This window comes from Triticum urartu, chromosome 2A (assembly GCF_056163025.1).
Source record: "Triticum urartu cultivar PI428250 chromosome 2A, HENAU_Tu73, whole genome shotgun sequence".
In the NCBI taxonomy this organism is placed as follows: Eukaryota; Viridiplantae; Streptophyta; class Magnoliopsida; order Poales; family Poaceae; genus Triticum; species Triticum urartu.
Genome location: NC_141874.1, coordinates 652,022,734 through 652,166,912, shown reverse-complemented (window position 1 = coordinate 652,166,912; position 144,179 = coordinate 652,022,734). Strand labels below are relative to the sequence as shown.

The 144,179-nt window shown below is 44.4% G+C and overlaps 3 protein-coding genes and 3 pseudogenes across 6 annotated transcripts; 1 reads left to right on the top strand and 5 right to left on the bottom strand.

Annotated features, from left to right (window-relative positions):
* The first annotated feature begins 1,706 nt into the window (after positions 1-1,706).
* On the top strand, positions 1,707-3,552 carry LOC147986427 (uncharacterized). The gene is made up of 3 exons (XM_087542002.1): positions 1,707-3,131; positions 3,273-3,422; positions 3,532-3,552. Exons 1-3 carry the CDS (start codon positions 1,707-1,709, stop codon positions 3,550-3,552), a joined length of 1,596 nt encoding a protein of 531 aa, XP_087398128.1.
* Positions 3,553-8,915: 5,363 nt separating this feature from the next.
* Positions 8,916-11,929, bottom strand: LOC147986426 (uncharacterized; annotated as a pseudogene).
* A 9,994-nt stretch (positions 11,930-21,923) lies between these two features.
* Positions 21,924-24,379, bottom strand: LOC147986425 (uncharacterized; annotated as a pseudogene).
* Positions 24,380-31,125: 6,746 nt separating this feature from the next.
* On the bottom strand, positions 31,126-75,342 carry LOC125528320 (glutathione S-transferase TCHQD-like; annotated as a pseudogene).
* Positions 75,343-82,795: 7,453 nt separating this feature from the next.
* Positions 82,796-91,792, bottom strand: LOC125529961 (putative LRR receptor-like serine/threonine-protein kinase At1g56130). Of its 4 annotated transcripts, none has more exons than XM_087544748.1 (24): positions 91,636-91,792; positions 91,380-91,566; positions 91,095-91,281; positions 90,904-90,975; positions 88,842-88,913; positions 88,683-88,754; positions 88,214-88,285; positions 88,012-88,083; positions 87,848-87,919; positions 87,638-87,709; positions 87,471-87,542; positions 87,323-87,397; positions 87,134-87,205; positions 86,982-87,047; positions 86,822-86,887; positions 86,693-86,737; positions 86,490-86,554; positions 85,735-86,114; positions 85,445-85,643; positions 84,757-84,918; positions 84,555-84,673; positions 83,841-84,370; positions 83,597-83,747; positions 82,796-83,443 (listed from the first exon to the last, which is right to left on the bottom strand). In XM_087544748.1, the coding sequence occupies exons 2-24, from the start codon at positions 91,522-91,524 to the stop codon at positions 83,045-83,047; spliced, it is 3,237 nt and encodes a 1,078-aa protein (XP_087400874.1). In that variant the 5' UTR covers positions 91,525-91,566; positions 91,636-91,792; the 3' UTR covers positions 82,796-83,044. The 4 variants fall into 4 exon arrangements, 3 of the variants coding, with proteins under 3 accessions (XP_087400874.1, XP_087400875.1, XP_087400877.1); XM_087544749.1 differs by having other exon boundaries at positions 91,380-91,563; positions 91,636-91,776; XM_087544751.1 differs by lacking the exon at positions 91,636-91,792 and having other exon boundaries at positions 83,841-84,072; positions 84,160-84,370; positions 91,380-91,609.
* A 1,323-nt stretch (positions 91,793-93,115) lies between these two features.
* Positions 93,116-101,072, bottom strand: LOC125529960 (putative LRR receptor-like serine/threonine-protein kinase At1g56140). Its single transcript, XM_048694380.2, has 24 exons — positions 100,860-101,072; positions 100,100-100,286; positions 99,935-100,006; positions 99,462-99,533; positions 99,299-99,370; positions 99,072-99,143; positions 98,881-98,952; positions 98,729-98,797; positions 98,108-98,179; positions 97,940-98,014; positions 97,759-97,833; positions 97,582-97,653; positions 97,424-97,489; positions 97,272-97,331; positions 96,859-96,903; positions 96,694-96,758; positions 96,200-96,579; positions 95,911-96,109; positions 95,132-95,293; positions 94,924-95,042; positions 94,364-94,574; positions 94,046-94,277; positions 93,812-93,959; positions 93,116-93,707 (listed from the first exon to the last, which is right to left on the bottom strand). Exons 1-24 carry the CDS (start codon positions 100,948-100,950, stop codon positions 93,354-93,356), a joined length of 3,042 nt encoding a protein of 1,013 aa, XP_048550337.1. The 5' UTR covers positions 100,951-101,072; the 3' UTR covers positions 93,116-93,353.
* Between the last annotated feature and the right edge of the window lie 43,107 nt (positions 101,073-144,179).

The following is a 144,179-nucleotide window of genomic DNA, read 5'->3' as shown; positions in this document are numbered from 1 at the left end:
TGTTAATATACACCTTGTCCTAGGGTTTCTCTTCTAGGGTCTACCTTTTCCTCTGGCGGCGCCGCCAGAGTCCACGAGATCCAAACACCGCAAGACCTGCACTTTCCGACGGGTTCGTTCGCTCGTTCGAGGTGGTTCGCTGCGTAGGGGTTGCATGGCGGATCTGTTGCAGTTGGAAGGAGGAAGGAGGGAGTTGGGAGGAAAGGCGAAAGTACGAAGGGAGGAAGATAAGATAGCAGATGGAGAGGGAGGATTGGGAAGCACGAGCCAGCAACCGAAGAGGGCCCAGGAGGATGCATAGGCGGATCACGCCATGTCCGATCTGGGGGAGGACGAAGAGGAAGCATGGGATCACTATGGCCCAGATCCGGCCCTTGAGGATGCGTTTGAAGGGCTAAACTTACATGGTGAAGAAGAGGAGGATTTGGATCTATCTGGAAAAGTGGAGGAGCTGATCAGGGATGTGAGGTGGTTAGCGCTGTTTAGGGTTCATACCATGCGGCCGTTCAGCCACTCGGCACTATTGAACTCGATGAGGAACGCATGGGCATGTGCCCAAGGGATCACTTTTAACATCAAAGGTCCGAACTTGTTCCTTGCACAGTGCCATTGCTTGGGAGATTGGAAATGTGTAATGGAAGGGGGCCGTGGCAATTCCGAAGGGATCCGGTAGTTTTGGTGGAGTATGATGGATTCACAAACGTAGCAGAGTATGCTCTGGACATGTACCCGCTCTGGGAAAGGATTAAAGGCCTTCCGGATGGGCTGACAAGGAAGAAGGAGTTAGCGGAAAAGGTTGCTAAAAAGGTTGGAGAACCACCGTTTACGGTTATGGTGAATGAAGGAAAGATAAACCCATCGAGTTATCTACGGGTGAAAGTGTTTGTTAATGTGTATAAGCCTCTTGTGAGATCTGTTCCAATCACTTTGAAGGAGAGGAAGAAATACCCGGTTAGTTATGAGAAGCTCCCTGATTTCTGTTTCTTCTGTGGATGCATGGGTCATGTAGTTGAGGAGTGCGGAGATGACATTCACTTGCCTAGCTCGTGCGAATGGGGAGACTAGCTCCACTGGAATAATGAACCGGGCGAAGGAGGAGGAGGTGTAGGTCGAGGAGGTAGATCTGGTGCGAGGGGTGGGAGCTTTGCTGCAGGAAGTGCTGGGCGTGGGGGGAGAAGAGGCGGCGCTGGGGGAAGAGGGGATGGAGGCAGTATGAGGTTTAATGGCGGCGGGAGAGGGCGGGAAGAAGGACTTGCCAATGAAACTCTTGATCAGTCGGAAGATAATAATCTGCAAGTTGATGATGTAGGAGGGAGGGTTCGTAAGAGGCTTATTGCTGAAGATGGCACGATGAATGGTAGTGGGCAGGCAGTACAAAATTCTGCCGGCATAGTGTCGAATGTTGTGTTGATGCTTGAAAATGGCGGTGGTATGGGAAGCCAAGTGGATGGGGGTGCTGCTCACACCCCGGGCAAAGTCCCAATCGTTAAAAGGAGGAAGCAGGGGAAGGAAGGAAGTGAAGTGGTACCTGACCAGAAGAATGAGGCGGCCTCCGTGTGTGAGGACCGCCGGGTCCAATGAATTTCTTAAGTTGGAACTGCCGGGGTGGGGGGAATACCCGGACAATTCGTGAGTTGGCGACGTTATCTCAGTCGCATTCCCCCAACTTTATCTTCTTATGTGAAACTAGACAGAAGGCTAGCAAGATGAAAAGGATCCGGGCAAGATTGGGCCTTAAGGGCTTTGAGGGTGTGGACAGCAATGGTATGAGCGGGGGTCTGGCCCTTTACTGGCATGAGTCTTGTGTTGTGGAGGTGGTTGTTAAAGAGGAAAGGTATATTGATGCTTTAGTGAGGATGCATGAGGGTGGAACCCAATGGAGAGTTACTTATGTGTATGGAGAACCTCGCACTGAAAATCGTCATCTCATGTGGACGAAGCTTCAGAGTTTGAAGAATACTTGCGATCTTCCATGGCTTGTAATAGGTGATTTTAATGAAGCACTTTGGAGTTTTGAACATCTCTCGGCTACCCCAAGACCAGAACCACAAATGTTGGCGTTTAGAGACACTTTGGAGGTCTGCGAGTTGGTGGATTTGGGCTTCTCCGGGGTTCCGTTTACATATGATAACAAGCGCAGCGGCAACGGAAACGTGAGGGTCAGGTTGGATTGGGCTGTAGCATGTAATGCATGGAGAAACCTGTTTCCCTATGCTTTGGTTAAACATGTTCCATCACCATGTTCTGATCATGTGGTTTTGGTGCTCAAAGGAGAGGAGGAACAACGACCACTAGGTGGTGGCGTTCGTCGGTACGAACTTTTTTGGGAGAGGGATCCGGTGTTGCCAGAAGTTGTCAAAACCGCGTGGGACTCAGTTGGCTCGGTTGATAGCATGGCTGACCTGCAGCAAGCACTCTCGAAAACAATGTCAGCATTAAGATCGTGGAGTAAGAAGTTTGGTAATGTTACGAGGGAGCTAGCTAAGTCTCGCACGCAATTGGAGGAGCTTATGAATATGAATGCTGACATGCAGGATATTAGAAGTGTAACTGACAAGATGAATGAATTATTGTACCAGGAGGAAATGATGTGGTTGCAAAGATCTCGAATTACTTGGCTCAAGGAGGGGGATAGAAACACAAGGTATTTTCAGAGCAAGGCAGTGTGGAGGGCCAGGAAGAATAAGATTAAGGAGTTGTCTGACAGCATTGGTGTGGTCTACTCGGATATGGCATCAATGGGGCGCATTGCGAATGAATATTTTCACAACATCTACAAAGCCGATCCGAACATTGATCCCTCGACTGTTGTGGATCTTTTTTCTCGAGTGGTGTCAGCAGAGGATAATATCAAGCTCTGTGCGCCATTCAGCGACAAGGAGATCTCGGATGCCCTGTTTCAAATCGGGCCTTTGAAGGCCCCGGGTCCGGATGGCTTTCCGGCCCGGTTTTTTCAGCACAACTGGAGTGTGCTAAAGGAGAGTATTCTGGCTGCAGTAAAGGAATTTTTTACCTCGGGCGTAATACCAGAAGGGGTGAATAATACTTCCATTGTGCTCATTCCAAAAATTTCTAATCCTATTAAGGTTTCTGATTTCAGGCCCATAAGTCTTTGCAATGTAACATACAAGGTGATTTCCAAGTGTTTAGTCAACCGTCTTCGCCCGTTGTTGGATGATCTTATTTTACCTGAACAGAGTGCTTTCATTCCGGGGAGGATGATCACGGACAATGCACTAGTGGCTTTTGAATGTATCCATTATATCAAACAGGAAAAAGACCCTTCGAAGAGCTTTTGTGCATACAAGGTAGATCTTTTCAAAGCATATGATAGGGTGGATTGGGGCTTCTTGAAGCAAATGATGCAAAAGTTGGGCTTCTCAGACCGGTGGGTGGACTGGATTATGGCGTGTGTCACATCGGTTAGATACTCTGTTAAATTAAATGGGACCCTCTTGGATTCGTTTGCACCGACGCGTGGGCTTCGGCAAGGTGACCCTTTATCACCGTTTTTGTTCTTGTTTGTGGCAGATGGTCTTTCTGCGGTCTTAAACCAACAAGTATCAACTGGTGTCCTCACACCGGTTAGGATATGCAGAAGAGCGCCGGGTATCTCACATCTATTGTTCGCGGATGACACTCTTTTGTTCTTTGAAGCTTCTCAAGAACAGGCCCTACATGTGAGAAAGGCACTGGATATGTATAGTGCGGCAACTGGTCAACTCTTGAATTATAACAAATGCTCTCTGTTTTTTGGTGCTTCATGCCCGGAACCAGTACAGAATCAGGTCAGGACTACCCTTCAGGTGACCAGCACACTCTTTGAGGAAAGGTACTTGGGTCTTCCTACGCCAGAGGGTCGCATGTCCAAGGGTAAATTTCAGAACTCACAAATGAGTTTAACAAAGCGTCTGATACAATGGGGGGATGGACATTTAGCGCAGCCGGGAAGAGAGGCACTCATTAAATCGGTAGCCCAAGCATTACCAACGTATGTCATGGGGGTTTTCAAGTTACCGTTCTCCTTGTGTGATGATCTGACAAGGATGATCAGGAATTTTTATTGGGGTTCAGAGAAAGGCAAGAGGAAACTGCATTGGAAAGGATGGGACTATCTCCTCCAGCCTAAATCAAGAGGAGGAGTTGGATTCCGAGACCTCCGTATATTCAATCAAGCTCTGCTCTCACTTCAAGCATGGAGATTGATCACTAGGCAGAACAGTCTATGCGCGAGAGTTCTTAAAGCACGTTACTATCCTAACGGGAAGTTGGAGGATACCGTCTTCTCGGGGAACGCCACATCCTCATGGCAGGCTATAAGCCATGGATTGGACTTGCTGAAAAAGGGTTTGCTATGGAGGGTCGGGAATGGTAAGAGTATTAGAATTTGGAGAGATAATTGGATCCCCCGGCCTTTCTCCTTCAGGCCGATCTCACCACAAGGTCGATGCCGCGTCTGTTTTGTGGCTGATCTGTTGTATGATAATGGCTCCTGGAAGTACGATCAGTTGGTGAGGTACTTTGCTGCAGCTGATGTCACGGAAATTCTGAAAATTCGAGCGTCACCAAGGAAGGAGGAGGATGTGATAGCATGGGGCCCAGGGCGTCACGGTCAGTTCTCAGTAAAATCTGCCTATGATATGGCCTTTCAGGAGGAACACAGAAGCAATGTGGTATCTTCGAGTAGCAATCCAGAGGGCAATAGGTCCCTCTGGAAATTGGTATGGTCTGCAGAGGTTCTTCCCAAGGTTCAGAATTTTGCTTGGCGGTTATGTACGGACAGTCTCCCAACGTGGAAGAACAAACAAAGACGAGGGCTTGAAGTATCAAGTCTGTGTCCGGTCTGTGCTGTGGAAACTGAAGATAATTTCCACCCTGTTCTTCGGTGCCCGCTGGCTCGTCAACTATATGAGGCCATGTCGGAGGTGTGGAAATTGCCAGCAATCGAAATGATTATGTACACAGGCAAAGAATGGTTATTTCAGCTACTGGAAAAACTGGACCAAACCACACGCAGCATGCTACTATTTGTGTTCTGGAGGTGTTGGTATGTGCGTAATGAGGTGGTGCATCAGAAGTCTGCCCCACCAGTGAATGCAGCATGCAGATTTCTTCAGAGCTACTTGGAGTCGCTCATTGCAATCAAAGTAAATGGAGATATGGACCCCCGGAAGGGCAAGATGAGCTCTTTACTCATTGCTAAACCCCCTCGAGTTTGTACAACAGAGCCAGAATTGAAGTGGGATCCGCCCAAGCGAGGATGGGCAAAACTGAACACTGATGGGTCCTACGACGCCGGTGGTTTTGCCGGATCAGGTATGATCCTACGAGATGAGGTGGGTGGTATTATCTTCTCTGCGTGTAGGCAGCTGTTTTCATGCCGGGATGCGCTGGAATCGGAGCTTACTGCGTGTATGGAAGGACTGTCGTTGTCATTACAAAGAAGTGAAGCACCCATTGCTATGGAGATGGACTCGCTCATGGCTGTTTCCATGATCCAGGGGGAGGGAATTGACAGATCAGTATATGCCTCCATAGTGAATGAGATCAAGTACCTTAGAACTTTGAGAGAGATGTGTATTATTCATGTATCCCGTAGCTAAAATAAAGCTAGTGATTGTTTAGCAAAGTTTGCTAGAGTTAGTCAAAGAACTGTGACGTGGTTACGATCGGGCCCTCCCAGTGTCCTAGATTTGGTGCAAGATAATTGTAAAGACCTTTTGAATGAGTAATACATGGTTTTTTCCCCGCAAAAAAAAAGAGTTAGAACTTAGAATTAATATGAAATTAAAGAAAGAGAGCTATCTACCGAACTTGGAAAGCGTACAACAAAGGAAAAAAGAAGAATGCAGCGACAATTGGTGCACATTATACTTCAGGACACGAGGAGCGCCAGAACAGAGACACATGGTATTAGCAAACCGAAACTGTGTAAATAGGCCTAGATTCTGTAGTTAATACCGTTTTGACTCGATTTGTCTTTTTTTTTGCTGAGAGTTTCTCAGATGTTCAAATGATTTGAAATTTGGAGCGGGCCTCACGCATCAAATTTTCTACCGTCCAACTTTTTTTTGGAATTTTTTGAATTCTTCTAGTATTTGTTTTGATTTTTTTTGTCAGCGTGGGTGCAGATGAGCTCGGGTGCAGAAATGGATTTTCGATGTTGAGTACAGTGCATCGGTGCCCAGGCTCATCTGCATCGGTGCCCAGGCTCATGTCCTGAAGTATAATGAATTCAAAAAAATCAAAACAAATACAACATGGAGTATTCTGTAGTAAATAGGCCTAGATTTTGTAGGCTGTACACAACGATGTTGGAGCAGACATGATGTATAGAAAAGAAAACTCTGAGGAACCATCAGCCGGGCTTTGGAGGAAGAACACATGATGGTATATAGGGGTGGGCATATTAACCGAGAACCGATGTACCAAACCGAAATAACCGGGACCGAGACCGAATGAACCGAAACCAAAAATTACAGTTCCTATTTCGGTCACTAATTCTGCAGAACTGAAATTTATTCAGCAAATTCGGTTTTTACACTTAGTTAACCGAAAAAGCCTAAAAAAACGAAAATGAATTTTTTTTGAGGCAACATCACGAAGATTTTATTAAGTAAAACCGAAAATAATTTTTTTTTGAGACAACAAAAAACCGAAAATAAATAACACGCCTCGCTCCTCCCAGTATTTCCAACCCTGCCGAACTGGCTTAGCAGGCCCAACGTATCGCTAGGCCTCTAATCACTTCGATGTCTCAGTTTGTTCTCACGTACGCGCTTGTTAAGGCCCAAACTTGTACTAGCAGTCGGCCCATACAAACACAACAGCAGCTTTTGGTTTAGTACCACCTCGACTGGCTATTGAGAAAGGAAGCGCACGCAACACTATAAAGGCAGCAGCTTGCCATCCATTTCCTTTGGACGAGCGGCATATCACGCTAAAAAGGAAAATTAGTTTATGTACGCGTGAACTTTGGTTTTGCTCGGTCAAAACCAATGACCGAACCGGATTATCGGTTCCGAAAAATATCGGTTACTTAATTTTAGAAGGACCGATCGGTCTGCAGTTTAAAGAAGCCGAAATTTTGTGTTACCCGGAAAACCGGTCTGATCGGTTCGGTTACACCAAACGCCCAGGCCTAATGGTATACTTGTCATCAATTCAGCCAAAGCCCCCCCCCCCCCCCCCCCCCCCCCCCCTACCGATCGAGAAATTCTTTACGACGTAAAGGTGATTAGAAGTATTTGGCAGGAGCTCCTGTTGGACCCTCTTTGCGTCCAACAGCACGCAGACGCACAGAGGACCCGCGGCTGGGCCGGTCCACTAACAATGAATGAAAGGAAAGTGCGACGTAAAAATGGCAGAAAAAAGCGAGACGGTGCCAGGAATCGAACAACCGACTTAAGGCCAGTTTTTTTCTAGCTTTTTTGGGCTTTCAGAATAAGCTGCCCCCTACCCAGCTTATTCTAAAAGCCCAACCAATTTTTTTTAAAAGCCTACTAGTCAAGTCTTAACTACTAGGCTTCTAAAAAAATAAGTTTGATTGAGCTTCTAGAATAAGCTAGGTAGGGGGTAGTTTATTGTAGCTTATTCTGGAAGCCACCAAAAGAACTGGCCCTTACGGGTCCACAACCTATCCCAGTAGTCACTCGAGCCGTCTGCTACTTTCAATTTAATGGAAACGTTATGTGTTTAAGTTCTCACCTAAGCGCCACATTTAAAATAATCTTTAAACATTATTGAATGTTTCTTGAAAATTTTGAAAATAAAATTTAAATGCCGAATATTCTTTCGGAAACCATATTCTTCTCCAATCTGAGTTTTGCTCAAGTCTGGAATAAACTCAAGGACATATTTAAAAAAATTATGACCGTCTGCCGGGATGGTTTGTGGATTCCGAACAGCTATGACAAATGAACCTAGGAAGATAGTAATTACGACCCAAGAAGTGATGAGTATTTGGGCATGAATTTGAAAACCTCCTATTTGCCAATAGAACTGTTGGCCTACTTCTACACCCAATATATCCTATAACCCCTTGAGTGTTTTAATGGAACAAGGTATAATATTCATATTATCCTATGATAAAAATTGAACTTCAAGAAGGAAAAAAAAAGCTCCGCTGATTTGACTCGGCAAAAATAATTTTTTGGAATTCCAAACCTTTTTTATTCCGCATTTTTTTGAAATTTGAATAAATTTTAATATGTGAACAATTATGGAAACAATTTTTAAAACTCCAAACGAAATTAGGAAACACAGACATTTTTTTGAAAACCGCAAAGTTTTTTTTATGCATAAGCATCTTTTGAATCTGTGAACATTTTCTAAAGAATGATAATTTTTCTGCAAAGATGAACAATCTTTGAAATATTGGAACACATTATGTAATTCTAAACAAATTTTGAAACATTGAGAACAAAAATAAAAATTGCGAACAATTTTTGAACCCCATACATTTGAAAACTCGAACAAGCTGAACTAAATTTGAAAAAATGAGAACAAAATTAACATTGCGGACAAATTTTCAGAGTAAAAATTAACATTCCAAACAATTTTTGAAAACATGGAAAATAAAAAAAACAAAATTTGGAAATTAGAACATATTTTGAAATTTCCGAAAAATTCTGAATTTTTAAACGAATTTTAAAATGTGAACATTTTTTGAAACTTTCATAATTTTTGAATTTTGAACATTGTTTAACAAAAAATTTGCAAACAGAAACATTTATAGTCATTTTGACCAAATTTTTGAAAAATGCAATCATTTTTTAAACTTCTGAACACTTTTTGAAAAAGGAAAATAAAGTTGAAAAAAGAAAGAGATAAATAAAAAGAAGCAGAAAAAACGAAAAAGAAAAACGGGAAAAAGAAAAGAAAAGATTTTTTTGATAGAAAGCCGAACCAGAAAATAAACATGTAAGAGTAGTGATGGTAGCTAGCTTGTATAGATCTCTCTCTCTCTCACGAGTAGCAATACAGAGTAGCGATTACAGAGGAATTACACGATGGAGGAGAAGAACAGAGGAAGCTTGCAACGAGGGGAAAGAAGAAGGTAGGAGAAAGGAGCCGCCGCCGGTTCGTCCGTGATCCACTGGATGCCCTCCTTCATCGCCTCCTCTTGCGTATTTGTAGCCTGGAGGTTCTCAAGCGGGCCAGCCCATGAGCTGGATGGGGCAAGCCCATATAGGTAAGGAGGGCTCCTAACATCCCCCCCTCAATGAGATGCGGCTTGACCCCAAGCCGCCTCCGCCGACAACCACCCGGGTCCCATTGCACTCGATGTTGCTTGGCATGGTCGAAGTCACAGTGGTAGCTGTAGTTGATGTAGACTTCAACGCCGTAGAGGTAGTAGTGGTGGCCAACGAAGGCTTGCCGACGGGAGGTGTCGAGGTAGTTGTTATGGCCACATGGGTCTTGATCACCGTAGTAAGTGTAGTAGATGCAGCAAACATGCCCAGCATGAGCTCCGTCGCCCCTCCCTCCTTGAGTAACTTCTTGATAGCAATTAGGATGCAGCAGTCCCCATGCATAACAATCCAAGGGGATACAATAGTCGCCATTCTGGCCTCTTCCAACTTCATCTGGCCATTTGCTTAAAGAGCATTGTAGTTTCCACTCACACTTGCACTGATCACCATCGGCCTGTATAATTGCACAGATGGGAACCTCACAGTGATGCCCTGAAGCATCTTCAAGTATAGCGGGGATACACATTCTCGCTGAACAAGAGCCCACAATTTCCATGAGGGTTCTCCTGATACAAGTGTCAGGAATGCAGTAGTACCAAGCTTCATGTGCATAAACATCGGTGGATAGAAACTTCACTGGCCAAAAATGAGAACCTGATTGTTGTACTTGAATAAGTGCCAATAATTTTAGGTAGGGGGTCTCTGAATTCTCCCACGGTCTGTAGTGCCTGAGTTCCAATCCCGTGCAAATAATTCCCTTCAACTCTGCCCAACTGGAACTTGCATGTGTTTTAGTATCAGTTGGCCCATGTTTCGTTTCATTGCATCTCGAGTTGAACCATGCACCAGCCCTTATAATTGTTGAGATACCCAATACCAAGCGCTGTACCGAATCAATTGTATGCGCAGTATAATTACACAGATTATTCTGACTGGCGTCTGACATTCCCAAATATGCAAGGTGGGGCTGCCGATTCAATTAGAACAAGAACGCCCAGTCCTCAGGAGCTTGCCTCAACGGAACTTGCGCATAATATTCAGGCAACCAAATGTGCTTCTCCATCAGATAAGTGCTAGCAAACAAGGTTTCAAGGGAGGGATCATCTCCGAACTGAACTGCTCTATAGACGCAGGAAAATGATGGCCAGGGTAGCTTAAGCCGCACATTCCCTTGAGCGCGTACGACATAAGATGAAACGGAAGGCCTCCATGCATATGACTGGTGATTTGTACAGAAGCCCGGCCAGGGATGTACTAGGATAGTACACGAAGGTTTTTCCCCTTGTAATTGTTCTATGGATAGTTCTAACACACTCTCCATGCCACTGCCATTGTTCAGCTGCCGAGTGATAGGCCTGATAGGTGCACTGGCTGTACTGAAAGCCATTTGAGATGTGTCACGGACAGAGAAAAGAACATATTGTGCTGAGCAGCATGCCCAGAAGCTATCATAATGTGCAAAAATGCCCACTGAATCCCACTGGCAAGCAGCCAAAATGGCACAAGGGAACCAACAATACGGGCGTTGTAATAGTTGTGGCGGGCAGTTTAACCATAGAGACAAAATCGGATTTGATAGTAGCTCATAACACATTTGGATAAGTACCTCTCCTTCACTTCCATGAACCCAAAACCACTCAAACGTAACAATTGAAAGCCATTGATTGCAATGCCAAGATGTACTAGTTGTCCATGAATTCAGATATGCAGCAAGATCATTGGATAGTTCTAACCACACTTGTATTGCTCGGCAATTCCAAGAACAAGATGGCACTGGTCGCTTCAGTTTAGCATTTTTTGGACTGAACCCAAACCTAGGCTGTACATCTTGAGCATGAAATCCAAAGAGGATTGCACACAGAAGATAACGCAGCAGACTGTGAGTTTCCTTATGCATTTTCTCAGTAGACTGAACCATGCATCAACACTTGAACTTGCAGAGATATCCACATTGAGAAATTCCAATTCATTCGATGCTTTAGCATCAGGTGGTGCCCGATCCGGTGGACGCCTAGATTGCAACTGTGCAACTGACAAGCAACTGGAGTGCTCTTCCACGGAAATCACCTCATAACAAGAAAACGGAGGGAAAACCACATCTCTGTATAGCCTCCTACCGAGTTCAAAACTGAATTCATGCGGATGACAATGTATACATGTACATGGCTCCTCCTGATACCTTGTACCTGAATGAAACTTGAAAGACGGCCATGGCTTGGGCCTGAACAGGTGTCTGATGTATTTGGTCCTCACTCGCACAAGTGGTGGCCATGGTTGCTGCCCGATTCCCTACTGCATCGGAGGCAGGCACGAGGTTTTGCTCATGTCCACAAGATGAACAGGCTTTAGCCATTCGCCATCCTGGAGTAGACCATCCGTCGAACACATGGTCAGCACCGGCGGAGCAGGGTCACTGCGGATGATGAGGGCGACGTTGTGGTCCGCCTTGCTCGTCACGGAAGAAACAACCTCGGCACAAGAGGGAGTGTTGGTGCTGATGGAGGCCGTTGCCTGCACCGGAGCGAGCTGCTCATCTGCTTGGTGGATCGGGTCGACCGTGGGCTCGAGGTGGACGGAGGTAGCGGCGTCATGGACCTCGTCGACGCTGTCGGTGGTGTCAACCTGGGTCGAGCACTCCGTCAAACATGTGACGGGCACCATTGTGATGCACACCGAGGCTGCATCATGGGCGACCGTGAGAATCTCCTGGGCCTTGGTGGTGGAGCCGGAGATGTCCGGGACGGGCGCCGATGCGTTGGTTGTGCTCTCCGGCAAAATGGTCGCTGATGGTGGGTTGTGGACGATGGCGGGTGAACTGGTGGCCCAACTGACGTCAAGGGTGTTCAGTTTAAAGGCGAGGGACCTGGCGGCGTTGGTGTAGGCATCGAGCTTGGCACCGAGCCGCTCGAGATACTCCTGGAGGAACGGATCCATGGTTGATTCCGTCGGATGGTGGTGGTGAGAAAAAATTAGGGGAAGGGTAGTGCCTGGCTCTGTATACCAGATGTAAGTGTAGTGATGGTAGCTAGCTTGTATAGATCGATCTCTCTCATGAGTAGCAATACATTGTAGCGATTACAGAGGAGTTACACGATGGAGGAGAAGAACAGAGGAAGCTTGCAACGAGGGGAAAGAAGAAGGTAGGAGAAAGGAACAGCCGCCCGTTCGTCCGTGATCCACTGGATGCCCTCCTTAGTCGCCTCCTCTTGCGTATTTGTATCCTGGAGGTTCTCAAGCGGGCCAGCCCATGAGCTGGATGGGGTAAGCCCATATAGGTAAGGAGGGCCCCTAACATCCCCCCTCAATCAGATGCGGCTTGACCCCAAGTCGCCTCCGCCAACAACCACCCGGGTCCCATTGCACTCGATGTTGCTTGGCATGGTCTGAAGGAAATATGCCCTAGAGGCAATAATAAAGTTATTATTTATTTCCTTATAATCATGATAAATGTTTATTATTCATGCTAGAATTGTATTAACCGGAAACATAATACATGTGTGAATACATAGACAAACAAAATGTCACTAGTATGCCTCTACTTGACTAGCTCGTTAATCAAAGATGGTTATGTTTCCTAACCATGAACAATGAGTTGTTATTTGATTAACGAGGTCACATCATTAGTTGAATGATCTGATTGACATGACCCATTCCATTAGCTTAGCACCCGATCGTTTAGTATGTTTCTATTGCTTTCTTCATGACTTATACATGTTCCTATGACTATGAGATTATGCAACTCCCGTTTGCCGGAGGAACACTTTGGGTGCTACCAAACGTCACAACGTAACTGGGTGATTATAAAGGAGCATTACAGGTGTCTCCAAAGGTAGATGTTGGGTTGGCGTATTTCGAGATTAGGATTTGTCACTCCGATTGTCGGAGAGGTATCTCTGGGCCCTCTCGGTAATGCACATCACTTAAAGCCTTGCAAGCATTGCAACTAGATGAGTTAGTTGCGAGATGATGTATTACAGAATGAGTAAAGAGACTTGCCGGTAACGAGATTGAACTAGGTATTGGAATACCGACGATCGAATCTCGGGCAAGTAACATACCGATGACAAAGGGAACAACGTATGTTGTTATGCGGTCTGACCGATAAAGATCTTCGTAGAATATGTAGGAGCCAATATGGGCATCCAGGTCCCGCTATTGGTTATTGACCGGAGACGTGTCTCGGTCATGTCTACATTGTTCTCGAACCCGTAGGGTCCGCACGCTTAAGGTTTCGATGACAGTTATATTATGAGTTTATGCATTTTGATATACCGAAGGTTGTTCGGAGTCCCGGATGTGATTACGGACATGACGAGGAGTCTCAAAATGGTCGAGACATAAAGATTGATATATTGGAAGCCTATGTTTGGATATCGGAAGAGTTCCGGGTGAAATCGGGATTTTACCGGAGTATCGGGAGGTTAGCGGAACCCCCCGGGAACCATATGGGCCTTGATGGGCCTTAGTGGAAAGGAGAAAGGGGCAGCCCAAGGTGGCCGCGCGCCTCCCCCTTCCCCTAGTCCTATTAGGACTAGGAGAGGTGGCCTGCCCCCCTCTCCCTCTTTCCCCCTCGGGGAATCCTAGTCCAACTAGGATTGGGGGAGAGTCGTACTCCCGGGAGGAGTAGGACTCCTCCTGCGCCCACCTCCTGGCCGGCGGCCCCCTCCCCCTTGGCTCCTTTATATACTGAGGCAGAGGCACCCCAGAAACAACACAAGTTGATCCACGTGATCTATTCCTTAGCCGTGTGCGGTGCCCCCTGCCACCATAGTCCTCGATAATACTGTAGCGGAGTTTAGGCGAAGCCCTGCTGCTGTAGTACATCAAGATCGTCACCACGCTGTCGTGTTGACGGAACTCTTCCCCGTCACTTTGCTGGATCGGAGTCCGGGGATCGTCATCGAGCTGAACGTGTCCTCGAACTCGGAGGTGCCGTAGTTTCGGTGCTTGATCAGTTGGATCGTGAAGACGTACGACTACTTCCTCTACGTTGTGTCATCGCTTCCGCAGTCGGTCTGCGTGGGTACGTAGACAACACTCTCCCCTCTCGTTGCTATGCATCACATGATCTTGCGTGTGCGTAGGAATTTTTTTGAAATTACTACATAACCCAACAGTGGCATCCGAGCCTAGGTTATTTATGTTGATGTTATATGCACGAGTAGAACACAAGTGAGTTGTGGGCGATATAAGTCATACTGCCTACCAGCATGTCATACTTTGGTTCGGCGGCATTGTTGGACGAGACGACCCGGACCAACCTTACGCGTACGCTTATGCGAGACCGGTTCCCCCGACGTGCTTTGCACATAGGTGGCTTGCGGGCGACTGTCTCTCCAACTTTAGTTGAACCGAGTATGGCTACGCCCGGTCCTTGCGAAGGTTAAAACGGAGTCTATTTGACAAACTATCGTTGTGGTTTTGATGCGTAGGTGAGATTGGTTCTTGCTTAAGCCCGTAGCAGCCACGTAAAACTTGCAACAACAAAGTAGAGGACGTCTAACTTGTTTTTGCAGGGCATGTTGTGATGTGATATGGTCAAGACATGATGCTGAATTTTATTGTATGAGATGATCATGTTTTGTAACCGAGTTATCGGCAACTGGCAGGAGCCATATGGTTGTCGCTTTATTGTATGAAATGAAATCGCGATGTAATGCTTTACTTTATTACTAAGCGGTAGTGATAGTCGTGGAAGCATAAGCTTGGCGAGACGACAACGATGCTACGATGGAGATCAAGGTGTCACGCCGGTGACGATGGTGATCATGACGGTGCTTCGGAGATGGAGATCACAAGCACAAGATGATGATGGCCATATCATATCACTTATATTGATTGCATGTGATGTTTATCCTTTTTATGCATCTTATCTTGCTTTGATTGACGGTAGCATTATAAGATGATCTCTCACTAAATTATCAAGAAGTGTTCTCCCTGAGTATGCACCGTTGCGAAAGTTCTTCATGCTGAGACACCACGTGATGATCGGGTGTGATAGGTTCTACGTTCAAATACAACGGGTGCAAAACAGTTGCACACGCGGAATACTCAGGTTATACTTGACGAGCCAAGCATATACAGATATGACCTCGGGACACGGAGACCGAAAGGTCAAGCGTGAATCATATAGTAGATATGATCAACATAAGGATGTTCACCATTGAAAACTACTCCATCTCACGTGATGATCGGTTATGGTTTAGTTGATTTGGATCACGTAATCACTTAGAGGATTAGAAGGATGTCTATCTAAGTGGGAGTTCTTTAATTAACTTGATTAACTGAACTTAAATTTATCATGAAACTTAGTACCTGATTAGTATCTTGCTTGTTTATGTTTGATTGTAGATAGATGGCTCGTGCTGTTGTTCCGTTGAATTTTCATGCGTTCCTTGAGAAAGCAAAGTTGAAAGATGATGGTAGCAATTACACGGACTGGGTCCGTAACTTGAGGATTATCCTCATTACTGCACAGAAGAATTACGTCCTGGAAGCACCGCTGTGTGCCAGGCCCGCTGCAGGAGCAACGCCGGATGTTATGAACGCCTGGCAGAGCAAAGCTGATGACTACTCGATAGTTCAGTGTGCCATGCTTTACGGCTTAGAATCGGGACTTCAACGACGTTTTGAACGTCATGGAGCATATGAGATGTTTCAGGAGTTGAAGTTAATATTTCAAGCAAATGCCCGGATTGAGAGATATGAAGTCTCCAATAAGTTCTATAGCTGCAAGATGGAGGAGAACAGTTCTGTCAGTGAGCATATACTCAAAATGTCTGGGTATAATAATCACTTGATTCAATTGGGAGTTAATCTTCCAGATGATAGCGTCATTGACAGAATTCTTCAATCACTGCCACCAAGCTACAAGAGCTTCGTGATGAACTATAATATGCAAGGGATGAACAAGACTATTCCCGAGCTCTTCACGATGCTGAAAGCTGCGGAGGTAGAAATCAAGAAGGAGCATCAAGTGTTAATGGTCAACAAGACCACTAGTTTCAAGAAAAAGGGCAAAGGGAAGAAGAAGGGGAACTTCAAAAAGAGCGGCAAGCAAGTTGCTACTCAAGAGAAGAAACCCAAACCTGGACCTAAGCCTGAAACTGAGTGCTTCTATTGCAAGCAGACTGGTCACTGGAAGCAGAACTGCCCCAAGTATTTGGCGGATAAGAAGGATGGCAAGGTGAACAAAGGTATATGTGATATACATGTTATTGATGTGTACCTTACTAATGCTCGCAGTAGCACCTGGGTATTTGATACTGGTTCTGTTGCTAATATTTGCAACTCAAAACAGGGACTACGGATCAAGCGAAGATTGGTTAAGGACGAGGTGACGATGCGCGTGGGAAACGGTTCCAAAGTCGATGTGATCGCAGTCGGCACGCTACCTCTACATCTACCTTCGGGATTAGTATTAGACCTAAATAATTGTTATTTGGTGCCAGCATTAAGCATGAACATTATATCTGGATCTTGTTTGATGCGAGACGGTTATTCATTTAAATCAGAGAATAATGGTTGTTCTATTTATATGAGTAATATCTTTTATGGTCATGCACCCTTGAAGAGTGGTCTATTCTTGTTGGATCTCGATAGTAGTAACACACATATTCATAATGTTGAAGCCAAAAAATGCAGAGTTGATAATGATAGTGCGACTTATTTGTGGCACTGCCGTTTAGGTCATATCGGTGTAAAGCGCATGAAGAAACTCCATTCTGATGGACTTTTGGAACCACTTGATTATGAATCACTTGGTACTTGCGAACTGTGCCTCATAGGCAAGATGACCAAAACGCCGTTCTCCGGTACTATGGAGAGAGCAACAGATTTGTTGGAAATCATACATACAAATGTATGTGGTCTAATGAATATTGAGGCTCGTGGCGGATATCGTAATTTTCTCACCTTCACAGATGATTTAAGCAGATATGGGTATATCTACTTAATGAAATATAAGTCTGAAATATTTGAAAAGTTCAAAGAATTTCAGAGTGAAGTTGAAAATCATCGTAACAAGAAAATAAAGTTTCTGCGATCTGATCGTGGAGGAGAATATTTGAGTTACGAGTTTGGTGTACATTTGAAAAATTGTGGAATAGTTTCGCAACTCACGCCACCCGGAACACCTCAGCGTAATGGTGTGTCCGAACGTCGTAATCGTACTTTACTGGATATGGTGCGATCTATGATGTCTCTTACTGATTTACCGCTATCGTTTTGGGGATACGCTCTAGAGACGGCCGCATTCATGTTAAATAGGGCACCATCAAAATCCGTTGAGACGACACCTTATGAACTGTGGTTTGGCAAGAAACCAAAGTTGTCATTTCTAAAAGTTTGGGGTTGCGATGCTTATGTGAAAAAGCTTCAACCTGATAAGCTCGAACCCAAATCGGAGAAATGTGTCTTCATAGGATATCCAAAGGAAACTATTGGATACACCTTCTATCACAGATCCGAAGGCAAGACTTTTGTTGTTAAATTCGGAAACTTTCCGGAGAAGGAGTTTCTCTCGAAAGAAGTGAGTGGGAGGAAAGTAGAACTTGACGAGGTAACTGTACCTACTCCTTTATTGGAAAGTAGTACATCACAGAAAACTGTTTCTATGACACCTACACCAGTTAGTGAGGAAGCTAATGATGATGATCATGAAACTTTAGAACAAGATACTACTAAACCTCGTAGATCAACCAGAGTAAGATCCGCACCAGAGTGGTACGGTAATCCCGCTCTGGAAGTCATGCTACTAGATCATGATGAACCTACGAACTATGAAGAAGCGATGGTGAGCCCAGATTCCGCAAAGTGGCTTGAAGCCATGAAATCTGAGATGGGATCCATGTATGAGAACAAAGTATGGACTTTGGTTGACTTGCCCGTTGATCGGCAAGCAATTGAGAATAAATGGATCTTCAAGAAGAAGACTGACGCTGACGGAAATATTACTGTCTACAAAGCTCGACTTGTCGCGAAAGGTTTTCGGCAAGTTCAAGGGATTGACTACGATGAGACCTTCTCACCCGTAGCGATGCTTAAGTCTGTCCGAATCATGTTAGCAATTGCCGCATTTTATGATTATGAAATTTGGCAGATGGATGTCAAAACTGCATTCCTGAATGGATTTCTGGAAGAAGAGTTGTATATGATGCAACCAGAAGGTTTTATCGATCCAAAGGGAGCTAACAAAGTGTGCAAGCTCCAGCGATCCATTTATGGACTGGTGCAAGCCTCTCGGAGTTGGAATAAACGTTTTGATAGTGTGATCAAAGCATTTGGTTTTATACAGACTTTTGGAGAAGCCTGTATTTACAAGAAAGTGAGTGGGAGCTCTGTAGCATTTCTGATATTATATGTGGATGACATATTGTTGATTGGAAATGATATAGAATTTCTGGATAGCATAAAAGGATACTTGAATAAGAGTTTTTCAATGAAAGACCTCGGCGAAGCTGCTTACATATTAGGCATTAAGATCTATAGAGATAGATCAAGACGCTTAATTGGACTTTCGCAAGCAACATACCTTGACAAAATTTTGAAGAAGTTCAAAATGGATCAAGCAAAGAAAGGATTCTTGCCTGTGTTACAAGGTGTGAAATTGAGTAAGACTCAATGCCCGACCACCGCAGAAGATAGAGAGAATATGAAAGATGTTCCCTATGCATTAGCAATAGGATCTATCATGTATGCAATGCTGTGTACCAGACCTGATGTGTGCCTTGCTATAAGTCTAGCAGGGAGGTACCAAAGTAATCCAGGAGTGGATCACTGGACAGCGGTCAAGAACATCCTGAAATACCTCAAAAGGACTAAGGATATGCTTCTCGTATATGGAGGTGACAAAGAGCTCGTCGTAAAAGGTTACGTTGATGCAAGCTTTGACACTGATCCGGACGATTCTAAATCGCAAACCGGATACGTGTTTACATTAAACGGTGGAGCTGTCAGTTGGTGCAGTTCTAAACAAAGCGTCGTAGCGGGATCTACATGTGAAGCGGAGTACATAGCTGCTTCGGAAGCAGCAAACGAAGGAGTCTGGATGAAGGAGTTCATATCCGATCTAGGTGTCATACCTAGTGCATCGGGTCCAATGAAAATCTTTTGTGACAATGCTGGTGCAATTGCCTTGGCAAAGGAATCCAGATTTCACAAGAGGACCAAGCACATCAAGAGACGCTTCAATTCCATCCGGGATCTAGTCCAGGTGGGAGACATAGAGATTTGCAAGATACATACGGATCTGAATGTTGCAGACCCATTGACTAAGCCTCTTCCACGAGCAAAACATGATCAGCACCAAGGCTCCATGGGTGTTAGAATCATTACAGTGTAATCTAGATTATTGACTCTAGTGCAAGTGGGAGACTGAAGGAAATATGCCCTAGAGGCAATAATAAAGTTATTATTTATTTCCTTATAATCATGATAAATGTTTATTATTCATGCTAGAATTGTATTAACCGGAAACATAATACATGTGTGAATACATAGACAAACAAAATGTCACTAGTATACCTCTACTTGACTAGCTCGTTAATCAAAGATGGTTATGTTTCCTAACCATGAACAATGAGTTGTTATTTGATTAACGAGGTCACATCATTAGTTGAATGATCTGATTGACATGACCCATTCCATTAGCTTAGCACCCGATCGTTTAGTATGTTGCTATTGCTTTCTTCATGACTTATACATGTTCCTATGACTATGAGATTATGCAACTCCCGTTTGCCGGAGGAACACTTTGGGTGCTACCAAACGTCACAACGTAACTGGGTGATTATAAAGGAGCTCTACAGGTGTCTCCAAAGGTACACGTTGGGTTGGCGTATTTCGAGATTAGGATTTGTCACTCCGATTGTCGGAGAGGTATCTCTGGGCCCTCTCGGTAATGCACATCACTTAAGCCTTGCAAGCATTGCAACTAATGAGTTAGTTGCGGGATGATGTATTACAGAATGAGTAAAGAGACTTGCCGGTAACGAGATTGAGCTAGGGATAGGATACCGACGATCGAATCTCGGGCAAGTAACATACCGATGACAAAGGGAACAACGTATGTTGTTATGCGGTCTGAGCGATAAAGATCTTCGTAGAATATGTAGGAGCCAATATGGGCATCCAGGTCCCGCTATTGGTTATTGACCGGAGACGTGTCTCGGTCATGTCTACATTGTTCTCGAACCCGTAGGGTCCGCACGCTTAAGGTTTCGATGACAGTTATATTATGAGTTTATGCATTTTGATATGCCGAAGGTTGTTCGGAGTCCCGGATGTGATCACGGACATGACGAGGAGTCTCGAAATGGTCGAGACATAAAGATTGATATATTGGAAGCCTATGTTTGGATATCGGAAGAGTTCCGGGTGAAATCGGGATTTTACCGGAGTACCGGGAGGTTACCGGAACCCCCCGAGAACCATATGGGCCTTGATGGGCCTTAGTGGAAAGGAGAAAGGGGCAGCCCAAGGTGGCCGTGCGCCTCCCCCTTCCCCTAGTCCTATTAGGACTAGGAGAGGTGGCCGGCCCCCCTCTCCCTCTTTCCCCCTCGGGGAATCCTAGTCCAACTAGGATTGGGGGGGGGGTTCCTACTCCCGGGAGGAGTAGGACTCCTCCTGCGCCAACCTCCTGGCCGGCGGCCCCCTCCCCCTTGGCTCCTTTATATACTGAGGCAGAGGCACCCCAGAAACAACACAACTTGATCCACGTGATCTATTCCTTAGCCGTGTGCGGTGCCCCCTGCCACCATAGTCCTCGATAATACTGTAGCGGAGTTTAGGCGAAGCCCTGCTGCTGTAGTACATCAAGATCGTCACCACGCCGTCATGCTGACGGAACTCTTCCCCGTCACTTTGCTGGATCGGAGTCCGGGGATCGTCATCGAGCTGAACGTGTGCTCGAACTCGGAGGTGCCGTAGTTTTGGTGCTTGATCGGTTGGATCGTGAAGACGTACGACTACTTCCTCTACGTTGTGTCATCGCTTCCGCAGTCGGTCTGCGTGGGTACGTAGACAACACTGTCCCCTCTCGTTGCTATGCATCACATGATCTTGCGTGTGCGTAGGAAATTTTTTGAAATTACTACGAAACCCAACATGGTCGAAGTCACAGTGGTAGCTATAGTTGATGTAGACTTCAACGCCGTAGAGGTAGTAGTGGTGGCTAATGAAGGCTTGCCGACGGGAGGTGTCGAGGTAGTTGTTATGGCCACCTGGGTCTTGATCACCGTAGTAAGTGTAGTAGATGCCGCAAACATGCCCAGCATGAGCTCCGTCGCCCCTCCCTCCTTGAGTAACTTCTTGATAGCAATTAGGATGCAGCAGTACCCATGCATAACAATCCAAGGGGATACAATAGTTGCCATTCTGGCCTCTTCCAACTTCATCTGGCCATTTGCTTAAAGAGCATTGTAGTTTCCACACACACTTGCACTGATCACCATCGGCCTGTATAATTGCACAGATGGGAACCTCACAGTGATGCCATGAAGCATCTTCAAGTATAGCGGGGATACACATTCTCGCTGAACAAGAGTCCACAATTTCCATGAGGGTTCTCCTGATACAAGTGTCAGGAATGCAGTAGTACCATGCTTCATGTGCATAAACATCGGTGGATAGAAACTTCACTGGCCAAAAATGAGAACCTGATTGTTGTACTTGAGTAAGTGCTATAATTTTAGGTAGGGGGTCTCTGAATTCTCCCACGGTCTGTAGTGCCTGAGTTCCAATCCCATGCAAATAATTCCCTTCAACTCTGCCCAACTGGAACTTGCATGTGTTTTAGTATCAGTTGGCCCATGTTTCGTTTCATTGCATCTCGAGTTGAACCATGCACCAGCCCTTATAATTGTTGAGATACCCAATACCAAGCGCTGTACCGAATCAATTGTATGCACAGTATAATTACACAGATTATTCTGACTGGCGTCTGACATTCCCAAATATGCAAGGTGGGGCTGCCGATTCAATTAGAACAAGAACGCCCAGTCCTCAGGAGCTTGCCTCAACGGAACTTGCGCATAATATTCAGGCAACCAAATGTGCTTCTCCATCAGATAAGTGCTAGCAAACAAGGTTTCAAGGGAGGGATCATCTCCGAACTGAACTGCTCTATAGACGCAGGAAAATGATGGCCAGGGTAGCTTAAGCTGCACATTCCCTTGAGCGCGTACGACATAAGATTTAACGGAAGGCCTCCATGCATATGACTGGGGATTTGTACAGAAGCCCGGCCAGGGATGTACTAGGATAGTACACGAAGGTTTTTCCCCTTGTAATTGTTCTATGGATAGTTCTAACACACTCTCCATGCCACTGCCATTGTTCAGCTGCCGAGTGATAGGCCTGATAGGTGCACCGGCTGTACTGAAAGCCATTTGAGATGTGTCACGGATAGAGAAAAGAACATATTGTGCTGAGCAGCATGCCCAGAAGCTATCATAATGTGCAAAAATGCCCACTGAATCCCACTGGCAAGCAGCCAAAATGGCACAAGGGAACCAACAATACGGGCGTTGTAATAGTTGTGGCGGGCAGTTTAACCATAGAGACAAAATCGGATTTGATAGTAGCTCATAACACATTTGGATAAGTACCTCTCCTTCACTTCCATGAACCCAAAACCACTCGAACGTAACAACTGAACGCCATTGATTGCAATGCCAAGATGTACTAGTTGTCCATGAATTCAGATATGCAGCAAGATCATTGGATAGTTCTAACCACACTTGTATTGCTCTGCAATTCCAAGAACAAGATGGCACTGGTCGCTTCAGTTTAGCATTTTTTGGACTGAACCCAAACCTAGGCTGTACATCTTGAGCATGAAATCCAAAGAGGATTGCACACAGAAGATAACGCAGCAGACTGTGAGTTTCCTTATGCATTTTCTCAGTAGACTGAACCATGCATCAACACTTGAACTTGCAGAGATATCCACATTGAGAAATTCTAATTCATTCGATCTTTAGCATCAGGTGGTGCCCGATCCGGTGGACGCCTAGATTGCAACTGTGCAACTGACAAGCAACTGGAATGCTCTTCCACGGAAATCACCTCATAACAAGAAAACGGAGGGAAAACCACATCTCTGTATAGCCTCCTACCGAGTTCAAAACTGAATTCATGCAGATGACAATGTATACATGTACATGGCTCCTCCTGATACCTTGTATCTGAATGAAACTTGAAAGACGGCCATGGCTTGGGCCTGAACAGGTGTCTGATGTATTTGGTCCTCACTCGCACAAGTGGTGTCCATGGTTGCTGCCCGATTCCCTACTGTATCGGAGGCAGGCACAAGGTTTTGCTCATGTCCACAAGATGAACAGGCTTTAGCCATTCGCCATCTTGGAGTAGACCATCTGTCGAACACATGGTCAGCACCGGCGGAGCAGGGTCGCTGCGGATGATGAGGGCGACATTGTGGTCCGCCTTGCTCGTCACGGAAGAAATGACCTCGGCACAAGAGGGAGTGTTGGTGCTGATGGAGGCCGTTGCCTGGACCGAAGCGAGCTGCTCATCTGCTTGGTGGATCGGGTCGACCGTGGGCTCGAGGTGGACGGCGGTAGCGGCGTCATGGACCTCGTCGACGCTGTCGGTGGTGTCAACCTGGGTCGAGCACTCCGTCAAACAGGTGACGGTCACCATTGTGATGCACATCGGGGCTGCATCATGGGCGACCGTGAGAATCTCCTGGGCCTTGGTGGTGGAGCCGGAGACGTCCGGGACGGGCGCCGACGCGTTGGTTGTGCTCTCCGGCGAAGTGGTCTCTTATGGTGGGTTGTGGACGACGGCGGGTGAACTGGTGGCCCAACTGACGTCAAGGGCATTCAGTTTATAGGCGAGGGACCTAGCGGCATTGGTGTAGGCATCGAGCTTGGCGCCGAGCCGCTCGAGATACTCCTGGAGGAATGGATCCATGGTTGATTCCGTCGGATGGTGGTGGTGAGAAAAAAATTAGGGGAAGAATTTGGGGAAGGGTAGTGCCTGGATCTGTATACCAGATGTAAGAGTAGTGATGGTAGCTAGCTTGTATAGATCAATCTCTCTCATGATTAGCAATACATAGTAGCGATTACAGAGGAATTACACGATGGAGGAGAAGAACAGAGGAAGCTTGCAACGAGGGGAAAGAAGAAGGTAGGAGAAAGGAACAGCCGCCAGTTCATCCGTGATCCACTGGATGCCCTCCTTAGTCGCCTCCTCTTGCGTATTTGTAGCCTGGGGGTTCTCAAGCGGGCCAGGCCCATGAGCTGGATGGGGCAAGCCCATATATGTAAGGAGGGCTCCTAACAAAACAAAACAGGAAAACCCCGGTTCAGGGAAACTTCTAGAAGATTCACAAAACCGGTTGGACGCACTGTGTAATCTGGAAGTGGGCCGGCTGTAGGTCGCGTCGCTGCTCTATGCGATTGCCCGACAGTTCGCCGCAGCGAGCGGTGAATAGGGTTTTCCAATTCCGCGGGCGGCAAATCGTGGAGGAAACGACCGCAGTGCCCGAGGGTGGGCAGGGCCAGTTCACTTAGGCGCTGCTTCAGTTTTTTCGTTCATTTATTTTTTCTTTTCGGTTTTTCTTTTTTGGTTCTTTTTTTCTTTTTTCTTATTCTTTTCTGTTTCTATTAATATTTCTATTCTTTTACTTTTTTCCTTTGGATGTTTTTTCTTTTAACTATTTATTTTTCTCTGTATTATTCAAAGTTCATTGCGTGTTACCAAAATGTTCATTGTATATTTGGGAAATTGTCACGGTATATTACAAAATGTTCATCATGCATTATAAAATGTTCATCATATACTAGAAATTATAAAATGAATATAAAGTATTCCCTATGTTTTTGAAATTTGTTTGTTGATATATTACACAAATGTTCAATGTGTATTCGTAAATTGTTTAAAGTGTATTACGAATGTTCAATGCATATTCAAAAAATTTCAACAGATATATCTATATTTTCCCCCAAATTTTCATCGTATATTAAAAAAATTCATTGTGTAAAATTTAATATGTTCATTGGATCAAAGTATATTACAAAATGTTCAAGATTAATTCAAAGTAACCTAAAAAGATTATCTCGAAGTAAAATGGAGGGCGACTTGCTTTGGAATTGCATGATATAATCTAGATTGAAACTTGAAAGGGGCAGCTAAGCTCTCTTCTGATGAAATTATTGATATATTTTATCTTATTAGCAACTATAGAGTTTTTTTAACTAATACAAATGTTGCATGTTTCTACAGTGCCAAAATGACACAATAATACAACATTATGATAGTTTGCCTGAAAAATCTTACCAAATAGGCTCGACCCGCTATGTCCAAATCCTGGCTCCGCCCCAGACCCATCACACACTACTAGGAAAAATGCTACCAATAGTGTAGGTTTTTTACATACCAGTAGTGTGGGTTTCCGCGCTTCTACTAAGGCGCTACTGCTAAATTTTAGTAGTAGTGCATTTTTTACCCCTCGCTACAGCTAAAATGTTAGTAGTAGTGTGGTGCCACCCACGCGACCACTATTCCGCACCTACGCTACTACTAAGTACTAGTAGCGCTCCATTTTCCACCTACGCTACTACTATCCTATGTACTAGTAGCGCTCCATCCCCTCCCCCATGCTATAACTAACTAATTAGAAGTAAAAAAAAATAGAAGTAAGATGCAATATTGATGGATGGAAGTCAAGACACGTCCAGTGCAAAATCAACTAAGGTCACAGGACCATTTCAGCACTTGCAGCGTTCATGGGTTCAATATTGAACATCTCAACTCGAAGAGAGATCACGAGATCCCATTTAACATCAGACACAAACAACCAGACCACTTCTCTAGATGTATCTGCCAAGGCTCGGAGTTCAAACGCCGGTGGACCCGAACCCTCCCTCCCGTCGGACAGTGGCGTCGAGGTACTCCACCTCAGTGACCTCTGGCGTCACAATCACCTAGACGATCATCTGCGCGACACAATCTCTGGGCTTCACGGTGAAGTCCGCCTCCGATTGTTTGAAGAGCACGACACCCACCGGGTTGTGGTAGTCTACGTCAATCACCTTTGCGCCCATGTCGGGAAAGTAAAAACTTATTAGTTCGCGTCCTCGTTCAAATCCAGTAGGGTATTTTCTTTCTTTTTACCACATGCACATGAATCAATAGTGACAATCAGAGGCTGGTCCATACTTGTTGCACGAGACGTGAAGAAGGCCGAGTCCCCTCCTTATTGAATCCAAGGAGGACACTGCCTCGAGACATGAAGAAGGCCAGCTCCCCTCCTTCTGCAAATAGCTCAGATGCATGAAGTTGTTGAAGGAAATATGCCCTAGAGGCAATAATAAAGTTATTATTTATTTCCTTATATCATGATAAATGTTTATTATTCATGCTAGAATTGTATTAACCGGAAATATAATACATGTGTGAATACATAGACAAACAGAGTGTCACTAGTATGCCTCTACTTGACTAGCTCGTTAATCGAAGATGGTTATGTTTCCTAACCATGAACAAAAGAGTTGTTATTTGATTAACGGGATCACATCATTAGAAGAATGATGTGATTGACATGACCCATTCCATTAGCTTAGCACCCAATCGTTTAGTATGTTGCTATTGCTTTCTTCATGACTTATACATGTTCCTATGACTATGAGATTATGCAACTCCCGTTTGCCGGAGGAACACTTTGTGTGCTACCAAACGTCACAACGTAACTGGGTGATTATAAAGGAGCTCTACAGGTGTCTCCAAAGGTACATGTTGGGTTGGCGTATTTCGAGATTAGGATTTGTCACTCCGATTGTCGGAGAGGTATCTCTGGGCCCTCTCGGTAATGCAGATCACATAAGCCTTGCAAGCATTGCAACTAATGAGTTAGTTGCGAGATGATGTATTACAAAACGAGTAAAGAGACTTGCCGATAACGAGATTGAACTAGGTATTGAGATATCGACGATCGAATCTCGGGCAAGTAACATACCGATGACAAAGGGAACAACGTATGTTGTTATGCGGTCTGACCGATAAAGATCTTCGTAGAATATGTAGGAGCCAATATGAGCATCCAGGTTCCGCTATTTGTTATTGACCGGAGACATGTCTCGGTCATGTCTACATTGTTCTCGAACCCGTAGGGTCCGCACGCTTAAGGTTTTGATGATAGTTATATTGTGAGTTTATGAGTTTTGATGTACCGAAGGAGTTCGGAGTCCCGGATGAGATCGGGGACATGACGAGGAGTCTCGAAATGGTCGAGACGTAAAGATCGATATATTGGACGACTATATTCGGACATCGGAAAGGTTCCGAGTGATTAGAGTATTTTCGGAGGTATCGGGAAGTTACGGGAATACGAGGAAGAAGCAATGGGCCTTTAATGGGCCTTAGTGGAAAGGACCAGGAGGTGGCGCGCGCCCCTCCCAAGCCCAGTCCGAATTGGACAAGGGGTTTGGGGCGCGGCCCCTCTCTCCCTTCCTTCCCCTCTTCCCCCCTTTTCCTAGTTGGACTAGGAAAGGTGGAAACCTACTCCAACTAGGAGTAGGAATCCTACTCCTCCTTGGCGCGCCCACAAGGGCCGGCCGGCCTCCCCCTTGCTCCTTTATATACGGGGGCAGGGGGCACCCCATAGACACACAAGTTGATCCACGTGATCATATTCTTAGCCGTGTGCGGTGCCCCCTTCCACCATAATCCTCGATAATATCGTAGCGGTGCTTAGGCAAAGCCCTGCGACGGTAGTACATCAAGATCGTCACCACGCCGTCGTGCTGACGGAACTCTACCCCGACACTTTGCTGGATCGGAGTCCGGGGATCGTCATCGAGCTGAACGTGTGCTAAAACTCGGAGGTGCCGTAGTTTCGGTGCTTGATCGGTCGGGCCGTGAAGACGTACGACTACATCAACCGCGTTGTGCTAACGCTTCCGCTGTCGGTCTACAAGGGTACGTAGATCACACTCTCCCCTCTCGTTGGTATGCATCACCATGATCTTGCGTGTGCGTAGGAAAATTTTGAAATTACTACGTTCCCCAACAGTTGTAAGGAATCTGAATATGAACTCATTGTAATGTATAATAACAAGAAAAAAACCATGAATCCTAAAAAAGATCATTTTATGAGTCAGGTTGACAATTTTGAGACACGGGAAAGGATAATGTTGGTAACAGTCTTCATTAACAAGATTAATGGACTGAGATTTCTCAAATGACATTTGCTTCACCAACAATGATTAGCAGTAGCATTAGCATACCTCTAATTCAGCATAGGAGTTGCAAGCAAGGGAAAACTAGTCTACTATTTTAAAACTAAAATGAGCATCCTAATGGTGTATGCATAGCACAATACTAATGTCCATGTGATGTATTTTCAATCTAGTTTATATTCTGTTAGTTTTGGCCTGTAGGTTAGCGTTATCATGTCAGGTGAATAAGTTGTCTTCACATGCCAAATTGAGCAAGATTGGGATGGGGTGCAAATGCAACGAAACCAGTAAAAAGTAGGAACTTGATAAATAGGATTCTTCCTTCAGTAATATCTAATGAATGGGTGTGACCTGCCTTATATCCTGATAGAAACTAATGCATCATATGATAAGATTAAAAAACTGAAATATTACATCCGAAAAGACTGGATGGTTATACTCTATCTCCATAATTTGTATAGTAAAAAAATCTTCAGAATTCGCCTTAAATGACAGAATTGTCATATGAGAAGTACAAGCATCATAATGTTGAGCAAGCTTGCTTATGCTACTGTGTGGATAAACATATATGTACCCATCCCTAATCTTACAAAGAAGAGTATATATGTAACCATAAAAGAGTATAAAACTGCTATGGTACTACATACCGATGTGTTGCACAATTAGCTATAAGGAAGGGAAAGTGGCACTCCTGGGGATGACTATGGTGGTACAGTTTCTACTTTAAAATTAATTACATTATTTGCTCAGTTTTTTGGGAAAATCAGTGATGCCACACAAGCAACTCAAAACCGACAAGGTTCCCAAAAGGTACGTGAGATATTTACTTCAACTCCAATAGGAGGTATATCTATTTCAAATCCAAACATAGATTACAGGTAAGAATACTGCACTGTAAACAGAGATCAATGACATCACTGAATCCCACACATAATTTGTTTATCTCCAGTAGGAAATGTTAGCAGCACATCCAGAACATTATTAAGTAGTAACATTACAAACATGTTTGGAGTAGCTACTAGCTGCAGTGAGTATGACCCTGAGTGACAGAACAAAAAATTTCCTGGATACTAGATGTGTATTTGCAGATGGTGCAGGTCATGAACCAAAATTACAACCAATTGTTGTACTTGAATTAACTATCTGCAAGCTCTGAAAATTATACCCAAATGGTTAGGACTTTTTGTTTCAGAAACAAATTGTGATGTATGTACAACAAGGAAAAAAATCAACGATTATGAGGAATCATAAATTATTACATGGTTTGAGAATGATTATGTGAAGTAGCACACGAATTTCCAAAAATTTATAATCGGGAGGCAAAATTCTACTACCTGTATGTCTACTACGAACCAGATTGAGGATTGAAGGTATGAAACTGTTCAGTTTAGAAGTATTCAACAAAGATACTTCAATCACAGAGCTTAATATCTACTAGCTTAAATTCAAATGCTCACTCAAGATTGTGATATCATTTTGGTATTTAAGTGAAATAACATAGTTTAGTGCTATTGAGCTTAAGTCTGTATCTTTCGGCACGACGATGGACTAACAACTACTCCTATATATAAAGCTTGGCAATGAACCAACAACTGTTCATATAATTAAAGCTTGACTAAGAACCAACAACTATTCCTATAAAATCAAGATTGATACAGAACAACAACTATTACTAGATATAAAGCTTTATACAAAACCAACAACTATTCCTTTAAAAGAATCCAGAAAATGGAATTTGATTTACTATTTTTGATGTTGAGTGTGTGTTTACCTTAGCTCGAGAGGAGTAGCAGCTAAATTGAGAACCATGACAGTAACAACATTGCAATGAGCTACTAACATCGTCATAGCAAGTCGACCAATAATAATAGTGGTCCCTGTAATCATGAAGGGTCTGGTGGCAATACTACAATATGGCTCAACGCCTCAATGCCTGAAGCTCTCTCGGTGCTTTCAAAAGTGGACTCAAAGACATGTGTGAACCCCTGATGCATGTTCTCAATGCTCACATCAGTTACCCTGCATACTAAAGGAAGAACAAATAATTGACATATAAGCTTTGAAAAACTAAAAACAAGTTGAAACTCGTGAATCTCCAACGAGTGATGCCTCGTTCTCAAGGTTCATACGGTCTTTTTGGACAAAGGGTTACATTTGAGGGCATGGTGTAAACTGGCTGATATGAGTTGTTCTGACATTGTTAAGTGGAGCTTTGATTTTTCTTATTGCAGAATAATAAATATAGCCATGTAAACTTTATACTGCAAACAAAAACGTCATAGGATAAAACCACATGAATCTGAATGTTCAAGATGTGATGTTAAGATACTTGTAATATTACTGGAAAAAAGGAGTTCACAGGGGTCTCATGCACACCAAAGTTTAGATAGGTTAAGGAATTATTTGAGGAGAAACGAGGTTGGTAAGATATAGTACTAGTATTTCTATTAGCCGAATCAGTTTTACTTGTTAGTTTGACTACACTAGTTCCCCTGATGGATCCAATAGAAATAGCTCCTCTACTACTTGAATCCATCATTGTAAATCAATCACGTGGCTTACAAGCCAGCGGCCGCATAGGGAAGAATCACAGCCCATGCAGGCAATTCGTCAAGCACCTACCGAGCGCAACCTAAGCAGCTATAACAATGGCTCACCCAATGGGAGGCAGAGGCAGGAAGGTGCAAGAATCAACAGAGGGGTTGGCGGTGAGGGCAGCTACCGTACTAGTGGAAGACCTTCATAGAGGGGACTTTGTCGACGACACCGACGTAGCCGGGGATGACCCTGTCCAGCTGCTCCGGGGTCACGCCCTCCTTGAACTGCACGATGACGAGGTGCGTCACCACGCTGCCGCCGCAGCCATCGTCGCTCCCGGCTTGTTTTTGAAGGAAATATGCCCTAGAGGTAATAATAAAGTTGTTATTTATATTTCCTTTTATCGTGATAAATGTTTATTATTCATGCTAGAATTGTGTTAACCGGAAACTTGATACATGTGTGAATAGATAGACAAAACAAAGTGTCCCTAGTATGCCTCTACTTGACTAGCTCGTTAATCAAAGATGGTTAAGTTTCCTGACCATAGACATGTGTTGTCATTTGATAAATGGGATCACATCATAAGGAGAATGATGTGATGGACAAGACCCATCCGTTAGCTTAGCATAACGATCGTTAAGTTTTATTGCTATTGCTTTCTTCATGACTTATACATATTCCTTTGACTATGAGATTATGCAACTCCCGAATACCGGAGGAATATTTTGTGTGCTATTTAACGTCGCAACGTAATTGGGTGATTATAAAGATACTCTACAGGTATCTCCAAAGGTGTTTGTTGGGTTGGCATAGATCAAGATTAGGATTTTCCACTCCGAGTATCAGAGAGGTATCTCTGGGCCCTCTCGCTAATGCACATCATGATAAGCCTTGCAAGCAATGTGACTAATGAGTTGGTTACGGGATGATGCATTACGGAACGAGTAAAGAGACTTGCGGGTAACAAGATTGAACTAGGTATGAAGATACCGACGATCGAATCTCGGGCAAGTAACATACCGATGATAAAGTGAATGACTTATGTTGTCATTGTGGTTTGACCGATAAAGATATTTGTAGAATATGTAGGAACCAATATGAGCATCCAGGTTCCGCTGTTGGTTATTGATCGGAGATGTGTCTCGGTCATGTCTACATAGTTCTTGAACCCGTAGGGTCCGCATGGTTAACGTTCGATGACGATTTATATTATGAGTTATGTGTTTTGGTGACCGAAGATTGTTCGGAGTCCCAGATGAGATCACGGACATGACGAGGAGTCTCAAAATGGCCGAGAGGTAAAGAGTGATATATTGGACGATAGTATTCGGACACCGGAATGGTTCCGGAGTGTTTCCGGAATTTATCGGAGTACCGAGGGGTTACTGGAACCCCCAGGGAAACTAATGGGCAATATGCACAGAAGAATTACGTCCTTGATGCACCGCTAGGTGCAAGGCCTGCTGCAGGAGCAACTGCTAACATTGTGAACGTCTGGCAAGCTAAATCTGACTACTCGATAGTTCAGTATGGCATGCTTTACGGCTTAGAATCGGGACTTCAAAGACGTTTTGAATGTCATGGAGCATATGAGATGTTTCAGGAGTTGAATTTAATATTTCAAGCAAATGCCCGAGTTGAGAGATATGAAGTCTCCAACAAGTTCTATAGCTGCAAGATGGAGGAGAACAGTTCTGTCAGTGAACACATTGTAATGCCCTTGATGCGGCTATATCTCCCATGTGTCGAAGCACGACTTAGAGGCATAACCGCATTGAAAGCAATGTCGCAAGTGAGGTAATCTTCACACAACCCATGTAATACATAAGGGAAAGAGACACATAGTTGGCTTACAATCGCCACTTCACACAATTACATGAATAAAGCATTACATCAACCAAATACAATCAAGGTCCGACTAGGAAACCAAAATAAAAGAAGAACCCCAAAAGGGACAAGGTCCCCGATCGACCCCAACCGGGCTCCACTACTGATCAACTAGAACGAAACGACACAAAGGAGAAGATCTTCATCGAGCTCCTCCTGAGCTTGGTTGCGTCATCTGCACGGACTCATCGGCACCTGCAAGCTGGTTTTGGAAGTATATGTGAGTCACGGGGACTCAGCAATCTCACACCCATGCGATCAAGACTATTTAAGCTTATGGGTAAGGTAAAAGGTATGAGGTGGAGCTGCAGCAAGCGACTAGCATAATATGGTGGCTAACATACGCAAATGAGAGCGAGAAGAGAAGGCAAAGCACGACCGAGAAACTATGATCAAGAAGTGATCCTAGAACAACCTGCGTCAAGCATAACTCCAACACCGTGTTCACTTCCCGGACTCCGCCGGAAAGAGACCATCACGGTTACACACGCAGTTGACTCATTTTAATTAAGTTAAGGTTCAAGTTATCTACAACCGGACATTAACAAATTCCCATCTACCCATAACCGCGGGCACGACTTTCGAAAGTTCAAATCCCTGCAGGGGTGTCCCAACTTAGCCCATGACAAGCTCTCACGGTCAACGAAGGATATTCCTTCTAGCGGGAAGACCCGATCAAACTCGGAATCCCGGTTACAAGACATTTCAACAATGGTAAAACAAGTCCAGCAACACCGCCCGAATGTATCGACAAATCCTGATAGGAGCTGCACATATCTCATTCTCAGGGCACACTCAGATTGTCCAAACTTCCGGTAGGCCAGCCCAGAGTTGCCCCTGGTGGCCACCGGCGGCTGACAGTTTGGACCAACACTCAGAGGAGCACTGGCCCGGGGGGGTTAAAATAATGATGACCCTTGAGTCTGCAGAACCCAAGGGAAAAAAGGCTAGGTGGCAAATGGTAAAACCAAGGTTGGGCATTGCTGGAGGAGTTTTATTCAAGGCGAACTGTCAAGGGGTTCCCATTATAGCCCAACCGCGTAAGGAACGCAAAATCCGGGAACATAACGCCGATATGACGGAAACTAGGGCGGCAAGAGTGGAACAAAACACCAGGCATAAGGCCGAGCCTTCCACCCTTTACCAAGTATATAGATGCATTAATTAAATAAGAGATATGGTGATATCCCAACAAGTAAACATGTTCCAACAAGGAACAACATCTCCATGTTCCAACAAGGAACAAACTTCAATCTTCACCTACAACTAACAACGCTATAAGAGGGGCTGAGCAAAGCGGTAACATAGCCAAACAACGGTTTGCTAGGACAAGGTGGGTTAGAGGCTTGGTTCAACAATATGGGAGGCATGATAAGCAAGTGGTAGGTATCGCAACATAGGCATAGAAAAAGAGCGAGCATCTAGCAAGCAAAGATAGAAGTGATTTCGAGGGTATGGTCATCTTGCCTGAAATCCCGAAAGGAAGAAGAACGAGTCCATGAAGAAGACAAACAGACGTAGTCGAACGGATCCTCACAAACGCGACGTTATCGGAACCAACCCGAAGAAGCAACACCGGAAAGAAGCAAACAACATAGTAAATAACCAACACATCAACATGGCATGATGCACAACCAAGTATGATGGATGTCTGATTTAATGAGGCATGGCATGGCAAAGTGCACAAACAATCCTACAAATTAAGTGGAGCTCCATTATGCAACTCCGTTGCATAATGACGAAACACCACAACAATTATTTAGTTCGATCTTGTTTATGTACCCAACAATATTAAATGTTGTTAGCATGACAAAAGGGTGAAGCAAAGTAAAACTACCTATCTAGTCAAGTTTAAATGAGGCCGGAAGCAATGGACAACAATTCCGGAAACTCCTCATGCATATATTAGGTTTGGTACTGTTATGCCCTAAACATTATTTTAGAGTTGTTAAACATGCAAGATGATGCCACCATGTTAAACTAGGCAAAATTCTACCCCATTTACATATAAAGTTTGTTAAAAACGGGGCTACGGTTAATTAGTTATGAATTAAAACATTTTAACATGGCATAGGAGAAAAATAATGCAAACATCATTTTAAGCATTTTAACATGGCAAGAAAGTGGCATATTATTAATCTACACATAATTTTAAGCAAGTTTCATATATAAATTATTTTAATATGACGCACGGTTATTAAGTTATTATATGCATGAACAACAGGGACTTTTCTGTAAAACAGTAATTCGCTGGGTAAATGGACAAATCGTAGATCCGGGAAAAAACAGAGACGGGCCGAAACTGAGCGCTCACATTGGGCTTGGCCCGGTTGGGCAGAGAAGGGAGCAGCGGACGGCCTCATCTGGTCGTGGCCCACGCGGGCGCTGGCGCGGAGCTGGGCCTCGCATGGCCCAAGGCCCGTGAAAGCTGGCAGGCTCGCAGCGGGAGCTGGGCCGGAGGAGCGGGCGAGGGGCAGGCTGGATCGAACGAGGAGATGGGCTGGCACGGTCAACGGGTGTAGGCGAGGCGCGTGTTCGTCCTCGAAGCAGAGGACGCAGGCGGCTTGGGCAGCGACGCGGATGCAGAGGAGGCTGGCTCAGGCGCCAGACTGGCGAGGGTAGCGGATTCGGGCGCGGGGAAGGAGGCAGGGGTGCGTGGCACATCCCCAGATCGCTGGATGCAGAGGAACAGGAGGCAGAGGCGAGGCGGCACCATGGGACTTGGAGCTCCAGGCATCGGCGTACATGGCGGCTTGGTGCAGTGAGGGCGCAGAGGAGCGGCGGTGCTGGCGGGGGCTCCTCCTGGATCCGCGCGACGAGGAGGAAGACGGGGCGCTCGTGCCCGAGCTAGCGAAGCAGGACGGTGGCGGACTGTGTTGATCCGACCGGGGTCCATGCAATCGGGGCGGAGTGCTCCTCGTTCCCTGCAGCGATGGAGCTTGTGGACTTGGCGTAGCAGGAGTGCTCTGGGACGAACGAGACGCGGGGTGGACGCGGGAGGATGGATCCGTCCGTCTCCCGGTTGGACCTGGTGCAAACGGCGGCGAGGGAGCTGCAGCCACCATGGATGTTCCTAGTACAGAGAGGAAGAGGCAACGGGGCATGAGAGAGAGGTTAGGGACGGGCGAGAGAAGAGACAGGGGCTTCGGGAGAGGATCTCCTTTCCTTGGATCGAGCAGGTGGAGAGCTGCAGTGCCGGTTGGGCAAGCGCACAGATCGAGCAAGGTAGGTGGTACCGTAGGTTGGCTCGGGTCGAGTGGATCGGGAAGGTGGAGGCTGGTTGGGTGGCTGAGGAAATCAAGGAGGATTTGGAATGAGCGGCGGCGGCGAGTGAGGGGATGGATGGGACAGCCGTCCGAGATTTTTGGGTTAGGTTGTTTATATAGGTAGGGGAAATAGGGTAAGGGGGTATTCGGTCCGTCCGATCATAATCAAGCGGTCGAGAATTAATTGGTTAGGAAGTCCAATTAACAAAACGGAGACGTTTTGTAGATGTTTGGGGATGATCCGGACCCAACGGCGACGACTGCCCGGGTCGGGTCCGGGGAAGTTCCGGACGCGCGCGTGAGGGATTCGAAGCACTGTGCAGAGAGGGTTTCGGGGTCTGGCGGTTGTCAGCGGACTGTGCAGAAGCTTTGGGCTGAGAGAAGAGAAGAGAGAGAGACCCGGCGACAGTTTCCGGAGACCGAAAACATCCGACGTTAGACCGACTATAATGTCGCTATAGATATCCGTTGGGCTATCAAACGAACTCCGAATGCGACGGAACTTGACAAGCGGTCTATCTACACTATAATAAGACCACACGTCAACTCTCATCCCATTCCGCGAACATTTTCCGTCCACTTATAAAATAATATTTCGGACATGCCGCGGGCGCGTGCAAGTGTGTCTGGGCTCAGAACGGACAACGGAGAGAACGAGGAGGCCGGGACGGATGCAAGTTTTGAAAACATGATGATGCAATGCACATGATGACATGATAAGATGCAACACGCAAGCAAATGACATGGCAACGACGGCGAATAACTGGAGGACAACTGGCACATCGGTCTCGGGCGTCACACACATACTCAGAAAGTCTGGGTACCATAACCACTTGACTCAGCTGGGAGTTAATCTTCCGGATGATAGTGTTATTGAAAGAGTTCTTCAATCACTCCCACCAAGCTATAAAGGCTTCGTGATGAACTATAATATGCAAGGGATGAACAAGATGATTCCCGGGCTCTTCGCAATGCTCAAAGCTGCGGAGGTAGAAATCAAGAAGAAGCATCAAGTGTTGATGGTTAACAAGACCACTAGTTTCAATAAAAAGGGCAAAGGAAAGAAGGGGAACTTCAAGAAGAATGGCAAGAAAGTTGCTACTCCCACTACGGGAAACAGGTAATTTGCCGTCAGGGGGAGGCTTTGTCGTCAGCTTTTCGTCGGGCCAGACAGCAAAGACCAATTTTGCCGTCAGCTGCAGACGGCAAAGAAAGACTGGCGGCATAATAGACTTTGCCGTCTGCCAAAAAATACAGATGGCAAACAGATCACTTTGTCGTCTTCCTACAAAATAACATACGACAAAGTACTTTGTCGTCTGTTATTTTGTAGGCAGATGGCAAAGTGAGCTGTTGCTACCTCTTGAGCACTGCGTTGGTTTTCCCTTGAAGAGGAAAGGGTGATGCAGCAAAGTAGCGTAAGTATTTCCCTTAGTTTTTAAGAACCAAGGTATCAATCCAGTAGGAGGCCACACACAAGTCCCTCGTACCTACACAAACAAATACGAACCTCGCAACCAACGCGATAAAGGGGTTGTAAATCCCTTCATGGTCACTTACGAGAGTGAGATCTGATAGAGATGATAAGATAATATTTTTGGTATTTTTATGATAAAGATTGAAAGTAAAAATTGCAAAATAAAATAGAGTGGAAAGTTATATGATAAAAGATAGACCCGGGGGCCATAGGTTTCACTAGTGGCTTCTCTCGAGATAGCATAAGTATTACGGTGGGTGAACAAATTATTGTCGAGCAATTGATAGAAAAGTGAATAATTATGAGAATATCTAGGCATGATCATGTATATAGGCATCACGTCCGTGACAAGTAGACCGACTCCTGCCTGCATCTACTACTATTACTCCACACATCAACCGCTATCCAGCATGCATCTAGAGTATTAAGTTCATAAGAACAGAGTAACAAATTAGGTAAGATGACATGATGTAGAGGGATAAACTCAAGCAATATGATATAAACCCCATCTTTTTATCCTCGATGGCAACAATACAATACGTGCCTTTGCTGCCCCTGCTGTCACTGGGAAAGGACACCGCAAGATTGAACCCAAAGCTAAGCACTTCTTCCATTGAAAGAAAGATCAATCTAGTAGGCCAAACCAAACTGATAATTCGAAGAGACTTGCAAAGATAAACCAATCATACATAAAAGATTTCAGAGACGAATCAAATATTGTTCATAGATAAACTTGATCATAAACCCACAATTCATCGGATCTCGACAAACACACCGCAAAAAGAGTTACATCGAATAGATCTCCAAGAAGATCGAGGAGAACATTGTATTGAGATCCAAAGAGAGAAGAAGCCATCTAGCTAATAACTATGGACCCGAAGGTCTGAAGTAAACTACTCACACAACACCGGAGAGGCCATGGAGTTGATGTAGAGGCCCTCCATGATCGATGCCCCCTCCGGCAGAGCTCTAGAAAAGGCCCCAAGATGGGATCTCTTGGGTATAGAAGGTTGTGGCGGTGGAATTAGGGTTTCGTGGTGCTCCTGGATGTTTTCAGGGTATATGAGTATATATGGGAGGAAGAAGTAGGTCGGTTGAGCCACAAGGGGCCTGATACGTCTCCGTCGTATCTACTTTTCCAATCACTTTTGCCCTTGTTTTGGACTCTAACTTGTATGATTTGAATGGAACTTACCCGGACTGACGCTATTTTCAGCAGAATTTCCATGATGTTGTTTTATGTGCAGAAAAAAAAAGTTCTCGGAATGACCTGAAACTCCACGGGATATCTTATAATAAATAATAAAAAATCCTCGCCAAAGATGAAGACCGGGGGGTCCACACCCTTCTCACGAGGGTGGGGGCGCCCCCCCTAGGGCGCGCCCCTACCTCGTGGGCCCCCTGGAGACCCCCCGACTCCAACTCCAACTCTATATAACTGCTTTCGGGGAGAAAAAATCAGAGAAAAAGAAATCATCGCGTTTTACGATACGGAGCCGCCGCCAAGCCCTAAAACCTCTCGGGAGGGCTGATCTGGAGTCTGTTCGGGGCTCCGGAGAGGGGGATTCATCACCGTCGTCATCATCAACCATCCTCCGTCACCAATTTCATGATGCTCACCGCCGTGCGTGAGTAATTCCATCGTAGGCTTGCTGGACGGTGATGGGTTGGATGAGATTCACCATGTAATCAAGTTAGTTTTGTTAGGGTTTGATCCCTAGTATCCACTATGTTCTGAGATTGATGTTGCTATGACTTTGCTATTCTTAATGCTTGTCATTAGGGCCCGAATGCCATGATTTCAGATCTGAACCTATTATGTTTTCATCAATATATGAGAGTTCTAGATCCTATCTTGTAAGTCTATAGTCACCTAATATGTGTTATGATCCGTTAACCCCGAAGTGACAATAATCGGGATACTTACCGGTGATGACCGTAGTTTGAGGAGTTCATGTATTCACTATGTGCTAATGCTTTGTTCCGGTTCTCTATTAAAAGGAGGCCTTAATATCCCTTAGTTTCCATTAGGACCCCGCTGCCACGGGAGGGTAGGACAAAAGATGTCATGCAAGTTCTTTTCCATAAGCACGTATGACTATATTCGGAATACATGCCTACATTACATTGACGAATTGGAGCTAGTTCTGTGTCACCCTATGTTATGACTGTTACATGATGAACCGCATCCGGCATAATTATCCATCATTGATCCGATGCCTACGAGCTTTCAATATACTGGTTTACGCTTATTTACTTTCCCGTTGCTATTGTTACAATCACTACAAAATACCAAAAACATTACTTTGCTTTCATTACTCCTTTGTTACCGTTACCATCACTATCATATTACTTTGCTACTAAACACTTTGCTGCAGATACTAAGTTTCCAGGTGTGGTTGAATTGACAACTCAGCTGCTAATACTTGAGAATATTCTTTGGCTCCCCTTGTGTCGAATCAATAAATTTGGGTTGAATACTCTACCCTCGAAAGCTGTTGCGATCCCCTATACTTGTGGGTTATCAAGACTAATTTCTGGCGTCGTTGCCGGGGAGCATAGCTCTATTCTTTGAGTCACTTGGGATTTATATCTGCTGGACACTATGAAGAACTTGAGAGATCAAAAAACCAAGATCTATCCCTCAACTATGAGGGGAGGTAAGGAACTGCCATCTAGCTCTGCACTTGATTCACCTTCTGTTATGAGTAAGCTTGCGACACCTAAACCTGCTTCTGCTATTCGTTCTGATATGTCGCATGTTATTGATGATGCTACTTCTGCTATACATGATACTTATGATGAAACTACCTCTATGCCTGATACTACTATGCCACTTAGTGATTTTCTCGAGGAACGACTTGCTAGGGCTAGAGAGATTGAAAATATTGAATCTGATTATGAAGATGAAAGTGATGATGAAGAATCACTTGTTATTCCTGAGGGTTATTTATTTGATCAAGATGCTTCTTTAGCTATTTTAGCTTGCAAAGATAGATATGAACTCAAAAGGTTATTAGCTAAATGGAATAAGCAATCTCTGAATGATAGGATGAGACCTGGCCCTGCTTTTGCTACTTCACCTATCTGTGTTGCTGATAAGGATTATGAATTCTCTGTTGATCCTGATATAATTACTTTGGTTGAATCTGATCCTTTTTATGGCTATGAATCTAAAACTGTTGTGGCACATCTTACTAAATTAAATGATATAGCTACCCTGTTCACTAATGATGAGAGATCTCGCTACTTTTATATCCTTAAAATATTTCGGTTCTCATTAAAGGGTGATGCTAAGATATGGTTTAATTCTCTTGATCCTGGTTGTGTGCGTAGTCCCCAGGATATGATTTATTACTTCTCTGCTAAATATTTCCCTGCTCATAAGAAACAAGCTGCTTTAAAGGAAATATACAACTTTGTGCAAATTAAAGAAGTGAGTCTCCCACAAGCTTGGGGGAGGCTTCTCAAGTTACTTAATGCTTTGCCTGATCATCCTCTTAAGAAAAATGAAATACTTGATATCTTTTATAATGGACTAACCGATGCTTTCAGAGATTACCTGGATAGTTGTGCTGGTTCTCTTTTCAGGGAAAGAACACCGGATGAAGCTGAAATCTTATTGAATAATATGTTGACAAATGAAAATAATTGGGCACCTCCTGAGCCAGCTCCTGCTCCAATTAATGATCATATTCCTAAACCAACTCCAAAGAAGAGGGGTATTCTGTTTCTCAGTCCCGAAGATATGCAAGAGGCAAAGAAATCTATGAAAGAAAAAGGTATTAAAGCTGAAGATGTTAAGAATTTACCTCCTATTGAAGAAATACATGGTCTTAATTTACCGCCTATTGAAGAAACATATGATCTTAATCCTTTATTTAGTGAAGAACCTCCAGACCCCGATAACCCGACACAGGTAGTAAAGGTAAATTCTCTCTATAGATATGATAAAGCTGAAATCCCTCCTACTAAAATTGCTAGTCAATGCTTGGATGAGTTTGATAATTTTATGTTTAAACAAGAATACTTCAATGCTTATTTTGGTAGACAATTAAAACAAGATGCTGATATGATTAAATACTTGGGTGATTATATGGCTAATATTAGAGATGAACTTAAACTTTTTAGCAAACATGCTTCTATGGTTACCACTCAAGTAGAACAAGTACTTAAAGCTCAAAAAGAATTGCTCAATGAGATGAATAGTAGGAAAAATGATTATGCTGTTAAAGTGGCTACTAGAACTGGTAGAATGACTCAGGAACCTTTGTATCCTGAAGGCCACCCTAAGAGAATTGAGCAAGATTCTCAGAGAAATAAAATTGATGCACCTAGTTCTTCTAAAAAGAAGAAAAAGAAAAATGATAGAGTTGTGCAAACCTCTAGTGAACCTATTGCTGAACCACCTGATAATCCAAATGATATATCTATGTCTAATGCTGAAGCTCAATCTGGCAATGAACATGAACCTAATGATGATGTTCATAATGATGCTCAACCTAGTAATGATAATGATGTAGAAATTGAACCTGCTGTTGATCTTGATAACCCACAATCAAAGAATCAATGTTATGATAAGAAATATTTTGTTGCTAGGAAACATGGTAAAGAAAGAGAACCTTGGGTTCAGAAACCCATGCCTTTTCCTCCCAAACCATCCAAGAAAAAGGATGATGAGGATTTTGAGTGCTTTCTGAAATGATTAGACCTATCTTTTTACATGTGCGATTAACTGATATACTCAAAACAAATCCTTATGCTAAGTACATGAAAGATATTATTACAAATAAAAGAAAGATACCGGAAGCTGAAATTTCCACCATGCTTGATAATTATACTTTTAAGGGTGGAATACCAAAGAAACTTGGAGATCCAGGAGTACCTACTATACCATGCTCCATTAAAAGAAACTATGTTAAAACTGCTTTATGTGATCTTGGAGCCAGTGTTAGTGTTATGCCTCTCTCTTTATATCGTAGACTTGACTTGAATAAGTTGACACCTACTGAAATATCTTTGCAAATGGCTGATAAATCAACTGCTATACCTGTCGGTATTTGTGAGGACGTGCCTGTTGTGGTTGCAAACGTTACTATTTTAACGGACTTTGTTATTCTTGATATTCCTGAGGATGATAGTATGTCTATTATTCTTGGAAGACCTTTTCTTAATACTGCAGGGGCTGTTATTGATTGCAACAAAGGCAATGTCACTTTTCATGTTAATGGTAATGAGCATACGGTACACTTTCCGAGGAAACAACCTCAAGTTCATAGTATCAATTCTATCGGAAAAATTCCATCGATTATATTTGGAGGTTTTGAATTTCCTCTTCCTACTGTCAAGAAGAAATATGATATACTTATTATTGGGGATGTGCATATCCCCGTTGAGGTAACCTAGTGTTATTCGAAATTTCTCCAGTTTCATGTTAATCGGAATGAGTTTGTTAACAAGACTTGATCAACCTTGTTAGTGGATTCCTTTTGACGAGCATGAGATGGATGAAACTAGAAGCACAACCTCTGTACCCTCTCTATACTTTCTGTTATTTACTTGAAATAAAATAAAAATAAATAATTTTCTGTCTGTTATCTGATTATCCGTGCAATATAAAAATACCTCGAAAATAAAAGTTCTCCAAATGCCCTGAAAATTAAATATGATTTTTTATAGAATATTTGAGGATTTATGGAACAAAGAACACACCAGGGGGGCCAACCACCTTGCCACGAGGGTGGAGGGCGCGCTCACCCCCTAGGGCGCGCCCCCTGCCTCGTGGGCCCACGGTGGCCCTCCTCCACTTATTCCTGCACCCATCCTCTTCTTCTTCCTCACACAAACACGAAAAACCAGCTCAAACCCGAGTCCAAGCTCGTTTTGCTACCATTTTTGATCTCCTTGCTCAAAGCACCTCTCACAAAACTGCTTGGGGATATTGTTCCTTGGTATGTGACTCCTCCATTGGTCCAATTAGTTTTTGTTCTAGTGCTTTATTCATTGCAAAATTTTGCTGTTTAGGTGACCCTGTTCTTGAGCTTGCATGTCAAATTTATATGGTCAAAAGTAGTTTTGATGCATGATATAGGCCCAAGGCACTTGTAGGAGTAGTTGCTATCAATATTATTGAGTTTGGTTTACTTTTATTTTGAAGTTACTATTTTTTTCAGAATTTTTCATCGGAAGAAATATGTTTAGGAAAATGTTCCAAGGTGGTTCTTCAAAGAAGCAAGGACCCAGGCTTGCAATGCGTGATGCTGACGAAGAGCCACCAAGAGACGCTCCAGTGCGCCCTTGTGAGTGGCCTTCTGAAAATTTTATGGATCGAACGGGAATTAAAGAAGAATTTAACACATATTTGCGTAATGTCGATCTTGAGGACTTTGAGGCAGACAAATGCCCCTAGTATCATGAGCTCACAAGCTCTTTTGTGAGGAGGTTTGAGTATTCATCTTCGCGTAATTCTCCTCCAGTCATGTTTGATCTTTATGACAAATCTTATACCATGGACTTAGAGGATTTCACTTTTGCTTGCAAACTTCCACAATGGAGTAGTGTTAGGGATCCCCCTAAATCTGAATTTAGAAACTTTCTTGCTAGTATAACTGTAGGGGAATCTAGAGATATAACACAAGCTACCATAGGGAGCATTCACTTTCCTGCTATACATTATTTTGCTCTCTTCATAGGTAGGTGCATAAATGCTAAGGATGAAGCATGTCACATGTGTGTCCCTGACCTTAGCATTCTCCGGAGTGCTGTGTCAGGAGACCAATCTTATCATATGGGAGCCATTGTAGCTCGTAGGTTGCATCATAATAGATATAATGGAGATTTCTTTGGAGGAATTTATGCAACCCGCTTAGCTAAATTTCTTGAGATAGACGTTCGTGAAGGAGACATGGAGTTGCCTCCTGCTTATTTAGATTTTGATTCTACGGTTTCCCACCATTTTGTCGAGAGGAATGAATCACCTCTCCAGTACCGACTAATCTTTGACAGATGCCGTGCTGTCCATATTACTCTCCCTGCTCCTGCTTTCTTTGATTATCAGGCAAGAGGAGGATATACTATCACCAGAGAGGAGGCAGATGAGTACGAGAGGAGAGCGAAGGCCGCTCGTCGCCATACTGCAGCTCAGGAGGTGATAGCCGCTGCATCACAATACGACCCCAACAACTATTATTATGGATATCAGCCAGGCCAACCGTGGCCATAGACCAACTTAGGCCAAAAGCCTAAGCTTGGGGGAGTACATATTTCTCACCAACATTACATTTATGTTCACACACACTCATTGCTAGATGTCGGTGCTCATATTTTTTCATTGTATCATCCATGCTAGTTTATTTTCTTTTATTCTTTCTTCTTGTGTGTTTAATAAACCTTAAGAAAACCAAAAAAATTAGTTGTAGCTTTTAATTAATTTACTTTCCATGCTTGTAGTAGTAATTAAAAAGAAAACCCAAAAATATTTCCTGTTCTTCTTTTGCTTGTTGGGAGCTTTCCCATGTAAATAGTTTTGTTTCTTTTCTTTTTTTGGGGGTCAGTAGGAGAAGACCATGATTAAATTGTTGAAGTGGCTCTTATATGCTTTATTGTTGATTTAACCAAGAGCCCATATTGCTTTGTCTTCTCCTGTTTATTGAATGCTCGCAGATTCCAGCTTAGTACAATGCACGTGCACTCTTATTATTATTCACATCGTTCGGTCGTGCAAGTGGAAGACAATTATGATGATATATGATAGACTGACTGAGATGAGAAAAGCTGGTACGAACTCGACCTCGTTTGTTTTTGTAAATATGATGAGTTCATCGTTCTTGATTCAACTGTTATGAATACATGTTTGCAATGACAATTAGAGATCATAGTTGCTTGTGCCATGCTTGATTAGCTATGAGTTATAATGGTTTACCTTGCGTGCCAACATGCTATTAAAATGGTTATGATGTGGTATGATAGGGTGGTATCCTCCTCTGAATGATTTAAGTGACTTGACTTGGCACATGTTCACGCATGTAGTTGAAACAAATCAACATAGCCTTCACAATATTTATGTTCATGGTGGATTATATCCTACTCATGCTTGCATCCAATGTTTATTAATTTTAATGCATCTACATGGCTGTTGTCGCTCTCTAGTTGGTCGCTTCCTAGTCTTTTGCTAGCCTTCACCTGTACTAAGCGGGAATACTGCTTGTGCATCCAAACTCCTTAAACCCCAAGTTATTCAACATGAGTCCACTATACCTTCCTATATGCGGTATCTACCTGCCGTTCCAAGTAAATTTGTATGTGCCAAACTCTAAACCTTCAAATAATCATCCTGTTTTGTATGCTCTAATAGCTCATGTATCAACTAGGGTTGTCTGTATCTTCCATGTTAGGCAGGTTATTCTCAAGAGGAGTGGACTCCGCTCCTCACTCACAAGATAAATGGTTGGTCACCGGGATGCCCAGTCCCATGCTTTATGCAAACTAAATCAAAATAATTGCAAACAAAACTCCCCCTGGGACCTGATGTATGTTGGAGGCACTCGTTGTTTCGAGCAAGCCATGGATTGATGTTTGTTGGTGGAGGGGGAGTATAAACTTTACCATTCTGTTTGGGAACCGCTTATAATGTGTGTAGCATGGAAGATATCGCCATCTCTTGGTTGTTATGTTGACAATGAAAGTATACCGCTCAAAATGTTATTCACCTCTATTTCAAAACCGAGCTCTGGCACCTCTACAGATCCCTGCTTCCCTCTGCGAAGGGCCTATCTATTTACTTTTATGTTGAGTCATCACCCTCTTATTAAAAAGCACCAGTTGGAGAGCACCGCTGTCATTTGCATTCATTACTGTTAATTTATATTGGCCGTGACTATGATTGGATCTCTTTTACCATGAATTACAATGTCTAGTCAGTCCTTGATCTTTAAATGTGCTCTGCATTTATGTTTTGTGGTCTCAGAAAGGGCTAGCGAGATACCATCTTGTTATATCATATTATGATTGTTTTGAGAAAGTGTTGTCATCCGAGATTTATTATTATGGCTTGCTAGTTGATTATGCTATTGATATGGGTAATCATGAGACCTGAGAATTATTGCAAATGTGGTTAGTTATAATCTTTGCTGAAAAATTGAATGCTAGCTTGACATATTTACAACAACAAGAGCAAACAGAGTTTGTAAAAGTTTTTCTTTATTTCTTTCAGTTTGTCAACTGAATTTCTTGAGGACAAGCAAGGGTTTAAGCTTGGGGGAGTTGATACGTCTCCGTCGTATCTACTTTTCCAAACACTTTTGCCCTTGTTTTGGACTCTAACTTGTATGATTTGAATGGAACTAACTCGGACTGATGCTGTTTTCAGCAGAATTGCCATGATGTTGTTTTATGTGCAGAAAACAAAATTTCTCGGAATGACCTGAAACTCCATGAGATATCTTACAATAAATAATAAAAAATCCTCGCCAAAGATGAAGACCAGGGGGCCCACACCCTTCACATGAGGGTGGGGGCGCCCCCCTAGGGCGCGCCCCTACCTCGTGGGCCCCTTGGAGACCCCCTGACTCCAACTCCAACTCTATATAACTGCTTTCGGGGAGAAAAAAATCAGAGAAAAAGAAATCATTGCGTTTTACGATATGGAGCCGCCGCCAAGCCCTAAAACCTCTCGGGAGGGCTGATCTGGAGTCCGTTCAGGGCTCCGGAGAGGGGGATTCGTCGCCGTCGTCATCATCAACCATCCTCCGTCACCAATTTCATGATGCGCACCGCCGTGCGTGAGTAATTCCATCGTAGGCTTGCTGGACGGTGATGGGTTGGATGAGATTCACCATGTAATCAAGTTAGTTTTGTTAGGGTTTGATCCCTAATATCCACTATGTTCTGAGATTGATGTTGCTATGACTTTGCTATGCTTAATGCTTGTCACTAGGGCCCGAGTGCCATGATTTCAGATCTGAACCTATTATGTTTTCATCAATATATGAGAGTTCTAGATCCTATATTGCAAGTCTATAGTCACCTATTATGTGTTATGATCCGTTAACCCCGAAGTGACAATAATCGGGATACTTACCAGTGATGACCGTAGTTTGAGGAGTTCATGTATTCACTATGTGCTAATGCTTTGTTCCGGTTCTCTATTAAAAGGAGGCCTTAATATCCCTTAGTTTCCATTAGGACCCCGCTGCCACAGGAGGGTAGGACAAAAGATGCCATGCAAGTTCTTTTCCATAAGCACGTATGACTATATTCGGAATACATGCTACATTACATTGACGAATTGGAGCTAGTTCCGTGTCACCCTATGTTATGACTGTTACATGATGAACCGCATCCGGCATAATTATCCATCATTGATCCGATGCCTACGAGCTTTCAATATACTGGTTTACGCTTATTTACTTTCCCGTTGCTATTGTTACAATCACTACAAAATACCAAAAACATTACTTTGCTTTCATTACTCCTTTGTTACCGTTACCATCACTATCATATTACTTTGCTACTAAACACTTTGCTGCAGATACTAAGTTTCCAGGTGTGGTTGCATTGACAACTCAGCTGCTAATACTTGAGAATATTCTTTGGCTCCCCTTGTGTCGAATCAATAAATTTGGGTTGAATACTCTACCCTCGAAAGCTGTTGCGATCCCCTATACTTGTGGGTTATCAGGGCCCATGAGGGGGGGAGGTCGCGCCCCCTGCCTCGTGGACTCCTCGTTCGTTTCTTGACATCCACTCCAAGTCCTCTGGATCACGTTTGTTCCAAAAATAACTCTCCCGAAGGTTTCATTCCGTTTGGATTCCGTTTGATATTCCTTTTCTGCGAAACACTGAAATAGGCAAAAAAACAACAATTTGCACTGGGCCTTGGGTTAGTAGGTTAGTCCCAAAAATAATATAAAAGTGTAAAATAAAGCCCATTAATATCCAAAACAGATAATATAATAGCATGGGACAATCAAAAATTATAGATACGTTGGAGACGTATCAAGCATCCCCAAGCTTAATTCCTACTCGTCCTCGAGTAGGTAAATGATAAAAATAGAATTTTTGATGTGGAAGGCTACCTAACATAATTCTTAATGTAATTCTCTTTATTGTGGCATGAATATTCAGATCCGAAAGATTCAAGACAAAAGTTTAATATTGACATAAAAATAATAATACTTCAAGCATACTAACTAAGCAATTATGTCTTCTCAAAATAACATGGGCAAAGAAAGTTATCCCTACAATCATATAGTCTGGCTATGCTCTATATTCACCACACAAAGTATTTAAATCATGCACAACCCCGATGACAATCCAAGCAATTGTTTCATACTTTTGATGTTCTCAAACTTTTTCAATCTTCACGCAATACATGATCGTGAGCCATGGACATAGCATTATATGGGGAATAGAATGGTGGTTGTGGAGAAGACAACAAGGAGAAGATAGTCTCACATCAACTAGGCATATCAATGGGCTATGGAGATGCCCATCAATAGATATCAATGTGAATGAGTAGGGATTGCCATGCAACGGATGCACTAGAGCTATAAGTGTATGAAAGCTCAAAAAGAAATTAAGTGGGTGTGCATCCAACTTGCTCGCTCACGAAGACCTAGGGCATTTGAAGAAGCCCATCATTGGAATATACAAGCCAAGTTCTATAATGTAAAATTCCCACTAGTATATGAAAGTGATAACATATGAGACTCTCTATCATGAAGATCATGGTGCTACTTTGAAGCACAAGTGTGGAAAAAGGATAGTAGCATTGTCCCTTCTCTCTTTTTCTCTCCTCTTTTTTTATTTGGGCCTTCTTTTCTCTTTTTTATGGCCTCTTTTTTTGTCCGGAGTCTCATCCCGACTTGTGGGGGAATCATAGTCTCCATCATCCTTTCCTCACTTGGGACAATGCTCTAATAATGATGATCATCACACTTTATTTACTTACAACTCAAGAATTACAACTCAATACTTAGAACAAAATACGACTCTATGTGAATGCCTCCGGCGGTGTACTGGGATTGCGATGAATCAAGAGTGACATGTATGAAAAATTATGAATGGTGTCTTTGCCACAAATACGATGTCAACTACATGATCATGCAAAGCAATATGACAATGATGAAGCGTGTCATAACAAACGGAACGGTGGAAAGTTGCATGGCAATATATCTCGGAATGGCTATGGAAATGCCATAATAGGTAGGTATGGTGGTTGTTTTGAGGAAGGTATATGGTGGGTTTATGGTACCGGCGAAAGTTGCGCGGTACTAGAGAGGCTAGCAATGGTGGAAGGGTGAGAGTGCGTATAATCCATGGACTCAACATTAGTCATAAAGAACTCATATACTTATTGCAAAAATTTATTAGTCATCGAAACAAAGTACTACGTGCATGCTCCTAGGGTGATAGATTGGTAGGAAAAGACCATCGCTCGTCCCCGACGGCCACTCATAAGGAAGACAATCAATAAATAAATCATGCTCCGACTTCATCACATAACGGTTCACCATACGTGCATGCTACAGGAATCACAAACTTTAGAACAAGTATTTCTCAAATTCACAACTACTCAATTAGCATACTCTAATATCACCATCTCCATATCTCAAAACAATCATCAAGTATCAAACTTCTCATAGTATTCAATGCACTTTTTATGATAGTTTTTATTATACCGATCTTGGATGCCTATCATATTAGGACTAAATTCACAACCAAAGCAAATTACCATGCTGTTTTAAAGGACTCACAAAATAATATAAGTGAAGCATGAGAGATCAATAATTTCTATAAAATAAAACCACCGCCGTGCTCTAAAAGATATAAGCAAAGCACTAGAGCAAAATTATCTAGCTCAAAAGATATAAATGAAGCACATAGAGTATTCTAGTAAATTCTGATTCATGTGTGGCTCTCCCAAAAGGTGTGTACAGAAAGTATGATTGTGGTAAACTAAAAAGCAAAGACTCAAATCATACAAGACGCTCCAAGCAAAACACATATCATGTGGTGAATAAAAATATAGCTCCAAGTAAAGTTACCGATGGACGAAGACGAAAGAGGGGATGCCTTCCGGGGCATCCCCAAGCTTAGGCTTTTGGTTGTCCTTGGATTTTACCTTGGGGTGCCTTGGGCATTCCCAAGCTTAGGCTCTTGCCACTCCTTGTTCCATAATCCATCAAATCTTTACCCAAAACTTGAAAACTTCACAACACAAAACTTAAAAGAGAATCTCTTGAGCTCCGTTAGTAAAAGAAAACAAACCACCACTTAAGGTACTGTAATGAACTCATTATTTATTTATATTGGTGTTAAACCTACTGTATTCCAACTTTTCTATGGTTCATAAACTCAAATACTAGCCATAGATTCATCAAAATAAGCAAACAACACACGAAAAACAGAATCTGTCAAAAACAGAACAGTCTATAGTAGTCTGTAAGTTTCGAATACTTCTGGAACCCCAAAAATTCTAAAATAAATTGATGGACGTGAGGAATTTATCTATTAATAATCTGCAAAAATAATTAACTAAATAGCACTCTCCAGTAAAAATGGCAGCAAATCTTGTGAGCGCTAAAGTTTCTGTTTTTTTACAGCAAGATCGCAAAGACTTTCCCCAAGTCTTCCCAAAGGTTCTGCTTGGCACAAACACTAATTAAAAGCATAAAACCACATCTAAACAGAGGCTAGATGAATTATTTGTTACTAAACATAATCAAAAATCAAGAAACAAAAATAAAATCGGGTTGCCTCCCAACAAGCGCTATCGTTTAACGCCCCTAGCTCAGCATAAAGGCAAGGATAGATCTAGGTATTGCCATGATAATGATAAGGTAAATCGCGAAAACTCATATCACACTCCCTACGTTCAGCAGCAAGCTTTCTTTGTGGCAAGCAAAAGTAATCAAAAGGGCTAAATTTAATGGGACAAAAGTCCCCAAGATCAAGCTCGGGAGGTATTGGTTCCTCCTTTGGCCCCTCATATTGCACAACCAATTCATCATTATAAGCATTCTTTTGGCAAAAAGTCATGAGCCTTTGTTCAAGGGAAAAACTTAACCCATTGTTCTGGATAGCAAAATTATCATTAAGTTCAGAGATCCTGTTAACAAGAACATCAGTAGGAACCTTTTTTCTAAGGTTTTCATTAAAAGCAACATGATCTAAAGATCGTAAACGCATAATGTCTTCTTGATAAAAAAAGATTGCTTCTATGGGAGGACGGCCGGCATCCATCCTATAATGCGCAAAAATTTCATTGGCTTCTTTCATTATAAATCTGAACTCATGAGCTAAAAAGATGGTCGCTGCTCGCTTAACAGAAGAATGCTCAATATTGGAAAATTCTAGGAAAATCCTTTGTATGGAAGGATGCATATGTAAAAATTGTCTTTCAAGCTCAACTATGAGCAAGGATATAGCATCCGTGAGACTACTAGTTTTATGAAGAATAGACCCGCTCATGGTGGGCAAAGCACCAGCACAAGTAAAGAAATCTTGAATAACTCCCTTCCCAATAATATTACCGCTACCAATCCGAAACTTTTTAGTATGTAAAATAGTAGGATTTTCAAGACGATCATCGATAGCATCAAAATTTTCCATATTATTATCCTTATCAACGATAACCTCCCCAATTTCAGACATGAAGGCAGCAAGAGGTAAACAAAAAGAGGTGAACTAGAAAAGAGAAGGGGGACGGAAAAAAAGGGCGAATAAAACGGCAAGGGTGAAGTGGGGGAGAGGAAATGAGAGGAAAATGGCAAATAATGTAATGTGAGGGATAAGAGTTTATGATGGGTACTTGGTATGTCTTGACTTGTGCGTAGACTCCCCGGCAACGGCACCAGAAATCCTTCTTGCTACCTCTTGAGCACTGCGTTGGTTTTCCCTTGAAGAGAAAAGGGTGATGCAGCAAAGTAGCGTAAGTATTTCCCTTAGTTTTTGAGAACCAAGGTATCAATCCAATAGGAGGCCACACGCAAGTCCCTCGTACCTACACAAACAAATAAGAACCTCGCAACCAACGTGATAAAGGGGTTGTCAATCCCTTCACGGTCACTTACGAGAGTGAGATATGATAGAGATGATAAGATAATATTTTTGGTATTTATATGATAAATATTGAAAGTAAAGATTGCAAAATAAAATAGATTGGAAACTTATATGATAAAAGATAGACCCGGGGGCCATAGGTTTCACAAGTGGCTTCTCTCGAGATAGCATAAGTATTACGGTGGGTGAACAAATTACTGTCGAGCAATTGATAGAAAAGCGAATAATTATGAGAATATCTAGGCATGATCATGTATATAGGCATCACGTCCGTGACAAGTAGACCAACTCCTGCCAGCATCTACTACTATTACTCCACACATCTACCGCTATCCAGCATGCATCTAGAGTATTAAGTTCATAAGAACAGAGTAACGCATTAGGTAAGATGACATGATGTAGAGGGATAAACTCAAGCAATATGATATAAACCCCATATTTTTATCCTCGATGGCAACAATACAATATGTGCCTTTGCTGCCCCTGCTGTCATTGGGAAAGGACACCACAAGATTGAACCCAAAGCTAAGCACTTCTCTCATTGCAAGAAAGATCAATCTAGTAGGCCAAACCAAACTGATAATTCGAAGAGACTTGCAAAGATAAACCAATCATACATAAAAGATTTCAGAGATGAAACAAATATTGTTCATAGATAAACTTGATCATGAACCCATAATTCATTGGATCTCGACAAACACACCGCAAAAAGAGTTACATTGAATAGATCTCCAAGAAGATCGAGGAGAACATTGTATTAAGATCCAAAGAGAGAGAAGAAGTCATCTAGCTAATAGCTATGGACCCGAAGGTCTGAAGTAAACTACCCACACATCATCAGAGGGGCCATGGAGTTGATGTAGAGGCCCTCCATGATTGATGCCCCCTCCGGTGGAACTCCAGAAAAGGCCCCAAGATGGGATCTCTTGGGTACAGAAGTTTGCGGTGGTGGAAATAGGGTTTCGTGGTGCTCCTGGATGTTTTCGGGGTATATGAACATATATAGGAGGAAGAAGTAGGTCGGTGGAGCCACGAGGGGCCCACGAGGGGGAGGGTGCGCCCAGGGGTGCAGGCGCGCCTCCCTGCCTCGTGGCCTCCTCGTTGATTTCTTGGCGTCCACTCCAAGTCCTCTGGATCATGTTTGTTCCAAAAATAACTCTCCCAAAGGTTTCATTTCGTTTGATATTCCTTTTCTGCGAAACACTGAAATAGGCAAAAAAACAGCAATTTGCACTGGGCCTTGGGTTAGTAGGTTAGTCCCAAAAATAATATAAAAGTGTAAAATAAAGCCCATTGACATCCAAAACAGATAATATAATAGCATGGAACAACTAACTCATTAGTGATGTGCATTACCAAGGTGTATCGTGTACATAACGAGCAATAGTTGCAAGCAATGTGACTAATGAGTTGGTTACGGGATGATGCATTACAGAACGAGTAAAGAGACTTGCCAGTAACGAGATTGAACTAGGTATGAAGATACCGACGATCGAATCTCGGGCAAGTAACATACCGATGACAAAGGGAATGACGTATGTTGTCATTGCGGTTTGACCGATAAAGATCTTCGTAGAATATGTAGGAACCAATATGAGAATCTAGGTTGCGTTGTTTGGTTATTGACCGGAAATGTGTCTCGGTCATGTCTACATGGTTCTCGAACCAGTAGGGTCCGCACGCTTAATGTTCGATGACGATTTGTATTATGAGTTATGTGTTTTGGTGACCGAATATTGTTCGGAGTCCCGTATGAGATCACGGACATGACGAGGAGTCTCGAAATGGTTGAGAGGTAAAGATTGATATATTGGACGATTGTATTCGGACATGGAATGGTTCCAGACTATTTTGGGAATTTATCGGAGTACCGAGGGGTTATCAGAACCCCCCCCCCCCGGTGGAAGTAATGGGCCATATGGGCCATAGGGGAGAGGCAGGGCAACCCACAAGGAGGTGCCCCCCATGGGGAGTCCGAATTTGACAAGGGGAGGGGTGCGGCCCCCCTTTCCTTCTCCCTCTCCCTCTCCTTCCCCCTTTCCCCCTCCGGTAAAAGGAAGGGGGGTCCGAATTGGACTTGGAGTCCTAGTAGGACTCCTCACCCTTGGGGGCGCTCCTAGGTCGGCCTCCTCCCTCTCCCTCCTTTATATACGGGGGCGGGGGGGCACCTCTAAGCACATCAATTGTTTCTTAGTCGTGTGCGGTGCCCCCTCCACTGTTTACTCCTCCGGTCATATTGTCGTAGTGCTTAGGTGAAGCCCTGCACGGATCACATCACCATCACCATCACCACGCCGTCGTGCTGACAAAACTCTCCCTCGACACTTTGCTGGATCAAGAGTTCAAGGGACGTCATCAAGCTGAACGTGTGCAGAACTCAGAGGTGCCGTATGTTCGGTGCTTGATCGGTTGAATCAAGAAGATGTTTGACTACATCAACCGTGTTAAACTAAAGCTTCCGCTTTCGGTCTATGAGGGTACGTGGACACACTCTCCCCGCTCGTTGCTATGCATCTCCTAGATAGATCTTGCGTGATCGTAGGATTTTTTTTGAAATTGCATGCTACGTTTCCCAACAGTTTTGTGCTGCTGGCCGCCTCGACCTTCGTTCGTCAAGGGTCCATGGCATGGAGGCGTGCTGGATCTCCCTCTTCTCTACACATCTAGAAGAGAAGACCTGACCATAGATTAGACACGGGGAGGGAGAGAGATAGGAAGAGGAAGGAGGATGGATTGAACTCACCGGAGTGTGAGGCGCCGCCGCGCCCGAATCCCTAGCAGTGGGAGGGCTGCTGGTGGGCATGAGCGTCGAATCCAGAAGTAGGGGAGGACGCATCGGAGGGTGGCAAGCTCAGGAGGGTGCCTGACTAGCGCGTGTTGTACAACCTGCGCTACTACTACGGCTTGTGTGTGGGGCATGGTTAGGGATATTTACTAGTAGCGTGTTTTGTAAACCATGCGCTACTAGTAGTATTTACTAGTAGCGCGATTAATATAGCTCCCAACTAGTAATTAGTAGTAGCGTGGGGTCAATATACCGCGCTACTAGTAAACTACTACCTATAAGCTTTTCCCTAGTAGTGACACTGAATCACCGTATTTTTGGAACAAAGTTCGGACACAAAGGAAGAACGAGGTCTTGAAGAGAGTATGGTACTTCTTCCACCGGTTGAAGTAGTTCCCAATTACAACCTTGTAGTTTGGCCTCTGCTTCACCAATGTGTTTTAATCCAGGACCCTGGCTCTATAGCTGATGTATTCCTCATGTAGGTCAAGAAGGGTTATGCACGCAAGAATGTCAATGAACATCGAATCAGCCAGTGAGAATTGCTCGGCTCTTTCTCACTTTGCTGCATAGTCTCAGAATCCTTCAGTCTGTCTATGGTCTCATAAGCACCACGGAGACTGACATCATACATGCTAGATAAATCTGGGGCTTCAGCCATCCGAGAAATCAGCACCCGATGTATTAACTTGGAAACAAATGCATGGTACCTACTTTAGTGGGGTGGGAGTTAGTGTGAACATCTTAAGATTACAAAAAAGAACTTTCTGCATCCATTGCAAAAACTCAATATCCACCAGCTGGATTCACCGCTTAGCATAGTAATAAAGTGCCAATGTTTAGGAAGAACTTAGAAGAAAGGGCCCTCGGTATTTTCATGTGAATTTGTGATGGCAATGATGTCTGAATATTGTGAAGAAAGGGCCCAAAGTATGTGCTCTAAGTATGAACTGCAAGCAATTTGGTTAGATTCTATAGTATTAATCTAAGGTGAAGTGTTATGTCCGCGCTTGGATGTATTCCTTTGATCATGATTTTTCCTAGTAAAATCCAAACGGCGGAGAGTGGGGAGTGATCAATAGAAGTAGGGAGTAATAGGCGGCCACTCTATACATGATTTTGCGATCACTAGATTGACAAGCACCATTCATTTAGTTGAATTGATTGTTTTGCTTGACAACTCAACTGATATAAATGCACGTAGTTGACCTCTCCAGAGAGAATGAAATGAACTCCCTTGAGCACTCAACTAATGCAACTATTTAGGTGCTTTAGTCCTTTATTTTGGTTTATGCTCATAAGTTTTTCAAATGTGAACCACTGAAGCCAACACCCCTGGCTCTCAGGTGTGGCGGTGCTCTTAAAAACTAAAAAAAGCCAATACCCCTTTTGTTCAAGATTCACCACTCATGATAAAATATCATTTTGCCTCGCGCGCTCATATTTGTTTCGTCATCCTGTTTGAGTTTATCGTCATACTGTAATGTTTTACCATATCATTTGGTTATGCATTTAATTTCTGAATCATGAATCGTGTCTACGGAAAGTAGCCGTTTGAGGTTTTGATAAAAATCTTGTCTTAGAGGTCCAGTAACAAATATTCACCTAGTAACACCTAAACGATTAAATCTATGTAATCATCTGATTTGTTTGGTTAAATCTGTGTGGAGATTGTGATTTCTCACGGAGCAACTTTTCTGTTGTCATTTCCATGTGCAAAATCTACACCTCACGACTCTGAAGTGGAGGTTGAATCAGCCTGCTTAAATGCCCTACCCATTAGTGGTGAACATGGTACGACAGCTACAACTTCAACCGTTCCCTTTTAGAGTTTCCTCCATGTGTCAGGTTCCCACTGCTCTCAGGCTCTCTTTTCTTCCTCTTGTCGACTAGTCTTCTAGATATCAGATTATCTAAGTATGTGCACTCATATTTACGTTGTATGCATTAATATATTCCGCAAGAAGGGAAGAGGAAGGAGTGCTCAAGAACCATAGGAATGGGAGGCACCGGGAAAACACCAAATATAATATTTGTACCTCCACACTAGAGGTGAAAACAAATAAGTTTGGATTTCCCCCATATTCCCATTCCTAGCGTTCTGAAGATCACTCTTCTTCCTCTTCATGGCTTACTCTTAGTGCCTACAAAACTCTCAAATAAGTAAACACAAAGCTTGAAGTGTTGGACAAAGTGTTTCAGACTATAAATAAACTGTAGGTCACTCTATATAGAGAACCTTCAGAAGCGCAAGCATTGAAGACTCGCAGTGCATGGCGCACCAATCTACATCCAATGACAATGGGGCCCCACAATAACTCGGCCTTGTCCTATTGTCATGTACTCTTAAGTCATAGCACATGCAGGGAGATCTTCTACTTACCAACATCCGAAAGCTGATATCTCATTTTGTTAAACTGTGCATTTATATAGAACGGTAGAACCAAATGTTATGGGTAAAAAATAAGAATAATATGAAGCAAAAAAGTTAGCAAGCAGAAGTTATGATCTAAAAATAATAATAATATGAACTTGTACAAATTGAACATAGAAAAAATACGGAACGTTGGAAAAGAAAATTTGAGTTACAATTGGTACACATGGACTTCATCTTTTTTAGAGAAAAGGCGTCGATCGAGACCGAGAAGAGCTCGAACCTAGACATACTTTGAATTAACAAACCATCAACCAACCAGGATTACAAGGGCACCACAATATAACAGAGATGCAAAGCAAGCGGAAAGAAAGATACAAGGCACTAGGCAGAACAACACAAAGGCAACAGCAGAAGCGCCGATGCCGATAACCAGCACTACGCCTACATCGACTAGCAAACTAAGTGCACCGAAGGAGGATCACACTGAGCAAGCATAGAGCATCGGCTGCATCCATAGGCCAAACTTGGGCAACACTTGAGCTATCTCCGCCGTCACAAAGGGACATTACCCTTTCACCCAGACTCGATGGGTGCCACACCGACGACCAGCAGAGTGACTACCACAGAGCCCAACTCAAGGTGTCCGAGTTGCCATAGGAGAAGCAGACAGATCTGACCCACAAATCACAGGAGACCAAGCAAATGAGAACCAAATCCGGCGGTGGCAGCACGGAGCATCGGAAGGCGGCAGTGGCAGTGGACTTCATATATTAGCTACACTAGAATAGATGATAATGTCAACCGCACAAAAAAGGATAGATGATAATGTAATCATCCCATGATTAACAGATTATGTAATAGCAAAACTAGAACGCTTGTATAGGTCGTTACTAGAGGAAAAAATATACAGGCTCGCTGTTCTTTAAGTAATTTGGCATCCGAATAATGTATGTTGTGCACAGATACATAGAAGGAGAGATATAGAAAAATAAGAATCATTAGCCACAACCCCTTGGTGGAAGCATACTGGTCACGTCCTTGTGTGAACTCACTATCTACATCGATTCACCATGGGACATCTAGGCAATATGCTGAACCACCTAGCAGTGGCGGAGCGTGAAGCATATTTTAGGAGGGGCCAGATGAGTGTATGAAAATATATTGTGATCAGAGACTGGGAGATATTAAAAAAACAGAAATATATTAATATCAAGTAAATACCAATTACACCCGGTCTTTACACCAACAAGATGCCTAAAAACATCCAGGATGCACACAACCAAAAGAAGAGGAGAAGAGAAAAGGAGACCATGCCAGGGTGATCAAACACCCGTAGTAGTAGCACTCTAACCACCACCAAAGACATCACCCGGACTGAAAGAAGGTTCTCCAAAAGCACGCCTTCAGGAAGGAAACAATGCACAAGCGTTGTCGTTGTCCGATCAAAGATCGTAGGTTTTCACATTAGAGAAATATTGCGTTCCCAAAACAATGCTTTCAACAAGGTCACTACCAGGCACAACCAACAAAGGCCAGATCTTGAGTTTTCACCCTGGAAATCACAATTTGGTACTCAAAGGAGCACCACCAACAAAGAAGTCCTCCAATGCTACCGCCCCCACTTGCGGAGGCTACTATACAAGTCACATACCGCCAGACTCACAGGAACTCCCACCCGGTCTGGACAGGAACATATCAACAAGCCAAGTCTGAACAACTGCCTGTGAAGCAAAGTCTTCATCGCATCCAAGACCCCGCCTTCGCCACTTCCAGGTCCTCCAATCACGCCATGACATTCTCCGCATGCGTTGATCCTTGGAAATCTTGGTATAGACATGTCCCAAGGTGTCAACAAAACATAACTTCGCGATACCCTAGTGAAGCTGGTTATGCTGATGTTGCGGGTGCATACCACCGGCCCCTATCCAATCAAGGTTTCCAAAGAGCGCCATATATGCCAGTCCTTGTTTTCCTTTGAAGGAGAAGTCTGGAACTCACTGATGGTCAGATCAAAGAGGAATGACCGCATGTAGAACGGTGACTTTGCGCGAAGACCACTAGGGCCACCGCCTGGCCGATTATTTTGCGAGACATGATATCCCAAGATAAACCATATCTCGACGCCCACCTCCGGAGGAAGGAGGAGGCCTCTGCCACCATGTCCGGGGCCGATGCCCTGGCGCCCAAGTGATGCGGTCCGAGCCGCAGGCCGTCGATGCCACGCACAGGAAGCAACAAGGTGCGAGATCGGTGCCAGCCAGGCCCATGCGGGACTAGATCGAGCCCACCATGCCGATGTCGCGCCTCTGGCTACCGCCACCATGCACCAATGCGACAGAAGGAGTGGGAACGGGCACCACCGCCACGCCCAGCAATAACCAGCAGGAGCCCCCCCCCCCCCCCCCCCGCCGCCGCATCGTGCGGGTTTTCCCGACGGTGCCTCCGGCGACGGCGGAGGGAGGGGAGGGGGTGAGGGGAGAGGGCCTCAAGTGCCGGCAGGGGAAGCCTTGGTGCGGCGCGGTATCGCTGCACTGGGGTCAGGTTAGGCCTCATTTTTCATTTTTCAGACGATCGGAGAATTAGCGGAGTTATTAACATAAATACAAGCCTATTTGGCAAAAAAAATCTAGGAAGGGGGGCCACGGCCCAATTTTTTCCCATTGATGCTCCGCCACTGCAACCTAGTATTTTCAATGTGTCTCTAAACAATACGTTAAAGATATCGTTTTATGATCAAGTGTAGAATTGGAGTTAAGAGTTTGCAAAGCTGTTGATAAGTCATTTCACAGCCATCGTTGCTTCTTCCTAGTATGTGTTATCTATTCATTTCCCTATGCCCATGTGTGACCTTTGTAGGAATAGTTTATGTGATTTAGATCATTTTACATGGTGGATGCTAATTGATGCTAAAAATATATTTAGTCTGAACACCCTATAGATATCGTTCAACATGGATTGCCTAAGTAACAAAATGAGCAGACTAAGGTATAGCCTAGTGGTGGGAAGGGGTTGATGCCTTCCCACCCTCCCAGGTTCAAGGCATGGTACTTGCAATTTGGGTTTGTTGTACCAATTATACTATAGGGGCCTCCCTTACAGTCTTTCTGTCAAAAAAGCAACAAAATGAACCACCTAGTATTTTAGGGACAAGGCTCAGACACAAAGAACGAGGTCCTAAAGATATTTCAGTAATTCTTTCACCCTCCTTCCTAGTTACAACCTTGTAGATCGGCCACCATCACTCAAAGGATCAAATCACACGGGTTGCAATGCAAACACCCACCGAAGTTCAAGAGTGGAGGAAATAAGCCTTATCCCGCACGTCAAAACGATATATAAAAACACATCATTTTATTGTCATTTACAAATTTTATTGGAGTTTAGAGTTTTTGAGGTGGTTGTTTCTTGCTAGCATGCGTATATATCGATTAATTTGCTATGTGCATGTGTGAAGTCTCGGGGAACATTTTGTCCGTTTTAGTTCATTTTATAGGGTGCATGCTGAAAACAATTTGCAATGCATGTTCTGTTACATATTTTGTGAGCTGACTACCATCTTTCTCACTCTAACTTCTGTTATGACTCTTAGCTACACTCGCTGGCATTGGTGTGTCATTGCTCTGATTTTCTCTACATCATGAGTTCAACAAATGGGAACTAGTGAAGAATATTCATCATTTTATTTATTAAAGTTGTGTGTCTCATCTTAACAAGTCAGAAAGTTTGCTTATTTATGTTTCTATGACTAACTAGCCCTTTACGAGATATAACAATGTGTACTTCATATGTACTATATGACATGTAAATTAAATGTCTTGGTGTGTTTCATGGTGCTAGTATAATCTTAAAAATGAAACGGTATTAACAAATTGTCAAGTATAAACTAGTTGGCTTGTTAAGCCGACATCTTATCCTATGAATGGATTAGGGTATCCCAAAGGAATAAAGACAGAAAATAGAAATTCAACTATGCAGGGTGTATGAACTTGAAAGAAATCATTTTAATACTATGAATCATTTTTATGTTGTGTGATCCAAAAGGAAGAGGAATGAACACCAAAGAACAATCGGCATGGGTGGCAACATGAAAACTCAAAACAAATCCTCTTCCGGTGTTAGATGAGGAACTCATGTTTTAGCCTTCCATCATGTTACCATGCTCACCTCTCTTAGGCCCTCTTTTTTTCCACTTTCTGTCTCGTACTGGACATCTCATATAACCTAAATATATGAACATATATGTATTCTTTTCCTGCTAAAGCAATTTAACAAGCAAAAAGGAAGAGGAAGGAGCGCATAAGAATGATAGGAATGAGAGGCATCGGGAAATACCAAACCAAATTTCCACCACAACACAGGAGATGAAGAACCAATAAGTTAGACTTTACTTTATGTTCTCATTCCCACCGCTCTTAGGCCCTCTATTTCTTCCACTTCCTAGCTCGCTTTTGAGATCTCACAACGAATATGTGCGCATATATTTTATTTCCATGCTAACGCAACCAAGCAAGCCAATGAAAAGGAAGGAGTGCTAGAGAACAATAGGAGCAACCAAGCAAGCAAAAGAAAAGTAAGGAGTGCTAGAGAACAATAGGAATAGAAGACATCAGGAAACACCAAACTGAATTCTCACCTCCTACACTAGAGGTGGAAGCAAAGCAAGTTAGGGTTTCCTCCATGTTCCCATTCCCACTGCTCTCAAGCTCTCTTTTCTTCCTCTTCTCAACTAGCCTTCTAGATCTCAGGTTATCTAAGTATGTGCACACATATTTACGGTTTATGGATTAATCTATTGTGCAAGCGAAAAGGAAGAGGAAGGAGTGCTCAAGAACCATAGGAATGGGAGACATCAGGAAAGCACACAACTAAATATTTGCACCTCCAACACTAGAGGTGAAAATATAAGAGTTAAACTTTCCTCCATGTTCCCATTCCTAGTGCTCTTATGCTCTCTCTTTCTTCCTCTTCCCTGCTTACTATTGAGCCTACAAAAGCTGAAGAAAAAAGTATCAGACAACAAGCTTGAAATTGTTGGACTAAGTCTTTCAACTTTGATGTATAAATAGATGTGCTATGCACTATGTAGAGAACCATAGGAAGATCAACTAATTAAGACACCCAGTGCATAGTATCACTATACAACCAATGACAATGGGGCCCATTGTCCTGTGTTGTACATGTAGAGCATGTGCAAGGATATCTTGTGCATTCATACAGCAGGAAAATAATTTAGCGTTTTCACGGCAGAAGAAAATAAAAAATACTCTCCTTCGCCCTGCCAATTACTAGTAGTAGTTGCTACCACCTGAGATGCCAACTAACAAACACCTCGGCGCGCACACGCACCTCACCTGCCCTCATCGATGATGGAGGAGAACATCGGCGACAGGTTCCCGGTCACCGGCGTGGCATCCCTGCCCGCAACAGGGCCGGCGCTGAAAGACTGTTGACAGACCGGCCTGGCTGCTCGTGCATGTGTAGCTGCTGCTGCTCCCGGCCTTGACCTGCCAATCCGTGATGTAGCCCGGCCATGTCGGCATATTCCATGAGCATTGACACCACCATCGACATCAACGGTCGTTGGTGGGGCGACCCCTGGGTGCAGATGAGTGCGACGCGGATCACCCGGAGCACCTCCTCGCTGTTGAATTGCGATAACTTCGGATCCACAAAGTCGAGGGGACTGTCGTTCTCGTACAGGTCCCACACCTGAAAACATCCAGAGTTTCAGTAATCATAGTAAAAAAATCAACTATAAATTATGTGGCGGTCAGTTCACATAACTTTCAACATTACTCCACCAACTTCTATCAACACGTTATTTGGGACGTGGCTTGATGGGATAGATACTGCTACAGCGAGACACATTCGTGTGGGAGTATGTGCTTTATTGTGGGCAGTTTGGAACTGCAGAAATGATTTGGTTTTTAACAGAACAACAAACATTCATTTTTTGCAGGTTATCTTCAGAACAACTGCGTTGATCCATATGTGGTCGCTAGTCACTCCGATAGAGGCCAGGGAGCATTTGGTTACTGGGTCTACCCGATGGGAGATGGTAGCATGGGATATTTTCACCGGTTCGGATGGCGGTCATGTAATATCATAGGCATGTAGTGCTCCTACCTTTTGCCAGCCGGTTGTGGCCTTTCTTTTTATGCTTTGCTCTTCGTGAGATTTTTTTGTATTTCTTTGTTCAAGACTTGGAGAATTTTGTTGGACCTTTTGCTTATTAATAATATTGGCCGTATGCATTATTCCGATGCAGAGGCTGGGGCGATCCCCCTTTTCGAAAAAAAGATTTTGCCGACAGCATACCGACCAAATCACAGTTGTGGGCTTGTGGCTTTACTTTCTACTAATATACTCTGGATTTTATTGACCTTACTGAAGGAAATATGCCCTAGAGGCAATAATAAAGTTATTATTTATTTCCTTACTTCATGATAAATGTTTATTATTCATGCTAGAATTGTATTAACCGGAAACATAATACATGTGTGAATACATAGACAAACAAAGTGTCACTAGTATGCCTCTACTTGACTAGCTTGTTGATCAAAGATGGTTATGTTTCCTAGCCATAGACATGAGTTGCCATTTGATTAACGGGATCACATCATTAGGAGAATGATGTGATTGACTTGACTCATTCCGTTAGCATAGCACTTGATTGTTTAGTTTGTTGCTATTGCTTTCTTCATGACTTATACATGTTCCTATGACTATGAGATTATGCAACTCCCGTTTATCGGAGGAACACTTTGTGTGCTACCAAACGTCACAACGTAACTGGGTGATTATAAAGGTGCTCTACAGGTGTCTCTGAAGGTACTTGTTGGGTTGGCGTATTTCGAGATTAGGATTTGTCACTCCGATTGTCGGAGAGGTATCTCTGGGCCCACTCGGTAATGCACATCACTATAAGCCTTGCAAGCATTGCAACTAATGAGTTAGTTGCGGGATGATGTGTTATGGAACGAGTAAAGAGACTTGCCGGTAACGAGATTGAACTAGGTATTGAGATACCCACGATCGAATCTCGGGCAAGTAACATACCGATGACAAAGGGAACAACGTATGTTGTTATGAAGTTTGACCGATAAAGATCTTCGTGGAATATGTGGGAGCCAATATGAGCATCCAGGTTCCGCTATTGGTTATTGAGCGGAGACGTGTCTCGGTCATGTCTACATAGTTCTCGAACCCGTAGGGTCCGCACGCTTAAAGTTCGGTGACGATCGTAATAAGAGTTTTTGTGTTTTGATGTACCAAAGGTTGTTCGGAGTCCCGGATGAGATCGGGGACATGAAGAGGAGTCTCGAAATGGTCGAGACATAAAGATTGATATATTGGATGACTATGTTTGGACATCGGAAGGGTTCCGAGTGGTTCAGGCATTTTTCCGGAGTACCGGGAGGTTACCGGACCCCCCCCCCCCGGGAGAAGTTATGGGCCTTATGGGCCATAAGAAGGAAGCACACCAGCCCACAAGGGGCTGGTGCGCCCCCTTTGGGCAGGAGGCCGAATTGGAGAAGGTTTGGGGGGTGCGGCCCCCCTTTCCTTCTCTCCTACTCCTCCTTCCCTTCCTCTCCTACTCCAACTAGGGAAGGGGGAAATCCTACTCCCGGTGGGAGTAGGACTCCTCCAGGGCGCGCCATAGGGGCCGGCCCTCTCCCCCTCCTCCACTCCTTTATATACGGGGGTGGGGGCACCCCATAGACACACAAGTTGATCTTCGTGATCATTCTTTAGCCGTGTGCAGTGCCCCCTTCCACCATATTCCACCTCAGTCATATTGTAGCGGTGCTTAGGCGAAGCCCTGCGTCGGTAGAACATCATCATCGTCATCATGCCGTCGTGCTGACGAAACTCTCCCTCAACACTTTGCTGGATCAGAGCTCGAGGGACGTCACCGAGTTGAACGTGTGCAGAACTCGGAGGTGCCGTACGTTCGGTACTTGGATCGGTCGGATCGGGAAGACGTACGACTACTTCCTCTATGTTGTGTCAACGCTTCCATTGCCGGTCTACGAGGGTACGTAGACAACACTCTCCTCTCTCGTTGCTATGCATCACCATGATCTTGCGTGTGCGTAGGAATTTTTTTGAAATTACTACGTTCCCCAACAGTGGCATCCGAGCCTAGGTTTTATGCGTTGATGTAATATGTACGAGTAGAACACAAGTGAGTTATGGGTGATATAAGTCATACTGCTTACCAGCATGTCACAGTTTGGTTCGGCGGTATTGTTGGATGAAGCGGCCCGGACCGACATTACGCATACGCTTACGCGAGACTGGTTTTACCGCCGTGCTATGCACACAGGTGACTAGCGGGTGTCAGTTTCTCCAACTTTAGTTGAACCAAGTGTGGCTACACCCGGTCCTTGCGAAGGTTAAAACAGCACCAACTTGACAAACTATCATTGTGGTTTTGATGCCTAGGTAAGAACGGTTCTTGCTAAGCCCGTAACAGCCATGTAAAACTTGCAACAACAAAGTAGAGGACGTCTAACTTGTTTTTGCAGGGCATGTTGTGATGTGATATGGTCAAGACATGATGCTAAATTTTATTGTACTAGATGACACCCCGCGCATTGCTGCGGGAGTTGTAGCAATTAAAAAATTGGAAATTGGACAAATGAAAAGATAATTTGAATATACTTGTTAACTGCGTTGTCTCTCGGGTAAATTAAACCCATTTCATGACACCGAGCAATACACAATACAAATATTTTCCATTTTGCTTTAAGAAATATCAACATTACTACTCTTTCAATTGTCCAGTGACTAAATATAGTGAGCATGAAATCATCTGTTCATCCAAAACATCTCACAAAAGGAGCAAATAAAAATAGAACAAATCAAATAGGCGTCGATGATTGCCTTGGGAGGTGATAATGCTTCTTAGTCACCTACATTATACTCACTTCTTATCTTCAGTCGATGACCATAGCACAGTGTTGGCAATTGAAAACTGGAAAGGAAACAACGTGTGAGAAGAGGTGCATGATGTCAAGAACATAGACATACCAATTCTGGTTGTGACATTATTACAGCCAAGTAATTAAACCTGTACTACATTTAGTGAAGGAAATATTAGACAACAATTAGCAAGAAATTAACAATATTAGAGAAATTTGCAAGAAAGGTCAGTTTCAACAGGAAATAAAATAGTGAGGCAATCTAACAGTTCAGTGGACAGAGAGTTAGCCCTCCATCTCAACTTGAAACTTTAATGCAATATTGGCAGGAAATTGTCCCGATAGTAACTGAAAAGGGAATGAGAATTAATACAATACATGAAAATAGAATGACATTAAAATATAAAGAATATATGTATCCTGATGCTAACAGAACGTAGAAGATTAAAAGAGAACACATCACCTCTGCTTATGATAAGAGAAGGACCTCAAACGCTACACAGAAGGCATAGTAGAGCAAAGAACAAAGCATGTTAGTTAATGTTTGGGATTACCTGCCTGAGTTCGGCTGGCAACAAACTCGAACAGTGTCCAGGATTGCAAAGTATTGCGTCACCAGTCCACTGTAGTGCCTCCAATGGGTGGCTGCATCAAGGACGACGACAATCCGATCTGCTTAAAATTGATGTCCACATTCTACTATTATGGGCTCGATTAGCCTTACAGACTTGAAATAAGGTGTTATGGAGATCTGCAGTTATGCCGCACACATACATGTTTAGAAGATTTTTAAGGTCTGGGATGTAGGAACTCGTGGTTGGAGCATGGCATGTTATAATACTGCCAGAAAAAAACAACGTACCTGAAAATGAACTGGACTACTCTGATCCTCTGGTCCTACAAAACAATCATAATAGTTCAAACTGAATACAGATAAAATTTGTACTAATCAAACATGAGAGAGAAATATGCAGGTCTGTAGTTGAGCAAATATCAGAACATCCAACCAAGCTGACTCGGGACTGAGAGGGAGGAGAGTCCCAACCTCTTATCCACGTGACATTCAAGGAGGACGCCGGCGCCCAGCGGCAGCACATCTAGTTCAATGGGTGTCCGGTTCGACGCCTGGGTGCGGGATTTGGGCAGCAGAGCCGACGGTGGTGGCAAAATAGGGATTCATGTTGGCAGCAACACAGAAATCCGGCAGCCACGAACTTCTTACCCAACCATGGCATGCGTTTCGATCTCATGGCGTGAGTGGAACTGATGAGCCCGGAAGAGAGGTTAATAACAGAGGAGATCAACCGTGTGGTGGAGAAAATAACTTGGAGGATACCAAAGGGTGTCGTGGAGACCATTATTTTTTAGGGAAAAAAGCTGAAATATCATATATGTAATCTAGGAAAAAAGATTAATTTGCTTATGTGGTGGTTTGCTGAGTTGGATAGGCTGTTGCTCCCTGAAGTTTCACCTTCCGCCACAAGACATGAAGAGACAGTTAAACATTTGGGCTTCTTTTTGTTTTAGACGATCGGGCTTCGGTGCACAGTATATAAGACTGTAATCCGTTTTTTTGCATGGAGGATATGGCGGGCCAAAGAATGAATGTCTCATGGCTGTATGCGGACGCATTGCTATGATGAAGAATTGATGACATGGCCAAGTGCTGATGTGGACAGCTTGCATGTCTAGATAAATAAGGTAGTGGGGGTGAACTTCTTAGGTATATAGGATGAGATGATCATATTTTTTAACCGAGTTATCGGCAATTGGCAGGAGCCATATGGTTGTCGCGTTATTGTATGCAATGCAATTGCATTGTAATGCTTTACTTTATCACTAAGCGGTAGCGATAGTCGTGGAAGCATAAGATTGGCGAGACGACAACGATGCTACGATGGTGATCAAGGTGTCGCGCCGGTGACGATGGTGATCATGACGGTGCTTCGGAGATGGAGATCATAAGTACAAGATGATGATGGCCATATCATATCACTTATATTGATTGCATGTGATGTTTATCTTCTATGCATCTTATCTTGCTTTGATTGACGGTAGCATTATAAGATGATCTCTCACTAAATTTCAAGATAAAAGTGTTCTCCCTGAGTATGCACCGTTGTCAAAGTTCGTCGTGCCCAGACACCACGTGATGATCGGGTGTGATAAGCTCTACGTCCATCTACAACGGGTGCAAGCCAGTTTTGCACACGCAGAATACTCAGGTTAAACTTGACGAGCCTAGCATATAACAGATATGGCCTCAGAACACGGAGACCGAAAGGTCGAGCGTGAATCATATAGTAGATATGATCAACATAGTGATGTTCACCATTGAAACTACTCCATCTCACATGATGATCGGACATGGTTTAGTTGATATGGATCACGTGATCACTTAGAAGATTAGAGGGATGTCTGTCTAAGTGGGAGTTCTTAAGTAATATGATTAATTGAACTTTAATTTATCATGAACTTAGTCCTGGTAGTATTAGCTTATCTATGTTGTAGATCAATAGCTCGCGATGTTGCTCCCAGTTTAGTGTTCCTAGAGAAAAATTATGTTGAAAAATGTTAGTAGCAATGATGCGGATTGGATCCGTAATCCGAGGATTATCCTCATTGCTGCACGGAAGAATTATGTCTTTGATGCACCGCTAGGTGACAGACCTATTGCAGGAGTAGAGGCAGACGTTATGAACGTTTGGCTAGCTCAATATGATGACTACTTGATAGTTTAGTGCACCATGCTTAACGGCTTAGAATTGGGACTTCAAAGATGTTTTGAAAGTCATGGACCATATGAGATGTTCCAGGAGTTGAAGTTAATATTTCAAGCAAATACCCGAGTTGAGAGATATGAAGTCTCCAACAAAGTTCTATAGCTAAAAAGATGGAGGAGGAGAATAGCTCAAGCAGTGAGCATGTACTCAGATTGTCCGGGTATTACAATCGCTTGAATCAAGTGGGAGTTAATCTTCCAGATAAGATAGTGATTGATAGAATTCTCTAGTCACCATCACCAAGTTAGTAGAACTTCGTGATGAACTATGATATGCAAGGGATAACGGAAACGATTCCCAAGCTCTTCGTAATGCTGAAATCAACGATGGTTGAAATCAAGAAAAATATCAAATGTTGATGGTAGACAAGACCACTAGTTTCAAGAAAAGGGAAAAGGGAAGAAGGGGAACTTCAAGAAGAACGGCAAGCAAGTTGCTGCTCAAGTGAAGAAGCCCAAGTCTGGTCCTAAGCCTGAGACTAAGTGCTTCTACTGCAAAGGGACTGGTCACTGGAAGCGGAACTGCCCCAAGTATTTTGCGGATAAGAAGGATGGCAAAGTGAATAAAGGTATATTTGATATACATATTATTGATGTGTATTTTACTAGTGTTCGTAGCAACCCCTCAGTATTTGATACTTGTTCAGTTGCTAAGAATAGTAACTCGAAACGGGAGTTGCAGAATGAACAGAGACTAGTTAACGGTGAAGTGACGATGTGTATTGGAAATGGTTCCAAGATTGATATGATCATCATCGCACACTCCCTATACTTTCGGGATTAGTGTTAAACCTAAAATAAATGTTATTTAGTGTTTGCGTTGAGCATGAATATGATTGGATCATGTTTATTGCAATACGGTTATTCATGTAAGTTAGAGAATAATTGTTGTTCTGTTTACATGAATAAAACCTTCTATGGTCATACACCCAATGAAAATGGTTTGTTGGATCTCGATCGTGGTGATACACATTTGCATAATATTGAAGCCAAAAGATGCAAAGTTAATAATGATAGTGCAATTTATTTGTGGCACTGCCGTTTAGGTCATATTGATGTAAAGCGCATGAAGAAAATCCATGCTGATGGACTTTTGGAATCATTTGATTATGAATCAGTTGATACTTGCGAACCATGCCTCATGGGCAAGATGACTAAGACTCCGCTCTCCGGAACAATGGAGCGAGCAAAAGATTTGTTGGAAATCATACATACTGATGTATGTGGTCCGATGAATATTGAGGCTCGCGATAGGTATCATTATTTTCTGATCTTCACAGATGATTTGAGCAGATATGAGTATATCTACTTGATGAAACACAAGTATGAAACATTTGAAAAGTTCAAAAGAATTTCAGAGTGAAGTGGAGAATCGTCGTAACAAAAATAAAAGTTTCTATGATATGACCACAGAAATAAAATATTTGAGTTACAAGTTTGGCCTTCAGTTAAAACAATGTGAAATAGTTTCACTACTCACGCCACCTAGAACACCACAGTGTAATGGTGTGTCCGAACGTCGTAACCATGCTTTATTAGATATGGTGCGATCTATGACATCTCTTACTAATTTACCGCTATCGTTTTGAGGTTATGCATTAGAGACAGCTACATTCACGTTAAATAGGGCACCATCTAAATCCGTTGAGACGACACCGTATGAACTATGGTTTGGCAAGAAACCTTAGTTGTCGTTTCTTAAAGTTTGAGGTTGCAAAGCTTATGTGAAAAAGTTTCAACCTGATAAGCTCAAACCCAAATTGGAGAAGTGCGTCTTCATAGGATACCCAAAAGAAATTGTTGGGTACACCTTCTATCACAGATCCGAAGGCAAGATATTCGTTGCTGAGAATGGATCCTTTCTAGAGAAGGAGTTTCTCTCAAAAGAAGTGAGTGGGAGGAAAGTAGAACTTGATGAGGTAACTGTACCTGCTCCCTTATTGGAAAGTAGTTCATCACAGAAATCTATTCCTGCGACTACTACACCAATTAGTGAGGAAGTTAATGATGATGATCATGTAACTTCAGATCAAGTTACTACCGAACCTTGTAGGTAAACCAGAGTAAGATCCGCACCAGAGTGGTACGGTAATCCTGTTCTGGAGGTCATGTTACTTGACCATGATGAGCCTACGAACTATGAGGAAGCGATGATGAGCCCAGATTCCGCGAAATGGCTTGAGGCCATGAAATCTGAGATGAGATCCATGTATGAGAACAAAGTATGGACTTTGATTGACTTGCCCATTGATCAGCGAGCCATTGAGATTAAATGGATTTTCAAGAGGAAGACGGAAGCTGATAGTAATGTTACTATCTACAAAGCTAGAATTGTCGCAAAAAGGTTTTCGACAAGTTCAAGGTGTTGACTACGATGAGAGTTTCTCACTCGTATCTATGCTTAAGTCTGTCCAAATCATGTTAGCAATTGCCGCATTTTATGAAATCTGGCAAATGGATAAACAAAACTGCATTCCTTAATGGATTTATTAAAGAAGAGTTGTATATGATGCAACCAGAAGGTTTTGTCAATCCTAAAGGTGCTAACAAAATATGCAAGCTCCAGCGATCCATCTATGGACTGGTGCAAGCATCTCGGAGTTGGAATATACGCTTTGATAAGTTGATCAAAGCATATAGTTTTATACAGACTTGCGGTGAAGCCTGTATTTACAAAAAAGTGAGTGGGAGCACTACAGCATTTCTGATAAAGATATGTGTATGACATATTGTTGATCGGAGATAATGTAGATTTATTCTGCAAAGCATAAAGGAATGTTTGAAAGGAGTTTTTCAAAGAAAGACCTCGGTGAAGCTGCTTACATATTAAGCATCAAGATCTATAGAGATAGATCAAGACGCTTGATAAGTTTTTCAATGAGCACATACCTTGACAAGATTTTGAAGTAGTTCAAAATAGAACAGTCAAAGAAGGAGTTCTTGCCTGTGTTACAAGGTGTGAAGTTGAGTAAGACTCAAAACCCAACCATGGCAAAAGATAGAGAGAGAATGAAAGTCATCCCCTATGCCTCAGCCATAGGTTCTATAAAGTATGCCATGCTATGTGCTAGACCTATTGTATACCCTGCCCTGAGTTTGGCAAGGGAGTACAATAGTGATCTAGGAGTAGATCACTGGACATTGGTCAAAATTATCCTTAGTGGAATAAGGATATGTTTCTCGATTATGGAGGTGACAAAAGGTTCATCGTAAAGGGTTACGTCGATTCAAGTTTTGACACTGATCCAGATGACTCTAAATCTCAATCTGGATACATATTGAAAGTGGAAGCAATTAGCTAGAGTAGCTCCGTGCAGAGCATTGTTGACATAAAAATTTGCAAAATACTTACGGATCTGAATGTGGCAGACCCGTTGATTAAACTTCTCTCACAAGCAAAACATGATCACACCTTAGTACTCTTTGGGTGTTAATTACATAGCGATGTGAACTAGATTATTGAATCTAGTAAACCCTTTGGGTGTTGGTCACATGACGATGTGAACTATGGGTGTTAATCACATGGTGATGTGAACTATTAATGTTAAATCACATGGTGATGTGAACTATTAATGTTAAATCACATGGCGATGTGAACTAGATTATTGAATCTAGTAAACCCTTTGGGTGTTGGTCACATGACGATGTGAACTATGGGTGTTAATCACATGGTGATGTGAACTATTAATGTTAAATCACATGGCGATGTGAACTAGATTATTGACTCTAGTGCAAGTGGGAGACTGAAGGAAATATGCCCTAGAGGCAATAATAAATTTATTATTTATTTCCTTATTTCATGATAAATGTTTATTATTCATGCTAGAATTGTATTAACCGGAAACATAATACATGTGTGAATACATAGACAAACAAAGTGTCACTAGTATGCCTCTACTTGACTAGCTTGTTGATCAAAGATGGTTATGTTTCCTAGCCATAGACATGAGTTGTCATTTGATTAACGGGATCACATCATTAGGAGAATGATGTGATTGACTTGACCCATTCCGTTAGCATAGCACTTGATTGTTTAGTTTGTTGCTATTGCTTTCTTCATGACTTATACATGTTCCTATGACTATGAGATTATGCAACTCCCGTTTACCGGAGGAACACTTTGTGTGCTACCAAACGTCACAACGTAACTGGGTGATTATAAAGGTGCTCTACAGGTGTCTCCGAAGGTACTTGTTGGGTTGGCGTATTTCGAGATTAGGATTTGTCACTCCGATTGTCGGAGAGGTATCTCTGGGCCCACTCGGTAATGCACATCACTATAAGCCTTGCAAGCATTGCAACTAATGAGTTAGTTGCGGGATGATGTGTTACGTAACGAGTAAAGAGACTTGCCGGTAACGAGATTGAACTAGGTATTGAGATACCGGCGATCGAATCTCGGGCAAGTAACATACCGATGACAAAGGGAACAACGTATGTTGTTATGCGGTTTGACCGATAAAGATCTTCGTAGAATATGTGGGAGCCAATATGAGCATCCAGGTTCCGCTATTGGTTATTGACCGGAGACGAGTCTCGGTCATGTCTACATAGTTCTCGAACCCGTAGGGTCCGCACGCTTAAAGTTCGGTGACGATCGTAATAAGAGTTTTTGTGTTTTGATGTACCGGAGGTTGTTCGGAGTCCCGGATGAGATTGGGGACATGATGAGGAGTCTCGAAATGGTCGAGACGTAAAGATTGATATATTAGATGACTATGTTTGGACATCGGAAGGGTTCCGAGTGGTTCAGGCATTTTTCCGGAGTACCGGGAGGTTACCGGAACCCCCCGGGAGAAGTTATGGGCCTTATGGGCCATAAGAAGGAAGCACACCAGCCCACAAGGGGCTGGTGCGCCCCCTTTGGGCAGGAGGCCGAATTGGAGAAGGTTTGGGGGGTGCGCCCCCCCTTTCCTTCTCTCCTACTCCTCCTTCCCTTCCTCTCCTACTCCAACTAGGGAAGGGAGGAATCCTACTCCCGGTGGGAGTAGGACTCCTCCGGGGCGCGCCATAGGGGCTGGCCCTCTCCCCCTCCTCCACTCCTTTATATACGGGGGTGGGGGCACCCCATAGACACACAAGTTGATCTTCGTGATCGTTCCTTAGCCGTGTGCGGTGCCCCCTTCCACCATATTCCACCTCGGTCATATCGTAGCGGTACTTAGGCGAAGCCCTGCGTCGGTAGAACATCATCACCGTCATCATGTCGTCGTGCTGACGAAACTCTCCCTCAACACTTTGCTGGATCGGAGCTCGAGGGACGTCACCGAGTTGAACGTGTGCAGAACTCGGAGGTGCCGTATATTCGGTACTTGGATCGGTCGGATCGGGAAGACGTACGACTACTTCCTCTATGTTGTGTCAACGCTTCCATTGCCGGTCTACGAGGGCATGTAGACAACACTCTCCTCTCTCGTTGCTATGCATCACCATGATCTTGCGTGTGCGTAGGAAATTTTTTGAAATTACTACGTTCCCCAACACTTACATTTTCAAATATAAGTATAAGGTGTATCGTCTTCAAGCCTAGTGTGATGGTTCGGTTCACCGGCAACAATCTCCAGCGCTACCACGCCGAGTGCAAACACGTCAATCTTCTTAGCCGTGTGGCCTCTCATGGCGTACTCAGGTCCATGGTAGCCACTAGGAGAAGGAAAGCCAGCCAATCGCCGTGAGGACATTTAATTTTTTTTCACAAACTCATGAGGGTGATGTCGATGGAGACAAATTAAGACATAGGCTGGGAGTTATTGTGAACATCTTAGGATTCCAACAATCAACTTTCTGCATCCATTGGAGAACCTCAATATCCACAGGCTGGATTTCACCGCTTAGCATAGAGGTAAAGTGCCAAAGTTTTGGAAGGAATTAGAAGGAAGGGACCTCAGTATTTTCATGTGAATTTGTGATGACAATGATGTCTGAATATTGTGAAGACTGATTTTTACCTGAATATTGTGAAAGCAGATTTTTACCCAAAGTGTGTGGTCTAAGAATGAATTGGTAGTAATTTGGTTAGATTCTATAGTATATTAGTAAACTATAAGGTGAAGTGTTCTGTCCGCGCTTGGATGCATTCCTTCCATCATGACTTTGCCTAGTAAAACCCAAACGGCAGATAGCGGTGAATGATCAATAGAAGTAGGGAGTAATAGGCGGCCACTTTATACCTGATTTTGCGATCACCAGATTGACAGGCACCATTCATTTATTTGAAATGATTGTTTTGCTTGACAACTCAACTGATACAAATGTACACAATTGACCTCTCGAGAGAGAACGAAATTAACTCCCATGACAACTCAACTGATGCAACTATTTAGGCACATTAGTCCTTTATTTTTGGTTTATACTCATAAGTTTTTCAAATGTGAACCGTTGAAGCCAATTTCCCTGGCTCTCAGGTGTGGCGGTGGTCTCAATTTTTTTTTCTAAAAGAAAATACCCCTTTTCTTCAAGGTTCATCACTCGTGATAAAATAGCATTTTCCCCTCGCGCGCTCATATTTGTTTCGTCATCCTATTTGAGTTGATCATCGTACTGTAATGTTTTACCATATCATTTGGCTATGCATTTAATTTCTGAATCATGAATCGTGTCTAGGGAAAGTAGTATTTTGAGGTTTTGATTAAAATCTTGTCTCACAGGTCCAGTAACTAATATCCACCTAGTAACACCTAAAATATTATATCTATGTAATCATCTGATGTGTTGAGTTAAATCTACATAGACATTGTGATTCCTGACGAAGCAACTTCTCTGTTATCATTTCCATGTGCAGAATCTGTACCTAGAAGCTCTGAAGTTGAGGTTGAATTGAATCAGTAGATGAAATATTGTAGCTGCCAATGGTGAAGATGGTACGACAGCTGCAACTTCAACCGTTCCATTTAGGGTTTCCTCCATGTTCCCATTCCCACTGCTCTCAGGCTCTCTTTTCTTCCTCTTCTCAACTAGCGTTCTAGATCTCAGATTATCTAAGTATGTGCACACATATTTATGAATTAATCTATTGTGCAGGAGAAAGAGAAGAGGAAGGAGTGCTCAAGAACCATAGGAATGGGAGGCATCGGGAAAACACCAAACATAACATTTGCACCCCCAATACTAGAGGTGAAAACAAATAAGTTTGGCATTCCTCCATATTCCCATTCCTAGCGCTCTTAAGATCTCTCTTTCGTCTACTTCTTCACAGCTTACTCTCAGTGCTTACGAAACTCTCAAATAAGTAAACACTAAGCTTAAAGTGTTGGACTAAGTGTTTCAAACTATAAATAGACTGTAGGCAACTCTATAGAGAAACTTAAGAAGAGCAAGCATGGAAGACTCACAGTGCATGTGGCACCATTCTATAACCAGAGACAATGGGGCCACACAATAACTGGGCCTTGTCCTATTGTCATGTACTCTTAATTCACATCACATGCAGGGAGATCTTTTGCTTACCAACATCCGAAATCTGATATATCATTTTATCAAATTGTGCACATATATAGAACCAAATGTTATGGGTAAAATATAAGAATAATATGAAGCAAAAAAGGTAGCAAGCAAAATTTATGATCTAAAAGAAAATATGAATTTTTACAAATTAAACATAGGAAAAATATGAAAGGATGGAAAAGAACATTTCGATTACAATTGGTACACATGGACTTCATATATTAGCTACACTAGAATAGATGATAATGTGATCAGCCCATGATTAAACAGATTATGCAGTAGTAAAAATAGAACGGTTGTACATGTCATTTCTAGAGGAAACAATATACATGTTTGTTGTTCTGTAAGTAATTTTGCATCCAAATTATGTAGGCTACACACAGATACATAGGATAGATAGGAAAACAAGAATCATCAGCCATGATCCCTTGGTGGAAGCATATTGGTCAAGACGTCAAGTACTTGTCTAAACTCACTATCCACATCAATTCAGCATGGTTCACCTAGGCAATACACTGCACCACCTAGTATTTTGGGGACAAGGTTCAGACACAAAGTAAGAGTGAGATCCTTAAGATAGCTCGGTACTTCTTCTAGCCGCAAAGTACTTCACAGTTACAACCTTGTGGCTCGGCCACCATCCCTTGGATCAAATCACCCAAGTTGTGATGTGAACATGCATTGAGGTTCGAGAGTGGAGAAAATAAGTTGCGCGTCTAAATAGTATGTTAAAAACACAGTGTTATGCTCAAGTGTACAAATTCCATTGGAGTTTAGAATTTGTGAAGCTGTTGATGAATCATTTCATAGTTATGGTTGCTTCTTGCTAGTATGTGTTACTTGTCCATTTTTTATGCCCATGTGTGAACTCTATAGGAACAGTTTATGTGATTTAAGATCATTTTACAGGGTGGAAGCTAATTAATGCTAAAGATAATCTGAAATGCATATAGTTTACATGTTATGTTTGCTAATTAGAATATTTCCCACTCTGATTTCTGCTCCTATTCTTAGCTTCAATGGTGAGGAGTGGTGTGTCATTGATCTGATTCATATCCAGATTGATTTCAACTTAATGGAACGAGTGAAGAATATGTACCATTGTATGTGTTAAAGTTGTGTGTCTCATCTTTCTTATCTTGCTAAATTTAAAAAGGTGCTAGTGTATGTTTCTTTGACTACGTGGATTTTTTTTCCAGATCTAGATGTATATTTAATTTATATTAATTGCCTTGGAATGATATGGACTCGTGTGCAGAATAATCCGGGGCTAAAACATGTTTTGTTCTATTTGTAGAATTTGAAATGTAGTTTACTATACTATACTATATTTTAAAGTATAAACTAGTTAGCAATCCGCCATCTTACCATACCATGGATTAAGGAATGCCAGAAAAACAGCAAAAAAATAACATTCCTACTACGTAGAGTATATGAACTTGAACCAAATCATGTTATATTATGAATCCTTCTCGTGTTGTGTGATCCAAAAGGAAGAGGAAGGAGCACCAAAGAACAATAGGCATGGGAGGCATCAGGAAAACTCAGACCAAAGCATCCTCTAGTGTTAGATGAGGAATGAGAGCTTTAGCCTTCCATCATGTTCCCATGCACACTGCTCTTAGGCTCTTGTTACTTCATCTTCCTGTCTCACAGTGGACATCTCATATCATATGAATATATCAACATATATGTTTACTTTATTGCTAAACAATCTACCAAACAAATAGTAAGAGGAAGAGCGCTTAAGAACAATAGGAATGAGAGGTATCGGGAAATATGAAATGGGATTTCCACCTCAACAAAAGAGGTAAAGAACCGGTAGGTTACGTTTTTCTATGCGTTATCATTCCCATTGCTATTAAGCTCTCTCTTACTTCCTTTTCCTAGATCGCTTTTGATATTTCACATTGAAGATGTGCACACACACATATATTTGGTTTCTAATCAAAGCCAAGCAAGCCAATTTTGTGTGCCCTTACCACCTTTCTCCCTCTGATTTCTGCTCATACTCTGAGTTAGCAGTGGTATGTCATTGATGTGGTTTACTCTCCAACATGAGATCAATATAAAGAACCATCCTATGTGTTAAAGTCATGTGTCTCATCTTGTTAATTCTGAAAATGTGCTTGTTTATGTTTCTACAAAGGCCCTTTTTGGACATAGAGAGGTATACTTCATATATATATAAGGACTCATGTGTGGAAGCCTAAAAAAGGACCCATGTGCGGAATAATCTGGAGCTACACATGTGTGTCGTTATGGAATAAGGAATGCCAACAAATAAATAAACATAGAAGATAGCAATCCAACTATGTAGGGCTAATGAACTTGATCAAATCATATTGTACTACGAATCATTTTCATTTTGTATGATCCAAAAGGAAGAGGAAGGCACACCAAAGAATAATAGGGATGGTAGGCATCAGGGAAAATCAACCAAAGTATCTTACTTTGTTACACAGGAACTGAGAGGTGAGAGCTTTAGCCTTCCATCATGTTCCCATGCCCACCTTTTGGTCCTCTTCATGTTATCCATATGCATTCTTTTGCTAAAGCGATTTAGCAAACAAAAAGGAAGAGGAAGGAGTGCCTAAGAACGATAGGAATGAGACACATAGGGAAATACCAAACTGAATTGCCACCTCAATACTAGAGGTGAAGAACCAATAAGTTAGGATTTCCTCTATGTTATCACTCCCACTGCTCTTAAGCCCTCTCTTTCTTCCTCTTGCTACCTCATTTTTTGACGTCTGACATGAAATATGTGCACACATATGTTTGGTTTTTAAGCTTCAACAACCAACCAAGCCAAAAGGGAAGAGGAAGGAGTGCTTGAGAACAATATAGGAATGAGAGCCTTGGAAAACACCAAAGTGAGTTCTCACCTCCAACACTAGAGGTGGAAACAAAGCAAGTTAGACTTTTCTCCATGTTCCCACTCCCACTGTTCTTAATTATGCTCTCTTTTCTAACACTTTTCGACTCGCCTTCAAGCTCTCCACTTAACCAAATATGTGGACTCATGTCTATTGATTCTCCACCAAAGCTATTGTATAAGACAAAAGGAAGAGGAAGGAGTGCACAAGGACAACAGGAATGGGAGGCATCAATAAAGGATCCATGAAAAATATTTGCACCTCCAACACTAGAGGTGCAAACGTACAAGGAGGGATTTCCTTCTCTTCATGCTTACTCTCGGAGCCTACAAATCTAACGAATCAAAAACTCTCAAATAACAACCTTGAATTGCTGGAAAAAGTGTTTCAACTTTGAGGTATAAATAACAAGTGGTGCACCATATGGAGAACCATAGGGGAGTGCATGAGGCATAATTGTATTTTCAATGATGGTGGGGCCTCATAATCACGGAGCCCTGTCCTATTGTCCTCTACTCATAAATTAGAGCAACTGAATGGAAATCTCTTTTGCTTACCCTGTTACCCATATCTAAAACTAGTACATAATATCCATATCGGCATGTGCATTTATACAGTATGAAGAAGTGTAGCAATAAGAAGTCATGAGATAAAATAATATAAACCTGAACAAATTAAACAAGTAAACTTGGAAACAATATAGAACAATGGGGGTGGCATTGAAGTGGCAACAAATTTTTACACAGGTATTTCAGAGCCGAGGTACACCATTACAGATGAAAAATATGATTAGTCCATGATTCTAGAGATATCATATTAGTAAAACCAAATGTATATATGCCATTTTATCAAGAGATAAAATGTGTATATGGCTAGGGTTATTGTTCTATAAGTAATTTAGTATCCAAATTATGAAGGTTGTACACAACAACATACATGGAAGGAGGGAAAATAGGAAAATGTATCTCCAAGGAAATCATTAGCCACAACCCCTATGAGGAAAACACATTGTATACATCGGTTCAACATGGATCGCCTAAGCAACATGATGAACCACCTAGTATTTTAGGGACAATGTTTAGACACAAAGAACGAGGTCCTAAGATATTTCATTACTTCTTCCACCCATCAAAGGACTTCCCAGTTACAACCTTGTGCCATGACTTGAAGATCAATCACCGTTGCAATGCAAACATCCACCGAGGTTCAAGAGTGGGGCCTTATCCCGCACGTATAAACAATCTATAAAAAACATCATTTTATGATTGTGTACAAATTCCATTGGATTTTAGAGTTTTCGAAGTGGTTGTTCCTCGCTAGCCTGCGTATGTATCCATTCGTTTGCTATGTGCATGTGTGAGATCTTTAGGAACAGTTTGCTTATTTAGATCATTTTACAGGGTGGATGCTAAAAACAAGCTGCAATGCATGTGTTGTTACATGTTTTATGAGCTGACTATCATCTTTGCCACTCTAATTTCTGCTATGACTCCTATCTACAATGGTCGGCATTGGTGTCTCATTGATACAATTTTCTGTACATCGTGAGTTCAAAGGGAACTAGTGTAGAATCTGCATCATTGTATGTATTAAAGTTGTGTCTCATCTTAACAAGCCTAAAAGTGTGTTTATTTATGTTTCTACAACTAATTGGCTCTTTTCCAGATATAGCGACGTGTACTTCATGTATGTACTATCTGACAGGTAAATTAAATGTCTTGGTGTGTTTCATGGTGCAAGTAGAATCTTCCAAATGAAACAATACTACCAAATTATCAAGTATAAAGCAGTTTGCATGTTAAGCCGACATCTTATCTTGTGAATGGATTAAGGCATGCTAGAGAAACAAAGACTAAAATTAGCAATCTAACTATGCGGGGTGTATGAACTTGAACGAAATCATTTTAACACTATGAATCCTTTTTATGTTGTGTGATCCAAAAGGGAGAGGAAGGAGAACCAAAGAACAATAGGCATGGGTGGCAAGGTTAAAAAAATAGGCATGTGTGGCTACATGGAAACTCAAAACAAAGCCTCTGTTAGACAAGGATCTAAGGTCTTTAGCCTTCCATCATGTTCCCGTGCTCACCGCTCTTAGGCCTTTTTTTCTTCCACTTCCTGTCTCACATTAGACATCTCATATAACATGAATATATGCGCATATATGTTTTTTTTTCTGCTAAAGCAATTTAGCAAACAAGAAGGAAGAGGAAGGAGTGCATAAGAACGATAGGAATGAGAGGCATCGGGAAATACCAAACAAAATTTCCATCACAACACAAGTGATGAAGAATCAATAAGTTAGGATTTCCTCTATGTTCTCATTCCCACCGCTCTTAGGCCCTCTCTTTCTTCCTCTTCCTAGCTTGCTTTTGAGATCTCACATTGGATATGTGTGCACATAGCTAAAGCAACCAAGCAAGCCAAAAGAAAAGGAAGGAGTGCATGAGAACAATAGGAATAGGAGGCATCAGGAAACACCAAGCTGAATTATCACCTCCTACACTAGAGGTGAAAACAAAGCAAGTTAGGGTTTCCTCCATGTTCCCATTCCCACTGCTCTCAGGCTCTCTTTTCTTCCTCTTCTCGACTAGCCTTCTAGCTAGATCTCAGATTATTTAAGTATGTGCATACATATCTATGATTTGTGCATTTATCTATTGCGCAAGCCAAAGGGAAGAGGGAGGAGTGCTCAAGAACCATAGGAATGGGAGATCAGGAAAACACAAAACTAAATATTTGCACCTCCAACACTAGAGGTGAAAACAAAAGAGTTAAGCTTTCCTCCATGTTCCATTTCCTAGTGCTCTTGTGCTCTCTCTTTCTTCCTCTTCCCTGCTTACTCTCGGAGCGTACAAAATCTGAAGAAAAAAGTATCAGGCAACAAGCTTGAATTGCTGGACAAAGTGTTTCAGCTTTGATGTATAAATAGATGTGATGTGCACCTACAGAACCATAGGAAGATCAAGTAATTAAGACACCCAGTGCATAGTATCACTGCAAAGTCAATGACAATGGGGCCCATTGTCCTGTGCTGTACATGTAGAGCATGTGCAAGGAGATCTTCTGCTTACATATATCTGGGAAGCTATTGCATTCATAGAGCAGGAAAATAATTTAGCATTCGCGGCAGAAGAAAATAAAAATACTCTCCTTCGCCCATACTACCACCTGACGATGACAACTACATAGCAAACACCTTGGCGCGCGCACGCACCTCACCTGCCCTCGTCGATGATGGAGGTGAACATCGGCGACGGGTTTTCGGTCGCCGGCGTGGCATCCCCACCTGCAGCGTGGCCACCGCCGGAAGACTGCTGCGTGGTCGACGATGACGACAGGCCGGCCTGGCTGCTCGTGCCCGTGTAGCTGCTGCTGCTCCCGGCCTTGACCTGCCACTCCGTGATGTAGCTCGGCTTGATCACCTCCTCCCCGGCCATGTCGGCGTCTCCCGTGAGCATCGACACTACCCTTGACATGGACGGCCGTCGGTGGGGCGATCCCTGGGTGCAGATGAGCGCGACGCGGATCACCCGGAGCACCTCCTCGCTGTTGAACTTCGAGAGCTTGGGGTCCACGAAGTCCAGAGGGTTGCCGTTCTCGTAAAGATCCCACACCTGAAAACATCAGACAGTTTCAGTGATTGTAGTACAAATTTCAACTGTAGATCTTGCCGACAATACACCGACCAAAGCACAGCTGCTGCTTTACTTTCGAGAACATTTCAAAATTTAACTTTCGAACGTACTGTGGCTTTTATTGATCTTTACCTTTTCAAATATATAAGTTGTCTCCTCTTCAAGCGTAGTGTGATGGTTTGATTCACCAGCAACAATCTCCAGCGCTACCACACCGAATGCAAAAACATCAATCTTCTCAGTCATGTGACCTCTCATGGCATACTCAGGTGCAAGGTAGCCACTTTGGAAAAGGAAAGCCAACCAATCACCGTCAGAACATTTACAAACAAATTTGACAAACTCATGAGGGCTGCGTCGATGGAGATGCACTTACAATGTGCCTGCAACTTTTGTGCTCACATGAGTCTTCTTGTCATCATAAAGCTTGGCAAGCCCGAAATCAGAGATCTTTGGGTTGAGATCGGCATCTAGCAAGACATTGCTGGCCTTAATGTCCCTGTGCACAATGCGGACGCTCGACTCCTCGTGGAGATAAGCTATACCTCTTGCTATGCCTAAGCATATCTCGAATCGTCTTGGCCAGTCTAGGTTCAAGCCTCCCTTTCCTGAAGATAAACATTGAGGGGCTTTAATTTTTATAAAATTAAGGTTCAACACAGCAGAGTCATAGTCGATCTTGAATGAAATCATACCAAACAGCGCGTGATCAAGGCTTCCATTCTCCAGGCACTCATAAACCAACAGCGGTGTCTTGCTCTCGAGGCAGCAGCCATACAACTTCACGAGATTACGGTGTTGCACCCTTGATATAGTCTCTATTTCCGTAGCAAATTGAAGTTTCCCCTGATTAGATGATTCAGAGAGCTGCTTCACTGCCACCACTCTACCATCACTTAACTTACCCTGCAAGGAAGTTGCACTAATCAATTAAGGTCAGGCTTTGACCAGGTTCTAGCAAATGAATACACTTGACAATGATGAATTTACGCATATCATCTGACAGATGTATACTAAGTTCAAGTTCAGATTATGACCAAGCAGTTTCTAAGCATTTACCAAATACAGATATATAGTAAAACGAACCAACCTTGTAAACTGATCCATATCCTCCTTCACCAAGTAGGTTACTGGAATCAAAATTTTCTGTGGCTGATCTTAGCTCACTATAACTGAATACATTTGGTCTTCCAACTATAGTGTACAGCTCTGCACAACAGACAAAAATGATCCTTAGCATAATTCTGTCTACAGGAAAGTAAACAATATGATCCTGGAATATCAAGGAGTACCTTCTAACTCCAATAATATTTTTTTCCTTTTCTGCCTCCATACAAAGACTCCAGCAAGAGCAGCCAGCAAACAAACAGCAACACCAATTACAACTCCAACGATCACACCAGTTTTACTGCTGCTCTTGTTGTCCACAGAGTAATGCACAGTAGGGATGAAATCTGAAAAAAGTTAACTTAGTTTGAGTATGCAAAACAATGAATGATGCTTAGTTGCAATGCAAGACGAGCAATTTAACACAGTTATGATTACATCAAATACAAAAGTGAATCGTGTAGAATTTCTACCCTCATCATGGGTCTTCCAACATTTATGCTAATTTCCAATTGAAATAGAAAACATTCAACTTGTTTAGACATGAATCAACCAGTGAGCATACACTGGCATGAACTATATTACAGAGCACCACTTAATCTTTTTAATGGAAACGGTCACAAAAAAGATTGATTACTAATTTCAAATTGTAAGTATCTTTCACATCAAAGTTTCATGTTCAATTTTAGATATTAAATACACCAGTGGTAGAAGTGAAAAACACTGGCACTATCGATACTACAGTGACATGTTTCCTTGGCCACTGTGTTATACAAGTACTACCTCCGTCCCAAAATAAGTGACGTGGTTTTAGTTCAAATTTGACTTCAAGATGGCAGTGTAGAACAAAGAAGTTCCAGTTCAGGTTCGTACTTGGGGTTGCGCTCAAAGCCGATATTGCAGGCCCATAGTAGCCTTGAGTAGGAATGCAGCAAGTACCCTTGCCAGCCCAGAAGAGATGAATCTCAAGGAAGTTTTTTACCACAGGAACAACATACTGCTTCTTTACAACAACGAAAGATTTCCCTCCTGCAGCCTTTCTTATGTCGAAGTTCTGCTCCCTGCGCTCTCCCTATACAGACACCAATCAAAAGAATGTATTGGTTTCACAGTAGATGAGCTAAAAATATCAGACAGCAGAGAAATTTAAGCTTCTAAGCTACCTGGAGATAGATATCAAAAACTCTTCTCGCTCTGCTTTTCCAAGCTTGGGGATCAGGGGAGTCAAACTCTGCAAACTGAAGTGTCACTGTATAGTTTCCGTTCTCGAGTCCAATGCCATAGTATCTCAAAGATGATGGTGACATCCTTGCTGTTTGGAACAGTCCAGAATCTAGTGTGTTCTGAAATTGGCGTGAACTGTAGATTATGTAACTTCCATTGGGTGGGTCCATGAATCTTCCACTACTGCTAACACCCCAGATAGGTGCACCCCCAACATAATATGATGCAGCACCAAGATTGGCATTATCAGCCTGATACATGGCATTGTCTGAGCCTGATATGGTTCTACTACCACCACAGTCCACCGCTAAGGAGGAAGCTGCACACAAGTTACAAAACAGTAAGGGCATGTACAATGGTTGATAAGATAGTCTTGTCTTAAGTCTTGCATGTAATTTAGAGATGACAAAAAAAAGTCTACAATGGGTCATCTCTTAGCTTTATCTTCAACAACTGGTTATTCCTAAAAATGTGGTGAGACATATTGTGCTAAGAGATCATCTCTTGTCTTCTCTTAAATAAGAGAAGACAAGCCTTTTCTTATGAGTTCTCTCTCCTCCACCTCATCATTTATCCTACGTGGCACTCCTAAGATAGCACCATTGTACATGCCCTAATCTTTACTTGGGAATCTGCAATTAAGGGTCTAAAATTACTGTAGTGTACTAAAAGATGCAAAGAGTTGAAAGCTTACAGTGCGGAGAGCCAAGAGAACAGGGGGTATTTCGCTGAAGACAATTCAACCCAAATGGCAAAACACTGCAAATGGGAAAAAAGTGAATATTTTTCAATTCCACTTACAAGCTCAGATGGATATATTATTCTTCAAAAAACACACTGAGATGAATATTTGTTCCTACATGATTTTGGCAGGAGTAAATGAAATGCAGCAAGTACCTGTTATTGGAGCTATCGATCACAAAGTCGTTTGCCACCAAATTCCTAAAGCACAAAAAATCAGATTTTGTTGCTTAATTCAATCAGACTGGCTATGTATCTTTAATCAGTAATAATCATGAAGCATACAATTGTAGGTTTTTCTGGGTAACCCAAGAAGGAAAGCTTCCTGAGAGGTGGTTGTATGAAAAATCTCTGAAAATGAACACAACAAATTAGTAAGTAGATCGAGACATATTTTCTTGTAGAGGCCAATATGAAGTGAAAATCAAGGAGCATATGGTCATACAAATTGGCAAGTAGAGGAGATTTCGTAGCTGGTAGACTTCCCGAAAGGCTATTATTGCCAAGAAATCTGATGAAGAGGAATATTTGCAAACATTAGAGAAACATGATTCAAAAGAAACATTATGAGAAAATGCTAACAAGTAATGCGCTTACAGATAACTAAGCATAGGAAGATCAAAGATTGACCGAGGCATTTGGCCTGTGATATTGTTAAAACTCAAATCCCTGCACCAATGGGACAAGGAGTATCAGACAACAAAGTACCGCGCTTTTAACTGAAATTATACCATAGTAGAAAGGCTTCCGTTGGACTCTGATTTTTCTGATAAGGAGAATGCTTACAGTAAAGTCAAATTTACAAATTTGGAGAAGTCTACTGATGCAAGTGTGTCAGATATCTTGCTGTTCCTCAATACTCTGCAGGTCAAATAGTTTAATGATCAGGATCTTAAACTAACATGGAAAGGAAAGTAAAAAGCACGTGTCATACAGTTCACCCAAAGATGTCATGTTTCCGACAAATGCCATTGAAGAGCTTCCATTTACAATATCGCCTATTCTCCTGTTATATTCAGACACTCAATGCGTCTGTCAGTGCCACAAGCTTATCTTTGCAATGAGAACACAGCTAGTGAAACTGAAACTACTAAAACTTACAGGCTTGTCAACTTGATAAGATTAGAAAGACTTCTGGGAATCGGTCCTTGAAAAGAGTTCCCTTGGAGCCTCCTACAAGCTCATACATATTTTGTTAACAAAGAAGCAATACAAACCATTTCTATTTATTAATGTCCTTGGCTACCATTTATGCTAAGAAAAAGTTCGAGAAACATTTAATATTAGTGATTGGTGGAGCATATATCTTACAGTTGGGTCATGTTGGTCAAACTCCCAAGAAAGTCAGGTATTTGCCCGGTGAAACTATTGTCTGATGCCCACCTGGATTCACGATGACAAGAGTGTCCTAGATTATTGGTTGAAAGTTGAAACCTTAGTATAAATTACACTGATATCTTGGTTTGGAAAATTACAAGGTTGACAGGTTCGTAAGCTGGGACAGCGCCTCTGGTAGAGGACCAGTGAAGTCATTACTATCAATGTACCTACATTCCAAAGACATACATCATTTTCCATTCAAGAAGACTATTATCGATCTGGACAATGCAGAGAACACTGATGATCATGCGGGCATGTGCAAATGGCAATGTAAAAGTGAGTAAATAGATTACTTACAGCTGTTGAAGTTTTGTCAATTTTCCCAGCTCGTCTGGAAGTGAGCCGTTAAAATGGTTTGAGCCCAATGCACTGAAAGCACGAGATAAACCAGGTCAACACTAGAGCAATATTAAAAAGGAAGTGCCACTAAATCCCTTTTACAAGTCCAAATGCTGCTCGATATTTGAAGAGAAAGGCACTCTGATTTGGTTAGGTTTTCTATTCCAACTGTTTCAGTTTGCATGAACAGGAAGACACATAAAAGAACATACTCTATTGCTCTACTTAGACCGTAGTGTTGCTATGCTGTCTATGCAAAATTCAAGCCCACAGTATACAATGTCATGCACTTTTGTGTGAGTGATTAACTGATTATACTCCCGAACTCATACAACTGATACAAAGAAATGATCAAAAAATTGAAACCTGATTAGAAGATACTATCAATATTTAACATTACTCATCAGAAGACAAGATTGGATCTTACACTGATACGAGATCTGTAAGATTCCAAAGCTCCTTTGGGACAGGTCCGGATAATGCATTGGTGCCCACGGTTCTTGCGACATTAGAGGAAAAGAGTGTGAGATCGGCTGAAATCAAGACGAGTAATGCACAAAAGGTGTTGAGTCGTCGAAAGCCTTACATGTACTTCAGCGCAGTCAGTTCTCCGATGAACGCTGGCAACGGGCCGGTCAAGCTATTTTTCCTGAAGTCCCTGAAATGACAAGATCAGAGACAAACAACGTTAATCACATACATCTCACACCAAGTTTGGGTGATCCAAAACAGGTACATCTAGTCCGCAATGTACCGATCTTTCTTCGGTGCTCGTCGTAACTGAAAACCAATAATTCAACACCAATTTGATAAACTGCACAGTATACTATGGTTGTAGAACTTGGCCCGATTTTTTCACCCAATGGAAACTGGAAATATTTGTGGGGGGGGGGGGGGGGGGGGGGGGGGGGGAAACTAGGGCGGCAGCTACACCTACACCTGGAACAATCGGCTGTAATATTCTAGGCGCTGACTGTTATTAGGTTTATAATCCTCGCCGATATATTTGTGCTCGATGGAGCCAATCCGCACCACTGCCATGTGAAGAGAGCATACCTCCGTTGCAGAACACCGGTGGCGCACTGGGGCCACTCTACTGTCTTTGAAGCTTAAAATCTGAGCAGCAGCGACGGACTCGCCGTTGCGTCGGGCGGGGAGGCAAGCCCACTGCGCCCTGGAAGAGAGCCGGAGCGCGCCGGCGCCGATTCCCGGCAAACCTCGCCGGCTTTTTTTTTTTTTTGAGCGAACGACATTTTGGTGGTGGAATGCTGGAATGGAACGATGGATTGAAGGGATAGCCAGATGGGCTGAAAACTATACGCGAGAGGGCCGGGCTGAGCTGAAAAAAGGCATGGGTCCTTTAAGACCCACTGGACCCGGCCCAGTAGTTATCTCGAGTTATTTTTGTCTTTCAAGGTCACCATCACATTTCCCCAATGAGAATCACTCTAAAACAAATCCCCATGGAGAAAAGACATGTCTTTGTCTGTTGACTATCACTAAAGTTTAAGCATAGTCTTTGAACTTTTATACTGCCAAAGATTTTTGGTCCGTCAACTGACAAAACTATCCAATTTTGATTTTGGCACACTGAAAGTGGTTTTGGCGTGACATAAAGGCAGTTTCCCATGAGTTGCAACAAAGTCAATAGAAAAAATGGGAGAAAATCAATAAAATCAGGGAAAATGCAAAAAAATGAGTCCTTTATTTTAAGTTTAGTAATCTGAAGATAAAATGGATAAAATAGGTTATTTTTTTGAAAAACTTAGGAAAAAATTCTAGTGTAGGAAACTAAACATTATTTTAAAATTTTCTAATGAATACTTGCATATAAATTTAGGAAAATGAAACTTTATATTTATCAATAATATTTCTAGAAAAAATATTGGAAAGTATGGTTTTTTAAAATGAATAAATTAGAAATAAACTTAGCAACTTTACAAATTCCATGGTTTTCTAGATTTACTAATTATAAGGCATCCTAGATTATTTTTTCAGACTGTTATGTGTACTAGTTTTCAGAATTCCTACAATCTTAATCCTTTTAATGGAATATTTAAACCCCCCGCCCCTCTATTTTTTTAATTTATTTTTATGGTACATGGACTGCCACTTGTGCTAAACTTTGTCAGGTCATCATCAAGACCTCTTTTGGTAGAGGTAAGAGATGAAATATAGACACTTGAGGGGCAGATGTTTTTGTTATTCGAGTTCAAGTTGATGTACTATGTTTATACTCAGACTAGTAATTCAAATTTACATGAAGCTTTAGTAAAAGAAAATGTTTTTTATGAGGCATGCCACAAACGAGCTCTTACCAGAACTTCATATGGATTAGAATCCTGGGAATCCAAACTCGCATATTTTTTCCCATAAGAGTTTTAATATTCAAAAAATCCATAAACTGTTGTATCGATTCCGAATAACATCAAATATTCATGTTTAATCAGAAAGCAAAATTCATATTTAATCAGAAAACAAAATTCATCCACCACATCGTGCATGCAAGTAATATACATAGTAGTACGTTGAGCTAAGATGTCTAGCTAATCAAGGCGTGGGGTTTTAACTTGGTAATATAGTAGTATTGCTTGGTGAACAGTGGTTGTTGGTGAACACTCTTGAGCCTAGAAGTGGATAGCACATACAGTTTGATGAGGTGGGTGAGGTTCCTCAGCTCTTCCGGGATGGGGCCAGCCGCGTCCAGCGAGTTTATCTTCCTGCTCCACCCAACCAAGAGCAAATTGTTCATCCTCTCCAACTGACCAGCCGAGCCGTCGGCAATACAGCAGACGAGAAAAATATGGAACGGATGGCGAGAGAGGAAGGGCTAGCTTACAGTCTGGTGACGTGGCAGAGGGTGCCGTTCTGGTCGGTGCAGTCGCACTTGATGGCCGGGTTGAAGTTGGGGTTGTCGTCCAGCGGCGTGTCGTCCGTGGCGGCGCCGCTGCAGGGGTTGCCGCTGATGTTCCACGACGCCGGCGCCAACAGCCCCAGCTTCCCCAGTATCGCGTTCACCGCCGCCGCTGCATCCCACCCCGCCAAGACACCGACCATTAACAGAGCTTAACAACCAGAGAAGAGAAGAGCAGTGAATGCGCGCCACTACTAATCCACTGCATACCTTCGGTCGGGTCGGTCTGCGACGGCGGAGCCTGAGCCTGAGCGGCCGCCCTCCAGGAAGAAGATAGGGCTGTAAGGAGCAGCGGCAAGAGGAGCACGGAGCCATGGCGGAGGCACGAGCTCCACCTTGGACTCGGAGGACCCATCTCCCTCCCCTCCTCCCCGTCAGATTGCAGTCCTACTGCCTACTGGAAGAAGAGGCGATGGATCAGAACAATAAAGCAGGCATCCGCTGGAGAAGGAGAATAGAGATATACTCAGAGGAGCTGTGGGAGGAAACATGCAGCCAAGTCCAAGTGGGTACTGGGCGATTGTTTTTTTATGGAGGTGGCGGCCCCTACTCACTCTAGTACTGCAGCACTCCTACTATACTCCTGCGCCGATCAAGCTGCATGCACCTGCTCCTACAACAATGCCGCCAAAAGAAGAGTGAGTTATTGGTACTAGCAGTATTTTTTGCTGTTGTTATCTGGTGTGTTGCTGAATTTTATAGATGAATGCATAAATGCGCGGTGCCCGAATGGAATAGTCTGTTCTCTCAGATGGCTGGCTTGGACCGGGACCAAGAGGCGTGACAAGAACAGTTTTTTTTTTTTTTTTTGCGAGTGATGACAAGAACAGATTGAGCTCACATGAATGAATTCAGTAGAGGCTCATCGTGCTTGCAATTGCTTGTCATTGTCCTGAATTTACATTATTTTTTCTGCTCCTTGATGGTTGTAGCGCAAGTGGGAATATACTGCATGGATCCACATGCACACGGAGCAGGTGGCGAAGCAAATCAGTAGTTGGAATTTCGCATGGACGTTTTATTAAGTTAAGTGAATATGGTGGCAGTTGGGGCATTTCGTAGGATTGGAAGCCGGCTAACACCATCTCGTACGTTAGGTGTGTATTTACATCTCTGTCGAGGGTAATTAATAAGTAGCTTGGTTTGTTAGCGTGGTCGGTCCCTCTCTCTTTGGTTGTCGTGTGCCAACCTCGGCGTGATGCCTGAACATCAGGCATGGATCTTACCATGTTAATCAGGTTGAAGAGAGAGAAAGCATCGACGTTAACCACGAACATCATATCATAATACCAAAAAGCTGCCACCTTGATGAAGGTGGGGGGGGTGATGTAGCACTCAACTTGCCCAAATTTAAAAATGGTACCTATTTGCTAATTTTAAATGACCACATGGTTTTTAAATAACATAATGACCTTCAACTTTATCAAGCCGATCCAGACATGTTACCCAACCCAAGACCCAAATGCAATGAACCAGCCAATGCCCAAGGCCGAAGCAACCACCTTAATGCGCTGATATGACTTTGGGCACATCACTCCACCAAGAATTAACGGTCAAGATTCGAGATGACATCTGAAACAACAAGTATATAACTTTCTTCCACCGGACAAAGTTGCAGGAAAATGTTGACGGAGCAACGTCATCAACGCCGCGTCACTGATGTGCACGTTGTTCAGCTTTCAGCTACCGGCGATTTCCCGGAAAGAAAGACCGAAAGAGAGTCAAGCAAGAGACCAAGCGAATCTCTGAAGTGGATACCACCAATTAGTACCAGGTAGCCATCGACCACCTGCTTATGGTCTGGTCTGAAAGCCAGAAATAAAATGCGCTGTCATAAAGAAAATCGCAAAAGTCCAATATCGCCACGACTGGACAGACATTCTTGATTCTTCGCAAGCAAGCACGTGGGCAAGAAGAGGCCACGAACCTTCCTCGAGCTTCCAAAGTTCAAAGTCCAAGCCGAAAATTATTGCAAATCGTACGCGCGTCCAACGAGACCAAAGAATTCAGAGCTTCACCTACACGAGTACACATACAACTTTTACTCATCCTACATACCACCACTGTACAGTTCAATACAATGCCAAAAAAAAACTGCCTGTATCGACACCATCCGTAAGATGCATGCATTCTCAACAAATCTGTAGCGCGAGAGGTCGATCGACATCAACGGGTCGAACTGTATCAGCGGCCTTCGTCGATGACGGAGCTCAGGAACGGCGAGGAGGTTTGGGACGTCGACGAGTGGGGCCTTGGCGCCGAGCTCGATTGCCCACTGACGTCGGTGCTCATGTAGGTGGTGTTGCCGCCCTTGATCTGCCATTCCGTGATGTAGCTCGGCTTGGTCACCACGTCGGGCGCCTCGACGTCGCCCGTCAGCATCGCCACCACCCTCGACATGGGGGGGCGCTGGTGGGGCGAGCCCTGGGTGCAGAGCAGCGCCACCTTGATGGCCCGGAGCACCTCATCGCTGTCGAACTCCTCCAGCCTCGGGTCCACCACGTCCAGCGGGTGGTTGTCCTCGTACAGCTCCCACACCTGAAAACATTCAGGTGATGTTTTATTCAACGAAATCAGTTTTTCCTGTTTTCGTAACTTGTTGCAGGAGACCACTAGCGCACAGAGGGCATCAGTGAGCTTACCCATTCGAAAATATAAACCTTGTTCTCGTCCTTTGTACTGTAGTTTGGTCTTCCAGCTAAAGTCTCCAATACCACGACCCCGAATGCAAACACGTCGATCTTCTCTGTCATATGGCCTCTCATGGCATACTCAGGTGCAAGATAACCACTTCAAGAAGCAGACAGCAAACGCCATCAGCATACATATGAAAATACTACGTAGACATAGGGTCGGAAAGGTGGAAATGCACTTACAATGTACCAGCAACTTTCGTGCTCACATGTGTCTTCTGGTCATCATAAAGTTTAGCCAGCCCGAAATCCGAGATCTTAGGATTGAGATTAGCATCAAGTAAGATATTGCTGGCCTTGATGTCCCTGTGCACAACACGGATGCTAGATTCTTCATGAAGGTAGGACAGACCTCTTGCAACGCCTAAGCATATCTCAAAACGCGTTGGCCAGTCTAGGCTTGACTTCCCTTTGCCTGCAAATGTAGGTTTAAGTTTTTAGTTCTTTATACTAAGCGCGAATCTGCAGATATGTAGCTCCATCAATCAAAAGAAGTTGTACCAAACAGAGCATGGTCCAGGCTTCCATTCTCCAGGTACTCATAAACCAGCAGTGGCTTATTGCCCTCAAGGCAGCAACCATACAACTTCACGAGATTACGGTGTTGCACTCGAGATATAGTTTCTATTTCAGTTGCAAATTCCCTTTTTCCCTGATGAGATTTTTCAGACAGCTGCTTCACTGCCACAAACCTACCATCAGTTAACTTTCCCTGCAAAAAGGCGACATTTTTCACCAATAAAAGTTTCAGGTGTCGCATTGCCAAACATAAATTGCTCCAGATACGCTGAAATAAACACCCTCTCTTCATTTTCGAAAGTTATTGACAAGTACTCCCTCTGTAAACTAATATAAGAGTGTTTAGATCACTACTTTAGTATTCTAAACACTCTTATATTAGTTTACGGAGGGAGTATGTGAAGAAATAGAGATACAAAAAATAATCTGTAGAGGCAGATCTGTCTTCTAATGTTTACGTGTACTACTAGCTTATCTAAAGTTATTTCCAGAACGATAACTTTACAGAAAATCCAAGACTGAAATGTATGGGATGAACCAACCTTATAAACCGACCCATATCCTCCTTGACCAAGAAGGTTATCAGGACTGAAATTATCAGTAGCTGACCTCAGCTCACCATAACTGAGGACATTAGGTCTTCCCACAATACTGTACAGCTCTGCAAGACATCACAAAAGATACAATAAGCTTACTTCGACTACTCCTTTGCTCAGTTAGAATGCAATGTGGTCCTAGTATATCTCATACCTTCTTGCTCCAATGATAGTTTTCTCTTTTTCTGCCTCCAAACAAAGATCGCGGCAAATGCTACCAATCCTAAAACTGCTAGACCAACTATAACTCCGACAATCACGCCTGTTTTACTACCATTCTTCTTTGCCGCAGCATTACGCACTGTAGGGGTGAAATCTGATAAAAAGTTCACTTGTTAGAAACATGTGATGTCAACAAGTCAGTATATTTCAAGTGAAGTTAAATGAAAGGTCCGACTATGTGCAAACTGGTTGGTGTATTACATCTTAAATGTCAGGTGATACATGTATTAGGTATTTCACTTCTCTAAAAATTTCTTACTGAAATTTAACTCCAGACCTATCATCCCTGAGTAGTTTGTTTAGTATATTTGATTTACTAGTTCTCTTGTGAATGTCTAACAAATGTAATAGGTAATACAGTAGTGGCAATAGACTAATTGATATTTCTACGAAGCCTCTCATTTATTTCGATGAACAATATCCAAATGTTTTAGTTTGAGCAAAGCCTGACTAGATGCGTTTCCACATTCCATGGTACTGAAAGTATAATAATTAGAACTTCTATAGCAGTTACGAGTACATCAAGGACTAAATGAAATATGTACAGATCAACCCTCATTTTCATATTGACGCTCTAGTATTTCCCTTTGCTATTATTTCAAGCTGCACAGGGTTACATTCAGCATAACTTAGTATGTATTTCTGCCAAGTTAATCTGGAGAATATATGGTAGTCAGTATTAAAACCATTATTTCAAGTCAAGGAAAGTACTTGGTGTTGCACTCAAAGCTGAGATCGCAGGCCCGTAGTAGCCTTGAGTAGGAATGCAGCAAGTGCCCTTGCCAGCCCAGAAGAGATGAATCTCAAGAAAGTTCTTCGTGACAGGAACAATGTACTGCTTCCTAACAGCAGTGTAAGATTTCCCGCCTGCCGTCTTCCTTATGTCAAAGTTCTGTTCTTTACGCACACCCTATACCAACAAAATCAAGAATAAAATAATATTGGGCAGGTTATAAGCTAATAGTATTGGTTATCACTTATAAGGGGGACAGGAACCTACCTGAACATATATATCGAAAACCCTTCTCCCTGTGCTCTTCCAAGACTGACCGTCTGGGAAGTCAAACTCTGCAAATTGTAGTGTAACTGTATAATTTCCATTTTCAAGTCCAATACCAAAGTATCTTAAGGATGACGGTGACATCCTTGCATTCCGGAACAGTTCTGTATCGAGTGTATTCAGAAACTGGCGTGAACTGTAGATTATATAACTGCCATTTTGTGCATCCATGAACCTTCCAACATTGCTAACACCCCATGTTTGTGCTCCTGTAACATAAAATGACGCAGGTCCAAGACTTGCATCATCAGATTCGTAGAAAGAATTATCTGAGCCTGATACGGGTCGCCTACTACCAGAGTCCACAGCAAATGAAGAAGCTGCAGGAAGATTAAATTATTTAATACCGGTACTAGTTTAGTAAAGCTGCAGTAGCAGGCTTATAGTTCTTCAAGTAGGCATGTGCTTAAATTTTCAAAAGGCAGTAGTCTCACAGTGTGGCAAACCAAGAAAACATGGTGTATTACGCTGAAGGCACCCCCACCCCGTAGGTAAGACACTGCAAATGTAACAGAGTGACACTTTGAACCCAAAATAAAAGCCAAAAGAATCTACTAATTATACTTAAGATGTTGAGGACATATTGAATATGGCCGAACCTGTTGCTGGAACTATCAGCCACGAAATTATTTGTCACCAGATTCCTAAGTAGAAGGAAATTAGACAAAAAATCAGAATGCATTGTTCGTACTTCATAGCATATTAGGGCTTCTTTGCAATAGTTTAAATAAGAAAAGTTAATTTATGCATAAATTTTGAGCTAGTCTGTAGGACTAATGTCTCCTTCCACACACAGTAGGAGCCATAGGCATCTTAAACAATTTTATAAATACTTGTAAGATAAATGCACCAAAACAGTCTATCAGATTTATCAAATATGATTCTAGCATATTTCATCTGTACACTATAAACCTAGCAAGTAAGCTCAGGTTCCTAACCTAGACCAAACGTGCCCTTAATTGGGCTATATTTAGTTGAGAAAAAAAGGAAAGTTTCAGAATTTGGAACTTACAATTGTGAATCTTTAGCCCAAGAAGGAACAGTTCCTGAGAGCTGGTTGTAAGAAAAATCTCTGTACAAAGTAAAAATATGAAAGAACCATTAGAGATTAAATAAACACCTTCCTTCATTTATTGTGTAAATAAAATTAACCACGTTACGTACAAATTTTTAAGCGAAGATCCTATTGAGCTTGGGAGATTTCCTGAAAGGCTATTATTCCCAAGAAATCTAGTCACAACAAAATTTACAAACATTAGCTACAAGAATGATGAAAGCCTTCATTTCATAGAAATATGCTTGCAAGTCAAGATAGTCCATACAAGAAGTTTAGTAACTTCAGATTCAACAAGGTTTGTGGTACTTGGCCTGTGATATTGTTGAAACTCAAATCCCTGTAACAAAAAAAAAGCGAAAAGGAAGGATGTCATCAGCCAATATATAATGGCCTTGCACGAAAGGAATTTGGCTCTAGTTTATTGTGGAAATAAAATGCTTACAGTAAGTTTAAACTCGTCAACTTTGAAAAGTCAATCGATGAAAGCTTATCAGATATCCTACAGTTCCTCAAAACTCTGCAAAAAAAAACATGTTGCATGTTTTAGACGTGACGAACCTGACGAGTTACATCAAATTGGGACTCTAATCTGAGACATTAAGTGAATAACAAGTTATGCATACAAGGTGCTCAAAGATGTCATGTTATTGACGAATGCCAGTGAAGAAGAACTCCCATTTAATATATCACCGATTCGTCTGCACCATAGAAGTAGATTATTAACTGTCCCTGCTGCAACCTTGACATTTAAGAATGACATTTAGCTCTTATCACCGGCAGTAGGCACTTACAAGCTTGTCAATTGGGCAAGATTGGAAAGAGTAGCTGGAATCGGACCTTCGAAAGAATTGCCTTGAAACCTCCTACAATGTCATAGTTCTAGTTAGTCACTTCAAGCACCCTTTGTTGACGGATGTAGCAACCTAGTAGTGAAAGAAAGGACATCTCTATTCTTTGGAAAACAAAAGAATGTGAACATATTTATCTAGAAGTACAACTTACTCCCTCTGTTCCGAATTACTCGTCGCAGAAATGAATGTATCTAGATGTATTTTAGTTCTAGATACATCCATTTCTGCGACGAGTAATTTGGAACGGAGGGAGTACTTCTGAAGAAACGACAGAGTATTCAAAGTGATTCAATGCTTACTCATCACCTTATCGGAAACTAGCACTCATCTAAGCTTTAACTTTTGAAATGACTCTCCCACTTCCACACCAATTTATGTTTTTCAAAGCTAAAGCTTGGCTTGTAGCCTTGTAGGTAATGGAAGCAAACCGCACAAATATTCTCTGAAAACTTTCCCGAAGAAACAAATATTCTTTGGAATTGTGTAAATAACGTATTCATAGTACTTGCTGTGTTTATATTTTTAGAGAAATGCTATAACTGAGATCACTGGCAATCTCACAGCTCTGTTAAACTCCAGCTCCCAATATAATCTGGTATCTGGCCAGTAAAATCATTATCTGATGCCCACCTAAACAAAGAGCAGAAAAGTACAATAAGATATGATAGTGTGAAACGCCTATAATGTCAACAACGCATCAAATATAGGCATACAATATTTTCATTTTCGTAAGCCTGGAAAGTGACGCTGGTAGTGGGCCGCTAAGGCCAGCACTGTCGATGTACCTGTAAGTGATAAATACAAAAACAGCACAAATTAGACATTGAGATGACACTAGTCCAAGCAAAAAAAAAAATCGCTTGGCAGAAGGAAAATGGAGTGCCAGAATTCAGTAAATACGTACATTTGTTCAAGTTTGACCAGGTTTCCCAACTCCAAAGGTAGTGAGCCATTGAATTTGTTTGAGCCAATGCCCCTAAAAGTACACCAAGAATTTCAGATTAGACATGCGAACTTGACAACTACTATAATCTATATTATAAGAAGCATGAAATTTATCATCATAGTTACCCTTCAGCCCGAGTTTAACGCATTGATAAATAGATAAATTACTGAAGGTATATTTCTTACAGTGATACAAGATTCGTAAGGTTCCCGAGCTCCTTTGGTAGAGGTCCAGATAACGCATTGATGCCCATACTCCTAATATGTTCAATAGAGGAAGTGTTAGATTTAATGACAAAAAATAAATCTATTTATTTGCTGCAATCATTTTTTGAGTTCCGAATCTCACAAGTACTGCATCTGAGCCAGCTTCCCAATGAACGATGGTATAGGCCCTGTTAAGTAATTTTGTGCTAAATTCCTGAAACAGCATCAAACAGATACAAGAAATAATTGAATTTAGTGTGAAATTGGCATATTATACAGAATGTCTTTTTCACGTTAGTACAGCAGAGCACAAGAAATCACTGCCACTATAAGTATATAATCAATATTGTGGGCGGTTCCCTCAATGCTATCCGGGATGCTAAAAATATACTCCAGAAGATAATGGTAACCATTAGCTGAAATTATGTAGCAATCATCTACGAGCACTTTTAAAACAAATATGAGGGCAATGGAAGAAAAAAAAATCTAGAATGTGTAAACTTGGGCAAAAGTTGGGTGGCAGAGTTAACTGGCAAACAGCCAACTCTGCCGGCGCCTCGAACATAGTGCTTTGTCCTCGAGACCAATTCACGTTTGAAAGTTGAGAGGACATACAAATTGGTGAGGCTGGTGAGGTTCCACAGCTCTTCTGGTATCGGGCCGACCGCGTCCAAGGCGTATATTTTCCTGCATTGACAATGACAAGCATCCCATGAGCTACTGGCGGCGTAGGCATTTCATCGAGCAGCTGGGGTGGGGGGGAGCGCGGCGGGCGCTTACAGCCTGGTGATGCGGCAGAGGGAGGCGTTGCCGGTGGAGCAGAGGCACTTGATGGCCGGGTTGAAGTTGGGGTCGTTGTCGATGTCGGTGTCGTCGGTGGCGGCGCCGGTGCAGAGGTTGCCGCTGATGTTCCATGAGGACGACGCCTTCTGGCCGAGCTTGGCGAACACCGCGTTCAGCGCCGCCGCTGCGAGAGCAAAACCATGTCATCATCAGTCATCAATCAAATCAAAAAGAGAAAAAGGGCAATCCACGTCGCCGCTCAGCCGTCCGATGGGATCCAACGGCCTAGAACGAGCAGCGGCGGCTGGCCGTAACCAGCTACTAGACGAAACCGGACATGGTTTCTGACTTTTCTGCGTCGGACGAGCCAAAGTCAAACGCCGAGATTTCTGTCAGACACAGCCATCGAGGTGCGGCGATTGACTTTTTTGACCGCGACACCCGAACGAACGAACAAACTAGTCTCTCGTGACGGCGAGATCTTGCGCCCATTCATGCTCGCGAAGGTGGCGGGAAATTGGCGAATCACGCAGCGTTCCGCGGCCGGATTTGCTCAGCGGCGGCAGTTGATCATCAAAATTCAAAACAGAGGCGATGATCGATGGTTCCGACGACAGCAAAAGGACAAGGACGAAGAAAATCAGAAGATGAAGCAAGAAAGTGGCTGGATGATTCGAGCAAGATGCGATCGGAGGTCATGATCGAAGAGCGGCGTGAGCCTTGGGGTCGAGGAGAGGACGGAAGAAGGCGTGCTTACCGTCGCCCGCATGGGTCCTCGGGGTCCGCTGAGCATGGGCGGCCGCCGCGAGGAGCAGCAGCGCGAGCGCCGCGCCATGGAGGAGCTTCATCTCCCTCCCTCGCTCGCTCTAGGTCTCTAGCTTAGCTCAGCCTAGCTCGACGACGACGACGGGCCTCTTTGTTTGTGACTTGTGAAGGATGGGAGCCCGGACAAAGAAGATAGATAAAACCTCACCCGGAAAGGGACGTGTGTGCGTGCGTGCGTTGGTGCCCCTGGACCTGGACGTATGTATGTACGTACAGACGACGGTGATGGGTACATGTTGCCTGCCATTGCCAGGCACAGCCAATCAGTACAAGGTTGGTACTAACAGCAAGCAGCAACTTGATCATCTCGCTCGTTCCCAATTGCCAAGTGGGACGCTATTTCTTATCAAGCTTTGGTTGAAGGCCCACTTGGTCAATTAGAGAATTGGTATGCAGACATGCAGTGCCTCGATTCGATGAACACGTGTGGCTCCGGTTAGCAAAAGGGGTACTATAATCTGAGACGTCGGGTTGGAGTTGGATGGCTGCTCCGCGCCCCTACCCCAGCCGCAGCCGCCACCCTCGCATGCGATGCGATGCGACGCGCGATCGATATGGCGATCCACATGCGACGTATTAATAAAGAAATATAAGAGTGTTTAGATCATTATTTTAGTAATCTAAACGTTCTTATATTTCTTTACGGAGGGAGTACGCGAGGAAGCTGCCGAGCTGGACGGAGGCGGAGCGGGCAGCTTTGACACTTCGCCGCGCGCGGGAAAAGGTCTTATCTTTCTTCTTTATACTATTTTTCCTTTGGACTTAGTATTATCCATGTTTGATTTCCCGCCTGTGTGTTGTGTCGTGCGTGTCTGTACTGTCTTGGAAGGGTTTTTTCCTTTCCAAGACGGAGAAAAGATGGAGCTTGGTTGACTGCTTTTGGCGTGGCGTGCTTAATCGATGATTTGGACAGGTGCATGCACGTACGTATGGAGGATGTAAGCACAGGGCGATCAGCTGCTCATCTTTCTTCGGGAACGATGGGATCGTACACGTTTGATTATCTATTTATCGTTTGATGAAAGATCCAGCAACCTGCTGGCCTTTTGATTGGTCAAAAAGCAGGAAAACAACGAGGTGGGTTTAGACATGAAGCACCAAAACCTTCAAATATTCAGGAACGGGTGGAGTGGGATCCAGAGAAAAAAGAAAAGAAAGAGAAAAGGCTAGACCGGCTATTTTGGTCCGGCCACTAGAAAGTGCTAATTCTCTCCACCCGGTCTCCATAGCTCGATGTTTCTTGCCACTGCATCCACCGTATCCTTTGATGCAGAAACCTTTTCTCTTGAAGGTGTTGTTGTTGCGTTCTTGCCAGATCTCCAAGCAAGTTAGTGGCTCCCTTCCTTTTGCCTGCTTTCCGTTCTCTCGATGCTGTCTTTCACGATCATTGAGGTAAATTGTTGTCTCCATTCCTCGTGCGGGGTTAGAGAGATGCAATGCAACCTTTTCATTGTGAAATTTTGCTCCACACCTCCTTTGTTAAAGAGTGGCTCCAAAATAAGTGCTGGGAGGTCTGCAGGTTTCGAAGGCAGAGCTGGCAAAAGTAGTTGTTCTCCCATCCTCTCCGCTAAAGCCAGTCGTTGCACCACATCCGATTTTGTAATAGTAACGAGGCGAACATCTTGATCTTCTTGGGAGCCCATGTCTTCCATATGATCTGGTCAAAATCAGTGTGCTTAAAAAGCCCTAAAATTGCAGGTTATACGCCGATCTCGTCAAGTACTATACCGATCTCTCAAAATTTAACCGATGGTGTCCTGAACTTCCTCATTTCTGACAATGTCTTCCTCTTGGATCTTCCGACGCATGACGATGAAATCGTGCACCAGGTTTTGCATGCTGACATTGGCGAGATCCTAGATCTAGGTGTCCTCCGCGAACGCCTCTGTTTTACCGCCATGTTCTTCCTTCCCCAGTGCTTGTATACACTATTAGGGAAAAGCCTAGCAGCAGCGCGGGTTTTAGGACTATCAGTAGCGCGGGCAGGAGCGCTACTGGTACGGCGTTACAGCTAAAGGTTAGCAGTAGCGTTGGTTAACCCACGCTACTGCTACACCGACTTAGTAGTTGCGCTTTCTCGATTCGGCGCTACTGGTAATTACTAGTAGCGCTACTCCTAGCCCGCGCTACTACTATTATTTTATATTTTTTTTTTATTTCATGTTGTATTCATACACCTCTATACAAGTTTTCATACAGCAGCAATTTAAAGATTGTTTTTACATCATAATGAGTTTTTACATCATTATTTCTGTGATTCTTTCACGCAATGATATAATAAACAGGGCCGGCCCTGGGGGGCAGGGGGCGGCCGCCCCGGGCCCCCAAAATCCAGGGACCCCTCCCCAGACGCGCAGGTAGCCCATGGGCCCTTGCCCAGAGAGGTAGGCGAGGGGCGCAGCAACGCTTCAATCACGCAGAGGCAACCTTCGTTCCTGAAAAAGAGGCGAAAATTTCTTTGATCGGGCAAAAGCTGCCTTCCTCCGATCCCTAATTGCCGAGTTTGCTGATTCCTGTCCCCCAAACGAGTAGTACTAACTTTTTCTTTCCAAACTCTTCAGATGGCTTACTCAAAGCGAGGCGATATTTATTCGAGTCCTGGATCGCTGGACGCTGGACGTGCACATCCTCGAGCGCCCGCCGCCGGAGTCAGACGCCAATCCAATGGCTTCGCCGTCAAGCGCCAATCTCTGATGATCGATGCCGATCCGATCTATTTCAGGTGCTCCGCATTGCAGTTACATATTCCCCACACTCGTATATTGCTAATGAAGTAATTTACTTTAGCATACAGATTGCGTACTTTGCATTGTTCATTCATCACTTTTTTTTAAAGAGAGCGGCCTCTTCGTTTTCGTTTAACTAAAATCACAATGTTCTTACAGTACCTTCACCACATCTATATTGCTTTTGGAACTATACATGTTCATTAGGGCATATACAACATGGGCGCTAGTAGCGAGCGCCAATGTCGATTTCCTTTCGGTTATGCCTCGTTTCTGTTTGATCCAAGGGTTTCCCTTTGCGTTGATGCCTCGTTTCTGTTTGATCCAAGGGTTTCCCTTTGCGTTGATCCAAGGGTTTCCCTTTGCGTTGATGCATGAAGTTGTTGGACGGAGCAGACGCTAGCATAGTTGCTCATCCATTTTTTCACTCGTATTGCCTGTAAATTGATTTTACCGCTCGAGCAACATACTGTAACGAGAGGATCATGTTCAGGCAATGCGGTAGATCGCGTTGTGCGACGGGGCATACGAGCGAATGTGAGCGCTTTATAAATCTTGTATTTATTATTATTGCTATAATGTTTATATTAAGGGCCCAAATTTTATTTCGCCCCGGGCCCCCAAAATCTCAGGACCGGCTCATTAATAAATATCATCATCATCATCATCGTCATCATATCATTAATAACTTATCATCATAATACATCATTGTCATATAACACCTCCTCATGATCATCGTTTTCATCGATGAGACATCACATGTAACGCCCTCGATGCGGCTATATCTTCTACGTGTCGAAGCACAACTTAAAGGCATAACCACACTGAAAGCAATGTCGCAAGTAAGGTAATCTTCACAACAACCCATGTAAATATATAAAAGGGAAAAGAATACATAGTTGGCTTACACTCGCCACGTCACACAAATATATGAATAACATTACAATCATCTAATACAATCATGGTCCGACTACGGTATCAAAATAAAGATCAACCCACACATGCGACAAAGTCCCGATCGCCCCAACTGGGCACCACTACTGATCATCTGGTGCGCCATTTTCCGGTTCAAGAGGTAATACTTCATCAAGGTCTACTTTCCTCCCACTTACTTCTTTCGAGAGAAACTCTTTCTCTAGAAAGGACCCATTCTTGGCAACAAAGATCTTGCCTTCGGATCTGAGGTAGAAGGTATACCCAATAGTTTCTTTAGGGTATCCTATGAAGACGCATTTTTCCGATTTGGGTTCGAGCTTTTCAGGTTGAAGTTTCTTGACATAAGCATCGCATCCCCAAACTTTTAGAAACGACAACTTAGGTTTCTTCCCAAACCATAATTCATACGATGTCGTCTCAACGGATTTCGACGGAGCCCTATTTAAAGTGAATGCGGCAGTCTCTAAAGCATAGCCCCAAAAAGATAGCGGTAAATCGGCAAGAGACATCATAGATCGCACCATATCTAATAGAGTGCGATTACGACGTTCGGACACACCATTACGCTGAGGTGTTCCAGGCGGCGTGAGTTGTGAAACTATTCCACATTTTCTTAAGTGTGTGTCAAACTCGTGACTCAAGTATTCTCCTCCACGATCTGATCGCAGGAACTTGATTTTCCTGTCACGTTGATTCTCAACCTCACTCTGAAATTCCTTGAACTTTTCAAAGGTCTCAGACTTGTGTTTCATTAAGTAGACATAACCATATCTACTCAAGTCATCAGTGAGGGTGAGAACATAACGATAGCCACCGCGAGCCTCAACGCTCATTGGACCGCACACATCAGTATGTATGATTTCCAATAAGTTGGTTGCTCGCTCCATTGTTCCTGAGAACGGAGTCTTGGTCATTTTACCCATGAGGCATGGTTCGCACGTGTCAAATGATTCGTAATCAAGAGACTCTAAAAGTCCATCTGCATGGAGCTTCTTCATGCGTTTGACACCTATGTGACCAAGGCGGCAGTGCCACAAGTATGTGGGACTATCATTATCAATCTTACATCTTTTGGTATTCACACTATGAATATGTGTAGCATTATGCTCAAGATTCATTAAGAATAAACCATTCACCATTGGAGCATGACCATAAAACATATCTCTCATATAAATAGAACAACCATTATTCTCGGATTTAAATGAGTAGCCATCTCGTATTAAACGAGATCCTGATACAATGTTCATGCTCAAACTTGGCACTAAATAACAATTATTGAGGTTCAAAACTAATCCCGTAGGTAAATGTAGAGGTAGCGTGCCGACGGCGATCACATCGACCTTGGAACCATTCCCGACGCGCATCGTCACCTCGTCCTTCGCCAGTCTCCGCTTATTCCGCAGCTCCTGCTTTGAGTTACAAATGTGAGCAACTGCACCGGTATCAAATACCCAGGAGCTACTACGAGTACTGGTAAGGTACACATCAATTACATGTATATCACATATACCTTTCGTTTTGCCGGCCTTCTTGTCCGCTAAGTATTTGGGGCAGTTCCGCTTCCAGTGACCACTTTCCTTGCAACAAAAGCACTCAGTCTCGGGCTTGGGTCCATTCTTTGGCTTCTTCCCGGCAGCTTGCTTGCCGGGCGCGGCAACTCCCTTGCCGTCCTTCTTGAAGGCTTTCTTACCCTTGCCCTTCTTGAACTTAGTGGTTTTATTCACCATCAACACTTGATGTTCCTTTTTGACTTCTACCTCTGCTGATTTCAGCATTGCAAATACTTCAGAAATGGTCTTTTCCATCCCCTGCATATTGAAGTTCATCACAAAGCTCTTGTAGCTCGGTGGAAGCGACTGAAGGATTCTGTCAATGACCGCGTCATCCGGGAGATTAACTCCCAGCTGAGTCAAGCGGTTATGCAACCCAGACATAGTGAGTATGTGCTCACTGACAGAACTGTTTTCCTCCATCTTACAGCTGAAGAACTTGTCGGAGACTTCATATCTCTCGACCCGGGCATGAGCTTGGAAAACCATTTTCAGCTCTTCGAACATCTCATATGCTCTGTGTCTCTCAAAACGCTTTTGGAGCCCTGGCTCTAAGCTGTAAAGCATGCCGCACTGAACGAGGGAGTAGTCATCGGTACGTGCCTGCCAAGCGTTCATAACGTCTTGTTCTGCAGGGAGAACAGGTGCGTCACCCAGCGGTGCTTATAGGACATAATCTTTCTTGGCAGCTATGAGGATGATCCTCAGGTTCCGGACCCAGTCCGTGTAGTTGCTGCCATCATCTTTCAGCTTTGTTTTCTCTAGGAACGCGTTGAAGTTGAGGACTACGTTGGCCATTTGATCTACAAGACATATTGTAAATATTTTAGACTAAGTTCATGATAATTAAGTTCATCTAATCAAATTATTCAATGAACTCCCACTTAGATAGACATCCCTCCTGTAATCTAAGTATAACATGATCCGAGTTAACTAGGCCGTGTCCGATCATCACGTGAGACGGACTAGTCAACGTCGGTGAACATCTTCATGTTGATCGTATCTTCTATACGACTCATGCTCGACCTTTCGGTCTTTTGTGTTCTGAGGCCATGTCTGTACATGCTAGGCTCGTCAAGTCAACCTAAGTGTTTGCATGTGTAAATCTGTCTTACACCCGTTGTATGTGAACGTTGGAATCTATCACACCCGATCATCACGTGGTGCTTCAAAACAACGAACTGTCGCAACGGTGCACAGTTAGGGGGAACACTTTCTTGAAATTATTATGAGGGATCATCTTATTTACTACTGTCGTTCTAAGTAAACAAGATGCAAAAACATGATAAACATCACATGCAATCAAATAATAATAGTGACATGATATGGCCAATATCACATAGCTCCTTTGATCTCCATCTTGGGGCTCCATGATCATCTTGTCACCGGCATGACACCATGATCTCCATCATCATGATCTCCATCATCGTGTCTCCATGAAGTTGCTCGCCAACTATTACTTCTACTACTAAGGCTAATGCGTTTAGCAATAAAGTAAAGTAATTTACATGGCGTTTCTCAATGACACGCAGGTCATACAAAAAATAAAGACAACTCCTATGGCTCCTGCCGGTTGTCATATTCATCGACATGCAAGTCGTGATTCCTATTACAATAGCTTGAACATCTCATACATCACATATATATCATTCATCATTCATCACAACTTTGGCCATATCATATCACAAAGCACTTGCTGCAAAAACAAGTTAGACGTCCTCTAATTGTTGTTGCATGTTTTACGTGGCTGAAGTAGGGTTCTAGCAAGAACGTTTTCTTACCTACGTGAAAGCCACAACGTGATTTGTCAACTTCTATTTACCCTTCATAAGGACCCTTTTCATCGAATCCGCTCCAACTAAAGTGGGAGAGACAGACACCCGCCAGCCACCTTATGCAACTTGTGCATGTTAGTCGGTGGATCGGTCTCACGTAAGCGTACGTGTAAGGTTAGTTCGGGCCGCTTCATCCCACAATACCGTTGAAGCAAGATAAGACTAGTAGCGGCAAGAAAGTTGACAACATCAACGCCCACAACAAATTGTGTTCTACTCGTGCAAGAGAACTACGCATAGACCTAGCTCATGATGCCACTGTTGGGGAACGTTGCAGAAAACAAAAAATTTCCTACGGTTTCACCAAGATCCATCTATGAGTTCATCTAGCAACGAGTGATTGGATTGCATCTACATACCTTTGTAGATCACGCGCGGAAGCATTCAAAGAACGGGGATGAGGAAGTCGTACTCGACGTGATCCAAATCACCGGAGATCCTAGCGTCGAACGGACGGCACCTCCGCGTTCAACACACGTACGGTCAGCGTAACGTCTCCTTCTTCTTGATCCAGCAAGGGGGAAGGAGAGGTTGAGGGAGATGGCTCCAGCAGCAGCACGACGGCGTGGTGGTGATGGAGCTGTAGTACTCCGGCAGGGCTTCGCTAAGCACTATGGAGGAGGAGGATGTGTTGGAGAGGGAGAGGGAGGCACCAAAGGCGTGTTGTGAGAGGCCCTCCTTTCCCCACTATATATAGGGAGTCCAAGGGGGGGCGCCGGCCCTAGGAGATCCAATCTCCTAGGGGGGGTGCGGCCAAGGGAGGAATCCCTCCTCCCCAAGGCACCTAGGAGGTGCCTTCCCCCTTTGGGACTCTTCCCTTCCTTGAACCCTAGGCGCATGGGCCTCTTGGGGCTGGTGCCCTTGGCCCATATAGGCCAAGGCGCACCCCCTACAGCCCATGTGGCCCCCCGGGGCAGGTGGCCCCACCCGGTGGACCCCCGGGACCCTTCCGGTGGTCCCGGTACAATAAGGGTGACCCCGAAACTTGTCCCGATGCCCGAAATAGCACTTCCTATATATAATTCTTTACCTCCGGACCATTTCGGAACTCCTCGTGACGTCCGGGATCTCATCCGGGACTCCGAACAACATTCGGGTTACTGCATATACATATCCCTACAACCCTAGCGTCACCGAACCTTAAGTGTGTAGACCCTACGGGTTCGGGAGACATGTAGACATGACCGAGACGACTCTCCGGCCAATAACCAACAGCGGGATCTGGATACCCATGTTGGCTCCCACATGCTCCTCGATGATCTCATCGGATGAACCACGATGTCGAGGATTCAAGCAACCCCGCATACAATTCCCTTCGTCAATCGGTATGTTACTTGCCTGAGATCCGATCGTCGGTATCCCAATACCTCGTTCAATCTCGTTACCGGCAAGTCACTTTACTCATACCGTAATGCATGATCCCGTGACCAGACACTTGGTCACTTTGAGCTCATTATGATGATGCATTACCGAGTGGGCCCAGTGATACCTCTCCGTCATACAGAGTGACAAATCCCAGTCTTGATCCGTGTCAACCCAACAGACACTTTCGGAGATACCCGTAGTATACCTTTATAGTCACCCAGTTACGTTGTGACGTTTGGCACACCCAAAGCACTCCTACGGTATCCGGGAGTTACACGATCTCATGGTCTAAGGAAAAGATACTTGACATTGGAAAACTCTAGCAAACGAACTATACGATCTTATGCTATGTTTAGGATTGGGTCTTGTCCATCACATCATTCTCCTAATGATGTGATCTCGTTATCAATGACATCCAATGTCCATAGTCAGGAAACCATGACTATCTGTTGATCAACGAGCTAGTCAACTAGAGGCTTACTAGGGACACGTTGGTGTCTATTATTCACACATGTATTACGATTTCTGGATAACACAATTATAGCATGAATAAAGACAATTATCATGAACAAGGAAATATAATAATAATGCTTTTATTATTGCCTCTAGGGCATATTTCCAACAGGATATTCCTTCTCCCGAGACATTCCAATCAGACTCGGCATCCCGGTTTTACAAGACATTCTCGACAATGGTAAAACTAAACCAGCAACACCACCCAGGTGTGCCGACAAATCCCGATAGGAGCTGCACATATCTCGTTCTCAGGGCACACCGGATGAGCAAGACGTCGGGTAGGCCAGGCCAGAATTGCCCCTGGTAGCCCCGGACATCGCTCAGTTGGACCAACACTTAGAGAAGCACTGGCCCGGGGGGGGGGGGGTAAAATAAAGATGACCCTTGAGTTCGCAAAACCCAAGGGAAAAAAGGCTAGGTGGCGAATGGTAAAACCAATGTTGGGCATTGCTGGAAGAGTTTTATTCAAGGCGAACTGTCAAGGGGTTCCCATTATAACCCAACCGCGTAAGGAACTCAAAATCCGGGAACATAACACCGATATGACGGAAACTAGGGCGGCAAGAGTGGAACAAAACACTAGGCAAAAGGCTGAGCCTTCCATCCTTTACCAAGTATATAGGTGCATTAAGATAACAATATAATATAGTGATATCCCAACAATAAACGATGTTCCAACAAGGAACGATCTCCAATCTTCACCTGCAACTAGCAACACTATAAGAGGGGCTGAGCAAAGCGGTAACATAGCCAATAAACGGTTTGCTAGGGCATGGTGGGTTAGAGGTTGACATGGCAATTTGGGAGATATGAAAGCAAGTGGTAGGTATCATAGCATAGGCATAGCAAAAGAGCGAGCATCTAGCAAGCAAAGATATAAGTGATTTCGAGGGTATGATCATCTTGCCTGCAAAGTTGTCAGAGTTGACTTGATCCTCGTACGCAAACTCAATGGGCTTCTCGTTAGCGAACTCGTCTCCAACTCTACCCAAACAAGACACACAAGCAAAAGGAACACAATCAACCACGTGCAATGCTCAAACAACATGATGCGAACATGGTATGCTATGCGGGATGCGATATGTGATGCATATGCAAGATTTGACAAGGAATGATTGAACCTGGCCTCAACTTGAAAATCCAATAGTGCCACTGGAAAGGTGAGGTGATTTCGGTTGAAATCGATATAAAGATCACCGGAATCGGATGCACGCTTTGAAAATGGCAAGCAAAACAAATATGGCACCGGTCTGCGATAATCAGCAAGTAGCCATCTAAATGCATCAAGATAAATATGCTACAGCACTCAAACATGACAACAAAATACATGGCAGGGATCCATTCATGATGCTTGACAAAATATGAACACTGAGCTACGGCTAATTCATCCATTAACAGGTTCAAACAAGCATGGCAAAAGTGCAAATGATAACAGGTTTCAGACTTAGTGAAATTAACACAAGTCTGGAATTTAACATCACGTAGCACACTTTAGAGCATGAAAACTACAAGCTACAGGAACTTAACATGGCAAAGAAAGACATGGCATGAAGCTACTCAAAGTACTTAACAAAAGTCCCTTAGTGACCTTGAGCCAAAATGGATCAGAAAATACAATTGGAAGCATGTGAACATGGCAAAAACATAATCAGATTACAGACTTAGTGAAAAACTGGAGCATGCAAATCAATTAGCGAGTATGCATGTTCACGAGCTCGATGCACTCACTACAGAGCATGGCATGACAAAATAAGCATACACCCATAAAGAATACATATCATAGAAGCTAGACATGGCAAGAACAACAACATACCATGCACGGATCAATAGCAACATCCTCGGCAAAATCGCTAACAAGTCAATAATCTGCCAGGATTCACGAAATAGCAATAGTAGAGCTCGATTGACTCAAGATAGGGTACTCCATAAATGCAAACAAAGACAGGGATGGATAGAGCACCACAATGTTAACAAATCATCCTTACTGATCATCCTCAAAAGAGGCACGGATCACTAGGAAACAACATGAACATATGGCATAAAGACAAAATCAGGACAAGGACTTAGAGAAATTCGAAGTCCCTGAAATCAGCATTATCGAATACGCTATTTGCAAGCTTGTGCTAGTCACCACACATATCACAAAAATACATGGTAAGCACCTCTGTAAAGATGGCATGGCATATAACAAAACTCATGTAGAGCTCAGGAGCATATCATGCACACATTAATCATGGCAAAAATGACAAATATCTATTTGATGAAACAGATCTGGCAATTTTATCACATAGCCCTCTTCCAACAGCATTTCGGGCATCAAGATGAGCTCAAATGAAAATGATGCAATGAGATGAAATGATGTACTCTTTGCGACGAACATTTTGATATGTTACACGCGTAAATCGGAGCTACGGATGCGGAGTTACGACATGACGAAGATTGCAAAAATTCTAGGGTTAGTAGGAAAAAGTCAACCGTGGAAATGTCCTAGATCTGGATCTGGCGCGGGTTACGATGTTCGCCGGAATTGGAGCTCGGGTCGCCGGACTTGGGGAGCTCCGGCGCGGCGTCGTGGAGGAAGGGCGCGGCTCCGACGCTAGTTGGTGGCGCAGACGAGGCGGCGGGGACGGTGGCGTGGCTTGCCGGAGCGTCGGGACGCCGCGGCGACGTCGGCGAGGCAGGGGGCGGCAAGGTGACGACGGAGCCCGCGGTGGCCGGCGATGGCGGGCGCGGTGGCGCGAGGTGAAATCCGACGAAGGCAGGCGCCGGCTCAGGGAAGAAGAAACGGGCGCGGGCGGCGCTCGGCTCGGGCCGGGGAGGGCCGCACGCGGGCAAGGCGGCGATGCGGTCCCGCCCGGGACAAGTGGCGATGGCGGATTGGTCCGGCGGAGCGGGCGGACACGTCCGCTGCCCGGATTTTTGTCCGGCGGCGGCGGGTGGAGTTTTCTAGGGTTAGGGTGGAAGAAGACCCGGGATTTTTGGAGGAAGAACTATTTATAGGTATAGAGGGAGCTAGGAAGCTCCAAATGGAGTGCGGTTTTTGGCCACGCAATCGTGATCGAATGCTCTAGACGATAGGAGGGGTTTTGGTGGATTTTGGGCCAAATTGGAAGGGTGTTGGGCTGCAACACACACGTGGCCTTCTCGGTCCCTCGGTTAATCGTTGGAGTATCAAACGAAGTCCAAATGGCACGAAACTTGATAGGCGGTCTACCGGTAGTAAACCAAGGCCGCATGGCAAGTCTTGGTCCAATCCGGAAATGTTTAACCCCCACACACGAAAAGAGGTAGAAAGGACCACCGGAGGAGATAGGAGCGCCGGAATGCAAAACGGACAACGGGGAAAATGCTCGGATGCATGAGACGAACACGTATGCAAATGCAATGCACATGATGACATGATATGAAATGCATGACAAAGGCAACAACACACGGAGACAAAACCCGAACCCGAGGAAAATAAAATAACTTAGGCCGGAAACGGCAAGAGTTGGAGTACAGATAAGGTAAATTACATCCAGGGTGTTACATCACATAACAAGTTGGTCACTAGTCATAATCACAACTACTCCTCATCATCAACTCTAACACATTGTACCACATAATAAACATATTGTACCTCATAGGACCTACTACATTCTCTTAGGACCTACTATATTTTCTAAGGTAAAATAGCAAAAAACAAGATAGCCCCTGGCTCTCCATTATACATGTTTTTATCTACATCATATATATCTTATAGGACTCATATTGACATGGAGATTTGGCTGGTCTCACCTCGAGGTGGGAGGGGGTCGGTGACGGGGACGACGGCGGGGATGATGGAGGGGCTCCTTGATTTCTGCAAAAGCAAAAACCCTATAAGTTATCACTAATACATCCCGAATAATTGCTTAAAATAAAAAAAATAAGAACAAATATGACATGCTCAACTAGTTCTATTAATTCAACTAGTTCTTACTAAATATAAACTTACTATAAATAGAAAAAACTAGCTCTTTCTAAAAATAAAGTAGTTCAACAAGTTATATTAATTCTCTTACTAAAAATACATTAGTTCTATTAATTCAACTAGTTTATTAATTTACATACTAAATGAACTAGTTCTATTAATCACTTAATATAAATAAACTAGTTATATTAATCACTTACTAAATAAACGATTTCTATTAAACACTTGCTAAAAATTCTACTACCCTAGTTCTACCCTAAATTTTTGTCGGAGTAATGGGCCACGGGTAGGCAAACCCGAGGCCCAGAACCTTTCAAGACATCGGGGCAGGCTGCGCCCCTTAAGACCCCAAGACGAAGAGCCGCCTTCTAAGGAGCCGACGGCAAGACGGCCGACTGACCACTCACGGCCGAGTCCTAGGGACGACTGCAGGGATAAGCCGACTCCTGACTGGCGACTTCCAAAGAAGCCGGCTTTGGGGAGTCGACCTACGACTCCAACAAACCCCATGACCTCATCAAGAGGGACGGGGTAGGGGAGTGGCTACAGTGAAGCCCACTCCCGCCCCTTACCAAGGGCAGGCATGGCCACAGCACGCCGTACCCCGGAAGATCTCTGTGCGGCGTGGCACTGTTGTCATACCGGCCCTGACATCAGCACCACAGGATCGAATCCTGTAACCACAACGGCTTGTCTGTACGTCCCAAAGGCAGCGGGTCCCACCAGTCAGTGAGACCCCAGGAGACAGCAAGAGGACCACCAGTCGGACCCGTCGGGAGTCGGCCTTGGGGAGTCAGCCGAGCCCTCCCCCGGGGCCCACGCGCCATTAATCAAGATGTGATGGAGAGTGGCAATAGTGATCGCTCGCCAGGCGGCGGGGCTGTTGCCACGACCCTACGATCAAGCCCGCGTCATCAGAAGCACGGCTACAGTAATCAGCAGCCGGCAAGACCCGCCCGCGGCGGACGCGGCCTGTCGGGTCCGTACCAGGCCAGTTGGAGGGGCCCGCCAGTCGGCGGGCCCCAGCGGTCGGCGGGGAAGACGGAGGCCAGAGGCGCTGACGGCTGGGCCCGCGTCCAGCCGGATTACCATTGTACCCCTGGGGGGTAGGCCTATATAAACCCCCCAGGGCACCCATGCAAAGGGTTGGAACCCATTAGCTCTAGGCCAGATCATATAGGAGGGAGAGAGCTAGCCTTGCCCTCTCCTACCTCCAGGAAACAGCACAAGGAGCAACCGTGTAGACACTTTGCCATACTGATCATGCAGAGACCCCGCAGAGCAGCAGTAGGGGTATTATCTCCCCGGAGAGCCCTGAAGCTGGGTAAGATCCGCCGGCGTGCATGTCTTCGCCTCATCCCGTTTCCAGGCACTGGCGACGTTCTACTCGCCCCCACCATGATAAGCCATCCTTTTGTTGGAAATATGCCCTAGAGGCAATAATAAATTAGTTATTATTATATTTCCTTGTTCATGATAATCGTTTATTATCCATGCTAGAATTGTATTGATAGGAAACTCAGATACATGTGTGGATACATAGACAACACTATGTCCCTAGTAAGCCTCTAGTTGACTAGCTCGTTGATCAATAGATGGTTACGGTTTCCTGACCATGGACATTGGATGTCGTTGATAACGGGATCACATCATTAGGAGAATGATGTGATGGACAAGACCCAATCCTAAGCATAGCACTAGATCGTGTAGTTCGTATGCTAAAGCTTTTCTAATGTCAAGTATCATTTCCTTAGACCATGAGATTGTGCAACTCCCGGATACCGTAGGAGTGCTTTCGGTGTGCCAAACGTCACAACGTAACTGGGTGGCTATAAAGGTACACTACGGGTATCTCCGAAAGTGTCTGTTGGGTTGGCACGAATCGAGACTGGGATTTGTCACTCCGTGTGACGGAGAGGTATCTCTGGGCCCACTCGGTAGGACATCATCATAATGTGCACAATGTGATCAAGGAGTTGATCACGGGATGATGTGTTACGGAACGAGTAAAGAGACTTGCCGGTAACGAGGTTGAACAAGGTATCGGGATACCGACGATCGAATCTCGGGCAAGTATTGTACCGCTAAACAAAGGGAATTGTATACGGGATTGATTAAGTCCTTGACATCGTGGTTCATCCGATGAGATCATCGTGGAACATGTGGGAGACAACATGGGTATCCAGATCCCGCTGTTGGTTATTGACCGGAGAGTCATCTCGGTCATGTCTGCATGTCTCCCGAACCCGTAGGGTCTACACACTTAAGGTTCGGTGACGCTAGGGTTATAGAGATATTAGTATGTGGTAACCCGAAAGTTGTTCGGAGTCCCGGATGAGATCCCGGACGTCACGAGGAGTTCCGGAATGGTCCGGAGGTAAATAATTATATATAGGAAGTGCTATTTCGGCCATCGGGACAAGTTTCGGGGTCACCGGTATTGTACCGGGACCACCGGAAGGGTCCCGGGGGTCCACCGGGTGGGGCCACCTGCCCCGGGGGCCACATGGGCTGTAGGGGGTGCGCCTTGGCCTATATGGGCCAAGGGCACCAGCCCCTAGAGGCCCATGCGCCAAAGGGACAAGAGGAGGGTAGAGTCCTAAAGGGGGAAGGCACCTCCGAGGTGCCTTGGGGAGGATGGACTCCTCCCCCCCTTGGCCGCACCCTTCCTTGGAGGAAGGGGCAAGGCTGCGCCCTCCCCCTCTCCCTTGTCCCTATATATAGTGGGGGAAAGGGAGGGCAATCTAACCTAAGCCCTGGCACCTCCCTCTCCCTCCCATGACACATCTCCTCCTCCCGCAGCGCTTGGTGAAGCCCTGTTGGAATCCCGCTACTTCCACCACCACGTCGTCATGCTGCTGGATCTCCATCAACCTCTCCTCCCCCCTTGCTGGATCAAGAAAGAGGAGACGTCGCTGCTTGGTACGTGTGTTGAACACGGAGGTGCCGTCCGTTCGGTGCTAGGATCATCGGTGATTTGGATCACGACGAGTACGACTCCATCAACCCCGTTCTCTTGAACGCTTCCGCGCGCGATCTACAAGGGTATGTAGATCCACTCCTCCCTCGTTGCTAGATGACTCCATAGATAGATCTTGGTGACACGTAGGAAAATTTTGAATTTATGCTACGTTCTCCAACAGTGGCATCATGAGCTAGGTCTATGCGTAGTTTCTATGCACGAGTAGAACACAAAGTAGCTGTGGGCGTTGATTTTGTTCAATATGCTTACCGTTACTAGTCCAATCTTGATTCGGTGGTATTGTGGGATGAAGCGGCCCGGACCAACCTTACACGTACTCTTACGTGAGACTGGTTCCACCGACTGACATGCACTAGTTGCATAAGGTGGCTAGCGGGTGTCTGTCTCTCCCACTTTAGTCGGATCGGATTCGATGAAAAGGGTCCTTATGAAGGGTAAATAGCAATTGGCATATCACGTTGTGGTTTTTGCGTAGGTAAGAAACGTTCTTGCTAGAAACCCATAGCAGCCACGTAAAACATGCAAACAACAATTAGAGGACGTCTAACTTGTTTTTGCAGGGTATGCTATGTGATGTGATATGGCCAAAAGGATGTGATGAATGATATATGTGATGTATGAGATTGATCATGTTCTTGTAATAGGAATCACGACTTGCATGTCGATGAGTATGACAACCGGCAGGAGCCATAGGAGTTGTCTTAATTTATTTATGACCTGTGTGTCATCATAAACGTCATGTAATTACTTTACTTTATTGCTAACCGTTAGCTGTAGTAGTACAAGTAATATTTGACGAGGCAACTTCAAGAAGACACGATGATGGAGATCATGGTGTCATGCCGGTGACAAGATGATCATGGAGCCCCAAGATGGAGATCAAAGGAGCTATATGATATTGGCCATATCATGTCACTATTTGATTGCATATGATGTTTATCATGTTTTTGCATCTTGTTTACTTAGAACGACGGTAGTAAATAAGATGATCCCTCATTAAAATTTCAAGAAAGTGTTCCCCCTAACTGTGCACCGTTGCGACAGTTCGTTGTTTCGAAGCACCACGTGATGATCGGGTGTGATAGATTCTAACATTCACATACAACGGGTGTAAGACAGATTTACACACGCGAAACACTTAGGTTGACTTGACGAGCCTAGCATGTGTACAGACATGGCCTCGGAACACAGAAGACCGAAAGGTCGAGCATGAGTCGTATGGTAGATACGATCAACATGAAGATGTTCACCGATGTTGACTAGTCCGTCTCACGTGATGATCGGACACGGCCTAGTTGACTCGGATCATGTAATCACTTAGATGACTAGAGGGATGTCTATCTGAGTGGGAGTTCATAAGATGAACTTAATTATCCTGAACATAGTCAAAAGGTCTTCGCAAATTATGTCGTAGCTCGCGCTTCAGTTCTACTGTTTAGTTATGTTCCTAGAGAAAATTTAGTTGAAAGTTGATAGTAGCAATTATGCGGACTAGGTCCGTAAACTGAGGATTGTCCTCATTGCTTCATAGAAGGCTTATGTCCTTAATGCACCGCTCAGTGTGCTGAACCTCGAACGTTGTCTGTGGATGTTGCGAACATCTGACATACACATTTTGATAACTACATGATAGTTCAGTTAAACGGTTTAGAGTTGAGGCACCGAAGACGTTTTGAAACGTCGCGAAACATATGAGATGTTTCGAGGGCTGAAATTGGGATTTCAGGCCCGTGCCCACGTCAAGAGGTATAAGACCTCTGACGATTTTCTTAGCCTGCAAACTAAGGGAGAAAAGCTCAATTGTTGAGCTTGTGCTCAGATTGTCTGAGTACAAACAATCATTTGAATCGAGTGGGAGTTGATCTTCCAGATAAGATAGTGATGTTTCTCCGAAGTCATTACCACCAAGCTGCTAGAGCTTCGTGATGAACTATAATATATCGGGGACATATATGATGATCCTTGAGATATTCGCGATGTTTGACACCACAAAAGTAGAAATCAAGAAGGAGCATCAATTGTTGATGGTTGGTGAAACCACTAGTTTCATGAAGGGCAAGGGCAAGAAAGGATACTTCATGAAACGGCAAATCAGCTGCTGCTCTAGTGAAGAAACCCAAAGTTGAACCCAAACCCGAGAATAAGTGCTTCTATAATAAGGGGAACAGCCACTGGAGCAGAATTACCCTAGATACTTGGTAGATTAGAAGGCTGGCAAGGTTGATAGAAGTATATTGGATATACATTGTGTTGATGTGTACTTTACTAGTACTCCTAGTAGCACCAGGGTATTAGATACCGGTTTGGTTGCTAAGTGTTAGTAACTCGAAATAAAAGCTACGGAATAAACGGAGACTAGCTAAAGGTGAGCTGACGATATGTGTTGGAAGTGTTCTCAATGTTGATATGATCAAGCATCGCACGCTCCCTCTACCATCGAGATTGGTGTTTGCGTTGAGCATAGACATGATTGGATTATGTCTATCGCAATACGGTTATTCATTTAAGGAGAATAATGGTTACTATGTTTATTTGAATAATACCTTCAATGGTCTTACACCTAAAATGAATGGTTTATTGAATCTCGATCGTAGTGATACACATGTTCATGCCAAAAGATAGTAATGATAGTACCACCTACTTGTGGCACTGCCACGTAAGTCATATCGGTATAAAACGCATGAAGAAGCTCCATGTTGATGGATCTTTTGGGCTCACTCGTTTTTGAAAAGTTTGGGACATGCGAACCATGTCTATTGGTGTATATGCATGAAGAAACTCCATGCAAATGGACCGTTTGAACTCACTTGATTTTGAATCACTTGAGACATGCAAATCATACCACATGGGCAAGATGACTGAAAGCCCCGGTTTCAGTAAAATGGAACTGGAAAGCAACTTGTTGGAAGTAATACATTTTGATGTGTGCAGTCCAATGAATGCTGAGGCATGTAGTGGATATCATTATGTTCTTACTTCACAGATGATTTGAGTAGATGTTGAGTATATTTACTTGATGAATCACGAGTCTAAATTATTGAAAGGTTCAAGTAATTTCAGGGTGAAGTTGAAAGATCGTCGTGGCAAGAGGATAAAAGATCTATGATATGATCATAGAGATGAATATCTGAGTTACAAGTTTGGCACAGAATTAAGACATTGTGGAAATTGTTTCACAACTAATACAGCCTGGAACACCATAGTGTGATGGTGTGTCCGAACATCATAACTGCACCCTATTGGATATGATGCATACCATGATGTCTCTTATCGAATTACCACGATTGTTTATGGGTTAGGCATTAGAGACAACCACATTCACTTTAAAAGGGGCACTACGTAATTCCGATGAGATGACACCGTATGAACTATGGTTTAGAGAAACCTAAGCTGTCATTTCTTAAAAGTTTGGGGCTGCAACGCTTATGTGAAAAAGTTTCAGGCTGATAAGCTCGAACCCAAAGCGGATAAATGCATCTTCATAGGACACCCAAAACAGTTGGGTATACCTCCTGTCTCAGATTCGAAAGCAATAAGGGATTGTTTCTAGAATCAGGTCCTTTCTCGAGGAAAAGTTTCTCTCGAAAGAATTGAGTGGGAGGATGGTGGAGGCTTGATGAGGTTTTTGAACCGTCTCTTCAACTAGTGTGTGGAAGGGCACAGGAAGTTGTTCCTGTGGCACCTACACCAATTGAAGTGGAAGCTTATGATATTGATCATGAGACTTCGGATCAAGTCACTCCCAAACCTCGTAGGATGACAAGGATGCGTACTACTTCAGAGTGGTACGTAATCCTGTCTTGAAAGTCATGTTGCTAGACAACAATGAGCCTACAAGCTATGGAGAAGCGATGGTGGGCCCGGATTCCGATAAATGGCTCGAGGCCATATAATCCGAGAGAGGATCCATATATGAAAACAAAGTGTAGACTTTGGAAGAACTACTTGATGGTCGTAAGGCTGTTGAGTACAGATGGATTTTAAAAGGAAGACGGACAATGATGGTAAATGTCACCATTAAGAAAGCTCGACTTGTCGTTAAGATGTTTTCCGACAAGTTCAAGGAGTTGACTACGATGAGACTTTCTCACTCGTAGCGGTGCTAAGAGTCTGTTGGAATTATATTAGCGATTACTGCATTATTTATGAAATCTTGCAGATAGGATGTCAAAACATTGTTTCCTCGACGATTTTCTTGAGGAAAGGTTGTATGTGATACAACCGGAAGGTTTTGTCAATCCTGAAAGATGCTAATAAGTATGCAAAGCTCCAGCAATCCTTCTGAGGACTGGAGTAAGCATCTCGGAGTTGGAATGTATGCTTTGATGAGATGATCAAAGATTTTGGGTGTATACAAAGTTTATGAGAAACTGGTATTTCCAAAGAAGTGAGTGGGAGCACTATAGAATTTCTGATAAGTATATGTTGACATATTGTAGATCAGAAATGACGTAGAATTTCTGGAAAGCATATAGGGTTATTTGGAAAGTGTTTTTCAATGGAAAGCCTGGATTAAGCTACTTGAACATTGAGCATCAAGATCTATAAGGATAGATCAAAACGCTTAATGGTACTTTCAAATGAGCACATACCTTGACATGATCTTGAAGGTGTTCAAGATGGATCAGTCAAAGAAGGAGTTCTTGCCTGAGTTGTAAGGTATGAAGTTAAGACTTAAAGCTCGACCACGGCAGAATAGAGAGAAAGGACGAAGGTCGTTCCCTATGCTTAAGACATAGGCTCTATAGTATGATATGCTGTGTACCGCACCTGAAGTGTGCCTTGCCATGAGTCAGTCAAGGGGTACAAGAGTGATCCATGAATGGATCATAAGACAGCGGTCAAAGTTATCCTTAGTAACTAGTGGACTAAGGAATTTTCTCGATTATGGAGGTGGTAAAAGAGTTCGTCGTAAAGGGTTACGTCGATGCAAGCTTAACACCTATCCGGATAGCTCTGAGTAGAGATGCCGGATACGTATAATGGAGCAACAATTTAGAATAGCTCCAAGTAGAACAGTTATTTGGATTAGCTCCAAATAGAACGTGGTAGCTACATCTAGTAGATGACATAGAGATTTGTAAAGCACACACGGATCTGAAAGGTTCAGACCCGTTGACTAAAACCTCTCTCACAAGCAACATGATCAAACCTAGAACTCATTGAGTGTTAATCACATAGTGATGTGAACTAGATTACTGACTCTAGTAAACTCTTTGGGTGTTAGTCACATGGGGATGTGACCTTGAGTGTTAATCACATGACGATGTGAACTAAATTATTGACTCTAGTGCAAGTGGGAGATTGTTGGAAATATGCCCTAGAGGCAATAATAAATTGGTTATTATTATATTTCCTTGTTCATGATAATCGTTTATTATCCATGCTATAATTGTATTGATAGGAAACTCAGATACATGTGTGGATACATAAACAACACCATGTCCCTAGTGAGCCTCTAGTTGACTAGCTCGTTGATCAATAGATGGTTACGGTTTCCTGACCATGGACATTGGATGTCGTTGATAACGGGATCACATCATTAGGAGAATGATGTGATGGACAAGACCCAATCCTAAGCATAGCACTAGATCGTGTAGTTCGTATGCTATAGCTTTTCTAATGTCAAGTATCATTTCCTTAGACCATGAGATTGTACAACTCCCGATACTGTAGGAATGCTTTGGGTGTATCAAACGTCACAACGTAACTGGGTGACTATAAAGGTGCATTACAGGTATCTCCGAAAGTATCTGTTGGGTTGGCACGAATCGAGACTGGGATTTGTCACTCCGTGTAAACGGAGAGGTATCTCTGGGCCCACTCGGTAGGACATCATCATATGCGCAATGTGACCAAGGAGTTGATCACGGGATGATGTGTTACGGAACGAGTAAAGAGACTTACCGGTAACGATATTGAACAAGGTATCGGGATACCGACGATCGAATCTCGGGCAAGTACAATACCGCTCGACAAAGGGAATTGTATACGGGATTGATTAAGTCCTTAACATCGTGGTTCATCCGATGAGATCATCGTGGAACATGTGGGAGCCATCATGGGTATCCAGATCCCGCTGTTGGTTATTGACCGGAGAACGTCTCGGTCATGTCTGCATGTCTCCCGAACCCGTAGGGTCTACACACTTAAGGTTCGATGACGCTAGGGTTATAAAGGAAGCTTGTGTGTGGTTACCGAATGTTGTTCGGAGTCCCGGATGAGATCCCGGACGTCACGAGGAGTTCCGGAATGGTCCGGAGGTAAAGATTTATATATAGGAAGTCATGTTTCGGCCATCGGGACAAGTTTCGGGGTCATCGGTATTGTACCGGGACCACCGGAAGGGTCCCGGGGGCCCACCGGGTGGGGCCACCTATCCCGGAGGGTCCCATGGGCTGAAGTGGGAAGGGATCCAGCCCAAAGTGGGCTGGGGCGCCACTTCCCTTAAGGCCCATGCGCCTAGGGTGAAAGGGGAACCCTAAGGAAGAGTCCCAAGGAGGGAAGGCACCTCCTAGGTGCCTTTGGGGGGAGGGAAACCTCCCCTGGCCGCCGCCCCCTTGGAGATTGGATCTCCTAGGGGCTGGCGCACCCCCCCTTGGGATCCCTATATATAGTGGGGTAGGAGGGCCTCTCAAAAACACATTTTGCCTTTGGTGCAGCCCCTCCCTCTCTCCCAAGTTCTTCTCCTCTCCCGTGGTGCTTGGCGAAGCCCTGCAGGATTGCCACGCTCCTCCATCACCACCACGCCGTTGTGCTGCTGCTGGATGGAGTCTTCCTCAACCTCTCCCTCTCTCCTTGCTGGATCAAGGCATGGGAGACGTCACCGGGCTGTACGTGTGTTGAACGCGGAGGTGCTGTCCGTTCGGCACTAGGATCATCGGTGATTTGAATCACGACGAGTACGACTCCATCAACCCCGTTCACTTGAACGCTTCCGCTTAGCGATCTACAAGGGTATGTAGATGCACTCTCCTTCCCTTCGTTGCTGGTTTCTCCATAGATAGATCTTGGTGACACGTAGGAAAATTTTGAATTTCTGCTACGTTCCCCAACACACCACTTGATGTAATCCTGTCCATGGGTTGTATGATATCTTCCTCTTGACACAAGCCCATGGAAACATACCTAACCCCACATAGAACTCTCTCACGTAGACCATGGGTTAGTACACAAAGAATAATGGACAATGCTTACCATAACATGGGATCACTTGATCCCTCTCGGTACATTTTCTACGCTTTGTGAGTTGATCAACTTGATTCACTCTTGACTTAGTCTTGATCAACCTTGAATCTTTTCAACTCTCTTCATTTGGATGATGTCTTGAAGGTAAAAATGAATGATCACACAATCTTCGTGTTCAAGACATGCTTGCAATAAGCTCAACTCTCACATGACCAATCTTTGGATAATTCCTTGAATAGCACCTTGGCCAACACATAAACTCCTTGAAACCAACACATGGACTTCACGACAAGCCTATGGACAAATTCTTCAAATATAACTCAAGGCAACCATTAGACCATAGAGATTGTCATCAATTACCAAAACCAAACATGGGGGCGCTGCATGTTCTTTCACTTCTTATTTAGGAACCCTTTGTTTGAGGAGGTCGTATCCCCGGGAAGGGGAGAGCGGTCAAAAGCGACAGACTGTAAATAAGTTTCCCTGCATGTGGCTTGCCCGTGCTTTCACTACTAGGGAAAACCTTATACACAGAATCTTAGCAGCAACGAGGTTTAAAAACAAACACTACTGCTAATTAGCAGTAGTGACCTTCAGAAGACCGCGCTATAGCCACGGTGTTGCCTCTAGGCTAGATATAGTAGTAGCGCCCTTCTCCTGGACGCGCTACTGCTAAAGTACTAAGTAGCAGCGTTTTTCTTTAAAACTCGTTGCTGCTAAGTATCATCCCCTCTTGCAACTAATTAAGTTTAGTCCCATACTGCTAAGCGAACAAGGTGTTTACCACCTTAAATATGTTACTTTTCAAACTATCTCGAGCACTTGGTCTTCATTGAACTGTATGTGTAGGATTTGTGGCTGCAATATGAATCTTCACCTGTGCCTATACAAGTACAGTGAGGATTCATGTTGACTATTTAGATTCTACGCAAAAAGATTGGTGATGACCAATGTATATTTTTTATGTTTTTACATGCTTTGCCTTAGCAGTAGCGTTTTTTCAGGACAAAGCGCTACTGATATTGGGCTTAGCAGTAGCGCGCTCCCTGTACCCGTGCTACTGCTACAGCAAAACAAAACACGCGGCCCGGCCCCCCGCACGCTCATCTCTCAATCATCCCCCTCCGCCCGACGCTGGCAGCTGCGGTTAGGGTTTCTCCTCCGCCACTGCGCGCCACCGCCACCACCGCCGCATGTAATGCCCCTCCCCCCTCTCGCTGTCCCTCTACTAGCTGCTCCTCCACCCTCCTCCCGCCCACAACGTCGCTGTCCGCGATCTCTGGCCAGGCGCCTTTGGCCGACCGCCCTCGATCCTCTCGTCGGCCGCTGTCGTCGCCCCCTCTCATAGTAAAGTCACCGACCTTCCCCTTGTCAGCACCCTCGACCGAGGTCACCATGCCATCCCCCCTCCTCGTTAGCACCCCCTGGGGGCTGCCCTACCTAGATGCAGTGACGGCTTACGAATTTCATATGGATAACTAGATGCTTTTGTTTTTCTGTAATAAGTTATTTTTTGCAAAATGTAGGTGCCAATTTAGTTGAAATGCTTTGGTAGGTGGTACAAGTATTTAGTTTGCAAGTGCTAAGTTAATCCCAATTAAATTTTCCACTTGTTTTTTGAATCAGTTATCTTAGGCAATAGGGGCCAAATTAGATGAAATGTGTCTTGGTAGGTGGTACCTTGATTTGGTAGATAACTTATTACAGATCTTAGGATTATACCTTTGGTAGGGGCCAAATAGTTTTTTCGGCAATAGGTGCCCCTGAAATGCTTTCGTAGGTGATACCTTGTCATCTTTTATGTTACTAGATGTTAGGATTATAATTCTCCATCAAATTGCTTCTCGCGGAAGAATCTCTTCATCTAGAGATATTCTAGAAGGTGTTAGTAAGCTAATTGAGAACTTGTTGTCTGTGAGTCTTGTTGGCTGATTTGACATTTGCCTGCTAGCTGTTGGTTCTATTATAGAAGGTGTTAATAAGTTAGTTGAGAGCTTGTTGTTTACTTTTTGGGATCGGGTTCCACTATGAAAATATAACTAAAGAAGAACCAAAAATATCACATGCTACTGTTTTTCTTTCCTGTGAAGTGGATCGTTAATCCTTTGCTCATATTGCTTTAGGAGAATGGCGCCACCACCACCACCATGTTAATTGTGCAAGTCAAGGTGCGCCAGCAGCCTTGCAACTGGCAAGCTATTCGGCATCTACTTCCAGCTGAGTTTTCGTCATGCGGCGGTAAGAAATTATATGAAATGTAACAACTATTTTATTTTTAGTGTTGGCATTACTGCATTGTGTCATTTTGCTTTTTTTACACATATCGTCCCATGCAATGTGATGTTGAAATTCAACAAGCTGACAAGAGACACTGTGACATTTGAGGCTCCTAGGGGGCCGTACACTATGGAGGTCGAGAAAGGACGCAATATGTCGCAGAGGAGATGGATGGGCCCGTTTCCTCGCCCGCATGTGTCTTACTGGTGGTGAGTCGATCAGCTTCTCCTTCAGAGTAGAAATACCCGAGCTGGCTGTCATTTATATCAACCTGGTGGAAGATGACGAAGATGATGAAGATAATGAGGACCCACTCAATGAAGATGATGAGGACCCACTTCATGAAGCCATCGTAGCTCAAAGAATGAGGCTGAGCGAGGAGGAGGTGTGCAACCTATGGGACATAATTCCGCCACGTGATGACTTTGTCGGGGTGCCATTTGTGACCCGCCTGACATGTACCATGGTCGATCGGCATGATATGGTATGTTATACTTACAAATGCAAATTACCGATGATATGCTTAGTGTAGAGTCCAATGATATGTTGTGTGGAATCTAGTCGATGATATGCTTTAGTGTAGAGTCCGATCACATGCTTATTAGTGTAGAATCCAAGGAACTATTAATAGCATAGATAATCCATATATACTTATTAGTAGAATTCATGCTTAGTACAAATGTGTAGTATTGTGTCTTTTTATAGTGTAGAAATCTAATTATAGAAATATATTTGCAAAAGTATGTGCCAGGTTATTTATTAATTGATATGTTTTTCTTATTCAGAAATTGTCAAAGAGCCTATCTGTGAGTTGTGGTATCGAGCCTGATGAACAAGGCTCAGCTGGACTACGCCTTACCGCAGGGGGCTCCGTCACCACCTGTACTTACAACATGGACACAGACGGTCGCACACACTTAAACTCGGTTGGGTGGAAGAGATTCCTCGTTGGCAAGAATCTTTGTGTTGGAAAGGACATCCTAATTACTATCAGGAACACCCACCGCCCAGGCTTGCGGATGATGATCGTCGTCGATATCATCTAGAACTACATATGTGTGTGTGGCTATATCATCTAGAACTATATATGATGATCGTCGTCGATATCATCTAGAACTACATACGATGATCGTCGTCGATATCATCTAGAACTACATATGATGATCGTCGTCGATATCATCTTGTACTGCTTGAGGATACATATTGACTATATATGAAATTGTTATCTCGTACTCCCTCCGTTCCAAATTACTCGTCGTGGTTTTAGTTCAAATTTGAACTAAAACCACGACGAGTAATTTGGAACGGGGGGAATACTACCCAATACCTATAACGCTTTATGAAATTGATATCTAGTAGTACCTAGTATCTGGAAATTGCAGTTTATTGAAACTGAAACGGGGTAGGAAGCGGGGGAAATGATGAAAGATATAGCAGTAGCGCAGGGCTAGGAAAGCGATACAGCTAACTATTAGTAGCGCATTCTGGAAGAGCGCTGCTGTTATAGTCAGTATTAGTAGCGCGGGTACATACCGCGCTAGTACTAACAATTAGTTGTAGTGTCGTAGTAGTAGCGTGGCTGCCCGCGCTGCTGATAGCCTCAAAACCCACGCTAAAACCCTAGTAGTGTTTTATCCGAGGCGCTGTGTGTGCCTCCGAAGCAACGTCGCTTGAATACGAGACACATCACTCCTCAAGCACGTTTCGAGCAAGCAAGACAACACTAGCTTCTACGACTCCGAGTTAAAGAATGAGATCGTGCTATCCAATTATTTAATCTTTCTCGATGATTAGGGCGGAAGGGACAGCAGATACGGATGGACTGGATTCAGAAAGGTATTTCAGCTAGTCCTTGCCTATTGCTGGGCTAGTTGTTTTGTCACGGTCCTCGGACAACTTTCGAAGCGCAAATGAGTTTAAGGGGTGGTTTCTGTTTACTTTGAATCAGCCTATGCCTTTTTATATTACATTTGCACCAAACCAAGCTATGCCTTTCTATGGTGGATCCTGAGGTCGGACACTTGCTGCTTGATTCAAAACCGGATTCAATAGCAGCAACATATTGATGATGGTGCCTGAACTACCTATTCTTTGATTTCTTCCCAAAAGAAGGACGGGTTTTCCTGTGGTAAGCACCAAGAAAGATACCATGAAATTAGGGGGAAAAGCACGACACCTAGGAATAGGAATCAACAACACAAAAACTTTCTGAGAAATTATCCAGCAAGTTGATTTCCAATACCCTTTTTATTGAACTTCGAGGGATTACTTTCGTTCCAGCATTCGCCCTTACTTCGGCTTGAGGAGTCATTTTCTCGCTATCTTCTTCGTCTGGATTATCCTTTTAGTGTTTTTCATGACCCGGACGATAGAGAGCACTTTCCAATAAGCATTATAGATTGATCACATGGTACTCTCTCTATGCCCAATGGACCTTCCTCTAATGCGCCAGGAAGAAAAGTTGGATCGACTTGTTATAAGCCATCACCGTAGCAGAGAAAAGTTGGATGGCTTATCGATTGCTAGCTGTCAGCTAAACAAGAGTCCAGGAGCGAGAGAGGAAAATCCAAGGTGCAAATAACATAATATGAAAAAAGAAAGACGAATCGAGCCTTCTTCGGCCTTTGGTTACCAGGAGAACGGGATGCATCACCCGCGTGCGAGATAGGTATGGTGGGTACGATCTCAATCGAAGGAAAATAGGTGCCCAGGCCACCACGAATGTCATTTCAATCTGAAATTTTACACGTAGTTAGAAAATTTATCAATGTTCATAAAAAATCAGATTTTTTTGAATTATTTTTATTATTTTTTTGGATTTTACTGTTCATGCGGGAGCATATTAGCTCAGAATCAAATACTCCATGTCCGAGCAAGCAAGTCTTTCTTTCTTGGCTCACTTGCTCAGCTTTGCTGCTGCAGTAGGTAGTGCAAAAGCAGCGGCAGCAGGATGAGGAGGCCAGATGGATATGGATGGCTCGCTCACACCAAAGGCCAAACCTAGTTGGATCTCATCGTTTGCTTCTACTGCTGCTGCATCTCTTGCTTCAGATACCGTAGGAAATCTTGTGCTGCAGTGTAGGAGTACCGAGCGAGATTAACAAGTGGCGGCAGCCAATCATGTCACCACACACTCATACTCACAGCAGATGGGTAAGTGAGTGAGTAGTACTAGGTGTGCTCTTACTGAATACTCAATGCAGAGGAGGAGGCTTTGGGAAAAGAGGGTCTACTTTGCTTTAGGGTAGTACTGAATCTTTTTGCTTGTTTGTAGGAAGGAGTATATATTGCAGGCATGCAACCCAGGCCCATCCCATCCCATCCAACCTCCTTCCTGTGTTGTGTGGTGTAGGTGTGTCGCAGTGGCAGGGAACAATCCCTCACCCTTTACGCAACCCAAGCAAAAGCAAAGCATTTGGGACCTCATCCCCAATGAAGGAAGGGAAAGGGGCCTGATGTACATACGTACTTCCTCTGTTCTGAATTACTTGTCACAGGTATGGATGTATCTAGATGTATTTTAGTTCTAGATACATCCATTTCTGCGACGAGTAATTTGGAATGGAGGGAGTACATGTTTAAGCAACTTTTGTTTTGTTCAAGCAGATGGATAGATACAGACACGCCGCTTGAGGGAGTCCTGGATTAGGGGGTATCCGGACAGTCGGACTATATCCTTTGGCCGGACTATTGGACTATGAAGATACAAGATTGAAGACTTCATCTCGTGTCCAGATGGGACTCTCCTTGGCGTGGAAGGCACGCTTGGCAGTACGGATATGTAGATTTCCTTCCTTGTAACCGACTCTGTGTAACCCTAGCCCCTCCGGTGTCTATATAAACCGGAGGGTTTAGTCCGTAGGACTAACAACAACAATCATACCATAGGCTAGCTTCTAGGGTTTAGCCTCTTCGATCTCGTGGTAGATCAACTCTTGTACTACTCATATTATCAAGAACAATCAAGCAGGACGTAGGGTATTACCTCCATCAAGAGGCCCTGAAACTGGGTAAAACATCGTGTCCCCTGCCTCATGTTACCATCCGCCTAGACGCACAGTTCGGGACCCCCTACCCGAGATACAGCGGTTTTGACACCGACATTGGTGCTTTCATTGAGAGTTCTTCTGTGTCGTCAGCGTTAGGCTGGATGGCTCCTTCAATCATTGATAGTGATGCAGTCCGGGGTGAGACTTTTCTCCTCGAACAGATCTTTGTATTCGGCGACTCCGCACTGCGGGCCAACTCGTTTGGCCATCTGGAGCAGATCGAGAGTTACGCCCCTGGCCACCAGGTCAGGTTTGGAAGCTTAAACTATACGGCCGACATCCGCGGAGACTTGATCTTCGACGGATTCGAGCCCCTGTCGAGTGCGCCGCACGATCACGATGAGCATGATTTAGCTCTGCCATCGGACAGTGTTCAGGAAACCGCACCGGCAACCGCTCCGACCCTCAATTCGGAGCCAATTGCGCCATCCATGGACGGGTGGATAGACCCCGCCACGGAGGCCGCATTCTCAGCGGCGATCGAGTCGAGTATCGACCTTACCCTTCACGGGAGCCGTGACGCCAAACTGCCGGATTCTTCCCCGGTCACGGACTCCGAACCACCTGCGCCCATGTCCATCGAATCCGACTGGGCGCCGATCATGGAGTTCACCTCCGTGGATATCTTTCAGCACTCGCCCTTCGGCGACATACTGAACTCATTAAGGTCTCTCTCCTTGTCAGGAGAGTCCTGGCCGAACTATGTCCGGCTGGATTGGGATGCGGATGGCGAAGAAATTCGCCGCCCACCCACCACCCACTTAGTAGCCACTGTCAACGATTTGACCAACATGCTCGACTTCGACTCCGAAGACATCGACGGTATGGACGACGATGCAGGAGACGAACAGGAGCCACTGCCCACAAGGCACTGGACGCCCACTTCATCATATGATGTATACATGGTGGACACACCCAAAGAAAACGATGACGAGGAATGTAAGGACACAGCGAAGGATCGATCCCTCGAGAAGCAGTCAAAGCGGTAGCGTAAGTGCCGCTCCAAATCCTGCCTCGGCAGAAACAGTGATCATATAGACCCAGCGATAGAGCAGGGTGAGCCAGCGGACGACAAACACGACATTGAACCACCGTCCGATCACGGCAACATGGAGAATCAAACCGAACAACCCGACTCCGGTGAAGATAACAGTCCGGATGACATCACACCGGACAGGCACCCGGAGCAACAGAATACCCATCAAAGGCTTGTTGCCACTGTGAGGAGTCCGAAAAAGCAGAAGCAAAGGCTCATGGCTGCACAAGACACACTCAGAATTAGATGGAGTGAAGTACTCAACACTGCAGGAAAGTACGGCGGCAGTCGCCACACAAAGAGCCACCCGAAGCGAAAGCTGCTACCTGAATTCGATGAGGAAGCCTTAGATCACCCGCAATCAAAAAACAAAACAGCCATCCGGTCGGATAGACGACCTCGTGGCAACATAGAGCGGCAAACGACGCCGCACACAAGCCAATACGCGATCCACGTGAGGGCTCGCATCAAAAGGACGGCGCAAGCATATCCATCTATGGGCCAAGCAAGCGCGCTCCAGCACGCAATGTAACACAACAAAAATCCGAACACCACGGTACACCCAAATATAGGGGTGCCGCTCACCCCCTATGCTTCACCGATGAGGTGCTGGACCATGAATTTCCAGAGGGATTCAAACCCGTAAACATAGAGGCGTACGACGGAACGACAGACCCTGGGGTCTGGATTGAGAACTACATCCTCCATATCCACATGGCTCGAGGAGACGATCTCCACGCCATCAATTACTTACCCCTCAAGCTCAAAGGGCCAGCTCGGCACTGGCTTAAAAGCCTCCCCAAAAACTCCATTGGAAGCTGGGAAGAGCTCGAGAACGCTTTTCGGGCAAATTTTCAAGGGACCTATGTCCAACCACTGGATGCAGACGATTTAAGTCATATAACTCAACAGCCCGGAGAGTCAGCCCGAAAGCTTTGGAACAGGTGTCTCACTAAAAAGAACCAAATAGTCGACTGTCCGGACGCCGAAGCCTTAGCAGCTTTCAATCATAGCGTTCGAGACGAATGGCTTGCCAGACATCTCGGCCAAGAAAAGCCGAGAACAATGGCAGCATTAACAAGCCTCATGACCCGCTTTTGCACGGGCGAGGACAGCTGGTTAGCCCGATGCAGCACCAGCGACCCAAGTACAACCGAAGTCAGGGACGGAAACGGGAAACCATGACGCAGCAAAAACAAGCACCGGAATAAAGAAGACAGCCCGAAGAGCACGGCGGTAAACGCCGGATTCAGAAGCTCTCGAACAGGTCAGGAAAAGCTGCCCTCCAAAGGCCACAGAGATGAACTGTCCAGCCTGAACAAGATTCTGGACAAAATATGTCAGATCCACAGCACCCCTGATAAACCTGCAAATCATACCCATAGAGAATGTTGGGTCTTCAAGCAGTCCGGCAAGCTCAACGCCGAACACAAGGGGCAGGATACACCAAGCGAAGACGAGGACGAGCCTCGCAAGCAAAGCACCGGGGAACAGAAGAAATTCCCACCAGAAGTCAAAACAGTAAAGTTAATACACGTGATGAAGGGGGAAAACAAAGCGGCACTCCTAGAGAGACGTGCCCCAGGGCCTATCACCGCGGAGTTCTGCCACTGGTCGTCCCAACCGATCACCTTTGACCATCGGGATTACTCGGCAAGTATCCGGCATGCAGGATGGGCTGCCTTGGTGTTAGACCCAATAATTGACGGATACCACTTCACACGAGTCCTGATGGACGGCGGCAGTAGTTTAAACCTGATATATCAGGACACAGTCCGCAAAATGGGGATAGACCCAACAAAAATTAGCCATAGCAATACTACCTTTAAAGGAGTAACGCCAGACCCAGAAGCCCATTGCACGGGCTCCCTGCTACTAGAGGTTATATTTGGCTTTCCGGATAACTTCCGCAGCGAAAATTTAACCTTCCACATCGCTTCGTTCCAAAGTGCTATCAAGCACTACTCGGATGTGAAGCTTTCGCTCGCTTTAATGCAATACCGCGTTACGCTTCCCTCATGCTTAAGATGCCCGGTCCACGTGGCATCATTATAGTAAATGTAAATATTGAGCGCTCCTTGCGCGCGGAAGACCGTGCGGCTGCCTTGGCAGCCGCACACTAAACGGCCTCACCAACTAGAGCATGTGACAGGTCATTAAGACCACGGACGCGGTTAGACGAGCCCGGTGCAGCTATATATAATGGATACAAGTTTGATGGCTATGCCCCTATAACAATACAAGGGGCTCAACATTACACAAGTGACAATAAGGCTCAACTTTACTCATCTTGAACTGTACATGGTTTATTTAGTATAACCTACCTTTTGCACGATAACTTTTCAGCTAAGTTCCTCTCTTTTACAGATGACCATCGTGCTACACCCGTCCAGGATACGGCACAACAGAGACACAGGCACAGACGTGCAGCAGGGACCCGTTCCAAGGATTCTTTTTAGATTAAGACCCTGCGTAAACCTTTTTTACTGTCTCTTGTTGATACACATCCCCCGGATTCTCAGTACAATTGAGAAGGATGCTGACGTATTGGCATGTGGCCACGTCAGAATATTGCACGTACCTGGACACCAGGGGCTTATTACAAAGGGCACTGTTTAGCCGGGTTTACATCATAAAGACCGAATACCTTAGGGAGTGTTCAGCATCGCGAGTTTGGCTTTATATGCATCAGCTCCGAATCATGTCTTTGGTCAAATGTTGGGTTTGCCCGGCTCCTGTGTTTTGCCGCCTTACGTTCCACTCTATTGGCTAAGGCAGCACCAGGAGAACTACTGCGATTGTGCCCTGGTTCATCCGGACGAGCACCTCTGTAGAGAAAGCCGAAAACTGACTGTCATGATATAGCATGATACTGGTCAACCACTCGATGACCTAGCGGAATCTTCGGGATTCCTCCGCCTTAACGAAGGGCCGTTTCCCGGCCAGGCATGTACGCGCCCCGAATTCGGATGAGCGCGGAGCCACCAGGGGCTATATAGTAGCCCCACTGTCAAACTCCTCTGGCTAAGTGAAAGTGTTAAAGCATTATAGTCCGATTGCCTAGTTCGATGCTCTATCACCTCCTTAATGGACCAAGACGTTGGATCAAGTGTGAACATGCATCTTCTGCGAACACCCCCGCATTATATGCGTGGGGGCTGAAGCCGACGACTGCCATCTTTCAGGTTATATACATATATACATAAACGGCCGCACAGGAGGCATCATAGTACTTTCGGGCAAAAGTATAAATACAGCCTTGATAAACTCAATAAAACATTTTTTACAATGGGAATACATATCACTTAAACATAATATTCTTCGAGCACTGAGCCTCTTTCAAACGAGCGCCTTCAAGAACTTCTTCAAAGTAGTGCTCGGTAGCCACTCGACCTATGGCCGAACCCTGTGTCGCAACAGTGGTGGCATCCATCTCCGTCCAATATGTTTTGACACGGGCAAGGGCCATCCGCGAGCCTTCTATGCACGCCGACCTCTTTACAGCATCGATGCGTGGCACAACACCAAGGAATTGTTGCACTAGGCTAAAGTAGCTATTCGGCCTTGGCCCTCCTAGCCACAGATGATCCACAACGGACCTCATGGAAGTCCGAATAATCTATGGAGCTCGGCCCAACCGGTCAATTGCTCATTCAGCAACAGCGGACAGACTGGAGCGTGAAACTGTGACCAGAACAGCTTCTCCACTTCAGGACCTTTCTGATCCTTGAAGTACTCGGCCGCATCAGCAGCACTTGCAGCCAAATCCATGTACTCATCCGCATAACTCCATAGCCGGTCCAGAGGAGAATATTTCGGATCTCCGAACTTAGTCTGCAACAAGAAGGGCTTCCCAGAAATGATATCCACAGCTTGATTCAGCTCCTCCTTCGTTGCTCTAATTTTGGAGCTGGCTTCCTTGGCAGCCACCCGGGCCTTCTCCAGTCCGTCGCCTTCACCCGGTTTTCTTCTTCAAGAAGCCGGAAACGGTCAGCAGCATCTTTTAACTCCACGACCATCTTGGCAATTTTTTCTTTGCTCTCGCAATGTGCGGCCTATTCGGCCCTTAACTCTTCGGTCGCCTTTAAAGCGGCCGCATTGCTACTCATTGCTTGCTCCTTGGCTCGGGCAAGCGAAGGGTCTCCACGGTGGCAGCTCCATCTGCAGTCACAATATATTAAAGATACTGGCATCATGCTGCTCTTACTATGTTAAGCTCGAACCCAAAGCGGATAAATGCATCTTCATAGGACACCCAAAACAGTTGGGTATACCTCCTGTCTCAGAACCGAAAGCAATAAGGGATTGTTTCTAGAATCAGGTCCTTTCTCGAGGAAAAGTTTCTCTCGAAAGAATTGAGTGGGAGGATGGTGGAGACTTGATGAGGTTATTGAACCGTCTCTTCAACTAGTGTGTGGCAGGGCACAGGAGTTGTTCCTGTGGCACCTACACCAATTGAAGTGGAAGCTTATGATAGTGATCATGAAACTTCAGATCAAGTCACTACCAAACCTCGTGGGATGACAAGGATGCGTACTACTTCAGAGTGGTACGTAATCCTGTCTTGGAAGTCATGTTGCTAGACAACAATGAACCTACGAGCCATGGAGAAGCGATGGTGGGCCCGGATTCCAAAAATGGCTCGAGGCCATATAATCCGAGAGAGGATCCATGTATGAAAACAAAGTGTAGACTTTGGAAGAACTACTTGATGGTCGTAAGGCTGTTAGGTACATATGGATTTTAAAAGGAAGACGGACAATGATGATAAGTATCACCATTAAGAAAGCTCGACTTGTCGTTAAGATGTTTTCCGACAAGTTCAAGGAGTTGACTACGATGAGACTTTCTCACTCGTAGCAATGCTAAGAGTCTGTTGGAATTATATTAGCGATTACTGCATTATTTATGAAATCTTGCAGATAGGATGTCAAAACATTGTTTCCTCGACGATTTTCTTGAGGAAAGGTTGTATGTGATACAACCGGAAGGTTTTGTCAATCCTGAAAGATGCTAATAAGTATGCGAAGCTCCAGCAATCCTTCTAAGGACTGGAGTAAGCATCTCGGAGTTGGAATGTACGCTTTGATGAGATGATCAAAGATTTTGGGTTTATACAAAGTTTATGAGAAACTTGTATTTCCAAAGAAGTGAGTGGGAGCACTATAGAATTTCTGATGAGTATATGTTGTTGACATATTATGGATCAGAAATGACGTAGAATTTCTGGAAAGCATATAGGGTTATTTGGAAAGTATTTTTCAATGGAAAGCCTGGATTGAGCTACTTGAACGTTGAGCATCAAGATCTATAAGGATAGATCAAAACGCTTAATGGTACTTTCAAATGAGCACATACCTTGACATGATCTTGAAGGTGTTCAAGATGGATCAGTCAAAGAAGGAGTTCTTGCCTGAGTTGTAAGGTATGAAGTTAAGACTTAAAGCTCGACCACGGCAGAATAGAGAGAAAGGACGAAGGTCGTCCCCTATGCTTAAGACATAGGCTCTACAGTATGCTATGCTGTGTACCGCACCTGAAATGTGCCTTGCCATGTGTCAGTCAAGGGTACAAGAGTGATCTAAGAATGGATCACAGGATAGCGGTCAAAGTTATCCTTAGTAACTAGTGGACTAAGGAATTTTCTCGATTATGGAGGTGGTAAAAGAGTTCGTCGTAAAGGGTTACGCCGATGCAAACTTTGACACTAATCCAGATTATTCTGAGTAGTAAACTGGATTCGTATAGTAGAACAGTTATTTGGAATAGCTCCAAATAGAACGTGGTAGCTGCATCTAGGAGATGCCATAGAGATTTGCGAAGTACATACGGATCTGAATGTAGCAGACCCGTTGACTAAAACCTCTCTCACAAGCAACATGATCAAACCCAGAACTCATTGAGTGTTAATCACATAGTGATGTGAACTAGATTATTGACTCTAGTAAACTCTTTGGATGTTGGTTACATGGCGATGTGACATGTGAGTGTTGATCACATGGCGATGTGAACTAGATTATTGACTCTAGTGCAAGTGGGAGACTGTTGGAAATATGCCTAGAGGCAATAATAAATTAGTTATTATTATATTTCCTTGTTCATGATAATCGTTTATTATCCATGCTAGAATTGTATTGATAGGAAACTCAGATACATGTGTGGATACATAGACAACACTATGTCCCTAGTAAGCCTCTAGTTGACTAGCTCGTTGATCAATAGATGGTTACGGTTTCCTGACCATGGACATTGGATGTCGTTGATAACGGGATCACATCATTAGGAGAATGATGTGATGGACAAGACCCAATCCTAAGCATAGCACTAGATCGTGTAGTTCGTATGCTAAAGCTTTTCTAATGTCAAGTATCATTTCCTTAGACCATGAGATTGTGCAACTCCCGGATACCGTAGGAGTGCTTTGGGTGTGCCAAACGTCACAACGTAACTGGGTGGCTATAAAGGTACACTACGGGTATCTCCGAAAGTGTCTGTTGGGTTGGCACGAATCGAGACTGGGATTTGTCACTCCGTGTGACGGAGAGGTATCTCTGGGCCCACTCGGTAGGACATCATCATAATGTGCACAATGTGATCAAGGATTTGATCACGGGATGATGTGTTACGGAACGAGTAAAGAGACTTGCCGGTAACGAGATTGAACAAGGTATCGGGATACCGACGATCGAATCTTGGGCAAGTATTGTACCGCTAAACAAAGGGAATTGTATACGGGATTGATTAAGTCCTTGACATCGTGGTTCATCCGATGAGATCATCGTGGAACATGTGGGAGCCAACATGGGTATCCAGATCCCGCTGTTGGTTATTGACCGGAGAGTCATCTCGGTCATGTCTGCATGTCTCCCGAACCCGTAGGGTCTACACACTTAAGGTTCGGTGACGCTAGGGTTATAGAGATATTAGTATGCGGTAACCGAAAAGTTGTTCGGAGTCCCGGATGAGATCCCGGACGTCACGAGGAGTTCCGGAATGGTCCGGAGGTAAAGAATTATATATAGGAAGTGCTATTTCGGCCATCGGGACAAGTTTCGGGGTCACCGGTATTGTACCGGGACCACCGGAAGGGTCCCGGGGGTCCACCGGGTGGGGACACCTGCCCCGGGGGGCCACATGGGCTGTAGGGGGTGCGCCTTGGCCTATATGGGCCAAGGGCACCAGCCCCTAGAGGCCCATGCGCCAAAGGGACAAGAGGAGGGTAGAGTCCTAAAGGGGGAAGGCACCTCCGAGGTGCCTTGGGGAGGATGGACTCCTCCCCCCCTTGGCCGCACCCTTCCTTGGAGGAAGGGGCAAGGCTGCGCCCTCCCCCTCTCCCTTGGCCCTATATATAGTGGGGGAAAGGGAGGGCAATCTAACCTAAGCCCTGGCGCCTCCCTCTCCCTCCCATGACACATCTCCTCCTCCCGCAGCGCTTGGCGAAGCCCTGTTGGAATCCCGCTACTTCCACCACCACGCCGTCATGCTGCTGGATCTCCATCAACCTCTCCTCTCCCCTTGCTGGATCAAGAAGGAGGAGACGTCGCTGCTTCGTACGTGTGTTGAACGCGGAGGTGCCGTCCGTTCGGCGCTAGGATCATCGGTGATTTGGATCACGACGAGTACGACTCCATCAACCCCGTTCTCTTGAACGCTTCCGCGCGTGATCTACAAGGGTATGTAGATCCACTCCTCCCTCGTTGCTAGATGACTCCATAGATAGATCTTGGTGACACATAGGAAAATTTTGAATTTATGCTACGTTCCCCAACACCTTTGGCATATGTCGTACCTAACCCCCGACATTTGGCGTCCACCGTGGGGCCTGGTGCACCGCCGTCCGGAGACCTGTTCTGGACGGGAACCCTTTTCCTCCCTGGCAAGCGCAGCCCGCCAGGCACGCCAGACGGAGTTTGCACCGACGCACTGCGCGGCGTTGAGATCACCTGCACAGCCAGCTGCCTGGCCGAACTTGTCGGCGAGGTTCGCCTCTCCGACGAACCTGCATCCGACGCAGGCACGGGCGGCTCCGAGAGCCTCCTCGATCAACTCCACGTTTCCGGCGAGCCTGCCGTAGACTTGGAGTCTGTAGGCTCCACCGACCCGATGCTGGTCGACTCCGACACCGCGTCGCTCGACGCGTTCCCCACCAATGTGGTGGTCTACGACGAACCTCTCCCTCGCGCAGAGAGCAACGGAAGCACCGTCACCGAGGTGCTCGTCATCAGTCATGACGAGCTCCCCGGCGGAGGAGCGCACGACTCACTCGGCGCGGCGCTACAAGACCTAGCTGCGCCCATTCCGGAAGACGCAGAGACATTGGAGGCGCGCCGCCTTCAGCTCGTTGAAGGCACCAAGAAGCTGGCCAGCATGAGACGCTTGTCAGAAGCCTACCAGCGGGAGATGGATCGCGCCGTTGGCGGCTAGCCGGCCCCGACGGGGCCCAACCGCCTTGGCGCGGTCCAGCAGCGCAGCGTAGCCATCGCCGACCTATTTGGGGCAAGCCGCCCTGTGTACGCTACACCAACGGAGAACATCCGAGCCGCCCAGGCAGCGGCGGATGAGCTGGACAATTTCGAGGGCGAAGAACGCCGCCTCATGATGGAGCGAGTCCAGCGGCTCCTCGACGCGGCCGCCGCGCAGAACGAGGCCGGCTGCCGCACGGAGGCGCCGCAGCGACAACACGACGACCTTCGCCGAGATCAAGGCGCGACGTCTCGGACGCTGACTGGCGGCGCCCGAGGAAGAAGAGACAAGGATCCGGCTGTCAGCCACAGCCGGACTCGCATTACCATAGAGCGCGACCGAGACGGCCGCCCAAGAGCAGTGGAACGACGGGACGACTGTCCGCCTCCCCCTCCTCGCAAGGAGAGGCGAGTCTCCCCGCCGCCTGTTGACCATCCGACTCTCGGCGACCGCCTTGGCCGCCGAGAGGGAGTTAGAGAGAATGACGCCCGCCACCGGATCGACCGACTTCACCGATCCCTAGCGCTGGAAGAAGAAGACGAGCTGGGTCCACCTTGTTTTGGGCCCCACATTCGGGACGAGCCCTTTCCCAGAGGGTTCACGCTCCCAAGAGACACGCCCAAGTATACCGGCTCCGTGAAGCCGGAAGACTGGCTAGTCGACTACTCCATGGCTGTCAGCATAGCAAACGGCAACAAGCGTGTCACCGTAAAGTACGTTCCGCTCATACTCCAGGGCACGGCCCAGACATGGCTGAACAGCCTGAAGCCCCGCAGCATCAACAGCTGGGTAGACTTCACCGAAGCGTTCGTCCGCAACTTCACCAGCACGTACAAGCGTCCTCCCAAGCCTCGTCAGCTCTCCTTGTGCGTGCAAGGCCCCGACGAGTCGACTCACGATTACCTCACGCGTTGGGCCGAGATTCGGAACTCCTGCGAGGGCGTGCACGAGGTGCAGGCCATCGAGTACTTCACAGCCGGGTGCAGAGAAGGCACCCTCCTCAAGCACAAACTCCTCTGCGACGAGCCAGAAACCCTCGACAAGCTACTGATCATAGCGGACAAGTACGCCACGGCCGACTCCTCCATGAAGGCGGAGATTCAAATCAGCACGACTGGAAAAGTGGCCCCTCAAGCTCCAAGAACTTCGGCGGGAGACGCCAACTGGCGACAACAGCAGGGCGACCACAAGCGCAAGGCCCCGCAGCCGGCTTCCAGCAGCCGGCAGGTCGCGACCGTTGAAGCCCAGCAGCCGGATGGGCAGCCTCCTCCCAAGCGACAGAAAGGCGGCAAGACAAACTGGTTGCCGGCCTTCTCCTACGAGCAGACCCTGGATGGACCTTGCAAGTTCCATAGCGGCGCGAAGCCGTCGAATCACACCACCCGAAAGTGCCACTGGCTCACCAGGATCGCCAAGGGAGACGGCCTCCTGCCACCCCCGCCTGCTGGCAGCCGCCTCCGCCTCCGCCCCAGCAGCCGGCTGTCAGGCCAGTCGGTGCAGTACAAGACGAATACCCTAAAGAACACGGAGCCTACGTGGTGTTTACCAGTATGGGTGATGATCGACGCAGCAGGCGGCTGCAGCGACAAGAGGTGAATGCGGTAGCATCAGAGACGCCAGAGTTCATGCACTGGTCCGAGAAGCCCATCAGTTGGAGCAGGGCTGACCACCCAGAGGTGATGCCAAGTCCGGGCTCCTATGCCTTGGTCTTGGACGCCACCTTTGCTATGGATAGACGAGCGAGTTCTGATAGACGGAGGCAGCAGCATCAATATCCTGTACAAGGACACCATGGAGAAGTTAGGAATCAAGCAAAGACAGCTTCAGAACAGCCGGACTGTGTTCCACGGCATTGTTCCTGGGCTTTCCTACTCTCCAATCGGCAAGATCCTGATGGACGTCCTATTTGGAGACAAAGATCACTTCCGCCGAGAGTCCGTTTGGTTTGAGGTGGTGGACCTCGAGAGCCCATACCATGCGCTACTCGGCCGACCCGCTTTGGCCAAGTTCATGGCGGTCCCCCACTACGCCTACCTCAAGATGAAGATGCCCAGTTCCAGGGGAATTCTGACTGTGGCCGGCGACTACCGGAAGTCGTCTGCCTGCGCAGCTGAGAGCAGTCGGCTGGCCGAGTCCCTGGTAATCGCGGCCGAGAAGTGGCTCCTCGAGCGGGTTGTGGCGATGGCCGGCAAGCAGCCAGAGGTATCACCCAACCCGAAGGAGTCGGAGGCTGAAGGTTCGTTCAAACTGGCCAAAGAGACAAAGAAGATACCCTTGGATCCGGAGCACCCAGAGAGGTACGTTGTCGTAGGTGCAAACCTCGACAGTAAATAGGAAGGCGAGCTCGTCGATTTCCTCCGTGAGAATCGGGACATCTTCGCATGGTCCCCCAAAGACATGCCAGGTGTACCGACGGAATTCGCCGAGCACAAGTTACATGTCCGATCTGATGCAAAGCCGGTCAGGCAGCCCCTGCGCCGCCTATCAGAAGAGAAGAGAAGAGTTGTCGGAGAAGAGATAGCCCGACTCCTAGCAGCCGGCTTCATTATGGAAGTGTTCTTTCCAGAATGGCTAGCAAATCCAGTCCTGGTACTGAAGAAGAACAAGCAGTGGCGAATGTGTATTGACTACAAGAGCCTCAACAAGGCCTGCCCAAAGGACCCATTTGCTCTACCAAGAATTGATCAGGTGATAGACTCCATAGCCAGATGCGAGCTGTTGAGTTTTTTGGATGCATACTCAGGATATCACCAGATCAAGCTGAACCCGGCTGACAGACTGAAGACCGCCCTCATCACACCATTTGGAGCCTTCTGCTACCTCATCATGATGTTCGGCTTGAGGAATGCCGGCGCCACCTTTCAGCGTTGCATGCAGAAGTGCCTCCTCAAGCAGCTCGACAGGAACGCCCACGTCTACGTAGACGACGTGGTGGTGAAGACGGAAAAGCGTGGAACGCTGCTGGAAGACCTCAAGGAGACCTTTGAGAACCTACGCCGATTCCAGATCAAGCTTAATCCCGAGAAGTGTGTCTTCGGAGTACCAGCCGGCCAGCTCCTTGGCTTCCTGGTCTCTGAACGCGGCATAGAATGCAACCCAGTAAAGATCAAGGCCATTGAGAGAATGGAGGTACCCAGCCGACTGCTGGATGTGAAAAAGTTCACCGGCTGCTTGGCGTCCATTAGTCGATTCATTAGTCGGCTGGGCGGGAAAGCTCTCCCCTTATACCAACTCATGAAGAAGACCACTTTTTTCGAGTGGAACCATAAGGCAGACGAAGCTTTTCTCCAGTTGAAGAAGATGCTGACTACTCCACCCGTCCTGGCGGCTCCGACTCCCAAGGAACCTATGCTCCTGTACATCGCCGCCACCAGCCGGGTGGTCAGCACGGTCATTGTAGTGGAACGCAAGGAGGAAGGCAAGGCACTACCTATCCAGAGACCGGTATATTACCTGAGCAAAGTACTGTCGACCTCCAAGCAAAACTACCCCCACTACCAGAAGATGTGCTATGGCGTACACTTTACTGCCAAGAAATTGAAGCCTTATTTTCAAGAGCATCCAATCATGGTGGTCTGCACGGCCCCGCTTGCCAAGATCATTGGTAGCTGAGATGCTTCTGGCCGAGTGGCCAAGTGGCCCATAGAGCTGGCTCCCTACACCATCCACTACGCCCCGCACCGCTATCAAGTCACAAGCACTGGACGACTTCCTCGTCGACTGGGCCGAGACCCAGTACCTACCTCCAGCGCCTAACTCCACCCATTGGCGGATGCATTTCGACGGCTCCAAGATGCGCACCGGCTTGGGAGCCGGCGTCGTCCTCACCTCTCCTAAAGGCGACAAGATCAAATACGCACTGCAAATCCATTTTGCCACCTCCAACAATGTCGCCGTGTACGAGGCGCTCATTCACGGGCTCCAGCTTGCCAAAGAACTTGGCATCCACCGGATCTTGTGTTATGGCGACTCGGACTTAGTGGTCCAGCAGTCATCTGGCGACTGGGACGCGAAAGATGCAAACATGGCGAGTTACCGTTTCCTCGTGCAGCAACTGAGCGGGTATTTCGAAGGGTGCGAGTTCCTCCATGTGCCAAGAAACGACAACGACCAAGCAGACGCCTTGGCACGAATCGGCTCTACCCGCCAAGCAATACCATCCGGCGTCGCCCTTCAATGCCTCCTCAAGCCGTCTGTCAAGCCTTCACCAGAATCAGATTCCATTTTTGTGCCGGCTCCTCCCGAAGACGTCGGATCCGACTCCAGAGCCCCGGAAGTCGGTACGGGGATTTTGGCAGATAGCTCCAAAGCCGCCACAGTCGAGCCCGGCCCGGGGACTGCGGCGGCGGACTCGAAGACTCCAGAACTCGACCCAA

Excerpts from the sequence above, each read along its gene's own strand:
- LOC147986427 (XM_087542002.1), top strand. The coding sequence starts at position 1,707 with ATGAAAAGGATCCGGGCAAGATTGGGCCTTAAGGGCTTTGAGGGTGTG. Across the intron at positions 3,132-3,272 it reads TTTGCAATGTAACATACAAG|GAAAAAGACCCTTCGAAGAG; the intron begins GTGATTTCCAAG and ends TATATCAAACAG. Across the intron at positions 3,423-3,531 it reads TTATGGCGTGTGTCACATCG|ATGGTCTTTCTGCGGTCTTA; the intron begins GTTAGATACTCT and ends TGTTTGTGGCAG.
- LOC125529961 (XM_087544748.1), bottom strand. The coding sequence starts at position 91,524 with ATGGGTCCTCCGAGTCCAAGGTGGAGCTCGTGCCTCCGCCATGGCTCC. Across the intron at positions 86,115-86,489 it reads TTCTCTTGGCTCTCCGCACT|CTTCCTCCTTAGCGGTGGAC; the intron begins GTAAGCTTTCAA and ends ACTTGTGTGCAG. Across the intron at positions 84,919-85,444 it reads GGCTTTGAGCGCAACCCCAA|ATTTCATCCCTACTGTGCAT; the intron begins GTACGAACCTGA and ends AACTTTTTTCAG.
- LOC125529960 (XM_048694380.2), bottom strand. The coding sequence starts at position 100,950 with ATGAAGCTCCTCCATGGCGCGGCGCTCGCGCTGCTGCTCCTCGCGGCG. Across the intron at positions 97,834-97,939 it reads ATGACATCTTTGAGCACCTT|AGTTTTGAGGAACTGTAGGA; the intron begins GTATGCATAACT and ends TTTTTTTTGCAG. Across the intron at positions 96,759-96,858 it reads GCTGATAGTTCCAGCAACAG|TGTCTTACCTACGGGGTGGG; the intron begins GTTCGGCCATAT and ends TTACATTTGCAG.